The sequence below is a fragment of the Panthera tigris genome, chromosome A2 (genome assembly GCF_018350195.1).
Source record: "Panthera tigris isolate Pti1 chromosome A2, P.tigris_Pti1_mat1.1, whole genome shotgun sequence".
Lineage (NCBI taxonomy): Eukaryota > Metazoa > Chordata > Mammalia > Carnivora > Felidae > Panthera > Panthera tigris.
Window position 1 is genome coordinate 76,002,224 of NC_056661.1, and position 103,826 is coordinate 76,106,049.

At 44.1% G+C, this 103,826-nt stretch overlaps 1 protein-coding gene across 1 annotated transcript; it reads left to right on the forward strand.

Annotated features, from left to right (window-relative positions):
• The first annotated feature begins 1,494 nt into the window (after nt 1–1,494).
• On the forward strand, nt 1,495–102,014 carry LAMB4 (laminin subunit beta 4). The gene is made up of 34 exons (XM_007083039.3): nt 1,495–1,528; nt 6,459–6,616; nt 10,019–10,154; nt 12,635–12,708; nt 13,814–14,002; nt 15,225–15,288; nt 15,413–15,627; nt 16,688–16,808; nt 17,895–18,083; nt 23,823–24,002; nt 25,985–26,094; nt 28,695–28,774; nt 29,332–29,482; nt 42,702–42,887; nt 45,080–45,195; nt 45,988–46,108; nt 54,120–54,297; nt 55,687–55,830; nt 57,288–57,519; nt 58,260–58,417; nt 60,150–60,374; nt 61,468–61,688; nt 67,088–67,184; nt 71,373–71,748; nt 75,288–75,448; nt 78,432–78,637; nt 79,254–79,415; nt 83,679–83,823; nt 87,279–87,486; nt 90,316–90,454; nt 93,721–93,894; nt 95,191–95,344; nt 99,857–100,087; nt 101,968–102,014. Exons 1-33 carry the CDS (start codon nt 1,495–1,497, stop codon nt 99,994–99,996), a joined length of 5,244 nt encoding a protein of 1,747 aa, XP_007083101.2. The 3' UTR covers nt 99,997–100,087; nt 101,968–102,014.
• Nucleotides 102,015–103,826: the final 1,812 nt, after the last annotated feature.

A 103,826-nucleotide genomic window follows, 5' to 3' on the forward strand; every position in this document is an offset into this window, starting at 1 on the left:
TTGTCAGGATGAACACTGGGTGTTTATATGTAAGTGATGAATCACTGGGTTCTATTCCTGAAATCAATACTACACTATATGATAACTCACATGAATTTAAATAAATAATAATGATGATGAGATATAACTTTTTGTTCTTTAAATTGACAAAGCTTTAAAAATTGCTAATACTCAGTGTTGGAAAGGGCTCAAGTCAGCAGCTGTTCTCATAGGCTGCTGGTAAGTGTGTACATTGGGATGAAATTTGCACATGGCAGTAACATCAACAACTTTACACACACACACACACACACACACACAGTATGCATATATGCATATATATGTACTCTTTATATGCATGCATATATGTTTGTATACACTCAGACACCCAAACACACACATGCTCTTTGAGCCTTTATTTCCACCCCATTTAATTTATTCTGGGGAATAATTAAGGATGTGAAGAAAGAGTTAGCAAAATTATTTACTACAGGAAAATATTAAAAACAAAGTACACATCAACCAATAGGGTATTTATTAAATAAATTCTAGTCCCTGCATTCAGATGAAGATAATTTAAGATACTGGTGCAAAAGAGTATTTTACCTTATTTCCACCCAACCCCTAAGGGGCATATATACTCCTGTCAATATTAGGCTTCCCCACACAGTGACTTGGGGGGCCCTCTATCTAGAAGGAATCTCCAAAGGGGGACACAAATTTGGTCTGTGGAAGCCCCCAGGTGATCCTGATGTCCCTCACTAGGTTGAATACTACTGATGTAAAATTGTATTTGTTGGTACAGAGAGATGTTTGGGATGCATTGATTAAAACAAGCATACAGTATGATATCATTTCTGAGAAATACTTTTATGCAAGGGGAACAGTATGGAAGAATGTATACCAAGATACTAACCACTTTTCCCTCGGTGGTAGTCCTACAGATAATAATTCCTTCACTTTGCCTGTCTGATTTTTCTATTTCTTCAATGATGACTACAGACTAATTGCATAATGAAACATTTTTTCTAAATAATAAGAGGACAAAAATCGATTAAAATAAAAATTTGCAGGGGGCACCTGGGTGGCTCAGTTGGTTAAGCACCTGGCACTTGATCTCAGCTCAGGTCTTGATCTTGTGAGTTCGGGCCCCACACTGGGCTCCATGCTGAGGGTGGAACCTACTTAAAAATAAATAAATAAATAAATAAATAAATAAATAAATAAAGTTAAAATATGCACAGGAAATTATATTTGTTTCACATTATTTCCTACAAACTATTGCATTCTCTGATTTCAAAAAATGGCAAATATTGGTAAAAATTTTATATACACTCTTATTTTGAAGGAATTGGGCACTGTAGATACTTTGTGTCTTCTTACTCAAGAACCATCAAATTTTCAAATCGTTGAAAATCGATGGCAATTATTGATTCTATCAGTGGCTGACTTTCACCTCCTTTTTTTTTTTTTTTTACCTAGAAAAATTGAATTTAATCATTTCCTGACAGAAGGATGCAATTTCCACTGACCTTTCTTTTACACCTTGGTGAGTATTAGTCGTCAAAATCCATTTTCCACTTGTATTGAATTGCTCTAAAATATTCAGTAAAAATATTTTAAAACCTATCCACCTCTTTTTTTCTGTACTACTATATATTTTCATGGTTTTTGTGCTGTATCATTGTGTCAAGCGACTAGACATGTCAACTCCCACATGTTTACTATCCACACATAGCTGTTTCGCTCCTCTTTCGTGGAATATAGTATTATCAGCAGATAATTAAGTAAATTTACTAAAGAAAGTAGACATGGTTTCAGATTCTTAATTTAAAAACATAATGCATTTTAATTTCTTTTTAATTTTTTTTTAATGTTTATTTTTAAGAGGGAGAGAGACACTGAGAGTGTGAGGTGGGGAGGGGCAGAGAGAGAGGGAGACACAGAATCCAAAGCAGGCTCCAGGCTCTGAGCTGTCAGCACAGAGCCTGACACGCGGCTCGAACCCATAAACCACGAGATCATGAGCTGAGCCGAAGTCGACGCTCAACCGACTGAGCCACCCAGGTGCCCCAATGCATTTTAATTTTTAAGCATAAATCTGTTTTGAATGTAGCACTTGTCCCAGTAACAAGACACAATTGCTTGTGAAGAATTTACAGGCAAAATTCCCTCTGACTAAGCAGCGGCTCTTTGCTAAACCCTCCATGCGTCTGCTGTCTTTAATAAGCTGAGAATAATTTACATTAGTCATCGAGAGGATGTTTCCAACAATTACTCTCTTTGATCCTGATTTTTCAATAACCGCCCTGCTTCTGGTTCCTAAGTACTAACTAAATTGCTTAGAATCTTCTCTCCAAAGATTCATGCTGAGTTTCTTCATGGCAGCAAACTTTAAGAATCTCATTTTCTAATTTTGCAATTCCCAAGCCCTGAGGCAATCTCCCCGTTAGATTTGCTGGTGATGGAGGAAAGAAGAATACCTCGAAATAGAAAATGCTCATTTGTTCTCTGCTGAAAATTCTCTGCCACCGAGAGGTGAGCCGCAAGCCAGTGGGAGCAGAGACTGGTGACACATTGTCCCCTAGGACAATGAAGCTTAGATCTGGCCTCAGATGGCCAGAGAAGAGTTGTTGCAATCTATATCTGCCTCGGATGCTCTCTTTGGAACTAAACTAGTGTTCAAAATCAGAAGCAGCTACTGAGAATCGCTGAATCTCCATTAGGATAACTTCCTCACACTTTGCCAAAATTCTAAACCATTGCACAGTGGCTCAGAGATTCCCTCCTCATTCAGGAGACCCTTCTCTCAGGATGAAAGCTTCAAAACTAAATTCACCTGGGCAGAACAAAGTCCTCACTGCAGTAGATCCTGAGTTTCTAAATGTAAACTTACTCTGATCTAGCCCAAATCTCTAGGGTCGCCTATGGTCAAACTACCACATCATGGTTACCATAATATATTACCATATATGGTTAATCCCATATCATCGGTTGAACATTTTCTGGTTTGTAGTTCAACCATAGGCATTTATATGAAAACTGGAGCCTATTGAAACACTTTGTCTTGCATTCTGACTAAGGAAGGTTAGGGAAAAGAATCCTAAAATGTGCATTGGCCCCAGGTTTTGGGAACTGGACACGAAGTACAAACCTTATCTAACATTCATTCTTTGTAAGTTTTCTTGCCCTTAATAAATAATGTGTGTTTGTGCATGTGTGTATATATGTGTGTTTACAGCCTCTAGAACTCTGAAGTGATCTCTAAAGTCTATGAAAACATCTCCTGGGTTTAAGAACATGAGAACGATGTTCTCAAGTTAGAGATTATATAATAATGGTTATTTCTACAAAATGATCCCTCACTTTACAGAACTTTTGCTGTACCTTTTCTTTAAATGACCAGGTCTCCTAAGTTGGTGTTTACTAAGATCATATCTTCAAGTTGTATGTCGTCTTTGAAGAATGCATTGATTCTCTAAAGACACAAGCATCTTTATTTTCTGAACCAATTCCAACTTGTTGCTGATGTGATAATCTGGCAGTTGAAAACTTCAACCCAGGAAGGGTACTGCTAAGGCTATCTGTGTTCAGGCATGAAGCTTTAACTGCTTAGGTTTCCAGCCACTTTGGGCCAAGTATTTGAGCCCAGAAATTCATATTTGCATTTAGAAAATTACATGAATAATAGTTCAATTTCCCTAAGTCCTGGGATACTTTTATTTCTGAAAAGTACACATCTGATCAAAACAAGTTAGGCCAAGTCGGGTTATAAAAACATGTTAGATCTCTAAGGCAGCAATTCCAATAAAAGGATTCAGGATGGAACTTGTCTAGAAGAATAAATCCCTGGAAGGGAAGTCTTAGCTAATCCACACATAGCATTAGCAGAGATTTTTATACCTGACTTGTTTTAAAAAGCCTCCGCCTACAGGAGCCCAAACTTCTGATTAGTTATTTATCTTACAGGTCAAGTCTAGGAAATAAAAGGAGATCTGGGTTTGGATTGTTGGGTGAATAAAAGGAAAAATCCATGTTAAGCAACTAGGACCATTTATTATACAATGAAATGAAAGTGTAGATGGAGCTCACTTTCATCACATATCTGTCTTCAAGGAGAAAGCAGAGCTGTCCCTTTGTTCTGGAATGATGGTAATTTTGCAATGAGAGCGAAGACCGAAAATTCCTTGTCCAAACAGGTATTTGGCAACCTGCGTGGAAGGAGACATTACGTATCATATTCTTAGCTGTAGAACTATGATCTGTTAATGCCTGATGCTAATCACAAAATGACCAGATGAATAGAATAGTTCATGTGGGGACTGTGCACATAAGAGAAAAAACATTACTTTTCAGTGGCTTATGGTTTTGGAGGGCACGTTGAAGGAAAGAGATCCATTAAATGTGAAAGAAGACCACAAAAAATTCTTAGAGTTTTACAATTGAGAAAGCTGGAGAAAAACAAGCTTCTTCCACAGTTGGGAGTAATTTTCCATCTTCTGCCCATCCCCCTCACTCCTGTCTGCTGGAATCCGCTGTGCTTGACATAAGTCTTCATGTCTCAAGGGTAAAGTATATAAGAACAGGTAGAGCGGGCTGTATGTGTGTGTGTGTGTGTGTGTGTGTGTGTGTGTGTGTGATGTTGGCGGGGGATTTACTTGGTTCACCATCTAGAGGCCGATGGGGTAATTTTGAAGGGACAGAGGAATCTTTGGGTTGTTCACTTTTTATTTTGAGATTACTGCAGGTTCTCATGTAGTTGTAGGAAATAATACAGAAAGATTCCCATATACCTTTCACCCAGTTTCCCTGGATGGTAACATCTTGCATGACAATAGTGTAATATCCCAATCAGGAAACTGACATTGTTATAGTCCTTGACCTTCTTCGGATTGCACCAGTTTTACATGCACGTGTGTGTGTGTGTGTGTGTGTGTGTGTGTGTGTGTGTGTGTGTGTATTTAATTCTATACAATTTTATTCATGTGGTCATCATCAAAATTAAAATCCTGAACAGCTCCATTACCCTCCAGGAGCCCTACTACTACCACCCTTTTATATCCGCACCTTCATCCCTACCTCCTAATCCCTGGCAGCCACAAATCTGTTCTCCATTTCTAAAATTTTGTCATTCAAGAAATGGGGTCATGTAGCGTATAACCATTTAAGATTGATTTTTTTCTGGGCTCCTGGGTGGCTCAGTTGGTTAAGCATCTGACTTAAGCTCAAGTCATGATCTTGTGGTCCTTGAATTCGAGCCCCGCATCAGGCTCTGTACTTTCAGATTCTGTGTCTCCCTCTCTCTATGTCCCTCCTCTGCTTGCACTCTGTCTCTCTGTGTCTTTGTCTCTCTCCTTCTCTCTCTCTCAAAAATAAATAAAACATTTAAAAAAATTTAAAGATTGGGTTTTTTCCACTCAGTGTAATTCACAAGGTTTTAATTTTGATGAGGTCCAATTTACCAATTTTTCCCTTTTATGGATCATGTTCTTATTGTCAGTCCTGAAATTCTTCACCCCGTCCAAAGTCTCAAAGACTTGCTCCTATGTGTTATAAGAGTTTTATAGCTTTACAGTTTTATATTTTACATTGAAGTCCATGACCCATTTTGTGTTAATATTTGTATAAGGTGTGAGGTTTCGGTTATGGTTCATTTTTTTTGTCTATGGATTTCCAGTTACTTGAAAGTAGCCTTTCTCCATGGACCTGCCTTTGCACCTCAGAATGAGTTGGGCATATTTGTGTGGGTCTGGGACTCCCGAGGGGGCACGATCTGTTCCGTGGTGAATCTGAACCCAACAATCCAGGTTTTAAAGGAGGTCAATTGAATCTATGTGTTTTAAGAGAAAGTTATTTCCCAAGGATTTCCTAAATTCTCCAGTTGAGTTTGTACTGGTTAGAACAATAGGTAGAAGAGGCCACATTGAGATTTTCTTTCCTCAGGTCTGTGCATTAGTCTTTGTTATTTGCCCTAAGATGACACATAGAGAATTTCTAGTATATGGGGCTATCTTGGATCAGGCTTCCTAGATGCAGAGCCTGATGCATGGGTTTGTGTTATTGAGGGAGGGCTCTGAGCAGTAAGAGACTAAGGAAAGTGGAGACAGGATGTGGTCCTAGCTAGAGTCTGGCTTCAATCTCCTCCCCCATCCAAAATGTTCTGAGCATAAATTGCACCACACAGTTGATCCCAGGCTGAGGCAATGGTGCCACAGCCTTTTGAACTGTGTCCCCATCAGTCACTGGCTATGGACTGGCCCAGGTGGGGACGTGAATGCAGAAGGTATCACCTCCCAGGCTGAGAGATTTCCATTAGACCAAGAGCACCAACAGCATCCACAACTGGATGGTCTTAATGATCAAGAAAACTGGCTTTAAAAATAAATGGGCTATTAACTTCCCAACTTAACCAGTTGTTTCTTTAAGCCTTCTGCTACCCGTAGACTGCCTTCTAAGTAGCTGTGTCTGTTATGTTCAAGGGTTGCTCAGTTTCACGAAAGCCCAAGATAAATGTCACAGGAGCGCCTGTCATCCTACCACTGGCGATCTCCTGGTGGGTCGCAGCGCACAGCTCACGGCTTCTTCTACCTGCGGGCTGGATGGACCCCAGAAATACTGCATCCTCAGCTACCTTGAGGTGGGTTGGTCCTTTGTTTATTTGTTGGGACATTATTGAGTCGATGACATAGATTTTTCCAAGCATGGCGGGGGCCAGCCAGGCAACATAAAAGGAGGACACATCACTCTTTCCTGAATATCAGAGGCACAGGTGATTCAATTCCTAGTCCAAGAAACCTTGATTAATCAGAAAATAGGGAAGATCTGCCACATCTATTTCTTGTTACCTTTAGAATTGGACAGAAGAGCCTCTTTGGTTCCGTCTTCGAAGGGAAGTACTCTAAAATGTACTATTCTACTTAGCCACAGGAGGAACTCGCAGGGAGTGAATTCAATTGACCCAGCAGTGAAGAGGGACGATCCCTCAGGGTCTCAAGGCCGTTATACTGAATGTGGGTTCTCACTGTCCTGCGTTAGGTGGGGGATGGGGGGGGTGTGAACTTTGAATTGATTGCATGCCAGCCTCACAAAACCACTTGGAAATTGTCTTGTCTAAAAACCGTAAGATCCCAGTGTCAACAGATTTGGGGGCCTTTTTTCTTTCCCTTAAAGACCAGTTTTAGAAAAGGATCAGCTGCTTTATAGTTTTTTTCTTCTCCGTGCTCGGGGACCTGAACAAGCATCCAAGGTCATTTGAGTATCATACCTGCTGAAAAGCCCAAGGCAATCACGTCAACCCCTTAAATCAGAGGATGTGCAGGCGGGACGTTGGACGGAAGCCCGATGTTAGAGGCCCAGGCTTTTCCACGTATTGTTCATTTAAAGCAACTCCTCGAGGTCTCTGGGAAATGCTTTGGATTCTAATTGGTTTCTAGTAAAAGAGGATGATTATAAATAAGTGAAGACAATACCTGAGGGCTTAGCACTGTTCTAAGTTTGGGAAGTACTTGTGTAAGAAAGCAACTTCTCTGTGTGTGCAAGGAAATGACACTGTAGACGTTTTGTTCAACTCTAGGCCAGGTGGGATGTGGCACCCTACAAGTGACTTTCCAATTCCGGGTCCTCTGGACAAAGAAACGTTTCTAAACTCTAATATTAGATACTTTCCAACACTGGCATTACCCTTCTAGTTCTTAAACCACTGACATTTGCGTACTGTTGTCCCAGCCAACTCATGACCTACTCTGGCAATGATTAGGAGTTAATATTCCTGTCTTCACCACCCAAAATAGAAGTAAATCAAACTTCAAGGTTTCTTTTGTCTCAAGAATCCCAGAAATCTTAAACTCCTAGACCTGGGGGAAAAAAATCTCAAGATATCTTCAGGCTGACAAAGTGTTACAGGTAGGGCTATAAGTCTCAGTCTACTTAAACATTTGCGTGTCATGAAGGAGGACTTGTTTCCCCATGATTATCTAAAAAATTGCTACCAAGCAACACATTCTCCTCGGAAGCTTCAAATCAACATTGACCCGTAGTGTTACCCAAGTTGGGACTTCCACATCTCATCATCACAAACAAGCATCCCCAGTCAGGCTCGCCAAAGACTATGCTTCTAAGATATTGACAGTAAAGTGTTTCCCCCAGTAATTTCCATAGTAATACTGGACATCTTTTGAAGGCTTGACACCTTTTGGTGGAATCGTAAAGCTTCTGCTGCTCTTTTAGGGGCAAGTCTGGGGCAAGCCTCCCCATATGCAGAACAGATCTCACTTCCATTGCTCCTTAATTTTGAAAGGGCATTTTTTTTTTTCGGGTATAAGACTTATGGTGGCCAGTGTTTCTAAAAAGATTATATGGATCTCTTGAAAGGCTGGTCTACTTTGACAGACTCTAGCTGAAATAGTTCTCAAAATCACCATGCATTAATTTGGCAAATTTTATCCAGCATCTACAATGTGTGAGACACTGTTCTAGGTCAGGAGGATGTGGCCTTATACAAAACAAAGTCCCATGGGGCACCTGGGTGGCTCTGTTGGTTGGACGGCCGACTTCAGCTCCAGTCATGATCTCATAGCTCATGCGTTTGAGCCCCCCCATCGGGCTCTGTACTGACAGCTCAGAGCCTGGAGCCTGCTTTGGATTCTGTGTCTCCCTCTCTCTCTGCCCCTGCCCTGCTCATGCTCTGTCTCTCAAAAATAAATAAACGTTAAGAAAAAATTTTTAAAAAACAACAAAGTCCCACCCTCATTGGACTTAAATTCTACTGATGGAGACAGACAATAACCCAACAACTATATAATATAGTCTCAAGTGGTGATAACGGCTTACAAGATATTATAAAGCAGGGTAAGGCATAGAGAGTGGTAGAGGCCATAAGGAGGTGGTGATATTTTAAGTAGAAGTCTCTCTGAGAGGATGGCCTTTAAACAGAGACCCAGAAGAAGGGAAGGAGCAAGAGATAGGAATATTTGAGGGTTGGAGGAGAGGGGAGCAGAGAATAGCTCGTGTCAAGATGGCAAGGCAATAGAGTTCCCGGTGAACTCAGGGAAGAGCAAGGAGTGAGTGTAGCTAGAATTGAGTGAATCAAGGGAAGACTCGTGGAAGGAAAGGCAAAGAGATGGTCCTGGTCAGGTTGTATAGCCCTTGTAAGCAACGATCCGGATGTCAAATCGGTTTGCTGAACACCTACTGGCGCATCTGTTATAGTCAACTTCCAGTATGGAGGATTATAATAAACAGTCCCCACTTCCTGGAAGTTTTGCAAAAAAAATGCTCCTCCGGGGTCCCGCAAGTAGTAGTAGCCAGGAACAACTGTGCAAGCCATTGGAAGTCCTTTGGGAGTCTTTGGGGATTTCCTTGGGGGCTTTAAGTAAGTACGGCCACAAATGGGTGCATTAAACTAGGCAAACTCAAAGGCCACTCTTGGCTGTTGCAACCTTGGAAAGTCCATTCCAAGTAAAGTAATTCCAATTCACTAAGACCTTCCAGTCTGGAAGACAAGAGGGCAGGCCTCTCTGTTACAAGTATAATGAGAATCTTTTACAACATCCACATGGCGGTGATGGAGAGGTTTTAGTCATGGAACTTTTTCTACCAAAAACTATGTCTGAGAGAGAAAAAAAGGATGGTTGCAGATAACGTGGTGGCCGAGTGTTGCATTAGTTTCTTGCCAAATATTTGTTTTTGACTACAGAAAGTAATCCCTACTCGAAGAACATATCCTGATTACTTCTCTATGGTTTAACATAACCTCCAGGTCATCTGCCTCTTGTGCAAGACAAAAATTAGTTCCGCATAAGTTTGCATTTTTGCCCCCAATGTACAAATTCATAAAATTTCTAGGTCGTAATTTTTATTTTGTCTGTTATTGTATTTAAGCACCTATTGATGGAAAAAATGATGTCCTGTTATTTCCTCTGCTTTTTATTTTTAGCCAGATTGAAAGACAAATATAGTAAGTACAGCTTGTTTTCAAATTGATATCAACAATAAGTAATTATGGGTCTTTATTTTTTACTGAAATGATGGTCTTTTCCAGGGGGAACAAAAATGTTTCATCTGTGACTCCAGATCTCCCTATGACCCGTACACGCGATCCCAGAGCCACACCATTGAGAATGTCATTACAAGTTTTGAACCAGGGAGAGACAAGAAATGGTGGCAAGCTGAAAACGGTATGACCGAGTTCCTTTCCAGATTATCCATTTCTTTACGTTTTTAATCCAATATCTTTCTGTACGATCTTAACAATTTCACAGCAAGGAGTGATACTGGAATGGAAAAGTATCCCCTAGCACTGTTAAAGCCTGTATAAGAACAAACTTTATTTTCATTTCAGGAGAGATTATTTTCCTTCAGAGAAATCCAAGTGTATTTTAAGCACATAACCCTGAAAGCTTCACGCATTAACCCTAATATGAAACACACTCCTGTAAATGGAATTAACACCGCCAGGGGAAATCTGAGAGTTTCCACCCTGTACTTTGTCCCTCGGCAATACATGCAGGAGAGAGGAAAAGAGCATTTCATTTCTTGCTGCAAGCCAAATATTTTCATATAAAAATTGAATTGAAAGGATAGTTGGCTACTGGCTGACGTTCTTTTCTGCCTGGATTTATGCCCTTCTCTGCTCATGAACAATTGTGATTTTGAAACTCACATCGGCCCTGACCATCCATATTTCCTAGGTGCCCTGACCAGGTCCCAACTGGGGATGCCTCCAAACTCAGGCGTGGGCCTTACGTGCTTGAATGAATGTAGGCTGACTCACCCATGACAGCTCCCCTGCAGCACCAATCTGGAACCCTCACCCCACAAGATGATTCCCTTTGTTGCATCTCTATATGTTGTACCTGGGCTACAATCCCTCTATTCTCTTCAGATGCCTAAACCTATTTCCCTCAGGGGGTCCTAGACCATTAGGGAAGTGTGGGAATTGTCAGAATATATAGGATCGTAACATATGAGGCAAGCAGAATATGAGGCTATTTTCCTATGCCTTCCATTGGACAAGCACGATTGGTGTGTCTACTAAAATGCCAATTCATGTTGGATCCTAATCCTGAATCTCTAGTTGGGCCCTCCTTAGTGCATGTATGCGATGCCTTTGCAGGAGCCACCTGCCTTCGCTCAGGCCATTTTTGCTTAGCAGCAGTTTTAACCCACATGTCCAGCATTTGCTGCACATAGCCTCACAGGAGCGCCCCTCCACCAAAGCGGATCACATAAAATAAGGGTTCTCAGCCAAGAACTTTTGAGAGGGGAAAGGCGATCTCCTTTCCAGAAAGGGTGAGGGACCCTTGACCCGGAGCCAGGGATGGGGCTCCCCTCTCAGCGGCGAACCCTCCCAAGTGATGCACCCACAAATAAAACTGCCTCCGGTTCATGCAGCCCGGTTACTGACTGCTCTCAGAGCTGCTGTCCAGTATGGGAGGGAGCCCAACGCCACATGCGCTACCGGGCACTTAAAACACGGCTAACCCATGGGGCGCCTGGGTGGCTCAGTCAGTTGAGCGTCTGACTTCAGCTCAGGTCACGATCTCGCGGTCCGTGAGTTCGAGCCCCGCGTCAGGCTCTGGGCTGATGGCTCAGAGCCTGGAGCCTGCTTCCGATTCTGTGTCTCCCTCTCTCTCTGCCCCTCCCCCATTCATGCTCTGTCTCTCTCTGTCTCAAAAATAAATAAACATTAAAAAAAAATTAAAAAAAAAAAACACATGGCTAACCCACACTGAGATGTGACATCGGTATAAAACCATTCCAGGTTTCTAAGGCTTACTTTGGAAAAAAAATAGGCATTGGTAGTAGCAAAATAAAACATTAGTAATTTTTTAAAATATTGAGTACATGTTGAAATGAGATGGTTTTTGGTATATGGGGTTAAAAATATTAAAAGTCGTTTCACCTGCTTGCTTTTACATCTTTTAAATGTGGCTGCTAGGAAATTTGAAATGACACAGGTGGCTCGTATTCTGTTCCTATGGGACAGTGCCACTCTAGAGCGATCGGGGCTTCCTCGTGTCCAGCTTAGAGCCGGTCTTGCACATCCAGGCTGGAGGTGAATGGCAGCTAGCTCTCTCAGGATAGGACTTTCTTCTCCTCAGCCCCAGAGGAGCTGCAGATTCTCACTCCCAGGGGAATATTCCAGGCTGTGTCTTACGCTAAGTGACAATAGAACTAGTCCGAGTGGTTATCAAGCAGATGCTGGAAGAAAGGATGCTTCGATGTTTACCATGCACCGGTTTCCCAGCGCACCTTTACGCACGTGCGCAGTCAGGTTGTTCAAGGAAATGTTCAAGTTCAAGGAAATGAGCTCCCTCCCCGCCAAGTGGTGGCACTTGCTGCTTAGGACCTATGGGAAATGGGTGAACTTCCTTGGTGGTAGGTAACACTGCCACACAGTGGCCGTGTGCACCGCCACCATAACATGCATGTGGGCACAGTCCGAGTAAAACCTGTACCGCTCTCAGATAGACCTTCTCCTGGGTGTGCAGTGTTCTGGGAAACCACTGTAAAAGACGAGGAAAGAGTGTTGATCCCCAGCCATGTAATTTCACACGTTTTTATTTTTTACAGACAAGCCACAGTGAAGGATTAAATAGGGGTAAATAGGGGTCTCTCAAAATCACTGATTCCTTCTTTCTGGATTTTTCTTCAGGTCTTGATCATGTCAGCATCAGATTGGACCTAGAGGCATTATTTCAGTTCAGCCACCTTATTCTGACTTTTAAGGTACAGATGTGTGGGCTTGTCACCCCTTTTATCTACCTACCAAGTGCTGGGCTTACCCAGGATTTCACTTCCTTGCTTCTGGGTAGAGCACAAAATCTCTACTCGAACTTTGTGCAGAATTTGACTCTTTGTTCCTGAGTGGAAAACAAAACAAGTAAAAACTCTACTGCTCATTAATTAATAACTTATATGGTTAACAGAGGAAAGGAAGGAAGGAAGGAAGGAAGGAAGGAAGGAAGGAAGGAAGGAAGGGAGGAAATCTTACAAGATACAGCAAAGAGGAAAATTCCAAAGCCTAGGGTGAGAGGGACCACAAGAGCTAGAAAAATGATTTTCAGGAGAAAAAAAAAAAAGCAGAAACTGGACATTATTTTGGGAACCATGGAAAGATTGTGATCAAAAGAGGCAGAAAAATGAAAGGGTCTTTACTAAGGATAGTTAGATGCCAGAGAAATCCTGCGCTGTAGTTATTCTCAAATATTTCATCAAAATTCTAATTTTGTTGTCAGCCCGGAAGCTGAGTTACAGTAAAAAAATAAATAAAATGAAAAATGAAAAAAAACCCACAAGTCTTTGGCCTCAAAGAGCTCACAGTCTAGTCAAGGATACAAACATATATAGAAATTTAAGATCATAATACAAAATTGTCAGTGCGGGAACCGACATACAATCACAATGCTGATAGTTTCCTTGATGAGGCTAACGCTGCTGTAAGAAATCAGAAAAAGCTTCACGGTAGATTCTGGAGGATGTGTAAGAGTTTGCCAGAGAAAGGGGTTCTTCTAGTCAAAGAAAACCACATACAAATTGCTGTAACATATCAGTTACACTGACTTTTTAAAAATTGATATGCTCTCCTTTGATGAATAATTCACACAGCCCATACACAGTTTTCAAATGGAACCAGATTCGAGGCAAAGTATGTGCTCGGGATTGCTCGCCCACCGACTGGAGAGAGATTTCTGTGTGTTCATTGCATAACGGATTTCAAGAGATACAAATAAAGTTTGAAAAACTGAGATTTGGGAATACAAATATTCAGTCTGCAGTGGATAATGAAATCTGCCTTTGCGAAGCATTACAAGTTTCCCTCCCGTTTTCCTAGACTTTTCGGCCTGCTGCAATGTTAGTCGAACGCTCCACAGACTATGGACACACCTGGAAAGTGCTCAAATATTTTGCAAAAGACTGTGCTGCTTCCTTTCCCAATATCACTTCTGGCCAGGCCCAGGGAGTGGGAGACCTTGTCTGTGACTCCAAATATTCAGATATTGAACCCTCATCTGGTGGAGAGGTAGCATTTCCTTTCTTGGATTTCTCAGATAGAGGTTACACCATTTTTTTTTTTCTAATGCGGTTCATTTAAATGAAAACAATTTAGGTAGTGTTTACTGAAATATAACTTGAGTTCTGTTACTTTTGTTTTAGAGAAAGCGTGAGCAGGAGAAAGGGGTGGGGGGGGAGAGAAAGAGAGAGAGAAAGAGTGGGGAGAGAGAGAATTTCAAGCAGGCTCCACACTCAACACAGAGTCCGACATGGGACTCAATCCCACGACCCTGGGATCATGACCTGAGCCGAAGTCAAGAGTCAGATGCTCAACTGACTGAGCCACCCATGGGCCTCTAGCTGTTGGTTTTTAAAGCATGAACGTGTTTAAATTGAAATGAGTCCTGAATTAATTTCAAACTCAGATAAATAGTAAGCATCTTACAAGCAATACTCCTGCATGAGAGATTACATCTCTCATTACATCACCTGCTGAGGGTGAGTGGGGACTAAGACCCAGCCTGGGCACTAGGACACAGGACACCCAGAGGGAGGAGCATCTGTTTCTAGCCCTTGCTACATAGCTGTGTTATCTCATGGCTGTGTGCCATAGCTGTGTTATCTCATGCTCTGTAAACCACCACCCAGGCGGGATCTGCCAGGACCTTCCTCTGAGCAAAGCGGGTGACAGGCAGAAGGGCAGGGTAGGAGCGGGGTTGGGAGGTATGACTCTTATCAGGCAGAGTGAAAGGATTGGTGGCAGAAGGTGTCTCTGGAATCCCCGGCCAGATCCAGTTGATGACCTACTGGATTGTGACCCCGTCCTTCCCTCCCAGCCCCAGTGCTATCACCTACATGGACCATGGGGGCATAAAGAACCAGAATGACTAAGACGTTTGATTCGTTTCCATGTTGGCCCTTTTATTCACAAGAGAACCCAAATAATAATCTGTATCCTACGCCAGCTGGGAGGCAATGGCTCAGCCTTTTCGTGAGGTCAGGATCTCTTCTTTAAGAGTATACTCTTTAAGAGTTACTCTTTAAGAGTAACAGGGCGCCCAGGTGGCTCCACTGGTCGAGCATTCAACTTTTGATTTCAGCTCAGGTCTTGATCACAGGGTCATGAGTTTGGGCCCTCTGTTGGGCTCCATGCTGGGTGTGAAGCCTACTTAAAAAAAAAAAAAAAAAAGTATATTTCACAATGCTGTTTTGGGTGAAATGCTACACATTTACCTGCATTTGTTTTGCAGGTCGTTTTAAAGGTTTTGGATCCCAGGTTTGAAATAGAAAACCCCTACAGCCCCTACATCCAGGGTATGAGATACTCTCTATTCTTGCACAAATTCTTTTTCTAAAATTCTGTGTTGGGGGCATCCCTTTTCATTGCATGTCCATAGCCCATGAAGTGTGCTTTCCTTTGCTGTTATCATTTCTCCAGACCTTGTGACATTAACAAACCTGAGGATCAACTTCACCAAACTCCACACCCTGGGGGACACCTTGCTTGGAAGGAGGGAAAACGGTTCTCTGGATAACTACTACTATGCTCTGTCCAACATGGTGGTTGGGGGCAGCTGTTTTTGCCACGGCCACGCTAGCCAATGCATCCCCGTGCAGAAAGTGCGGGGAGATGTTTTCAGCCCTCCTGGAATGGTAAGTCACTGATCGATCCCAGAGGGCAGCTGGCTCTCTTCCCTTTCCTTCGCGGCACTGGTGCCGAATGTGGATCAGAGCCTCTCCATGGGGATCCATAGTCGAAGTGACAGCTCTGTGTTGGGGCAGGGATCATTCAACCCGCAGTTCTGCGGTCTCCGCCCCAGATGACTCCATGAGCAACATTTCTCATCTGTGAGCTCAGGGTAGCCCGTCGTGCTCCCTTCTTGTTTATTTGCTTTTTAGGGAATGGAGCTTTAGTGGTGAGGACCCTGTTTCGCGTGCATTCTCCCACAAAAATTTCTCAAAGGTCTCTCGTGCGAGAGAGGGTGTACTCCATGCCGGGGTGTCCGAGGGATGCCTGCCACTGTAGAAATTGTCACTCCAAGTAGCACTCTTGTGCCGGGAATGGCTGTTCCTGGTGTTGATCTCTTCCATCCCTGGGACGAGTCTTAAAAGAGCGATGCGGTGGAAGAAATGCCTGTTTGCGCAGAGTCCTGAGGGTGTGTCTACTACATAATTTTAAACTATGAGCCACAAGCAGACAAGGCTGGATGCCGAAACTCTGCACCTTCCCTGTCAGCCAGCTCCTATTTCCCTGGAAGTACAAGTTTCTGTCTTTGAACTTGGGTATACAGTGCATTTTGTGGACAAACCAAGAGAATCATACGCTTTGCTCCAGGTTCTTTCTGTTTTCTAATTCCCTCTTTCCCTTAACCACCCTTCCCCCCCCTTCTCTCTCTCTCTCTCTCTCTCTCTCTCCCTCCCTCTCCCTCTCCCTCCCTCCCTCCCCCTCCCTGTCTTTCCCTCTCTCTGCCCCCCCCCCGATCCTGTCTCTCATTGTGTGTTGCCCTGAAACTAGAATTCAGAAATGCCAAAGAAAATGTAGATGGTTCCCGAACATCTTAAACTTTTTCCAAACGTGGAAGTTGGTTAAGCAGATAATAGAAGGTAGACAAGGAAAAGGTAAGACCCGAAGAGGCATCTGGCATGGTATTGCCTTTTCCACCTCGAGAACCCCAGCGTCCTCAGAGCAAAGCCCTCTTTTCACACCACGCAGGTTCACGGCCGGTGTGTCTGTCAGCACAATACAGATGGCCCGAACTGTGAGAGGTGCAAGGGCTTCTTCCAGGACGTTCCGTGGAGGCCGGCAGCAGGCCTCCAGGACAGCGTGTGCAGAGGTACGTGGGGAAGGTTCTCAGCCTGTGTCCTTAAGCTCGAACAACATCGAGTTCATTTCAGTGGAGCTGTGGGCATCAGAGGCCGCAAACTTGTGGCTCCCAGCTCCAATCGTGGGATATCCTAATGTGTCCCATTACCTCCCATAGAAGAATACCAACTTCTCAGACCCTCACACCACAAAAGGCACGTTAATTCACAAAACGAAACCATCCGCGTGTTGTGTGGTCCCTTCCCTGAGGAGGGGCAGAGCCATGTAACAGCAACATCAGCGGGGACTAGATTTGGTACAGAGATCCCTACCCTTTTCCTGAAGAATCACCCATTCCGTGAACGGAGCCTTAAACACATGTCAGAGGATAGGAGAGGTGAGGACTGGGACAAACTTTGACAGGCTATTGTAGCTTTTATAAAATATTTAGGCTAATAAGGTAGAGGGTTCTTTGGCAATGCGTTTGCTGCCTCTGAATTTTGAGGAAAGTCCATACAAACTTGTTACTCAGCTTCTTTTCCCAGACTGGGGGAATATGGGATTGGGGCAGTGAGAGGTGAGTGGAAGAGGTCTCTAAAAAACGTCCCATCCAGGGGAGTCCCAGTGTGCGAGACCCAGCAAAACAGAGCCTAAGATTTTGCTGTTTACAGGGAAACCCCAACAAGGCACACAGCACAGACTTCACCACCAAGGCAAACAATAAAGTTCTCCAAGCAATAAAGCTGCACTCTAGGGCTCCCAGATCACCCAAATGATTTACTTTTGTTTACCTGATTGTAAAAAATATAGATAGACAGACAGACAGATAGATAGATAGATGTGAGTAGAATCAGAGTACTATCAGTGTGTGTGTGTGTGTGTGTGTGTGTGTGTGTATTCTGTGTGTGTGTATATATATATATACACACACACATATATATACACAGAATAAGAGTACTAGAAAGATCCTTCGAAAGCACCTGCTTTAATCCTCATGTACTTGGTATATTTCTAACAAGTCGGCGGAGCACTGAGGCTGCAGTGATTTGTGCCCAAACAGCTGCCTGGTGGTCCCCCAGACCTTGGCCAGTCTCTCCTAACCCCTCTCCTTCCTCAGCTTGTCGCTGCAACAGCCACTCGGACCGCTGTCACTTCGACATGACCGCGTACCTGGCGAGCGGCGGCCGCAGCGGGGGTGTGTGCGAGGACTGCCAGCACCACACCGAGGGACAGCACTGTGACCGCTGCAGACCCCTCTTCTACAGGGACCCGCTCAGGGCCATGTCCGATCCTTACGCGTGCATCCGTGAGTCCCCGGCCTCTGGCCTGTCTCTTCCACACGTGTGAGGCCGACGGAGAGGTCTCGCTTGGGCTGCAGGCACCTCCCGCCCCCACTCGGTTTAGCAGCATTTAGGGGCCTGGGGGGGGGCAGTCTGAAAAAGCACTGGGTTCTGAGAGCTTTCCTTTCTCACGACAGGTTGGGCCAAATAATCCGGGTCCATCCCGCAGCCCCGTGTGGGTGGCCGACACTGGTGAATCAGGAAACTATTCCGGATTCAGCCAGCAGGAGGCGGGTGGTTCAGGAGGTGCTGCAGACACCTGAGTGTCCTGTAGGTCCCCTGGGGGAAGTAGCTGAGCATGGGAGACCCGACTCACTCTGGCCCACTCCACTTCGGATGTTTCAACTTTGCCACGGTGCCAAAGCAATGGGCATTTAGTAGAAACCTGCTTAGAATTTTGAACTCGGATCTTTTCCCAGGCCAACCCATACGCAGATGATCCTCTTTCCCAATGCTGGGCCAGGTAGCTAGGGACAGTTCCCAGTCAGACCCCTGGTCAGGAGCCTCAGCAACCCATACGCTTGCAACCATTCTGGGGGCGCCTGGGTGGCTCAGTCGGTTAAGCTTCCAACTTCCGCTCAGGTCGTGATCTCGCAGGGTTCGTGGCTTCAAGCCCCGCATCGGGCTCTGTGCTGACAGCTCAGGGCCTGGAACGTGCTTCAAAGTCTGTGTCTCCCTCTCTCTCTGCCCCTCCCCCACTCATACTCTGTCTCTCTCTCTCTCAAAAATAAACATTTGGGGAAAAAAATCACTTAAAAAAACCAACCATTCTGGGCCCATACAACAAGTTTTCACTATCAGTGCAGTATTCAGGAAATTACATGAGACATTCAACACTTTACTGTAAGACAGGCTGTGTGTAGGAAGATTTTGCCCAACTGTCAGCCAGCGTAAGTGTTGTCAGCGAGATTAAGGTAGCCGAGGCTGAGCTGTGATGTTCGGTAGGTTAGATGTATTAAGTATATTTTCAACTTAGGAAATTATCAGCTTCCGATGGGTTTATCAGAGTCTCGCCTTAAGGAGAAGGTCTGTAGTGAAATGGGCTACATTTGACCGGCTGTAGACAATTCATCTTTGCTGAGAAGACACATAAGCTAACGATTACCATCTTTGTTCTAATCTTTAAAAATCTTTCATCTTGTCTTTAATCTCAGCTGTTGAAAATGGAATGTTTTGTGCATATAAAAATGAGAATACTGTAATAATATGCCCACCAGCAATTGTGTCAAAATGTAATGTCTTACCCCAAGGCAACTTCAGGACCTTAATAACACATGACGGCGATACAGGTGACTCAGGTACCCCACTGTTACCTTCCTTTCTGGGGATAAACTCTCATATAACTGGCAATTACCAGTACAGTGCTGGCTTTTACACTTTTACATGTTCTTGTCTACAAACAACGTATGTTGGCATGTTTTCAAGCTTTACATAGATGATACTACGCTGTATGTATCCTTGATTATTTCACCCAACGTTATGTTTTTGAGATTTGTCCATATCAGGTAGCTCTAATTCTCCAATTTTAAGATCTATGTGTAATGTCTGTATAGAACTCTTTCTTCCTATAGATATGACAGAATCTATTTGGCCATTTTTCTTTTGATCCCCCCCAAAGCATTCTTGTATGTGTGGCCTTGTGCAAGTGCACAAAACCTCTCCCTAAGAGTCCTACCAAGAAGTGGGACTAATGGATCATGGGGTATGAACTTCTTCCAGGTGATTAGATGGTACCACATTGTTCCCTAAGTGGGGGTACCAGTTAGCACCCACACCAACAGTGGTTGAGTACTCTCATTGCTCTATACCCTGGCCAGCACTTGGTTTTTTCACACTTCGATTTTTGCTGATGAAAACCTGTCTCATCATTATTTAAAATTGAATTTCCCTGGAGGAATGAGACCAGAGTGAGGCAAGGGAATGACCCAGATCCCAACATTTCAGGTAGCACATCTCTCAGAGATGTAAGTGCGAGGTTATCACCTGCCATTTGCATTAACCAGACAAGGAGCACCTCCTTAAATTTTGGCCCTAGGCATCTTGCTGGTCTCAACTCTGGTCCCGGCACTACTGTGGATTATCTCATAGATAAACTTGATTTCAAGTACTGAGCACGGGTAACTACTGGATCTAAGATCTCACTCTACTTGCAGACTGACAAGTAGCTTGTTATTGTTTTGTGGATGCTGGCAGAAGACCCGAAACTCCCCGGTTAGAGACAAAGGACTTTAGTACTCATGGCACAGGAAGTAACAAGATGTTTATATTGGTGTGTGTTCCCATGTCTCCAAGCCCTTAGTCCCATGGGGCAACTCAAAGGATGCCAGGTGGATCCCACATACAAATGAGTCTATGTCACAGCCCAGGGACACAGCGCTTGGAGCATTCATTGCTTTTACAGCAAGGAGAAGCGTGCTTGTTCTTTGTCCAGGGGAAGACGTGACCTCATCCCTGAAAGTAGCTTGCTGACAACGCAACCTTGGGAAAGGGCTGGGTGAAGAGCCATCTTGCATTGCCGGGACACTGAGTAAAAATTGCGCGGGTACCCAAGACCCATGGAACGTTGCCTCTCCCCATACCCAGAAATCCTGCTTCTTACTCTCTGTCACCAGTCTGTTATTATATTGGGGGGGGGGAGGGGTTTGCTATAAAACTACAACTTCCAACTTTATGCCATCATCATACATAAAATGAAGTCCTATACAGAAGTAATTCAGTAGCCACCAGAATGTATACAACATCCTAGATTTCAAACTTTAAATCCTCACAGCGTAGAAAAGGCATAAATGAAGTTTTTGTTCAGATTGCGGAATGGGCGCCTGACAACATAAAAGTTTACCTTATGTGATCTGTTTAAAATTGAGACAAAGAACTGAATGCTCAGAAAAAAACAATTTCTTTAAATCAGTGTCCTAAGTGTCCTACTTTGTCACCAGAATCTATATTCCGCCCCCCCACACACACATACCTTTTATTAATGTTTTAAACGCTATGCATTTATAAAAGAAAAAGGAATTGCTCTCTGAGGTGGAATCAGGGGAAAATATAATGTTCCGAAGGTTATCTAACCTAGGAATCTGGAAAGAGACTGCAAGTAACCAAGTCAGATATTCACATTAACCAACGTCTTGTTCCTTAAGAACCACTTAGTATACGGGTGCCTGGGTGGCTCAGTTGGTTAAGTGTCTGACTCTTGGTTTCAACTCGGGTCAAGATCTCGTGGTTTGTGGGTTCAAGCCCCACATCGGGCTCTGTGATGGCCGTGCAGAGCCTGCTTGGGATTCTCTCTCTCCCTCTCTCTCTGCCCCTCCTGCTCGCTCGCTCTCTCAAAATAAATGAATGAACTTAAAAAAAAAAAAGAGCCACTTGATGGCACTTCTAAAGGAAACTGAGTCAAGAAAACTGGTACCCAGATGTAAAATTAAGAGGCTATTCTATATATACAAGGAGGTTTTTTTTTAAAAGTAAAGACAAATGAGCCTGTAAAAACAATCTTCAAGAGACTCCCCAGTTTCCCTAAACGCATGTTTGTGTGTGTGGAAGTCTGTGTATACAAATGGCATTTATTAAGACTGACTAGCAGTCTCCTATAAATTTTCTCTAAATTGTCCTCGTTTGTGCCTAAATATTTACATGATCAGATTCCAGGCATAGGGGTTGACCAATCTTAAGTCTGCTGTGATTAAAACACAGCCAAATGTGATACAGGGGAAAAAAAAGCAACAACAACAAAAAAGATTTGGTAGATTCAACTGCCGATAATAAGAGTTTGCTGGAGTTAAGTTGTGTGATGCCAAGAAGTTTTATTGGACTTCTAAGGCCATGACTTAGGGTTATTTCAAAGTAAAATTACTACCCATTCACCCACATCCCTTCCCTAAAGGCTACTTCAGTGCATAATTAAATTATACTCTGGAACTCAGGGCTGACCCTTTGGAGTGTCTTTCAGATAAAGTTGACATTTTTCCTTTTGGCTACTTCTAAAATGACTCCAGCTTGTTCCTTCCTTTCTAGAAGCAACTGTATTTAATTAGAAGAAAATTCTGGTTTTTCCAAACTAAGCCGGACCGAATGCTGTTTTTCCATAATAAGATTTCATTACCAGTCACAATCCAATAACAATTGAAAATCGAAAGATTCTGTCAGACAACCGAGTGTTTGCTTCAATAAACCAAACAACTGGTGGGAGTAGGTTTTTTCCATCAAACTCTCTAACCTGAACGGTTGTTATATAAACCTACATAACATGGCTTTAGATATGAGGAGTTTGTTTTTATGAATCCAGAGTAAACATGTATAAATGCAAACATAACTATTTCTTAGAATCAGGATATTCTTTTTTGAGAAAGAGAGGGAGCATGAGCAGGGGAGGGGCAAAGGGATGAGAGAGAGAGGGAGAGAGAGAATCCCAAGCTGACAGCGCAGAGCCCAATGTGGGGCTGGAACTCACAAACCGTGTGATCATGACCTGAGCCAAAATCAAGGGTCAGACGCTTAACCAACTGAGCCACCCAAGCGCCTGAGGATAGTCATTTTTTAATCTTTATTGCATTCCTTAAAAGTGGCGTCCCTTGGAAACACAGCACCAAGTGGTCATCTGATGTCCACCAACAGACCTGTCCTCTCTACCAGAGCCGCAGTAGTCAATACTACTGCCCCAGCCTCTCCCGGGTACCACCCCTCAACACTGGGGGGCGTTGGGCCCCTCGAACTATCAGAGAGTTCTTCCTTGTATCACATCAAGCTCTGCCTTTGATAACTTCTCCCCTCTGGAATTATTCACACCATCAGCATCCCTTTTCATATTCACTCCTTTCTTGAGTTATTCCAGTTTCTGCTGAAAAGAAAAAGGGTCGCCGGTGCTTCTGCTGCTCCTTGGCTACAGGTGATCGTTTATCTCATTTTGCAGAATCTCTTCATCCAAGCTTTTGCCCTGCCAGCAGATTTCCAAAAAGAAAACAGTGGTATAAGCCTTTCTTGCTCTTCTTCCCCTTTCTTTCTTATACGTGCTCCTTCCATGAAGAATTAAAGAATGATCACACTTATCCTTATTTTTCTGTGAGGGGGGGAAGGGCAGACATACTTTCTTAACCACATTTTGGAGTTTTGATAGACATGTGATTTTTTTTCTCTGTCTCACATCTGTATTTGTATATTTCATTACAGCACCCCACTCCTACTTGCCTCTAGACATTATTCTCACCTTTGGAGTCTTATTTTCTTTCTTTAATCTTTTATTGAAGTGAAATGGACATAACATAAAACTGACCATTTTGCGATGAACAGTTTCCTACCACAAAGCTGTGCGATCAGCACCTCTACCTAGCTCTAAAACATTTTCATCACCCCCCAAATTAATCTATTCTTCACATGCAGTTTTCCTAATAGCAGTCTTCCTCTGATCCTCTTACTTTAGAATCACTTAAAAGTCTCTCTCTCTCTCCCCCTTCCTCCCTCCTCTCTCGATAGATAGATAGATAGATAGATAATAGATAGATAGATACAGATGGAATTGTGCAACATTTTCCAAGGCCGGAGATCTGGGAGACATTTCTAAACAGTCCTTGCCCACTGGTCTAGTTGTTTAAACATATTTAATTATTTAAACAAAATAAAGTACTATAGCATGAGTTAACGGCTATGTTTATATCTCAGGTTTCCCACAATTTGCAATTAACTAAGATAATGCATGTCTGTGTCCCCAGCTTGTGAATGTGACCCGGACGGGACCTTATCGGGTGGCATTTGTGTGAGCCACTCTGATCCTGCTTTGGGGTCTGTGGCCGGCCAGTGCTTGTGCAAGGAGAACGTGGAAGGAGCCAAGTGTGACCAGTGCAAGCCCAACCACCACGGACTGAGCGCCGCTGACCCCCTGGGCTGTCAGCGTAAGTCGGCAGCGGCCGGACGGCCAGCCCGAATGCATTTTAAAGCTCGGGGCCCTCAGTTTCAGTCATTGTAAATACCCAAGAGTATTGCCGGCCTCTGGGTTTTTAAAGGTGATTCAAGACCTTCCGCAGATTTTAGTTAAATTAATGGAGATTTTTTTTTCTTGGCGATTAGCTGAGTTTATCATAAGGAACCAGCAGGGGGCGCTCACATTTCCCCGCTGCAGCAAACATGAGAAAATGCCAAGAAATTTAATGCCGAGTCGCAAAACCTTTCTAAAAATGGTCTCGACTTGGACTCCCTTATACAAATTCGTGAAGTTACATTATGCATTTATGCATAGATTGATGACTTCTTAAGTAGATTTCAAGGGGTGGTTTCTTTTTCCTTTTTTTTTTTCAATTACTTTTCTCCTTTGTTCTCACACCTCTCCTAAATTGGTCCTATGTTCTCTGACAAAGAGAAGAACAAAATTAAAGAGCCAAGGGAGGGGTTGTGAGGAAACAAAGAAATTCAGAGTTTTCTGGGGCCAAATGGGAGACCTTTGCCTCTAGGATCATAGAAACTCTTAGCTGCCTGGGGTCTCAGAACTGTAGATTCCTCAGGGAATCCGGGTAAATAATTTCCCTCTGTCATGCTCTGTGTTCTTGCCCATATAAGGAACTGTGGATTGTTTGCATGTTTAGAGAGCAGCATGCTGAATCCTTCCCTCTCCTGGAATTTAATGGCAACATTAAATCCCAGGACAATGGATCATATAGTCAGACCAATTCTCATCACACCTCTCAGTACTCCAAGTGTTTCCCCTGGGTCAGCCCTGACCTGATGTCCTCCTAGAATAGGCCAAATATTGTTTTCTGTTTTCTTTTCTTTTCTAATAGCTTTAGTAAGGTATAATTCACATGTCATACAATTCACCCTTTGAAGTACAAGTCCGTGACTTCTAGCATATTCAGAGTTGTGTAACCATCACTACAATCAATTTGAGGACATTTTCATTACCCCCAAAAGAAACCCTGTACCCTACTTCTGGCTATATACCCAAAAGATTGGAAACAGGGGCTTGAAGAGGGATTTGTACACCCATGTTCATAGCAACATCATTCACAGTATCCCCAAAGTGGAAGCGACCCACATGTCCATCCATGGATGAATGGGCAAACAAAATGTGGTACATACGTGGGGGAGGAAGGAGTTGGAAGAGATGGTGTTTGATGGGCACAGAGTTTCAGTTTTGCAAGATGAAGAGTCCTGGAGACTGGTTGCACAACTGTGGGGCTGTATTTAAAACGGTCGGTGTTATGTTAAATGTATTTACCATGAGAAAAAAAAAGCAACCCCCTGGCCTTTAGCTCCCACCTCCCTAACCCCTCTTAGGCAAGCACTAACCTACTTTCTGTCTCTCTAGATTTACCCCTTGTGGATATTTTGTACAAATGAGATCATCCACTATGTGGTCTTTTGTGACTGGCTTCTTTCACTAGCATGAGGTTTTCAAGGTGCATCCATGTTGCAGTATGTGTCAGTATTTTATTCCTTTTTTATGGGTGAATAATATTCCATTGTGTGGCTACTCCACATCGAATGCGTCCATTCATCAGCTGACAGACATTTGGGTTGTTTCCATGAACACTGGTTTGTCCCACAGGGGAAATGTGTATGTTGCTCTGGGAGCGTAATTTCTTCACAGGACTCAGGACTCAGGATAACTCGGGATAACGGTGCCAGATGCTCCAGCCTACATGACTTCTACTTCTACTCTCTAATTACCATCCAGTAGCACCGCATGAGGGCTCTGGAAATGTCTGGCACTGGATTTCCCACACAGAGTTGTATGCCATACAAGAACCGTGAGGCCAGGCAGACGATAGACTTGGCAGGGCTGGATGTCGGGTGTTCTTGTGGCCACGCGTTTTGCTCAGCGTGAGCTATTAAGGACAAGGGTGGGGAAATAGAATAATTGTGTTTGCTCTGCTTGCAGCCTGCAACTGTAACCCTCTTGGGAGTCTGCCTCTCTCGGCCTGTGATGTGGAGACTGGCGAATGTGCATGCCAGTCATTTGCCACCGGACCACACTGTGAAGAGTGCACTGTATGTATTTGCGTAGGATTTCCCTTTCATGTGGTCGTGTAGATTTCTGCCGCCATTGCCCGGAGGACACTTGATCTCGTTAATTTCTTTCCTTGTGCTGATGTATTTTGGTCCTCCTCGGTAAAAGTATTTACACAACAGAAATCAGCAAACACTAACCCTTCTACAGAGAGCTAGCTGGTTGTTAAACATTTACCAGCACACCGACTTTTCCCAGATTGCGCTGAATGGACCCGGGCACCGATGTCAGAAGTTTTATCCACTGTTCTCCCCAACGTACCAAGCAGTAGAATATGACAATTTATCTGCTCCCTTTTTTCAGCCCACCAGATTGTGGAGCCTTTTCTTCTGTCTCTTGCGTATAGTCTCTTTATCACCCCTACCACCCTTTGCCTAGAAATATTTTGGACGAGCTCATTTAAAAAAAAAAAAAAACCCGCAGGTTTAAATGGACTGTAGATTCCTGTGGGAAATAAACTCCTGGATTGTTCTAGACTCCAAACATGTGAGCATGTATGTCTAAAATTAGTAAACTAAAGCCTTTTTTACACCATAAGAAATGTGTCATGCAGTTAGGGAGTCCAAATCCAACTTTTCCCTTTGTTCTCCAATCCTGGCAGCCCACCATGACATTTTAGAAAGAAAAAACCCCAAACTCAACCTAGTAAAAGAACAGTGACCTTGATGTGTCTGAAGAAATGTAGCTGCTAAATAAGAAACATATGCCTATTACAACATCGTTCTGTGTTAATATTTTAAGTCATTTTACTGGAAACATATGAGGCCGGGGCACAGGAGGATGGGGAAAGAAGGCGAGAAGGTACCCTTGAAGAGGGAACTCTGGGAGACGGCGCAGGTAACCTGGACATGTTATGGAGGAAGGTGAGCCACGCCAGCTCCACGGCTGCATGTGGGCAACACGAAGGATGCCGGGCTGGTTGGCAGGATTGACGAAGATGCCACGTCAGATGATTCCGGAGAGACCTTAGACTCAGGCTGACTTTGTTGGTTCGCAGTTTGACAGCCACTGTATATATAGGTCACTGGATTGTGTTTGCAGGAGGAAAATCGCTGAGCAGGGGCCACAGTGGGGGAGGGGGTGGGGGGAGGGGCAGGGCAGAAGAGGGTTGCCCATTGTGGCTGCACCCACATGTCCACCAGGTGCCCCACCTCGTCCTCCGTCCGGCGGTGCCCCAGATCTGCTCTGAGCCCCATGTGCCAGCACCCCTGGCCTAGAGGGAGTTTTCACAACCACATCCTTGGCGAAGTCCGTCATTGCACATTGTTTCTGCCCAGACTGAAGTTGGGTTTCAGGAAAGATACCAAAAGTCTTTTGCTGTGTTTTGTAACAAATTCTGTCAGGCTTTAATGTTTAAAATCAATCTTTCTGAGTAAAATCAGGCGGAAAGTTCTATCAAGATAACAACAACAACAAAAATAGAGACATAACAAACCCGTTTCAAATGAGACTGCCGTGCCTATTAAGACCTTGATTTTGTCTGAGCATGTTAAATTGAGGTTTGAAAGGGAAGTCGTTTTTGGAGCATTTTATAGTAAATGTTATCAGATTTAAGAAATAGTTGTTTGTATCTCCCCAGCTGCTTATATCGAATAAAGGTCAAGATGTTGCAATGAAGAAAAGTCTTGAACAAAACGGACTCTCTCCTGCAGAGTTTGTTATGACAAAACAGCTTACTTACAAACATAAGAGCCTGCTAAACTGTGATATGCAAATAAGATCTCAAAATCAACTTGAATTTTTTTTTTACCCCCAAACATTTTAAGACTGAGGAAGTAAAACCCCCTTAAAAACCCCTTGGGATTTTTGTGGTGAGAGAATCTACTGGCTTTACAAAAGCAGTTGCAAATAGGCTAGTTGAAGACCTTCTCCCCAGACTGGCCTTAAATAACTCACCGTGAGGCTAAATTGGTGTGGTCAGAGGAACTGTGTAGTTTTCACCATATTTTTTAAAAATTTATTTTGAGAGAGACCGTGAGTGAACGAGTGCTGGGAAGGGGCAGAGAGAGGGAAAGAATCCCAAGCAGACTGCACTGTCAGCACAGAGCCCAGTGCGGCCCTTGAACTCCCGAACTGTGAGATCATGACCTGAACTGAAATCAAGAGTCGGACACTTAACCAACTGGATCCGTCCAGGCGCCCCTGCATTTTTTTTTTTTTTTTTAAAGAGAGAGCAAGCAGGGGAGAGGGGCAGAAGGAGAGAGAGAGAATCTTAAGCAGCCTCCACACTCAGGGCAGAGCCTGACACAGGGCTCGATTCCATAACCCTGGGATCATAACCTGAGCCAAGATCAAGTCAGACACTCAACCGACTTAACCACCCAGGTGCCCCCACTGCATTTTTGCTTGGAATAGTATTCAGGCAACCTGCCTGTCCCCTTCATTCCAAGTCCCAGGAATAGGAGAGATGTGTCCTCCAAGGTCATTACCAAGTACACAGGCAGGAAAGGTGACTGTGTGATTGCCCAGGCTGTGTGGCTATTTGACATGTGTCGACTGAACTGTACTGATTTTAATATTTACCCTTCAGAGCAGCACGTATCTTCATAGCTGGATTTAGCTGAGCATTTTCTCTTTATAGGTTGGATACTGGGGACTGGAAAATCAGCTCCATGGATGTTCTCCCTGTGATTGTGACATTGGAGGTGCTTATTCCAACGTGTAAGTCACTAAATGAATGACGCAGTCCTGTGGCTATAGTCTCCACTCACGTTTCCACATTTTATTCTGACCGGCTTCTAGTCATCGGTGATGGACTTTATTCCATGACGAGCAAAGGGTGTTGAAAAGCAATGATCTTGAGACATTAACTACAGCCCAAATGATTTATTTTGCTCGAAATATTTCCAAGGAAGAGATCAACAGTCCTCTTGCTTAGGTAACCCACAGGTGGTGGGATAGATGCCGTGTGTGACTTGACCTGCCTAAAACACCAACTTTTTGCCACCCTATAAGGAGAGGTCCTATATACTCCTTTTTGCAGCGTTTAGAGCAGAATCAGAGGAAAGAGGTGGCTACTTGGGTTCCATGGATCTGGATTTGCTTTTCAAGACCAGACATGTAGAGCCCATGGCCTCCTAACATCCTCCTCAAGACCATTGATTGATCGATTCAAGGAGCGGGTCCAAACTCAGAAGGCATTTAGCTCAGCACCTCCATGCCTCCGTTTTATCCCTCCCCCCTCTCCATCTGTGCATGATGGGTTTGTTTCTCCCCAGGTGCTCCCCCAAGGATGGCCAGTGTGAATGCCGCCCGCACATCACTGGCCGCAGCTGCACTGAATCAGTCCCCGGCTACTTCTTTGCTCCTTTGAATTTCTATCTCTATGAGGCAGAGGAAGCCACCCCTCTCCAAGGACTTGCACCTTTGGTTCGTATTTCATTTAGTCTCCTTCCAGACTTGATTTGATGGGGCGGCGGTAAATACATATAGCACACCCTTGAGATCATGGGTAAGGTACCTGGAAAAGAATGGTTTGGCCACCCGTGCCAATCAGAACAGAGTTTACTTAGCATGGAACTGAAGGTTATAGAAACTCTGGAGGGCAGAGCCTGCATTTTACGTGATCTTTATATTACAAGTCTAGCGCAGAGCCTGGCACGTAAGTGGGAATTGGTTGAGGCTGTGGTCAAATGGACCTGACTTTTGCTCTTTCGATGTGGCTGTCTGCTAACACGTGTTCATTGAGTATCTACTTCTCTGCCTTCCCCACGACACTATAAACCACAAGATGGACGGATAGATGTGTATGCCATTCACCACTGTTGCCCTAGCATCTGCCACAGTGTCTGAGCCACAGCGGGAACCTCACAGACCTCTGCTAACGATGAGCAAATAAGGTTCAAAACGGAAGTATACGATGTCCTCCTGAAGCTGATCATAGACTAGTCGTTCTCACTGATGTTCACTGGTGTGGGTGAGGGCAATTGTCACTCGGTGCCCTACTTCATTCCCTCCAAGTCAGGGTCCTGTGGGATATTTTCCCTAAAAACGTATTTCTTAAAAGTCTTGTTAGAGGAGCAGACACACACGTGTGGAACGATTAGAGAAGTTAGACTCCCGTGACACTCTCAAGCATGTGACCCCAGCCACAGGCAGGAATGTGGCAGGGGAAAAGGGGATGTGCGGTGAAAGTCTTCAAGAGAGAAGGCATGTAAAAGTCGGTTCTGAAGACAGGGTTTGGATAGAAAACGGGAACTCGTCCAGGTTCCAGCAACTAAGTCGTTTCCTGAGATCTTTTCTTTATCTGGACACCATTGATGGGAGGGATGAAAATGCCCCTTAGGAGGCTTGGAATGTTCTCTTCTGCTGACTGGAATCGGGGGGAGGGGCGGGAGGCTTTCACTGTCCCTACTTAAACTTACAACCATGGTGGGTGGGATCAAAATGAAACTATTCTATGTCTGCATTCTTCTTCATGATTTTTAATTTTGCACCTTTATGATGGTGACTTAAGAAAACACTTTGGTAAGATAATATTGGTATTTATATTTAGGCTATAACTATCGTAAAATAATAGAAGATATATGTTGGTCCCTACCCCTGGTTCCTGGTAAAGAGCTCCTAAATCCTTTGGAATTTTCTGGTGGATAAGAATGTCTTTTGTTCTAATTGTGTGACTTGATGGGCTTCTAGATGGGGCCTGGTCACCAGAAAGACCAAGCTTTGATTAGAAGCTTAGAATTTTCCATCCTCCCCACCCCATTCTCTGTGAAGGGGAGGGGAACTAGAGATTGAGTTAATGAATGACCATGCCTATATGATAAAGACTCCATAAAAATCTCCAACATATAGGGTTCAGAGAGCTTCCAGGTTGGTGAACACATCCATGTGCGAGGAGGGTGGTGCACCCCAACTCCAGGGGCCAGAAGCTCCTGATAGAGAACCCTCCCAGTCATAACTCTTCATCTGGTAGTTTGTATCCTTTATAGAATTCTTTATTATATAATAAACCACCAAACATAAGTGTTTCCCTGAGTTTTGTTCTAGCAAATTATCGAGCCCAAGGAAGGGGTCATGGGAATCCCAGTTTATAGCTGGTTGGTCAGAAGTACTGGGAACAACCTGGATTTTCCATTGGCATCCAAAGGTGGGGTTGCGGGGACAGTCTGGTGGGACTGAGCTCTCAACCTGTGGCATCTGACACAAAGTCCAGGGAGATGGTGTCGGGACTGAATTAAATTACAGGACACTCAGCTGGTGTCTGAGACTTGGCAAGCATGGGAATAAACCACACACCGGTGTCCGAAGTGTTGTGAGCATAGTAACAGTGTGACAGTAGAGGGGCCACACGAGAGTGTCTTTCCTATACAACTCTAAATATAATTGTTCCCACTATTTAGATAAGAAAACACAAAGCAGCTGTAATATCTAGAGTAGACGGACTGATCCTTAACATATATTCCCTGTGTGCCATGCCGTAGCTGCTGAGAAGCAGTTAAGGAGAATGTGCTAATGTGCTAATACAGCTCCAAACCATGAGTGTAGTCCGACGTGAAGCCTTACTCCTCTCTCCATGGTTTAAAGATCAAGGACAGAGAATGGGCTTAAAGGGCCAGGAAAATTGTGCAGAGGATCGGAAAGTACTATCTATGACAATTCAAGCTGGGACTGATGTTGTGTTTAAAATACAGCACGAATAATTTCCTCTCCACTAAAAAGATGATCCTTTTTTTATTTTTTTTTTTATTTTTTTTTTAAATTTTTTTTTCAACGTTTTTTATTTATTTTTGGGACAGAGAGAGACATAGCATGAACGGGGGAGGGGCAGAGAGAGAGGGAGACACAGAATCGGAAACAGGCTCCAGGCTCCGAGCCATCAGCCCAGAGCCTGACGCGGGGCTAGAACTCATGGACCGCGAGATCGTGACCTGGCTGAAGTCGGACGCTTAACCGACTGCGCCACCCAGGCGCCCAAAAAGATGATCCTTAATTGTAGTAGGAAGAGTTTAAGCTAGACCCTCTTTGTGCATTCATTCAACAAATATGTATTGTGTGCTTACTATGCTCTTGCTTTTGATATTAATAAAACTTCCAGGGCCACCTGACAGGCTCAGTCAGTGGAGCATGAGACTCTTGATCTCAGGGTCAGGAGTTCGAGTCCCACGTTGGGAGTAGAGGTCACTTAAAAGAAGAAAACAAACAACTTCCACTTAGAGCTCTGTCCTTTGCACTTTATATACGTTACCTCATTTGACTTCCCGAACAACCTATCACCTTTAATTTCCAGATTAGGGAGACATAAAGGAAGTTACCTAACTTGCCCAAAGTCACACAGCTGGTGGGCAGTGGACCCTGGATTGAAACCCGGGTGCATCTGGTTCCAAAGCTCTTGCTCTTAACCCATCAATAGGTGCCACCCACATGCATAACGTTGAGCTCCAGGCTAAGGGCAGCATAGAAAGCAATTAGTCACGGTCTCTGCCCTACAGGAATTTTTAGCTATAGCTAATACACTTACATAGATACCTCAGGATGGGGGCAGAGACATATGACAAGAAGGGTCCATATGTGCCGTGTGTTAAGATTTCAGAGCCAAAAGTGATACTTTATGAACAGGCTTAAGGCACAGAATAATGTGGCCTGAGACTTGAAAGCAATAAGCGTTCCAGTTGGTGGCCTCGGTGAGAAGACAGTCCAGCCAGGAAAAGTTATAAATCATGGCTCAGAGGGGAGACAGGGTAGGTATATTCCCAGGTAGAACAGGAAGTTTATATAGGGAAGAAGTATTGGAAAAGAACAGTAGATCCTCCTATTAAAGAGCCTATATTTTACTTTTTGGGCAATGAGAACTCGCTGACGCTTTCTGAGCCAGAGACTGACCTGACGAAGACTGTCCTCAGTGTTCCTGTAAGTGCGGTCTAGTCGCAGGGAGGTCTGGGATGGAGGGAGAGCTTTCTGCTGTAGTCCTGGCAGGCATAAGGAAGGAATAAGGAAAAAGTTAAGAGGTAGCAGAGAGAGGAGAAGGTATGGAGATGATGTGAACAAAAAGGATGTGAACCCAAGACCATGACTTAGGAGTAACTCTTTGAATACTCAAATCGGAGAATGAAGAAAAAGGACGATTAACTTTCTTGGCGGGTCTTCAAAAGATGTGTGTGGGTATGTGTGTATCTTAATTTTTTCAGGCTGCTGTAACAAAAGCACCACGGACTAGGTGGCTTATAAACAACATAAATTTATTTCTCACAGTCCTAGAAGCCGGGAAGTCCAAAATCAAGGCACCAGCAGATTCATGTCTGGAGAAAGCCTGCTTCCTGGTTCGTAGATGGCCGTCTTCTCACTGAGTCCTCACACGGCAGAGGGGCAAAGGAGCTCTTTCATAAGGACACTGATCCCATTCCTGGGGACACTGTGCCCTCATGACCCAATCACCCCGGAAAGGCCCCACCTTTAATCACCACCACTGTGGGGATTAGCCTTCTCTATGTGGATTTTGCAGGGACACAAACATTCGGTCTATGGCAACATCCTTGCTACTCACATGTGGTCTATGGACCAGCAAGGCTGCATCACCTATGAGTTCACTGGACTTATAGAGTCTCAGGTCCTGCCCCAGACCTACTGAATCAAGTCTACGTGTTAACAGGATCCCTCAGTGATTCATAGGCAACTTGGGAAGCACTGGTTTGTTTTCTTATAGAAACTACCTGTGGTCACAAAACTTAACATTGATTGGATTTAACATAGTGTGGAATTTGATACAGTGTAGTATAAAGCTAATTCCATAATAGGCTTTCTGCATAAAATCAATAAAATGGTTTCTAATTTTGTGTTGGACGCATGGACATAATCCAGCGTGGCCTGTCTGAAGTTCCTCATCGCAGAGGTCAGGCAGCTGGACAGAGAGTGTGGCTGAGAATCTCTAAAATAAGCGAGTTCCTGAAGCGGGCCTCTGCTGACCCGAGGGCTGCATGCTCTTGACGAACAAGTAGGGCACCTGTGAAATGAAAAACTCTTGTTTGTAAAACCAATAACGAAACATCAACCAAGGAAACACCCACGTCCAGAGGACCTCGAAAATCTGGAAATGAGCAATTGGCGATTCCGACCGGGTCCCCGCTGAGGGGGATGGTATGAAAGGGAAGCCCGTGAGACCAGGATTTTAAGGAAATGGGGGCCGCAGGAATGCAATTCCTCTGCTTCGTTTGGGAGGTGGCTCTCCTGGTATAACCTCTCACGGGACCCTGCAAGGTCAAATCCCACAAACTGTGAGAACTGCCAGGAATAGGCCTCGAGAGTGTCCACAATGACAATAGCTACTGAAACTGCGTCTCTACACCATGCCTGCTGTTGATTTTCTACAACTTTCTTCTTGAGATCTCACGTTAAAACATAGCATCTGCGCTTTTTTTTTTTTTAACACCACGAAACTAGGAGATAAGCATAAATGTTTTCCCAGGTTCGAATGTCACCAGCACAGCGTCGTTCAAAAAGAAAACCCGAGACGTCATAGGACTACCAAAATTTTCTCATTTTCACGGAGAAAGAGGAATTATAAAGTGCTTCACGACTCCTTCCTGAGGCTATGAAATGAAGATTGTGATTACCTTTTAAGTTATCAGATAACCCGAAACGCTTGCACTGTGGTAGAATTGGAACTTCTGTGGGTTACTGACACTGTAATTTCTTTTCTTTTTAAGATAGCAGCAACAGCTTTGCCTACGTGTGATGTGTACTTCCAGCAACAAGGGAGTGATTTCATAGTTGACAACGGCACGATAATACTGAAGAGAAATCAGAAGCAGAGTGTACGTGCTGACAAGCAGAGTGAGGTAAACCACTTCTCCATGGCCGTTGTCTGTCCTGCCTGAAACAAACAATCCGGTAATGTGCTCAGAACCGTGTGGGGCCCTTGTGAGTACTCAGTCCCTGTAAGCTGCCAGTGTCCTCGAGGATGGGATGGAGGAAAGGAGGGCACAAGCTCAAAGTAATTAGAGCTTCTGGGCAGAATCCCAGTAGCTTTCTTTGTTTCAAGACAGAAGTTTCCAGAAGGCTGGATTCTGGAGTCAGAGTCAGGTATTGCAAATTCACAAGTTTTTGTCATTTTAGGGACATAAGGAGAGCTGAGGAACGGCTCTCCCCCTAGTTGGAAGGAAGAAGACATGCTGATATCCCTGGGGGTGGTGCATGGCGTCGCCATGTCTAGAATCTGAGACACTGGAAGCTGGCCAGTGCTAGTGTGAGTGCAGGATGATGCCACCTCCACAGGACCCTGCTCCAATGGCTTCAGAAGGCCAGAGGAGACCTGAGGACCTTGTAGCCAGCCAACTATATTAGTTTGGATAATAGCCATCCAACTATATTAGTCAAAGTTGGGGATGCCTTGGGTCCATTCCTTCCTTCATTCAGTACCCTGGGATCTTCACTGAGTTTCCCACACGCGTATGCATGAAGGGGCACGCTGGAAAGCCAATGAAATCAGGGCTCACAAACCCTGAGTCAGTTCCTTAAACATAAGAGACCTCCTTGAGTGAATGAAATGGTTGAATCAATGGCAACAAGAATATGTCAGCACGAATGAAGTCTGCCCTTAAGATCATTGTTGTGGAAATGAGCCGTGTACACAAACCACTAATGGTGGCTGGGTGGGGTAAGTATCATAGAAGAGGTACACATAATATGACACGGACTTCAGATTCAGGAGAACTACCTCTAGGTGAGAGAATCAGAGAAGGCTTCCTGGCTGGTGTTCCTCATCCCCAGGTCCATGCACACCAGTCATGGCGGACTTGCTCTTTCGTCTGCCTGTTCCTGTGCCCACACCATATGCCCATGAAGCCTTCTCTGACTCTCTGGGCTTCTCATTCTGAGTCCATCTGAAAGATAAGAGTGGGGAATGAGTCACTACTCCCATCTCCTGGCTCTCTATAGAACAGATAAGTGAACCTCAAATTTTACTGTGCAGAAGCACTGAGTAGGGGGCTCATTTAGAAAGCAGGTTCCAGGTTCTTACCCTCAAGATCCAAATCAGAGAGTCTGGGACTGGTCAAGAAATCTGCATGTTTGCCACACACCCCAAAGTGATTCTGATACAGGTGGTCCATGACTGTTCTTTGAGAAACACAGCTCTAAATATCTACAAACTACTCTCCTGACTCTTCTCTGAAATGACCACCTCTGTATTATTTCTTGATTTGTAAAACTTCTACTCATCCCTTACAACCCAGTGCAGATTTATCTTCCTACTCCAACATCTGGACATAGTTCATTGTTTCCATCTCTGGGGTCACACAGATCCGTAATCTTCAAACTGCGGGTCCTGCCTGTTAGTAAGTAGGTTATGAAATCAATTGGCTGGGCCCAGCTTAGTACAACAGAGGAATACAAAACAAGGGCATATTTTCTTGGTGAAAACTTTGTTTCGGTTTGTATAAATGTGTATGGGTTCCCTGGAAACAGACATTGCAACAGAGATGTGGGTGCATGTGCCTTAAGGAGGGGAAGGAACACTCATCAGGAGAAGTCTGTAGGGGAGGGAGGGCAGGAGGCTCGGGAGGGGAAAGTGAGGCAAGGATGAAGTCTGGGATAGATGTAGCCTTGGCCTGATCCCCTGCGAAGCTTGGAAGCATAAATGGCACAACAGAATTGTCCCCCATTGAGGGTCAAGGGCAGGCCCTGTTATGTCCATCAGCCTGTCATGGTTGTGGGCTCCCAGGGCAGATGCTGGCAAGCTCCCAGGTGAGGTGACTCCGATCCAAGGGTAGTTCTCAAGAGAGGGGAGCTATGTCACAGCAGCTGGTGGCTGGAGAGTGTGGCCCAGCCGAGGGGACCCGGCAGTGCACTCACAGCGAGGGCTGGTGTCTGCTCTTTGCATGCTCAGCCCCACATGCCGGGCCCTTTGTTCAAAACTTAGGGAAAAAGAACATTGAAGGCACTGAAACATATAGCATCTTACTTTCTTCCATAGTCTCTTGACTTCCCGGTGTTCTTTTATTTGCCATCTAATGTCGTTTGAAGTAAAGAAATATTAAAAATATAAATTACTGGCACGAATGGTACCATGCATCTTTATATTGTGCAATTTTCACTGCAAACATAAGGGCATTTGGCTCATGTAAAATCACTGAAATTACACGGGTTGTATTTTGTAGTTATAAATGCGTATGTATTCTGGCCTTCCCAGAACAATGGAATGTGCAAAACGAACACAACTGTTTCTGTTTCACTCCTTGGTATGTGTCCTACCAATACTCCCTACCTTCAGCATACTAACCAGTAAGGGAGGGCTGCAAGAAAGACAACCAGGAGTCGCCCTATCTTTCTTTCCTTCTGGTCATCCTTTGGTGTATGCAACTGGCTAATACAGGGAAGCAGCATGAATAACGTCTTTCTCAGAATGCCTTTGCCTTCTTTCTGCTTTCAAAGCAAGTTCTGGCTGGAACAGAAAAAGCCTGGCTTCTTGGAGCTGTCGACACCCTGCTTACTCAGGCATCAACATAACCCACTTACCTTATATGCACTCTTAGTTTCACTGAACACGTGCGCATAGTAGGTCCACTGGGATGCTGTGTTCACCGGCATCATGTGCACTATTTGCAAATGGGGGCAAGGAAGCACACACATAGGGGGCATGTCTCTTCTCATATGCACGCGCCATTGTCCCAAGAGACTTCACTCACAAAACAATTTCAAACATAACATTATTATTTCAAGATGGTGATGGCAGAGCATTAAACCAAACATGGGGTCCCTTCTGAGTGTGGGACCCTCTGGAAGTACACGTTTGCACGCCCATGAAGCTGACCCAGTCCATCTGCCCCTTACATTAAGTTCATTCCATGCACGCACGGGCTTTCCGGGATTCTCCCGGGCCACAATTCCTGGGGAGATTTACAAAAGGAGATTCGTGAGACAAATGCAGCCTCTGGCTGCCACAATTAGTCCCAAAGGTGGTAACCGATACTCACTGTCTCCCTCCTTCCTTGCCACCCATTCTAGATTCCCTTCATGCTCAACTAGCACTTCTGCGGGTTGGGATGACCTAAACCTTCATCCTTCCACGACTGAGCCCCTGGTTTCCATGGTCTTCTCAGGCTACATGTAGGGGAACACCACAGATGTCTTAGTGGGCCACCTCAGTGCCACGCATATTCCTCATATCCTGATTAAATAGGATCAGCCCTTCCGGTTATGTCAATTTCATCCCAGGCCTCCTGGTCTACAGGCATGAGAAGCCCTGGTGGCCATGCAGCAGCCATATCTTTAAGGTTAGTGGAATTCTTTGTTCCTGGCCAAGAATCAAGACATCTAGACCCACAGAGCCTAAAGTTGCAAGCACAAGAAGCCCAAATTCCCTTGGTCACCACCTGTGACAGTGAGCTTGGCCACTCCTACTAGATTTCCAAACCCATGTCTTCTACCCATTGGGAGCACAGCATCACATAAAGGCCATTGCCATCATTAAGGAGCAAATGACATCCTGAAGAATACTGTCCCATCTCACAGGGTGTCGTTCCCAAGCTAGTGAAGCTGATGCATTTTTTCGGGGTCCCATCCCACTGCCATCTGAGGTTAACATCTTCTGGATGGCACGGTTTGTGTAGAGCAATGGATCGCAAAGTCACATGACCACTGCGATCCTTCTTTTGCTGTGAAGTGGGTCCCTTGAGCTGAGGACGGGTGATGTGGTCTTCTGACAGAGGCCACAGAGTATCTGATTCACACCGTGGGAGACCACATGACATTGGCTTGGACCAAGGGACCCACTTCACTATCCTTTAATATAGGAAATCAGTGTGACATTTTGTGGCACACCTAGATGGTTCAAACCCCTTTGGTCTATCCTGTTACAGAGAGTGGGAGAATGAACAGTCTTGGGGCAAGACAATATACATTACCTGAGAGAAGACAGCCTGCTGCTTCTCCTCTGTGTTTCTGGAGAACACATTTTGCATTTCCTTTGCTCCATATCCTGGGTGAAGGTGGTGGAAATCTGCTCTGGTAAAGATGCTCCCTCAGGCACGACAGCCACAGATGGGACTACAAGCTGGTTAAGTCTGTATTAAGTGTATGATGGGGACATGATGGGAACCACCATCGAATCCTGAGAGTGGCGCTTGGAGAATGTCTCAGATTTGTAGTACTGTTTTTTATTTACTATCTTGACTTGGTGGAGAGAAAGTGGTTGCAAATGGATGTTTCACAAGCTTTTACTTGGCATTTCCTACTAGAAGAGCTCTTACCTTTCCTTCCAGGTCAAAGAATCAATGCCCACTGCTAAGCAGATCCATTCCAATTACATAGTCAGGAATTGGAGGAAATAATCAAGGGACGGTTCAGTAAATCTGTGAACCCATTGTAAAAAGGACTTAGGCCAGGACTCCATATATTACCTGACCCTCAGATGCCCTTCTTCTAACAAGGGGACCATGATGGCATTTTGGGTACCTGATTTACCCTTGCCATGGTGTTCAAGAATCTTTCTTCATGGGGATCTGGTCTCTTATTCAGTCACTGGGTTCTGGATCCAAGAAATGGCTCAGGTCTAGGAACTTGACAGAACATCACGTCTTTCCATTGGGGCAGCTGACCTCAGCCTTTTGCTAATTCATATCTGACCGCTTTTAATAATATATGTTAAGCAATACTTTTGTTGTCTTCTCATCTGTGTTGCTCCTGGGAATACCATGTTCTATTAGTCATCTCCATTGAAGATTCCTATGGGTCAGGCCCCCTTGTCTCCTTCTCTAACCTTGCTGCCCCCTATAATAATTATGCCCATCTTGTTTTTGAGAGTTAAGTGCTACCCAGTCTTCGATAGTCTGGGATCCTGTCCTCCACATTGATACCAAAGAGCTCTGTTTCCCAGTGATAGATCCTACCAGCCTACAGAGGACACCCAACACTCAGCTTTTCAGTGATGCTGTTGCCCTTCTCACCAGTTCATTGCTTCTTGTCCCAATAAATAAGGTGTCCTCCAGGCCTTCAAAGAACATAATCGGCTGGTGGGTTTCCTGGTCCTGTATCTTAGATCCATTCTAGAATGCCTGCTACTCTGAGCCTTGTATCCCTTCCTCCACAGTCTGCTATAGCCGTTCTGGAACCTCCACTCCCTCTCCTTGGGACCACAGCTTTTGCCAAGCTTCCAAGAGCTACTCCAGCAATATATTGGACCCATCTCCCAAGGCTCCAGAGCTCTTGCCAGGCTATTAAATCCCATATTACTGGTGATCCCAAATCAACAAACTCTCTCTATCCAGTTTCATGTTCTGCCTCCTTATTCTAACAACCTCAGGATGCAGACCCATTCTCTCTCAGTTGCTACCTGTACGGGTTAGCCAAGTCCCTCTCAGAGATCTAGCACTTTCCCAGTCAGGTCATGCTGAAACTTGACTCTAATTATCAGGCACGTGGTCAGGGGGGGTAGGATAAGCAGATCCTCAGGAAGGTACACGTTTTCTTCCAAGACAGCTGCATCATTTGAGGTTTCCACGTCATCCTCAAATGCGGCAGGGGGGTGGAGTGGAGGGGCTCTACTCCAGTAAGAGTGGGTGGATTACGTCTATGGTCCACGAGCGCTCAGGAGAGCCTCAGAGTTCAAGGTTCCCACGTGCATCACCCATGTCTTAAGGTCCCTCTTCTTCCCCGTGAAGGGCCTGACTTGGGCATAGGTGACTTACCTAGGCTGAGAATGCAGGCTTCTCCGAAGTTCTGTAAGTCTTAACAATGAGGTCCTGTGCCTGGTCGTCAACTCTTCCTGCCATCTGCCTAAAGGAGATGAGGCTCTTTAAATCCCCACAGGGAGGCCCTCTGACTCTCACACTCGGCTTTAAACTGGTGATTGATTGCCCTGAGCCCATCCTCCCTCGTCACAGCATCAGTGGCATTCAACAACTCCCACCTATTTCCACAGTCCTTATAATTGCTGTTCCCCCATATCTCTCAATGCCAGAAACATGGCTGCAGTCGGTGGCTCCCCTCCTGCCTTTATCCTGTCCCGGTTCTCCACAGCTGACAGCTTTAGCAATTGCTCTGCTGCCACATCCCAGGGATCATCAGGACATGTTGCACATGGGGGTCCCCGTTGCCAGCTGAACCGAAAACGCTCCTCCTCCCAAATTGCATCTGGGAGTCTGCTTTTGGGTAAACTGTCTGGCACCAACTGTCTCAGGTCAAGTGCCCTAGAAACAGAGCCCAAGACTGGATTCAGGTGCATGTGATCCAGTAAGGAAGTGTTATTCAGGAAAGCTCTGTAAGGGAGTGAAGGAAACAAGAGGAGGGAGTAAGATGTAGTCTCAGGTGAAACCAACATTGGATTGATCCATGAAGGAGCTCAGAGGCATAAACCGCAGGCAAGGTTGTCCCCTCTGCTGGGAAGACAGGGTCAGCCTTTTATAGCTCTGATCAAGAAGCCACTGGCTGTGAGCTACCCTCGGGGACAGGGGTGGGGGGAGAGGGGTTGGGGAGGAGGTATGGGAGGGCAATTCTCTAGAGAAGGAGGCAACCGTGAGCTCCTAGAAGCCACACACACAGCAACTGCGGGTGGTGGTGCACCAACCAGGTAAAGGGGATCCCCGAGGGGCATCTAGTGTCTACTGCATTTGTGAGAGTGTTTCTGAAATGTTTGAAAGACATTGCATGTAGACAAGTTTACATAGATATCTGCTGAAACCTAATCTGACGATATAGTTTCTTATTTACGTTTCGGTCTCCAGTGCAAGGTTCTAATCTCCTCCGTGGCCAGGACTGTGTCCTATTCATCTTTGCATTCCTAATGCAGGGGTTGGCGTTGAATGGTTGCTCAATAAACACTCACCAAATGAGGAGTGGTTTGGGGTAGATCGCAGAGCAACTTGAACCCCAGGCTAAGTCATATGGGCGTGATTCCATTGGCAGTTGGGTAAGAGTGTGAAACGCTTATTGGCAGCTGTGCGTCATGTGGGTTGGATTAGGGAAGGGGTAGAGAGAACGGCCAAGGCACTGTTGTAGTGAGACAGGCAAAATGCAACAAGAGGCAGAATTCTGGTGGATGCTGTGAGCATGGGGAGACAGATGCAAAAGTCATTAAAGTATTATCTCCAGGTTCCAGATGGCCCCAGGCTGACATCCAGGAGAGACCATCCGGGATGCAACCCAACGTGTTACGCGTTTCATACTTCTGTGCCTCCAAGCAGGTAGAAGAGCATTTCTCGTGTCTGCATGGAAGAAACATCCAAAAAAAATAAATAAATCCATGTGGGTTTTCTCACTGTCGTGCATAATGAGGCAAAGTCCACGAAGGAAGCATGGGAATATTTTCTATCCTTCCTCATTTTGGCCAGAATCCCACAGTTGTATCTGAGAAAACCCCAGGTCACCAGCGTGGAATGTGTCCAATTCATTAGCACGTGGGGTACTTAAGTTTAAAGTGGTTTCCAGTGACACGGCTTGGAAATCAATCACTCTATACGGTAACATATGTTCCAAAGCTGCGGATTCAGCACATCTCAGATGCCTTCTGGATCGTATCCTGGCTGGAATAATTTATCCGTGACTCAGATGGATCATGTACACATCAGGAAATACGTACTTTTTTTTTTCTGAACTCTTTTTTTTCCTGCTAGGACTCGACTCTAGCAAAGCTGAGTGCATTCTTCTCCAATTTTAGGGCTCAGTGACTTTTGGCCAGGTGCCTGCTGTTCACGGTGTTTTCCGAGAACCAGTTCCTGGAAGCCCTACTGCGTGGACTGGACCTGGATTCGCCCGGGTTCTCCCTGGGGCTGGCTTGAGATTTGCCGTCGACCACATTGCTCTTCCCATGGACTTCACCATCGCCATTCGCTATGAGATTCAGGTATCCGACTTCTTCTTCAAGGGTAAAACCTGCCTGAGGTAGTACATTTTCAAATGGAGACTTTCCATTCCGGTCTTGCTAGATAGGGTCGTCAGAAAATGATTTGCAAAAAAAAAAGAAAAAAGAAAAAACCACACCAAAAAAAAAAAACCACACACACACACAAAAAAACACAAAAAACAGAACATCTGGAGGGCATTATAAATCAAAGGGTTTCCTAATGATATTAAAACAACACACTAAGCCAGAGGCATGTGTGCTCTATTCCGTGGAGAGAGGCTAGAGCGGGGTTATATACTGAAGGTACAAGGTCTGAGGAAGTGGTGATGGAATGTTTGTATAAGAACAATAAAAAACTAAAATAACACAAATTCTGCCCTCCTTGGGCTTTTTTCTAAGAACTTCACAGGCTCACCTGTGTGAAGAGATTCTGACTCCTAGGGATACAGAAGAGGCGTTTATTTGCACTTGGCTTTTACCCTGAAACAAGAGCAAAACTAAAAGCAGGCTGCACCTCGTGGCTTCCCTGGCCTTCCCCCCGCCCCCGGCCCCACCACCACCCTGTCCCCCTCCCCCCTGCCTTTTGAGAAATATCTAAGACAGAATAGAAACCAAATTAGAAAAACACTTGATCTAGAGCAGTGGTTCCTCACTTTTTCTTCGCAGAATCTTTTCAATGATAATCTGACACCCCACAGACCATCTGCCCCAAAAAGTATTTTGTGAGGCTGGGGGTGGTCTCAGGGTCCCCAGAGTCCCTCCAGGGACCACACTCTGGAAGTGCTCATTGTGTGTTACACGACCAAAGCTGCTGACCCGCTTTGAAATTCTTGATATGACATAATTCTCTGTTTCTCACTGATAAACGAAAGCCAAGGGACTTGAGCGAACTCGGACCTGGTGAGTATAAGAAGTCATTAAAAATATAAGGTACAAATTTTTCCATAGAACACATCTCTGACATCTTTATTTTTTAAATTTTTTGGTTTGATTTTTATTTATTTATTTTGAGAGAGAGGGCATGGAGCAGGGGAGGGGCAGAGAGAGGAGGAGAGAGAAAATCCTGAGCAGGCTCTGCACGGCCAGCACAGAGCCCAGGGCAGGGCTCAGTCTTACGACCCACGAGATCATGACCTGAGCTGAAATCAAGAGTCAGATGCTCAACTGACTGAGCCACCCAGACGCCCCTCTGACATCTTTAAAAAGCATTTCCAGGGTGGCTGGAAATGCCCGGGTGGCTCCGTCGGTTAAGAGTCGACTCTTGGTTTAGGCTCAGGTCATGATCTCATGGCTCCTAGATTCGAGCCCCACATGAGGCTCTGCACTGACAGTGTGGAGCCTGCTCAGGATTCTCTCTCTCCCTTTCTTTTTCTGTCCCTCCCCCTTTTGCATGCGTGTGCTCTCTCTCTCTCTTTTAAATAAACTTAAAAAAAAAAAAAAGCATTTCCAAATTGCATGGCTTTCAGAATATAGCTAATTATTATATGCTATAAAAATCTATACATATTTAGATACATATAAATAGGTTTAGTAATATATTTATTTTAGTAATAAATGTAAAATAAGAAAATTTATGTAATATATTTATATAATAATATTTAAATTTTTAAATGTTTACTTATTTTTCAGAGAGAGAGAATTGCCAGCAGGGGAGGGACAGAGAGAGAGGGAGACACAGAATCTGAAGCAGGCTCCAGGCTCCAAGCTGTCAGCACAGAGCCCCATGCGGGGCTCGAACTCACGAACAGCGAGACCATGGTCTGAGCCAAAGTCGGACGCTTCACCGACTGAGCCATCTAGGCACCCTAATATTTACATGATAAGATGAAAAACAGTATATATCTTTTTGTGAAGGATTTGAAATTTTCATTTTTGTTCAGTGATCCAGGGACAGGATGAATCAATGGACTTTGGGGGAGACAGACATTAAAGACCAGCCCTGTCCGGAGCACCAGGGTCTTTCGAGCCTATGAACTAGAGCTATGGCCGGAAACAACATTCTGTCTACCCAAACCGCCATTCAGCTGCCAGCGTGTTAGAGCTGATGGCCAACCGCTAAGACTTCTCTCAGCTCTAAAGTTCCCTGTTCTGAGGGGGTCATGGGTTATAGATTTGATGGCAAGGGCTGTCCGTTAGGCATGTGTTGTGTATACATACTCACGAAAACATGCTTTTATGTCACGCCCGTGTAGCCCGCAGCTGACTGGGCTGTCCAGATCCTGGTTAACCCCCTCGGAAAGAGCGAGCACTGTCCACGTGAGACTCCATGGCCACGACCTCAGTCCTTCCCTTTACCGGCGACTTCCAGGTATGCTTGGGACCTGTCCTCAAACACAGAAGCCTTCTTAGAATTTTAGGCCTCTATCAATAATTTGTAGCAAAGAGCTCAGCAGGAGAAGAGGTGTATTCAAGGAGACTGTGACATTTATTGAGCGCTTGCTGTGTTACACTAAGCTTCACGTTTAAGATCATATCTTGCTGACGACTCAGCAAGGAAGACTTTCTCTTCGTCAGGTGAGGAGGAAATTCAGAGTGAGAATACCTGGAGACCTGCCCCAGCCTCGGAGCTGGTGTATAACAGAACCAGGATTCCAGCCCAGATCTCCTGATTCTCGGTCTCGAACGTTCCTTTCCCATTCCCCAGATGGCCTTGATAGGTGAGAAAGTGAAACGCTCCAAGAGTAGGAATAAAATACTCAGCTGGCAGTACCTTAACAGCTGAGAGTCTCCAGGGTAGAAAGCTGCTGATTTGGAGGCCACTAATTTTACATCGGAGATTTGTGGCAAACTAAAATGGAGACCCTGTTGAGAGCATGGGAGACAGGAGGAAGGACTTCCGTTTCCATCCTTTTCCCAAAGCACTTATGACAACACATGGCTGATGGTTCCCAAGGCTTTGCTACTTGGCACAATCCTATGGAAGAGCCACAGAGAACCTGAGTGTGATTTTGCTTTCCACTCAACCCACCCGAGCTGGTCTAGACCTGGCCTCTGCTCTGAGGCAGAACCCACTTCAACGCTGGGAGAAGCAGCTATGGCCGCTTAGGTTATATAACTGTACTTTTGTCACTGAATTTCTGCTTTATTTCTCTTAATACAGAATCGTGCTGCTTCCCACGCCCATCTGTTTAGAACCAGATGTACAATATTCCATCGACGTCTATTTTTCCCAGCCTTTGGAAGGAGGGGCCCACGCTCATTCACACATCCTGGTTGATTCAGTAAGTATCACGAAGCGACGTGGGTGCTGCCTTCTAAACTGAGCCCATGATAATTCTACTTGCAGACTCGATGGTAAAATGTTTCTTTAGAAGTATAAATGAGGTTGTTGCGTTATAAGAAAAAATCACACGGTCTCTATAAACGTCACCAGCACTGAGTGCAAACCTTACGGCACAGCACGTGTCAGCAACGGTTTGCAGTGTCTTGCATAGTCTATTAGTCTTCACGATAGTCTGTGAGGTAGCTACGGTCATTGTCCCTAGTTTACAGACGACAGAAATGAGGCACGGGGTCACAGAGCTAGTGAGCGAAGCGTCAGGAATGACAGCCAGGCTCCCTGGTGCCAGAGCCCCTGCTCTGAGCCACCACAGCGTGCTGGCACCACGGAAAGTTCCGGGAGACATTCTCCCACGTTCACGGTCACCATCTTAGAAGCTCCGCTTTATGCGCGACCATGTTCTCATATTGTCGTCATCAGGGTGCTCATGTAAGTACGTACACAGATGTTTTTCAGTTCACATTGTATCACGAGCGTTTTCTTATGGTGTTTCTGTAGTCTTCTTATTTTTCGGAACGATGCACAATATTTCCTCGAATGACTTCTTTCAATGTCTTTCCCCCACAGAGTTGGGCCATAGATGTTTCTTCCAATCCCTTCATTCTGTCCCCAGCTTCGGGCCCAGGGTAGACACTTGGCAGAGTTTGGGCACTGATGAAATTTAAGCTTTCTTTTACCTATCTATTCCCTACTTGCCAAGGTTTTCTGACTCTTGAAATAACCTGTCAAATGAATTTCTGGAAGGTAGTCTCCAATGTACGTTCAGGACGATTGGCAATATGTAAAATTACCAGTTTCATCCCACCCACAGGAGAATTGTATAGAATTGTGTGGGATCTCTTAGAAGTAATTTTGTGGATAAAAGCCAAATTATATATTTCTAATGTTTATTTGTTTTTGAGAGAGAGAGAGATACAGAGTGTGAGCGGGGGAGGGTCAGACAGAGAGGGAGACACAGAATCCGAAGCAGGCTCCAGACTCTGGGCTGTCAGCACAGAACCCGACGCCGGGATCAAACTCACAAACTGCGAGATCATGACCTCAGCTGAAGTCGGACACTTAACCGACTGAGCCACCCAGGCGCCCCAAAACCAAGTTAATTTGTTATAGTTGCATTTTTAAATATTCATGAGAATCTTCTAATATGATTTCATTGGCAAACTACTGCCCTACAGAGTTTATTGGCACATGAGCATGGTCATGGTCATTTGTTTATATATTATCTACAGCTGCCTTTAAGCTACAAAGGCAGAGCTGAGTACTTGTCACAGAGAACTCAAGGGCCACAAAGCCAAAAATATTTACTGTATAGCCTTTTACGGGCAGCTTGACAACCCCTGACTTAGTTGTATGTCCATATTTCATGAGTTGTGTTTTCAATGTTCAATTCTTAACCATCAAACATTTTAAATTTATACCTGGCACTTTGCTACTTTATCATCTACTATGGAGTTCAGTATGACACAGGTGTACCTTGAATTCTATTCAGTAAGTTCAGGTATTGTAACATCAAAAAAAAATTGTGTAAGATTATTTGACCAGATGTAGGATTGCAAGATTTAGCAAAAAGGAAAAGAAGGAAAGAAAGCAAGCAAGAAAGCAAGAAATCAAGAAAGCAAGAAAGAAAGAAGAGAGAAAGAAAAGGGCAGAGAAGGGAGGAAATGATGGTGGGAGGGAGGAGACAAAAAGCACAGTGCCCAGTTAGAGTTGAATATTGTATAAATATGTCCCAAATATTGCTTTCAAATACTATATGAGACATAGTAAAAAATTATCCATTGTTTCTCTGAAATTCAATTCCACCTGGGTGATTTGTATTTAATCTGGTGACCTTCACCAAAGATGGTCTAAATCCTGCACCTGGAGGGCCACGGGAGATTGCGGTGAGGTTCTGCCCTGTTACGGTAGAAATGAAGAGGAAAGTTGAAACAAACTCTTGAATGAGGATTTGAATTCTCGTGATTTCCCTCTCCGTGTAAGTCATATTGTCTCCTGAGGAGCTTTATAGAACCGCACTCTTGGACCACCACGTGAGTCACAAAGTAAGAAAATCAAATCCAACAGATTTAATTTAGGGGGAAAAAGCTAAAAGTTGGGAACCCAGGCAGACTAAAGAAAGGGAAAGGAAGACATTAAGTAATTCCCAAATCACAAAGGGATTTTATTATTATAATAATAGCCATGAAACTCAAATTGATAAGAGCCAGGATATGCCTCAGTTTATTTTTTTTAAGTTTATTTATTATTATTTTTTTTTAATTTTTAATGTTTATTTTTGACAGAGAGAGAGGCAGAGAATGAACAGGGGAGGGGCAGAGAGAGAGGGAGACACAGAATCTGAAGCAGGCTCCAGGCTCCAAGCTGTCAGCATAGAGCCCGACGCAGGGCTTGAACTCACAGACCGCGAGTTCATGACCCTAGCCGAAGTTGGACGCTTAACCGACTAAGCCACCCAGGTGCCCCAGTTTATTTACTATTGAGAGAGTGAGAGAGAAAGTGCGAGCGCACATGTGCTAGTGGAGGAGGGGTAGAGAGAGATGGAGACAGAGAAAGAATCCTAAGCAAGCTCTCGTCTGATGTGGGGCTCGAACCCACGAACTGTGAGATCATGACCCGAGCCAAAATCAAGAGTCAGACACTTAACCAACTGAGCCACCCAGGCACCCCAAGATACTTCTCATTTAAAACAAAAAAATTTAAGTTTATTTATTCTGAGAGAGTGTGCGAGCAGGGTAGGGGCAAAGAAATGGGAGAGAGAATCCCAAGCAGGCTCTGAGATGTCAGCACAGAGCTCAATGTGGGGCTCGAACTCACAAACCATGAGATCGTGACCTGAGCTGAAATCAAGAGTCAGACACCTAACTGACTGAGCCACCCAAGTGCTCCGATATTTCTCATTTTAAATCTACATCTTGAACATTTGGAATTTTGTAAATTCCAAAGATGATGGCTTGATGCTGTATTTCATGCATCCATGCAAATTACCCGCTCGTCACCTATTCACTGAGCACACATGAGCTGACAATGGGTAGATTCCTGGGGGTGTCAGATGTGGTCCCTGCCCTCAAATAATTCTCAGCCTGATACAGAAGACAGATGTGTAAATGAAGTCATTGCAATGATATTTGCTAGATACATAACATAATTGGATAATTTGAAATTAACTCAAAAACATATCCATTTGATCAGTTTTCAAACACGCCTTCTCTTACGTATAGCTATGAAATCCACGAAACCTGCATGAAAAGTAGGAGAGCAGCCTGATCTCGGCAAACTGCCAGAACCTCAGAAGAGATGCTAGATCCCTGTTTCAGGTCAGATTCCCCAGAAGCCGAAGCTGAGCCAGGGACTCAAGTGCACCTGATTTATTGAGGGCATGCTCATGGGAGAAGAGGAGCAAAGGGACAGGGGAAGGAACCGAGCAAGGATGGGATCTGCACTGAAGTGCAGCTGATCCCACAGGGAGCTCTGGAGCATAATTGTGCCACTGAGTTGGTCCCACCTGGAGGCAACAGGGTGGGCCTGTGTGCGTCCACCTCATCCACCTCACCCGGCTCATGAGTGCATGAACTTCTGGACAAGTGGCTGAGTCCAAGTTTCTGGGAAAAAGGACAGCTGTGAGCCTTCAGCAGCCAATGCCACAGCAGCTGGTGAACGGGAAGATCCGGGCAGGGCACCCAGAGTGACCCTTATAGTCCCTGACCCAGGATGTCCAGTAGGAGAAAGTCCATGCGCATTCTATGATTACAGACTAATGCAGTTACTTCCATACCACTGATTTCGCTGCTCTGGGAAGATGTTTCACTGCCTAAGACCTGGCCCGTTCAACGTCCCTTCTTCTCTGCAGCCAGATTAACACTTGCATCTAATGCTTTACCAAGAAGCCCGGACGAAAGCTTTGTTCAATCCCGGATGTTCCTCCTGCACAAATAGCTTTTGTTTGGGGAGCATCGTGAGATTTCCTTCACTCACCCTGATTACATGATATATGCTTCCGTAAAAATGTGTTTAGAGATAAAAGCTGTATTAGACATTCTAGACTATAACACTGTCATTCTTTTAAACCATGGGATGGACTGCACTTGGTCAACAAAGTCTTTACAAGCTTCTAGGAGAAGAAGGGAGTCAAGACATTACAAAATCCTATAATTTGACGGGGACTCTTATCATCTGGTCCATCTGCTTTGGTGCCAGGAATGGCCTCCTCTAAGCTGCCTCCAACCAAGAACTGTAGGTAGTTAGTCCCCGGTTGGATGCCCTCGTCCTCAATCCTAGCCTCTGGCTTCTTTCTGCGGGACTCTTCACTTGGTTTGTGTTTGGACAATGTAGTCATTTTAGTATCCACTTGAAGGTACCACGCTAGACATGTCTAAGTACTTCTCTACTGAGCAAACATTTATGAAGTGTTTACTGTAAATCAGACACTATGGTAGGCACAGGTGTGACTAAGACCAGCACCTGCCCGGACATGCTGGGCTCACTCTCTAAAGGAGAGATGCAGACGATCACACGAGAAATGGCAACGTGGCAGAGGAGCCACTACGAGCTGGGACAGGTCACTGAATGGAAAAGCTCATTGTGACTCCAGCAGTGATTCTCAACATCCCCTGACCCAACCTCCTCTTTTTTTGTTTTTAGTTTATTTGTTTATTTTGAGAGAGCGTGCACGCACAAACTGGGAAAGGACAGAGAGAGAGGGAGAGAGAGAGAATCCCAAGCAGGCCCTGCACTGTCAGCAGAGCCCGATGTGGGGCTCGATCTCACGAGCCGTGAGGTCATGACCTGAGCTGAAATCAAGAGTCAGATGCATAACCGACTGAGCCACCCAGGCGCCCCTTCCCAACCCATTTGTACTTTATGACAAATATTTTGTAACCCTCCACCAATTTAAAATGCAATTCATAGGCGTTATAGCCTACACTTTCCAAATAACATCAATGTGATGTGCAAATACAAAGAGACCTAAAAGGAGAGTGATTTATAGAGAAACACTATGTATTTCAATATGTATGTGCACAGGCATGAATATGCAGAAGACATAATGAGGCAGGGACATGCTCATATGTGCAGAATCACCCTACACGAGATAGCCATGAAAGCAGGTGTGTTACAAACATGTGTAACATGTTTGTTTAAAACATAGAGCAGGGCTTTCAACTCAGAATTGTAAACAAGGATTTCTCCTTCATGGATTTTTGGTGAGACATTCGAACGCTATAGGAGCCATGCGATGAATTTCTTTTTTGTCAATATGTCTGGGGTTTCTGATCCCCACTCACTAAAAGCCAGTTAACACACCTCATTCCAATGGCCATGACAACCAAAACCACCCCCTGGAATTTCCAAAATGCCCCCTTAGGGGGCAGCACCTCCCAAACAGAACCACTGAGCCAAGAGGTTGGGGGATAACAGAATGAAAAGAGATCGAATTTAGATTTTATCCTGAGGCAATAGGAAGCCACTGAAGGTTTTAAGGAGGGGTTATCTGAACAAACTGGCTTTTAAGGAATCACTGTGACTGCAAGGTAGGAAATTGATGGGGGAAAGGGGTAAGAGTGGAAGATGGGACGTCTGTTGGTCTGCCACCATGGCGATCCAGATGGCCTCAATTAGGGCAGCGATGAGGGAATGAAGACACATTTAAGAGGTTAGATGGATCGAGCCTGTGATTGACTCGATGTTGGGGGAACATGGGATGGGTGGGGAGTGTTGATGACCAAGAGGCAAGTATCAAAGATGATCTTTTTGAGGTGCCTAAGTGACTCAGTCATTTGAACGTCTGACTCCTGATTTTGGCTCACGTCATGATCTCACTGTTCGTGAGTTTGAGCCCCACATCAGGCTCTGTGCTAATAGCAAGGAGCCTGCATGGGATTCTCTCTCTCTCTCTCTCTCTCTCTCTCTCTCTCTCTCTCTCTCTCTCTTTCTCTCTCTGCCCATCCCCCACTTATGCTCGCTCTCTTACTCTCAAAATAAGTAAACTTAAAAAAAAAAAAAAGATGACCTCCAGTTTTCTACATCGAGTACATTGGCAGATGGTGACATTATTTCCTACCAATAGGAAAGGAAAGTGGGTTTCAGGTGTGTTGGTTTGCAGTGCCTGTGGGACAACCAATAAGCCTGTCTGTGCAGATCTAGAGCCCATAATTGAGATGTGGGCAAGAGACCTAGATCCAGATGTCAACAATGTATTGATGGTAACCAAAGCAACATCATTGTCAAGGTCACCTAGGAAGGGGATGTGGAGTAAGAAGGGGGCTGATGAGAGAACCTTGAGGATCCCAACATTTAGGGGTGGGTGGGCAGAGAGGTGTTGCATAGGGGAGAGGTAGGAGGAGAAGAGGCAGTGAGGGTGGCCAGGAGACCGTGTTTCGAGAAATTTGACTATCAAGGAATTAGTCAAAGGGCGGGGGGGGGGGGGCAGTGGCAGGAGAAATATATGTGATCAAGGAGGTGATTTTACAAATGGGAGAGATTTAAGCACATTGACATGCCGGTTGAAAGGAAACGCTTAACGAAAGCATAACCTACAGAGAAGTTTCGCAAAGGCTGAGGGCAGAGTGGTAGACACCTCTTCCTAAGGGCTGAGCCAGGAATGGGGCGGGGGAAGTACCTGTGAGCCAGGAGTTTGGGAGGCAGGAAGTCGGAGGCTCCATTTTCTCTGTGAAGTAAGAGGAGAAAGAGACCGTGCAGGGAGGGTGAGGATAGAGTTTTGAGGAGTGGAGACGCTGTGAAATAGGCATCCAGGGTTGAGGTTCCACTTGCTGGGGTGTCAAAGGACAGAGAAGGACTGGGGGCGGGGGCCTGGGGGGTGTTGAAAGAGGGTCGAAGTAAAGGATCATGGGAAAGAGGTTCAGAATGGACAAAGGAAGAAGGCCAGGGAGATACCCAGTTCACTCTTTTAACCTGACCTGGTGAATTAAACCTTAATGTCAATGCTGCTTTTTCTACCAGTTGTTCAGAATGACCAACTTGTGATCAGTTCCACTGTACCAACGTGTTCTCCGCTGCATCATCCAAGCCATTCAAAAACATTTTAGGGGTGCCTGGGTGGCCCAGTCAGTTAAGCGTCCGACTTCAGCTCAGGTCATGATCTCGTGGTTTGTGCGTTCGGGTCCCGCATCGGGCTCACTGCTGTCGGCGCGGAGCCCGCTTGGGATTCTGTCCCTCTCCCTCTGTCTTTCTGCCCCTTCCCCACTTGTACATGCTCTCTCTCTCAAAATAAGTAAGGTTTAAAAAGTGTAAATGGTAGTGGGTTATAACTTAGATAAAATCTTCTCAAGAAATATAACTGTATGGCTTTTCTTCACATCAAACTACAGACGAGTCATCTTTGAGAAGACGCTTAGAACAATGCACTTGTCCCTCTAACCGCTGTATGGTCTAAGCCAGAAATTCCCAAAATGCATCTGTGAAATATTGGGTTTATGGGATGTTAGTGTTATTTGAATATAGAAGCAAGTGGTTATGTAAGTATGGAAACACAGAGTTTAAAAGTAGCTTTCTTGTAGGACTTCTCAGAGCATTAGTGTGTTAATCTACACTGTGACTCTCCAAGAGGCAGCCAGTTTGATGTAGAACTGTTCATATGTAATTGAAAAGAACAAAACTTTAAAAGGAGAGTTTTGTGGAATTAGAGTTCCCCAGTGACACAATGGGATGCACTGAGCCATAATTTCTGAATTTATCACACATCGCCTAGTTAAGAGTCTTTGAAACCTAAGACAAATTTATTAGCAAGCTAATAATATATTAAGGAGGGTTAAAAAAAAAAGTCCCATTTTCTTTGTCCTAAGTCAATAGATGTGCCTATTTGAAGATTTCTTAAATAAAATGAAAATCTTAAAATCTTGTTTTAAAGTATTTTCTCATAGATCTCTTGTTTTTATAAGTAGAATCTTGAACGGCAGACCATTATGAATGTACGTCTTCCTTTCGTATTATTTCCAAAGCTTAGTCTGATTCCCCAGATCAATTCACTGGAGAATTTCTGCAGCAAGCAGGATTTGGATGAATATCACCTGCACAACTGTGTTGAAATTGCCTTGAAAACAGGACCTCAGATGCTCCCGGGTGCGTGTGAAAGGCTTATAGTGAGCATGTCTGCCAGGCTAAACAATGGGGCAGTAGGTGAGTAGTGGCTTAATGGGCTCTCCCGATGTGCTGCTTTTTGGGACGTGAATGAATGGATTTAATTCATTTTAGCATCTAGTCCAAACGATCAGTGTCAATACCAATTGCCCAATGATTAGGTATGCAGAGCAGTCTCTTGATGTGTCAGAATCACAACGCACAGTACAGTAAATGTACAAAAAAAAAGAGCCTGGCAGCGGCCCTGGGCAGTTCGGTCGGTCAAGCGTCTGACTCTTCATTTCGGCTCAGGTCACGGTCTCTCGGTTTGTGAGATCAAACCCCACATTGGGCTCCGCGCTGACAGCGCAGAGCCTGCTTAGGATCCTCTCTCTCTCCCTCTCTCTCTGCCCCTCCCCGACTTGCATTCTCTACCCCCACCAAATAAATAAAGACAAACATTTTAAAAAATTTAAAAAAAATTAAAATTAAAAAGGAACCTTGCAGTAGTGTTGGGATGCTAGATTCCTGGAAGAATGCTCCAAAAATACTTATTCAGAATCCTGGAATTTCAGGGTTGGAGGGAACTCTAAACAACTTCTTTCATCCTGCATCCTTTATTAAACCTTCATTTAATAAACAAGGCTATTGGGATCCCAAAACACTAGGTAACTTGTCCATTTCACTAAGCTCTAGAGCAGTATTTCTCACCCTTTGCACTTTTGAAATTTGGGGCTGGATAATGTTTTGTTGTGGAGGGGAGGTCGGCATGGAAGGCTGTTCTGTGCATTATGGGATGTTTAGCAGCCTACCTACCTGCTACTCACCTGATACCGGGAGAACCTTCCCCCCAGGTGCAATGTTCAAAAAAGCCTCCAAACTTTGTCATATGTTCCCTGAGGGAGCGAAATCTCCCCCCAGTTGAGAAACACTCGTATAGAGTGAGAGTTGCAATGAAAGCCTGGGGTTCCTGAATTCTGAGCAAAGGCTTTTCCCATTACCTGGCAGGACTCTGCCTTCAGGATGCCTACCATCTTGTGAAACATATAGAATAAGGGAAATCAAACAAATAGTCCAGCACCAACATGGATCATCAGGAATTGAAGTAATCGGAAATAATAATAATTATATTGGGACTATTATGAAAACAACTTATTTTAAGCCTTTCATTAACTTACTGAGTAACATTTATTGTTAAGATCTGTTTATTACGTAATGTTTACTGAGGACTTCCTACATGCCACACAGTTCTAAAGACTTCACAGGCATTATTGTCTTTAGTCCTTATAATCCCCTGGGGTAGATCCTGTATTCTCCCCATTTAACAGATGAGGGAGTTAAGGATTAGAGAAGTATCTAATGAAAGAGAGGTGAACTAAAGCTCCCACAAGGACCAGGTGCACCCTGTCACTTCCCGCACCTCTAATTGTCCCCTTTGTCTCCCCGCAGCCTGCAAGTGTCACCCCCAGGGCTCGGTGGGGCCCAACTGCAGCCGGCTTGGGGGCCAGTGCCAGTGTAAGCCCCACGTGGCCGGGCGCTGCTGTGACCGGTGCTCCACAGGAAGCTACGGTTTAGGACATCATGGCTGTCACCGTATGTAGCAAAAACACCGTGGGGGGAAAGACATGCATGGGCACAACCTTGGAGTTTTGAAGGCAGGAAAACCAGAGGGGGAATTGAAAAGAGGGGGTAGGGATTGGGAACTTGGCCACACGACTTAGGCTGTCTGTCCGTGTAGATCAAGAGTACAGAAAACTTTTCCATCGTATTTCATTCCTCCATTTGGTGGGTGCCAATGTGTACAGAGCTCCGTTAGGAATCGTGAGTGATGATGAAAACATGGCCTGTGATTCTCCCAGTCCAGGGAGGATGTGGGAGCACCAGGAAATGAGTGGGCTGTGCCAACCCAGCTTTAGGATCTGGCACAGACACCCCATGGCTGGCCAGGCTAAAACAACGATGACATTGGGAAGTCAAGAAAGGGGACAAGACTGTCACCTAGATATTACCTTCTGTGGTGCTGGGGTCACAAACAGCCATGGAACTCATTCTATAATCTCCCCAACAATCAGGGTTTAGACGGGTCTCTGTCCATACATGGTGACACGTTCTCATGGCCGTCATGTTCAGGGTATATAGTCCTCTGTTCATGCTGTAAACCAATAGCGAAAATACTGTTCCCCACAGAAACCTATCATAGGAACCATGTTCCTAAGGTAAAGGAGCATATATTTTCAGTCATGGTTCAGAAAGGTAGCGCACCTGCAACTGGCTGTTCAGCACACAGTGCTTAGGTCCGTTATTACTACCCCCTTCCCCGCTCCCTTTCTTAAAAAAAAAAGTGCTTGAGATACACAAAGGGGTATACACAAAGGAGCAAACGTGTCTTCCATATCGCATTTTTGTATAGGGAAGATTGGCTCAAAGGATCCACTTTGTCAGAAAGGGATTGAGCCTTTCTGATTGAGCCCAGGAAAAAGAAAAAAATCCAACCATCTTGAGAAAGGTGTCATTTTTTATAATCTTGAAGTTTTGACTCACATGATAAATGGAAGTTTAGGTCATTAAAAACACATTACTTGTTGGGCGCCTGGGTGGCTCGGTCAGTTAAGCATCCAACTCTTGATTTCAGCTCCAGTCATGATCTCACGGTTCATGAGTTGGAGCCCCACCTTGGGCTCTGCGCTGACAGCACAGAGCCTGCTTGGGATCCTCTGTCTCCTTCTCTCTCTCTTTCAAAAGTAAATAAACAAACGTTAAAAAAAAAAAAAAAAAAAAAAAAAAAAAAAAAAAAAGCATGTTCCTTGTTCAGGTCCTCTGTATAAATAGTGCTGATGAGACCCAATGGCTCACAGCATCCTGTTCATTGGGTGAACCAGTGAATTATTTAATAAACATTGACCTGGTACTAGGTATATGCCAGGTTCTCAGACTCTTTATTTACCTGATTGGGATGCTACAGTAAGTTCAGGACTACAAAATCAGGACCATAACTCAATTCGCCAGCACACCACGTGCCCCCACCCAACATGTTCTCTTTCTTTCTTTAGCATGTCACTGCCACCCTCAAGGCTCAAAGAGCGCTGTATGTGACCAGATAACGGGACAGTGCGCCTGCCAGGGGGAGGTGGCTGGCCTCCAATGTGATCGGTGCCTGGCAGGCTACTTTGGATTTCCCAACTGCCGCCCTTGCCTTTGTAATGGTTTTGCTGAACTTTGTGATCCAGAGATAGGGTCATGCTTCAATTGCGGGGGTTTTACAACAGGAAGAAACTGTGAAAGGTATGGAATTCAGATGCACTTTGATTTTTAGTTTTGTTTCTTTTGTTCCGGTCTCACAACACTGTCTGAAGGACCGCTGAGTAGATTCTCAATAGTATTTAAGCGTAGAATGATCTCTGGGTGGGGGATGGCCGAAACAGAGTATCAGTCCTGGTGTCCTTCAGAATCTTGTCATGAGATAGACATTGTCTGATTAAATAAAAGCTAGGCATTTATTTGCCTGACACCTTGCTTTTTATGTCCCTGAAATATGACATGTAAATTAACTGCTACTATATTGAGTTTAATGGCAATACCTTGGGACTTTTATATCGAGTTTAATGACTATATCTTGGGACTTTCAATATAAATTAAAAAAATCACTTCGGGGCGCCTGGGTGGCTCAGTTGGTTGAGCGTCCGACTTCAGCTCAGGTCATGATCTCGCAGTTCGTGAGTTCGAGCCCCACATCAGGCTCTGTGCTGACAGCTCAGAGCCTGGAGCCTGCTTCAGATTCTGTATCTCCCCCTCTCTCTCCGCCCCACCCCTCCTTGTGCTCTGTCTCTCTCTGTCTTTCAAAAATGAATAAACATAAAAAAAATTTTAATAAATAAAAATTAAAAACTCACTTCACAGAGCAAGCAAGCATCTTCTAAAATGTTGACTTTTGAGAGTTGCACTGTCCTCAAGCATGGCAAATCCACATCGGCTAATGTGAGTTTTTCCTGTGAACACTTGGTAAAAAGAAATTGTCTCGACAGGTGCATTGATGGTTACTATGGGGATCCTCCTTCAGGACGCTCCTGCCGTCCTTGCCCGTGTCCGGATGTTCCCTCGAGTAATCAGTATTTTGCTCATTCCTGTTATCAGGATCCTTGGAGCTCAGATGTGGTCTGCAATTGTCTTCAAGGTTATGCAGGTACACAGTATAGTTCATGATGGTGTTTTTCTTCCATCCCATACTGCTATCTCAAAACATGATTCCATGCTTGTAATTTATCTGCCTCGAACAGTTGAGGGGTACCGAATATGAGTTAATAGCAAGAAGACACAATTTGGGGAGTGCCTAGGTAGCTTAGTCGGTTGAACATCTGACCCTTGATTTCAGCTCAGGTCACGATCTCATGGTCCTGGGATTGAGCCTGGCATCCAGCTCCCTGCTAAGTATGGGCTTCAGCTTGGGATTCTCTCTCTCTCTCTCTCTCTCTCTCTCTCTCTCTCTCTCTCTCTCTCTCTCTGCCTCTCTCCGCCTCTCTCCTTCTCCCTCCTTCTCCCTCCTTCTGCCCCTCTCTCTTGCTCTCTCTCTCTCTAAAAAAAGAAGGCACAATTTAGTACACTGATGCTTTACTGAACAAAGAATTTGAATGTTTCAAAAACCAACAACAATTAAAAGCTCATTCCTCTGAGCTATAACTTTTTAAATAATGTTCTGGAAAACTGACCAAATGAGTTCAAATCAAATTGATTTCTTTCAAATAAAATCATCACATGTTAAGTAAGATACATATGTGATTAAGTAACATGTATGTCTTATACAACATCTAACATAAGCAATTAAAAATTAAGAAATTTTAATCAAATGCTTTCTTTATATAATTCCAACCAATCCATTTGGCTGATATTTCAAAGATATAACTTCTTTTTTTCAGACGTCTTGAAGCACTGATTTGGGCATCGCACAGACACTGTAGAAGTCAATTCAATATTTTTGTCTGTCTCTCTACCAAACATTTTATTTTGAAGAGTTTAAGCATGAGTGTGTGCGTGTGCGTGTGTGTGTGTGTGTATGTGTGTGTGTGTGTGTGTGTGATGCAAACAAGGAAAAAACATAAAAGCCACTTGACTTAATCATATTTTGAAGCTATGGTGCCGAAGTTTTCTTCAATGATAATTACTGTGATGATAATAAATTATATGGCTAATTTTGTCTTATTTGCTGCCTATATCTCTACATGATTCTAATCTCTTCCATGTACATTTTGGCTTGGTTGGTCAGTTTTTAAGAACTCAGGCCATGACTGGCCGACAAGAGAATTCCTAACTAGGATGACCCAAAATGAGGGGAGCAGACCCAGAGTTGAGGCACCTAACTGACTACCATTGCCCGGTGGTTGGAAAGGTAACAGGGATGGTTTCCCCAGACAGCGCTTGATAAAGACACCCTCCAGGGTTCGTACATCAACAAAACCAGTGTCACCATCTTCACTGCTAGACACACATCTCAGGGTGCTGCACATTCACCTCCAGGACCAGAACAGGGGCTCAGATTAGCTTTGGGTCCCAAGGCGCACTCGGGTCACCCCCATTATATAAGGATCCAGGGATCCCTGTGCCCACCACTCTGTGGTTTTTGAAGAAAGACTAGAACGCACTCTTGCATTCTTCACTAAGGACTTCTTAGTTCTGAACAACCATTTTACTCTCTGAATGGATAAGAAATTAAAATGAATGTTTTGCTTTAATTCAGAACACGTTTTCTTCTTCATCTCCAGTGTGTGACCTCCCGTTATCCCTAAAAGCGCCTAATTATTCATTATTCTCTATAACAGTCTCCATCCCTGTTCCCCCAACACACACACACACACACACACACACACACACACACACACACCCCTCTCTTCTTACTCCCTTTGCCTCTCTCCTTCTTTCAGGTAAGCAGTGTGGTGAATGCTCTGCGGGTTTCTATGGAAATCCCAGAATTTCAGGAGCACCTTGCCGGCCATGTGCGTGCAATAACAACATCGATGTGACTGATCCAGAGTCCTGCAGCCAGGTAACAGGGGAGTGCCTTAGATGTCTGCACGACACTCAGGGACCCAACTGCCAGTTCTGCAAACCGGGTCACTTTGGATCGGCCATCAATCAGACCTGCAGAAGTAAGTCTGCTGGGCTTCCGGCAAGGTGGGGGAGGGTGGGGCTATGGCAGTGAAGTGTGGCCCACTGTGCACTGTGCCAGAATCACCTGGGGACTGGGCTGGGCTATTAACAGGCAGATTCCTAGACTACCTCAGACCCACTGAATTGAATCTCCAGGAATCTGCCCTGGAACTAGTTCATCCAGTGTCTTTAATGTATAAATTCAAGAATCACTGATGAAGAAGAGGGCAAGGGTTTGATTCTGTGATTTAAAAAAGAAGGGGGGAGGGGCGCCTGGGTGGCTCAGTCGGTTAAGCATCCGACTTCGGCTCAGGTCATGGTCTCACGGTCTGTGAGTTCAAGCCCCGAGTCGGGCTCTGTGCTGACAGCTCAGAGCCTGGAGCCTGTTTCAGATTCTACGTCTCCCTCTCTCTCTCTGACCCTCCCCCGTTCATGCTCTGTCTCTCTCTATCTCAAAAATAAATAAACGTTAAAAAAAATTTTTTTTAAATAAAAAAGAAGGGGGGGATGCCTAGGTGGCTCAGTCAGTTCGGCCCAGGTCATGATCCCGCGCTTTGTGGGTTCGAGCCCCACATCGGGCTCTGTGCTGACAGCTCAGAGCCTGGAGTCTGCTTCAGATTCTGTGTCTCCTTCTATCTCTGTCCCTGCTTATTCTCTCTCTGTGTCTCTGTTTATTCTCTCTCTGTCTCTGTCTCTCTCTCTCTCTCTGAAAAATAAACATTAAAATTTTTTTAAAAACTGCTTGTTTTTAGGAGATATTTAACTGTGTCAGGACCCAAGTCAGTTTAATAGACTGTTTATTTTCAGATCATGAATAGCATGAGGAAAAAGCAAGGTTTTCAGTCATCCTAATTGTGAGCTCTTAGAACACAATTGGCCAAACCACATGAAATTGCTATTTGGGGAGACCAAAGAGAGTTGAATGGATTCAGCTTACTTAGATTCTTTGATAAATCTGAAATATTGCCAGGTGTTTCTGCCTTGAGCCCTTTGGAGGAATGATACGTCCAGGTCTGAAAAGCTGTCTGTACGGTTTGTTGAAAGCCAGTGTTACTGCCGAATTTACCTCCAGCAATGGCTCTGTTGTCCCAGGGTGTTCCTGCCATCCTTCCGGTGTGACTCCTGCTGCGTGTCCCCCTGGTCAGGGAGCTTGCCTCTGTGACCCCAACACTGGCACATGTCCTTGTCTCCCCAACGTCACAGGCCAGACCTGTGACCGTTGTGCTGACGGATACTGGAATCTTGTCCCTGGCAGAGGATGTCAGCCATGCAACTGCGACCCCCGGACCTCTCACAGTGGCCACTGTGACCAGGCAAGACATTTGGAACTTACCAGGGTGCTGGAGTGGGAAGTGATGGGGAGACGTGGTTTCCAAATTTGTAAACGATGCTTTCTTTATGGACTGTTGCTAGTTAGTGTTTTTAAACAGGATTGGCCTTCTATGGGGAGAGATGCATTTATCAAGGAATGGAAAGGACTAAAAAAGAGAATGAGGGTCTCAAGGTTAAGTTTTGCCTGCTTCAGTTTTCTCCACACCTCTCTGTGACTGGGGAAGTTGGATTCACACGCAGCGAAATACAGACGACCTTTTCTTTTTCCCTGTATCATATGTATAATCCTAGGGAAGCTCCAAGAAATTGATCATTGGTCAGAATTATTTATCAGAATGAAAATCAACAGGTGCTTCCAGAGCCCACAGTTCCATTTTCAAAACCTGAGCTGTCGGGACGCCTGGACAGCTCAGTCAGTTGAACATCTGACTCTTGGTTTCAGCTCAGGTCGTGATCCCAGGGTCATGGGATCAAGCCCCGCATCAGGCTCTGTGCTGAGCCTGGAGCTTGCTTGTGATTCTCTCTCTGTCTCCCTCTGCCCCTCTACCCCACTCATGCTCTTTCTTTCTCTCTCAATTAAAAAAAAATAATAATTAAAAAAACAATTGAGCTGTCATTCCCTACCCTTCACCAGTTGGTTTACGTATGGGTAAAATAAGATGTCCTCTTTACTTACCAGACCAGCATTAATTGTTCCTGAAGAATGCAGGGTAATACACTAGGAGCAAATCCACATTGCTTAACATGCGATTAATGCTACTTAACTGCACATGTGATCTTTAGTCAATAAAACAATGAGCATACAATTTTTTTAAGTTTATTTAGTGAGACAGAGAGAGAGAGAGAGAGAGATCAAGTGGTGGAGGGACAGAGAGAGAATCCCAAGCAGGTTCCACACTGTCAGCATGGAATCCAACGTGGGGCTCAAATTCACGAACCATGAGATCATGACCTGAGCTGAAATCAAAAGGTGGACGCTCAATCGACTGAGCCACCCAGGTACCCTGAGCATGTTTAAAATTAGAATGACATTATCTATTTATGGAAAAACACTATTCATGTCATGATTAGGGCTTGGGGCTTAATATATTCTTTGAGACACTTTTCACATTAATAGAGATTGGAGGGAAGGATGAAACAGTGACAAGAAATTTAGAGTGAACCCACAATATAGGAACCAGGGTATAATTGGAATCAGAATGCCAATTTTAGAAGCTGGAGTTTTCCCAACTAATAATAATCATAATGATAACCATGGCTCATCTCCAATTTCGCCTCTGCTGTTCAACTTATTCAAAGGTCAAGTCTAATGCAAGTAAACCTTTGAAGGGTAGTTCTCATACACAGACTGTGTTTTCCTTTCTCTTTTTTTTCTTTATCTTTCTCTCCCACCCTCCTGCTCCAACCCACACCCACACACTCACCATGCCCTTTTTTTCCTTAATAAATTGTTTGTTTTAAAATAGATTTACAGAAAGGCCGTGAAGATAGTACAGAGAAGATGTACCCCACACGAGGTTTCCTCTATTTTTAACATCTTACATTAGTATGGTAGATTTACCACAATCAGTGAACTAATATTGATACATTATCATTAACTAATGTCCGTAATTTATGCAGGTTTCCTGAGTTTTATCCCTAACATCCCTTTTCTGTTCCAAGATCCCATCCAGAACATCACATGACACTTAATCGCTCATGTAGCCTCAGCTCCTCTTTGTCGTGATGATTCTCAGGCTCTCCTTATTTTTCTTGAATATAATTTATTGTCAAATTGGTTTCCAAACAACACCCAGTGCTCATCCCAACAGGTGCCCTCCTCAATGCCCATCACCCACTTTCCCCTCTCCCTCACCCTCCATCGATGAAGCTCTCCTTAGTTTTGATGAGCTTAACAATTTTGAGGAGGATTTTGTAAAATGTCCCTCTATTCAAATTTACCTGGTGTTTTTCTCGTGATTAGACTTGGATTATGGGTTTGAGGATGAGGCCCACGGAGAGAAAATGCGATGCTCATCACATCCTATCAGGACTCGACACTGTGTGCATGTCTTACCACTGTAGACGCAAATCTCGATCACCTGGCTGAAGTAATGTTTGTCATGTTTCTCTGCTGTAAAGTTACTCTTTTTCCTCCTTTCCATACTATGCTCTTTGGAAGAAAGTCACCATGCACTGTCTATGCTTGAGGAGTGGGGAGTTTCATACTCCTGCCTTGAGGGCAGAGTGTCTCCGTAAATTACTTGGAATTCTTCTGCACAGGAGATTTATCCATCATCCCCCCTTTCTTCATTTATTATTTTTTAATATCCATATGGAGTCATGGGTATTTATATTATACTTCAAGTTATAATTCAATACTGCTTTATTTTGCTGTTCAGGTTATTCCAGCTTTGGTCATTGGGAGCTATTTCATTTGGTTTCTGCATCCCTTTTACCCCATCATTGTTGGGTTTGGGTTTTTTTTAAGCCCTTTCTGCCTGACAAGATACTCGAAACTCATCTGATGTGTTTCCTGCCCCCATCCTAGAATCAGCCATTTTTTTTAAATTTTTTTACGTTTTATTTATTTTTGAGACAGAGAGACAGAGCATGAACGGGGGAGGGTCAGAGAGAGAGGGAGACACAGAATCTGAAACAGGCTCCAGCCTCTGAGCTGTCACCACAAGCACAGAGCCTGACGCGGGGCTCGAACTCACAGACAGCGAGATCATGACCTGAGCCGAAGTCAGCTGCTTAACCGACTGAGCCACCCAGGCGCCCCGAGAATCAGCCATTTCTTTAGGGAGTGCTGGTTCCTTTTATTGGAGAGTGGTATCTGACTACTAGATGACCACACCTGTCTCATATCCCCCTCCACTCCTCACACCTGCAGCCAGCAATCATGAAACAAAATGGTAGCTCTCCCCATGACTTCTTGGCTTCCTAATTCAAGAGGAACTCCCAATGTTCATGACATCACTGTCTGGCATGCTTCTCAGACCTTTTAGGAAGTATATTTGCAACAGCACTCGACAAAGACCACAGTTCAGTCATGGAGGCTAAGGGAAGCTCAAGGTGAAAGTCAGATGGCATTGGTTTAACCAAAAAGTCCTCTTATGACAAGGGTATTTGGGATTGTCTGGTCCATTGGGGATTCCTTGGGGAAGGTTGCTCTTTAAATTTTTTTTTAGTGTTTATTTATTTTTGAGAGAGAGAGAGACAGCGTGTGAGCAGGGGAGGGGCAGAGAGAGAGGGAGACACAGAATCTGAAGCAGGCTCCAGGCTCCCAGCGGTCAGCGCAGAGCTCGACGTGGGGCTCAAACCCACGTACCGCAAGGTCATGACCTGAGCCGAAGTTGGACGAAGTTGGATATATAACCAACTGAGCCACCCAGGCGCCCCGGAAGGTTGCTCTTTAAAATCAGGGAACACTTTTAATGGAGTATAGAAGAGACAGGTAGATATTTCGATTTCCAGCTGTTTAAATAACCACTGATAAATGTCTCTATGTCAACCAGTAAAGCATCCCTAGTGCCTTATTACAGAGAGATCCAAATGCGCCATCCAATACTTTCATCAACAGTTTAGATGGAGTTGGAGAAACATGCTTCTCAAATATTATCAAATTTGCAGATATTGCAAAGTGGGATGCCAATGTGATAAAGCCAGAACAAGAGGCAAGATATCCCGACGGGCTGTCCCGTTGGCTGCAAAGAAGAAGATGAAATGTTACCAGGATAAAAGTGAAGTTTTGCAATTGGGTTTTTAAAATCCATTGCATAAATACAGGGTGGGAGTAATAGCTTGGCACCAGCTTGCATGAAAAACATCTGAGGATTTTCGCTCTGTGCTTCAGCTGAGCCAGCAGTGTGGCCAGGCTGCCAAAGAGACAATGTCCATTTAGGCTGGAGTAGTGGGAATGCCAGGCCTAAGTTCAGGGCAGTCATTATCCCACTGTCCCCTGTGCGGGTCAGGCAGCTGTAGGAACATTGCTGTTCTCCCTGAGAACCACGTTTTAAACGTCATATTGACATACAGACTGGTGTGTGTCCAAAGGAAGACGGCCCGGAGAGTGGATAGAACCATTGCTATTCTGTGATGAAGGCTTGAAGGAATTATGGGTAGTCAGCCTGAAGAGAAGAAGCAAATGCAAATTGAGAGCAGCCATCTCTAGCTGGGAGAAGGGCCGTAAGGAGAGGAAGTGGGAGACCGCTTGTTTTGCGCGATTCCATAAGACAGGACACCGAGTGATGGGAGCAGGTTATGAAGGAACAGATTCTGCGTCAGAAATCATCGTGTGAGAAATGTGCGAGAAATCTCACTGTGTGAGAAATCATTGTGCAGCAGTTAAGAACAACCAGAAGAATGACAGGCCTCCAGGACAGTAGGCTCCCCATAACTCCTTACATTTGAGCAGAAGCTCATGGGAACCCCAAAGATGGGTAGAAGCTTGGTAGATCCAGCCATTTTATAAATTGAGCGACTTACAGAGTTGTTTAAGCAGATTTATTTGCTCAAGAATAACCTAGGACCGTGACAATAATGATTTGCTTCTGTATTTTTCTACAGTTAATTTTCTAACCTCCTCCATTTTCAGAAAAGCTGGTCAAGGATCCAGTTGGGAGGATGCACAAAAAAAATCAGACCTCTCCCCAAAACACAGTTCATAGCTATCATTAAATGACTGGGGTGCCTGTGTGGCTCAGTTGGTTGAGGGTCCGACTTCGGCTCAGGTCACAATCTCACGGTTTGTGGGTTCGAGCCCCGCATCAGGCTCTGTGCTGACCACTCGGAACCTGGAGCCTGCTTCAGATTCTGTGTCTCCCTCTCTCTCTGCCCCTCCCCCACTCGTGCTCTCTCTTTCTCTCTCTCAAAAATAAATAAACATTAAAATATTTTTTTTAATGATTAAGCCTCAATTGCAAAAAAATGTTGTTTTGTTGAGCAAAACACGAGCCCAGTTGGGAGAAACACCATCGTACATTCCGTAATGGAATCACGATTTGCCAGATTAATTGATGAATGTCAGTCCAGGTCCGTGGCCTCTCTGTGTTAGGAGTGAACTCCCATAACACTGTAAAGGAAAAGAATGCGGACCGTTTCCCATTATGTGTTTTGTTTTCATTTACATCTGTGTATATTTCCCAGTTTGGGGCCACCTGTCCTTGAACAGCTGGAAGCAGGCGGTATATTCAGGGGCCCTGAGCCAAAACACATTAGCTCCTGATCCTTGGTATTGTCGAGGGTGGTTGCTGGCCGTGGGAACCATCATCTTTCCTCTGCCTGTGCACAGCTGTATGTTCTAAATCACTGGAGGGAAAACTGTTTTGTATTAAAATGCATTATTTTTTTTAGATCGCAAAGCTTGTCAATTCCTCACCCATGACTGTTCTCACAGCTTACAGGCCAGTGTCCGTGTAAATTAGGCTATGATGGGAAACACTGCAGTGAGTGCAAGGAAAATTATTATGGTGATCCACTGGGACGATGCCTTCGTAAGTATGGGTAATTCTAAAAACATGAGGACTGTCAACCTGGTCCTTCCATGGGTATGCTATGAACCAGCTGAATTTTAAATGTCTTTATTTGATAGAAAATTCACAAACTTTAATCTTAGTTTTGAAAGTAATATTTTTTGTAGCCTTATAAAAATACTTTTTTTCTCCTGTACTAAAACTTTGTGCTAAGGGCACCTGGGTGGCTCAGTAGGTCGAGCATCCGACTCTTGATTTCGGCTCAGGTCATGATCCCAGGGTCGTGGGATCAAACCCCGCATCGGCTCCGCACTGAGTGTGGAGCCTGCTTGAGATTCTTTTTCCCTCTGCCCCTCCCCTGCTTGTGCTCTCTTTCTCTCTCTAAAATTAAAAAAAAAAAAAAAAAGTAAAAAAGTAAATGAAACTTTAGGCTAGATTAAATGTTAGTCTATATTAAAAGTTGAAGCCTGTATTGCAATTTTTCAGTCACTAAAACAGAACAGACCTCAGAGGTCATGACTTGTAGCCAGTTTTCTGCTATTCGGAAGCATGTTGACAAAAACAGTTTCTCGATGGAAGGACAGGAAGCCAGCAGCCTGTGCGCTTCATAGGAAGCCAGCAGAGGGGGTGTTTCCTCGCCTTGGATCTCATACCTCTGGGCCTTTCACATACTCACTGATGATTTATTTTAAGATACGCATCGCATGCCTCTAAGTCATGACCAGTAAGGCCCCCCCCCCAGCCCCCCGATCTCCCGGAGTTTGTGTTCTAGTGCCCTTTGTCCCTTGTCTTAGCACTGATTGTGGGATTTAGAGCAGCACCATCCCAAGGAACTTTCTGCAGAGATGGAAATGGTCCGGTGGGCACTACCCAGCACAGGAGCCACCAGCCTGTGTGCTGGTGGGTGCTTGCAATGTGGCTGGTGCAAATGAGGGACAGAACTGCGTGTGTCATTCATTTAAATTCCAGTAGCCACCTGTGGTAAGTGGCTACCATATTGGACAAAACAGATTAAAAACAATTTTTTAATGTTTATTTATTTTTGAGAGAGAACAGAGCACGAACGGGGAAGGGGGCAGAAAGAGACGGAGACACAGAATCCGAAACTGGCTCCAGGCTCCGAGCTGTCAGCACAGGCCCCGATGCAGGACTTGAACCCGTGAGACGTGAGATCATGACCTGAGCCAAAGTCGGATGTTTAACCAACTGAGCCACCCCAGGCGGCCCTGGATGGCACAGATTTAGAATATGTGTTGATTCTAGGAGGAGGGATTTTTGAATCTCTAAAGTCTGCTGTTGAAAGAAGTCAATCCAAATAAATATCGGATGTGGTGGGCTTATCACGTGCACCTCTACATAGCCACACGTGGTAACTCTTTCCTCCTTTCTATTCCTTTATAAACATGCTTTTTTTCTTTAGATTTATTTATTTATTTTGAGAGAGAGAGAGCAGGGGAGAGGCAGAGAGAGCGGGAGAGAAAATCCCAAGCAGGCTCCATGCTGTCAGCCCAGAGCTTGATGTGGGGCTTGATCTCACGAACATGAGATCATGCATGACCTGAGCCAAAATCAAGAGTCGGATGCTTAACCGACTGAGACACCTAGGTGCCCCTATAAATGTGCTTTTGTGACCAAAATAAATTGCCTTTATCTCCTTGCCCCATTCAAATACATATGCTCAGCGGTTTCCCGGTCCCACTTAGTTTTCTAAGTGTAATTGCTACATTAAAAACCAGGGAGGAATTTTGGTTCCTGGAAAATCCATCTAAGCCTCTTCCTCTGTGCCCCTCTAATATTTCAATAATCTTATTTTCTGAAAAGATTTCATCTTTTATAGAGAAAACTTTGCAAATGATCAGCTCAGGCCACAGACCACCCCCTCCCCCCCGACGCTCCTGGGGAAGGGTAGTTTATAAGAGGAACTTGGGCCTCCAGCTGGTGAAGTTGACCTAGTGTTGCCCCCGAGGGGGTTCCTGCTGAGGCCAAAGTGAACGTGCTGGACAGATGGTATCTAGTTAAGGAGCCTAGCATGTTAATCAGCTTTTATTTGTCATTGACATTTTTACTCAGGCTGTAAAATGCATTTTGTAAATTTTTAAAATTATTTTTATTTTTTCAGTGTATTTATCTATTTTTTTGAGAGACGGAGAGAGTGAGCAAGGGAGAGGCAGAGAGAGAGAGAATTCCAAGCAAGCTCCGTGCTGCCAGCACAGAGCCCCATGTGGGGTTCGAACTCACGAACCGTGAGATCATGAGCCGAAAACCGAGAGGCCGATGCTTGACCTACTGAGCCACCCAGGTGCCCCAAAAATGCATTTTAAAATCACTTGTTCCTTGCAGTTAGGCTAATGATTCCCTGACCTTTTGGAAATTGCTGTAACTTCCATAACTCTGTCCCTCCTCCATCTTCCGCCTTTATCAGAAACCTACTCAAATGAAGTACATGCGGCATTAGTTTTGTTTTTTGTGGTTTTTTTTTAACTAAGACAAAATTAATTTTTCCCTTTCTAAAAGGACTTTATTTTTTTTGAGAGCACTTTTAGGTTCATGCCAAAATTGAGAGGAAGGTACAGAGATTTCCCGTATGTCCCCACCACCCCTCCATGCATAGCCTTCCCCATTATCAACATCCCCAAGACAGTGACACATTTGTCACAACTGACGAAACTACAAACCATAACCACCAAAGTCCATAGTTCACTTTACGGTTCACTCTTGGTATTTTCCATCCTGTGCCTTTGGACAAATGTATAAGGACGTGTATCCACCAGTATGGTATCACATGGAATATTTTCACTGCCCTAAAAACCTCTGCCCTCCACCCGTTCTGCTCTCTCCACCCCTCTTCCCACAGCCCATGCCAACCACTAGTCTTTTTACGATCTCCATAGTTTTGCCTTTTCCAGAATGTCTGGTAGTCAGCATCCTACTGTATGTAGCCTTTTCAGATTGATCTATTCCACTAGGTAATATGATGCATTTAAGGTCCCTCCATGTCTTTTCATGGCTGGATAAGCTCGTGTCTTTTTAGCCCTGAAAAATATCCCTTACACCATGGTTCATTTATCTACTCACCTACTGCAGGACATCTTGGTTGCTTCCAAGTTTTGGCAATTATAAACAAAGCTTCTGTAAACACCTGTCTGCAGGTTTTTGTGCAGATGTAAGTTTTCAACTCCTTTGGGTGAATCCGAACGAGCAATATCCCCCCCCCTTTTTTGAGAATGGACTAATTCACCTTATAGAATGGAAAACAGCATGGGTCCACACACCCAGGCTGGGTTTTACTAAGACAGAGGGTGTTCAGGAGAATTCTGAGAGAGTCTCTGACATGCCTGAGCCACCTGTGGGGGAGTATGTGTCAACCACCAGTAGATCCATGTTACCCGAATTGGTAAAGAAGCCCGAGCATGAACACTTGCACAGTGAAGACAGTCCCTAAGATTTTCCAGATAGAAACCACGAACTAGGGGCGCCTGGGTGGCTCAGTCGGTTAAGCATCCAACTTCAGCCCAGGTCATGGTCTCACGGCTCGTTCAAGCCCTGCATCGGGCTCTGTGCTGATGGCTCGGAGCCTGGACCCTGCTTTGGATTCTGTGTCTCCCTCTCTCTCTGCCCCTCCATAGCTCATGCTCACACTGTCTCTCTCTTTGTCAAAAGTAAATAAACTTTAAAGAAAAGAAAAGAAAAAAGAAGAGAAGAGAAGAGAAAAGAAAAGAAAAGAAAAGAAAAGAAAAGAAAAGAAAAGAAAAGAAACCATGAACTGGTTTGTTAGTGGAATGGAAAGAGGGATGCTGTATTTAATGACCATTGCCTGGGTCTCTATAATTATACCAATTTTAAATGTTCACCTCAGAATTGGGCATGGGTGTGGAGTGGGGAGGGGCGTGCCTGGGTGGTTCAATCAGTTAAGTGTCTGACTCTTGATTTCAGCTCAGGTCATGATCTCAAGGTTCATGGGATCGAGCCCCAGGTCGGGCTCTGTACAGATAGCACAGAGCCTGCTTGGGATTCTCTCTCTCTGTCTCTCTCTCTCTCTCTGCCCCTCTCCCCACTCATACATGCGTGCGTGCTCTCTCTAAATAAATAAATAAAAGAAATGGGAACTGGGGACATTCTCGGGAGAAAGGAGTGTACTTTATCCTTGAGCTAGTCCTAAACAAAAGGTCAAGGGACTGACATTCTCTGCTCCTTCTCTCTTGTGTTTAGCATGTGACTGCAACACAGAAGGTACCCAGAAGCCCGTCTGTGACCAGAACACAGGCATGTGCCGCTGTCGGGAGGGTGTGAGCGGCCCTCGCTGCGATCGCTGCGCCAGAGGTCACGGCCAGGAATTCCCTGCCTGTCTTCCGTGTCACCAGTGCTTTGATCAGTGGGACCGTGCTGCTTCTTCCCTCTCCAAAGCGGTGCAAGGGTTAATTGGGCTGGCTGCTAACACGGAAGATAAAACAGAGACCCTGCTTGTCTGTGAGGCCGACTTCAAAGGCCTCAGAGAGAACATGTCTGAAATAGAAAGGATTTTAAAACATCCTGTTTTCTCATCTGGGGAATTCTTAAAAGCCAAGGATTATCAAGACTCTGTTCGGTAAGATTTGTGCATAAGCAATAGATAGCCAAGTTCCCGATTTACCTGAACTCCTTTTGAACTTTAACAGCTTTCAGCTGAGAAACATACCTATGTGGACGCTAGGGAAATAATTCAGTTAATAACCAGGCTGGCGATCATGGCTGTCTGTCTCTTTCTTACCTAGTTAGGATTACACGTGATCTTTCCAGATGCCATTGGTTATAACAAAAAGGCAATCGTTAAGAGCTTGCTTTGGGAAAGCCCAAACCCAGCAGAGCTGAAAGATGCAAAATTGGCAATAGGGTAGTTTATAATACAAATATATTTTTTTCAGTCATGCACATGGGAAGATTTGCTAAATCTTCCCAAATTCTTCAGTTGAGAAACGCCTACATTAATGCAAAGTCCTGTAATAAGTATGACAATTTCCTCCAAATGCATAGTCATTTTTATTAGATGTCGTTGATTCCTTTTTTTCATTCGTCAAACATTTCCGGAAATTATGGGCCAGGGGTCAGCAAACCGCAGGCAAAATCCAACATATCCCCTAGTTGTGTAAATGAAGTTTCACTGGAATGCACCCGAGTCCATTTGTCGCCATATCCTCTGTGGCTGCTTTCCCAGGACCATGGCAGAGTAGAGTAGTTGTGACAGAGACTAATGGCTTAAAATGTTTACTATCTGGACCTTTGCAGAAAAAAGTTTGCCAAGTGCTCTGGGCATAACCGGAATGCATTGGATATAGTTTCTGCCCTTTCCTGAGCATATAGTCTACTAAGAAACCAAAAGGATTGTGCTTATATAGCAAACTATCCCCCGCCCCCCGCAGAAGGTCCTGGATTGAGGAAGAGTTGAAGCTGAAGAGTTTTGTGTTATATAAAACACAGGTGGAAGTAAAAGGCCATTCATTATCACCAGGCACAAATCCCAGAAGTAGATGGTAATTGCTTAAAAGTTAACACAGGGAAGAGGGCAGGCGCCTGGGTGGCTCCGTCTGTTAAGTATCCAGCTCAGGTCACGATCTCACCGATCTCACCATTTGTGGGACTGAGCTCCGCTCCACGTCCGGCTCTGTGCTGACGGTGTGGAACTTGCTCGGGGTTTGCAGGAGTTCTGTTCTCCCTCTCTCTCTCTACCTCCCCCATTCACGCATGTGCATGTGCACTCTCTCTCTCAAAACAAAGTGGTAGAAGGAAGAAGATACAGTCCCCCCAGACAGTTCAGAGGAAGGGCCATGCAGCTAAGGGGCCCAGGGAAGTCACGTGGCCAGGTCAAGCTGGCAGGTGAGAACCGGCACATCCAGAGTCTTGTAAGGACCGTTGTCCCACGGGATTAGGGCTCTGGGTCCCCAGATCTCCCCACTTTTCAAGAGATGTCAGACATCCAGATTTTTATGGACATGTACCCACTTTAAAATATAGCCAGCTCACCCAACAGTGCTTTTAAAACGCACCGTACAGGGGCGCCTGGTTGGCTCAGTTGGTTAAGCGTCCGACTTCGGCTCAGGTCACGATCTCACAGTTTGTGAGTTCGAGCCCCGCGTCGGGCTCTGTGCTGACAGCTCAGAGCCTGGAGCCTGTTTCAGATTCTGTGTCTCCCTCTCTATCTCTGCCCCTCCCCTGCTCACGCTCTGTCTCAAAAATAAATAAACATTAAATAATAATCATAATAAAAAGTACCGTATAGGCTAAATAAATGTGTCTTGAGAATGCACTTTGCCCACGGACCACCGGTTTGTGGTTATAGCAAATGGCAAACGAAGTGGAACCGAGGAAGCAGAATGAGCCAATCCACAGTGCACATGCTGAACAGAGACTACAAGAACCCCCCTCCCCCGCCCCACCCCAGTAGAGCAGAAGAGAGCAAGAGAAGCAGGAGTGCCAGGGCCAGGCCTGGAGTGATGAGGAAATCAGTGAGCACTGGGCCGCTTCTGCCAGAAACCAGCATGCCTGCCCTCTCTTGCTCTGCCTGCTGAGCTCCTATTCCTCGTTAGCAACCACCAAAACACCACCTCCTCCTGGACGCCTTCCGTGATTTCTTCAGAAAAAGACATACGTTTCCTTCTCCATCCTTCCACCTCTTTGTACTTCATTGGCCATTGCCTCGCGGAGGGACCCCCAACAGCAGAGGCCACCCTCTCCCAGCTGATGTTCTCCAGGCTGGGTTTAGTTGTACAGCAGAGGTCGGCTGGGCAAATTGCAAAGGAAGGGGGAGGGGAGGACAGGGAACCCAGGGCGTCATGGGTATAGATTCCATGACTGAAATCACTTACTGCTGTGTGGCCGTGGACAAGTTATTTAGCTTCTCCAACCTTCTGTTTCTTCATCAACAAAAAGGGGATACAGTCTCTATTTCAAGGTTTCTTGTGAGAATTACTCAGACAAGCCACTTAGCTCGATGTCTGATGCATTATAAGTGCTTCAAGAGTACTAATTATAATAACAGTAACTACATTGTATTGCACTGTTGTTATTGTTGTTATTATTATTATTATTATTAGCCTGGTGAACTGTAGTCCTGACAGTTGGCCCCCGAAGGAAAAGTCTGTAAATTAGAAGGGAGAGTTAGAGCAGAAAATGCTCGGAAACGTTAGTTAATGCTTGGCACTTCCACGGAGATAAATTAGCACCGTGGATTCATATTGTAATTTTCCTCAACTGTGCTTTTCAAGATTTGCACTGAATTTCCTGATCACGAGGGATGTATAGCAATTATTCACTTGAACCCACTGTGGGTGCTGAACCCAGTCAATTGAAGTGGAACCAAATGTGTGCCATTGAGAAGAAGGTGAGGAGAATGAATGTACCGAGGATACTCACAATAAGGAAACCTCCTTGTCATTCATGGGAATTAAAAATTAAGACCTTTGGGTGGCTTAGTCAGTTAAGCATAGAGTCTTGATTTCAGCTCAGTCATGATCTCACAGTTCAGGAGTTTGAGCCCCACATCGGGCTCTGCATTGACAGCACAGAGCCTGCTTGGGATTCTCTCTCTCTCTCTCTCTCTCTCTCTCTCTCTCTCTCCCTCTTTCTCTCTGCACGCCCCCCTCAAAACAAATAAATAAATGTAAAAAAAAAAAGTTGAGACCTTGTACAGAAGTGGTACTAGAAGGAACCTGGCTGCAAGCAAGATTTATTCTAAAGAAAGAACTGGTTTTTACCGCAGGCGGGGTGAGGACTTCTGTGTTGAAAACTGAATGTAGATTGGATCTCATTGATTTAAATGAACTATGTCTGAATACCTGTTTTTGAAAACCCAAAGCAAAGGGAGGCAGAAAGAGTATAAACAGTTGAAATTGAAAGATTCAAAGCCTTTGTTCTACTAGACCTTGTATGCTGATCTTATTTTGAGTGAGTGCTGAAACAGTCCAGGCAGCTGAATTGGCAACAAAGAGGTAAACCATAAACAGAGCTATAAGCTGTCAAACAACACATCAGGGAAGAGGGATGCATTCTAACAATGAGCTACCTAATAATGAGGGCAATTTTTAGGTGTTTTTCACTGATCTATCAAAAGTAACACAAGCTTTGCTACGTTTACTCTCATTTTGCCTCTAGGGAACAAATCATGCAGCTAAGCCTGCAACTGAAAGCAGTACATGAGTTTCAAGATCTGAAAGAAACAATGGTAAGAATGAAGAACGAGGCAGACCTCTTACTTGAAGATCTTCGGAAAGAAATTGATTTGCGCTCCCGGGCCCATACTGCAAACATCATGGGTAAGAGAGAAAATGCACATCAACGTTTATGGACAAAGGTTGATGAAATCCATAGTGCATTCCATTAGTGAATCACCCTGTGCTCATTGCCATAGTGTCTGAGCACTTTAGGACGTGAAAACACACCCATTAAAGGTATTATTTGCACATGAGTATTTTGACTTTGTAAACCTGGCAGAGCTTGGGTAGCATTTGCTGAAAATAATGAATAGAGCTAACAATGTGTGATACTCCATTTCCAGCAACCCGAAAGGCAAAAGCATATGAGGCCAAAAGGACTTCAGAGAACGTTTCTCGTAAGACCTTTGTAGAGATTTGGAGTCTTGTAATGTACTAAAAGTCCTTAATTCATCTTATGCTGTTAAAATGAACGAGAACCACGCCAGAGCCAAGACTGACTTGGAGGCAAAATGGAACACAAAAGCAAAACTTGGATTAGTTCATGTCCTGATCTCTGATGAGATCCCCGTTTTACATCTAGAAGCAGATAACTTGTCACTACCGGGAGAGGCAGCCCTGAACGTCCACTCCCCTAACCCACCTAATGGAGAGGCAAAGAGAAAATGTGCACGAAGCACGTCTCAAGGCAAAGTCGTCGGGAGCATCTCCTTACCCTGTGTGCATGCTCCAGGTTTTCATCTGATCTCCACCTGAAAGAGAATCATGACCCTCATGGAAGGTCTAAATTTAGTGAAGTAACTAGGGATGGTGCTCAATAAACTCTCTGAAGAGTAAGGGATTTGGTCTGATTCCTATCTGGAAGAAGGTGCCCATTGAAAGGATTGAAAATGCATCAGTGGATTGCTGGGACACGTACACTCTGGCGGGGGGGGGGGGGGAGAGGGCGTGCATTGGGCGGGGGTGGGGGGGGGAATTTCCCAACTCAGGAAAGCTGTTGTGGAAGGCAGGCAACTCACGATCATCTCACCCTGTTGCAAAGCAAGCAGGCCAAGCCCCAGCACCTCAAGCCTGAGCCCTGTGGGAGTTCCCAGAGGCTGCCCCCAGAGTGGAGGGGGTGCTAGCTTTAGAACTAGTCCCTGATGTTCCAAAACCAACTTGTCCCTCCACAGACATCAGTGATGCCCAGAAAGCCTTGTCTCTTCCCTCAGAGTCAAAGGAACAAACTGTGAGACTCAGAGAAAGGACATTTCAACTGTCGCCATCCAGATTGCGGCCTCAGAACCGTTGATGGCATGAAAGATCTGGACCGGCATCTAGGAATCCACACGCAGACAGAGAAAGAGAGTGTAGATTAGTCTGTGAGGACAGTGTCCATCTCAGGGGAAACTGAAGCCTGCTCAGCCCCTCCCAGTGTCCCCCAGAGTCAGGGCTCTCTGCCTTGTGGTCACCTGCCCAGGACCTGGCCAGCGGAGCGGCCTCTGTCTGGAACATGCCAGATAAAGGCGGTCTGGACCTTTTTTCTACTGTGGACTCCTGGCAATTTTATGAAGCTTCTGGACCCTTCCCAGAATGTTTTGAAATGTAGTAAAATCACCCTGAGCTCTATTTCAGTACAATTTCAAAAAGAAAATGCCTCCGCAGTCACCAGAGCCAAATAGGAGAACACTGCCCCCAGGTTAATCCTCTCAAGCTCACAATCCAGCAGCAATTCCTGAAGCTTCCTCGGGACACCTGACCGTGTGCAGGGCAGTAGAGATGGGGCAGGGAGAAGGGCGAGTTCTTGCCCTGAGTTACTCCGGTCTAGTAGGGAGGACAGGCATGGAAGCAGCCCCAAACAGCGACAAGACTGTATTACAGCATCTTCAAGCCACGCTGGGAACAGAGCAGGGGGGAACAGAATTAATTCTCGCTGGGTTTACTGGGAAAGGCTCTGGGAAGTAGGCGACCTCTGACTTGGAGTTCACAAATGAAGATAAAGTTTGCCAGAGAAATAAAGGCAGAAAAGTATCTCAAGCAATAGGAAGGTGTGGTTGTCTCATGCCCAAATTATGGTTGTGTAGGGGGTCAAGATCAGGACCCTGCCCTTCAACGTTCCTAAAATAAAGAGTTATAATTTCAAGTCCTGCTACACTGTCCTTTGCAGTAAAACGTACCATATCCCTTTCATGAATTTGTATTTTACGGTAAGTATGGAAAATACAGGGACGTGCTTAAGAACATAGTTTCTGGAATCAAACCACCTGGCTTCACATCCTGACGTTCTCTCTTACTGTCAGCGAGACCTCAGACAAATAACTTACCTCATCAGAGCCTCATCTTCTCACTTGTAACATGGTGGGGGGAGGGGATCACACCAGTGCGACCTCACAGTGTTCTGTGAAGAGGAAGAAAGAACACGGACAGGAAGTGCAGCCACGTAGAAAGGACTCCACCACGAGAGCCGTTGCCATCGGCCTCAACGTCAGGGGTCAAAGTGAAGTTTCGTTAGGAGACAGCCTCACCTGTTTGTTGACATATTGCTCGTGGCCGTTTCACTCTACAGTGGCAGAGGTGAAAAGTTGTGACAGACACGCGGTGGCCAGCAAGCCTAAAACATTTATTCCCTGGCCCTTTCGGGGACAAATTCGGCAACTCCTGTTCCATATGGTTAGGTAAACCGGGTTGGTTTCTCATGTCAGGGTTAGGTACTAATTAATACATAGCTAATGCATTTGCGGAACACTTTACGGAGTGTTCTCATATTATTTCACTTAATCCTCACAAATTACCATCAAACAAACACAATCTAAGCAGTTGACTGATTTGCTCCAGGACAGACTCAGACGGTAAAGGGTAAAGCCAACACTCACACCCATGTCTGCAAGATCAACCTCAGTGCTGTGTACCTATTCTATGGATATCTGTTTCACTATCTCTTATCCTTCCCCATTGGGTGGAAATTCAAGGAAGAGGATGGCAAATTTTTGTATTGACCTTTGAGACCAAGCCCATGGTCAAACTGTGGAAGGACGGTCTTGATAACCAGCATATAATTGCATTTGTCTTTGCAAAATTTATCTGACCTCAATTTGCATTAATATAGATCCCTCAGAGACTATCAAGAAGCATTATCAGAGGTCATCATCTGCTGAAAAGAAAATTACTGAAACCACTTCTATCATAAAAAACTCTGAAAAAACCAGGAATGACTTACATAGCATGTTTGATATGCTAAGCTCAAAAGAAAACTTGTCATTGGAAAAATTAAAGCAGATTACAGTCCCGGATATCCAAATACTGATTGAAAAGGTAAATATTCATGAAGGTGTCGTAAAAGTGTTTGTAGTTTCTACTTGGTATACAGATCTCTTCAGTTGTATGTCCCCGTCTTACATTTTATTTTCTTATTTATGTTTTATAAATGTGTAAATATAAATAACATATATACGCTCTGTTCTATAAGATAGAAACAATATAAATACATTTATTTATATTTTACTTTTTATATCCTAGGTCAAAGTTTGAGAAAATTCAGAGTAAGACTGTGGCTTGATTTTAGTGTTTTATGTTTACTTATATTATTTGCTATTTCCACAATGGTACAGATTATGATCATTTCCTCCTCCCACTCTACTATAAGTAAAAGGTAATTTTTATTTAAAAAAAAATGAAATTAGTGAGAAATGCTAGATATTTGACTGTTTCCCCCCAAAACTCTCAGCGTAAAAATGGCATTGATTGACACAATGCTGATAACAAGATTCAGATATTTAGGTACCTAGAAACATTTACTGGGTTGTATCCATGAACCACTGCTGAAGAAATACATATGCACAGAGCAGTGCTTTGCCTCAGTGACCCAGGTGGCATTAGAAGAAACTCTGCCAATATGTTGCTTTTCAACATAAATCATTTCTCCTGTGAGGTGTGTGGGGTACCAGGGGACATGCCGTGCGTGCTTCCGTCCTGTGGGGACCCCAGCTGCCGTGGCTCCCAGACCCTCTCCGGCCATGCCCTCCAGCAAGCTCAGGAAGCAGAGTCTGTGATTCATAATTTGAGCGACCAGGTTCAAGGTTGGAAGAATCAGGTAAATATGTCTTCTCTTGTTCCACTTATAAAGCTGTAGCAGTCAAAAGAGAAAAGCAAACTGTTTGAAATTTTTAAAACTGCCATTTAAGGGAAAGGACAGCTTCTGAATATTAGGTGTTCATATGCTTGGAAAGATAGGATTAAAAAGACAGATGAGTGTGGATGTAAATGTACATTTAGAAGTACGTGTGAATATTGATGTATTTTCTATTATATATGTATTATCTGTACATGTGTAAATAAATATATTTTTTATGTATGTGTGTATATTGTGTGTGTGTGACAAAGAAGTATATGCTTGGAGGACATAGACCTGTGTGGAGTTTTCTCTTTTATAGCAAATACTACGTAGAAATGTGAAGACTTCTAGCCTTAAAGTTTTGAAAACTATAGATCCCTCAAGGTAAAGAAAAAATTTTATAAATTCAAGGATATATTTGAAATTCTACTAAATATGCAAATTTTAATGTTCGAAGTTCATTTGAAACACTTTTTTAAATGTTTGTTTATTTGAGAGAGCACACAAGCAGGGGAGGGGCAGAGAGAGAAGAGAGAGAGTGAGTCCCAAGCTGGCTCCTTACTGTCAGCACAGAGCCCGACATGGGACTCAGTCTCACAGTCCGCAAGATCATGGCCTGAGCCGAGATCAAGTGTCTGACACTTAACCAACCGAGACACCCAGGCAGCCCTGGAATTTAATTTTAGAAAATATTTTACTTTATTTAAAAACTTTTTTTTTAATATTTACTTATTCTTGAGAGAGAGAGAGTGTGTGTGTGTGAGTGGGGGAGGGGCAGAGAGAGAGGGAGACACAGAATCCAAAGCAGGCTCCAGGCTCTGAGCTGTCGGCACAGAGCCAAACGCGGGGCTCGAACTCATGGACTGTGAGATTATGACTTGAGCCAAAGTCAGATGCTTAACCGACTGAGCCACCCAGGTGTCCCCAAAAATATTTTAATAGGAATACACCCTTGGGCCTTGTACTCCTTCCCATGTTGAGAGATATGATGCAATCGTTTTAATATTTAAGTACCTGATAATTGAGTCTAATAATTTTAAATGTTTTCATTTATTTTTCCAGTCGTGTTGGTAAATGAGGGTAATATTTAATTGCTTAGTTTTCTTTAGGTTTCTTTTTGTGAATGCATTATATTCATCTTGAAATGATGAATGCAATTTTAGGTATTCTGTGAGTACATTGGATTGATCTTGTAAACAAGATGACGATGTGTGGCCTCATTTGGTCCGTTTTTGATGATATACATAGAGTCTTTGATGGAGAGAAAAATCAAAGAGCTGAATTTTTTTTTACAATATAAGTTAAATATTATACCAGTTAGCATTCCTGTTTGTAAGCAACAGACACCAGCTCCTGAAAAACACAAAAAAGGAAGTGAACACAATTACTTCTGGGTCTCAGAATCGACAGAAGGACAGAGGAGCAAGCTTGAGAATGGACTGAGAGCCAAGGCTAAGCTGTGTGTGTGTGTGCCTGTGTGTGCGTGAGATGAGTGTGCATACACACACATACACGTGCGCTTGCACGTGCACACACACACACACACAGAACAACAGTCTCCTTCTTGAGCCTCACCTGCATGAACCTGAGCCCCAGCTGACCCTAAGCCCTTGCTCCACATGCTCCAGAATCCCAAGTTCTGGAACAAGCCTCCGATGAGCCAAGCCGGAGGATATCCCTGCACATCCTAAATGTTGAAAATTTGTATTTACATAGTCTAATTCTGCATTGCTATATAGTTTTCACTTATATGCTGTTCATCATTCTTTAACAAATGTTCACTGAGTACCTATTATGTGCGAGACATTTATCTAGGTGTTGGGAACACAGCAGTGAACTAACAAATACAAATCCTGGTGCTGCATCCTGGTGGTTAAAATAATCTTCAATTGTTTAATGTAATTATTACACCTTACTTAAATCATTACACCTTAATTAAACTATGACACCTTACTGCCCCTTCTCAAAAACACAGAAATCTCACCCCGTTTATATAAGCCCTGTGTTCAGCTTTTACTATTAAAAGATAGCCCCTGAGGGCACCTGGGTGGCTCAGTCAGTTAAGTGTCCATCTTTGGCTCAGGTCGTGATCTCACAGTTTGTGGGTTCAAGCCCCACATCAGGCTCTGTGCTGACAGCTCGGAGCCTGGATCTTGCTTTGGATTCTGTGTCTCCCTCTCTCTCTGCCACCCTCCCATTCGTGCCTGTCTCTCTCAAAAATAAATAAACATTAAAAAAATAATAATTAAAAAAAAAAGATAGCCCTTGAAGTGTGTTTTAGCAGAATCTGGCTTAATCAGCACATCCATGGAGAACTGAAAAGGATTGGGGCAGGGGTTTTGTGTTGATAAAATGGTGTGCTATTTTCCTCTTGATTCGAAGGGGGAAGAGTGCCAGAAAAGATTGTAAGAGAATTCTCAGGAGTGAATTGTGACAGGAGATGGATTGCAGAGAGATGTTTTAAGAGTGAAGTAATTTAGCAGTCTCTTTCTTTCTGAAAACAGCATCGACTAATCCACACAGATTCCATCTCTATACTTTGGTGTTTTCCCATCCAGAGCATTTATTTCTGGAATTCTCGTTTTACTCCTATGCATTCTTTCTTACTGCTAACTATTTTATTTATTTACTTTTATTGAGATATAATTGACACATAACATTGTATTAGTTTTAGGTGTATGACATATGGTTTGATAGATGTATATATTGCAAAACGATTAACACAGTAACTCTGATTGACATCCAACACCTCATATAGTTACATATTTTTCTCCTGATGGGAACTTTTAAGATCTCTCTTAGCAACAGCTGACCATTTCGAGGTTTTCAAAGTTCTAGAGAATTAAGGAATAGCTCTCCACAAAGTGAAGATACATATCTTTTTTAATCATGGAAATATTTCTTTTCTCTTTCATCATTTGCCAATGACTGCAATTAAATCCTTTTCCACAAAAATCCAACAGCTCAAATTAAGCTGGCTCCTTTTGTGGGGAAATAAAGGGAGATTTTTTTTCCTAATTGTGTTTGATCCTAATTAGCCCTACTTCTGTCACAATTAATTTATTCAGTACAGCTCAGCTTGCTGGTGATATTGTCCTATTGCCTTCTGTTGTTTTTTTGTTTTTGTTTTTTTTTCCTCTTTCTCTAATTTGTTGGAATCTCAAGAAAAGCCCAGGACCTTTCTCAAATCACATAATTAAGAATTTGCACTTCTGGGGGGCAAGCCTTTTAGACCTATCATTTCTCCACCAAGTGTACAAAGTGTTTGGGATTTTTCTTTGTAGCCTGCTCTGAGTTCAAACTCATTTATTAAAAGGAGGAATGCTTTCTTTTTAGCTTTTAAAGAAAGTACGTTATTTGAACTTGAGGAGTGTTGAGAAGAGTAACTATTTGAACTTACCTAAAAGAAAATGCTCAGTTTATTAAGCATAATGGCCACTGAAAGGAGTCCTAAGTGATTTGCTGATGATAAAGAATGCAAAAGTCTCATGAAAACGGCATTTGAGTTTTACATTTGTGTCAGACAAAGTCATTAGTACTAGGTCAATATTGTTTTCAAATAATAATGTTGCTCACTAGTAATGTTTTCAGAGAGAAATCACATTTTTTTTTTTTAAGATTTTATTTTGTAAGTAACCTCTACATCCAACCTGAGGCTTGAACTCACAACCCCAGGATCAAGGGTTGTAGGCTCTACCAACTGAGCCAGCCAGGCGCCACCAGATAAATTCACGTTATTAAGAAAACATGATAATGAAAACAAATAATATCACCTTTTATTTTTTTTTTATTTTTTTTTCAATATATGAAATTTATTGTCAAATTGGTTTCCATAAAAGGAATCCTTTAAAATAAATCTTTTGGGGCGCCTGGGTGGCTCAGTCGGTTAAGCGTCTGTCTTTGGCTCAGGTCATGATCTCGCGGTCCGTGAGTTCGAGCCCCGCGTCAGGCTCTGGGCTGATGGCTCAGAGCCTGGAGCCTGCTTCCGGTTCTGTGTCTCCCTCTCTCTCTGCCCCTCCCCTGTTCATGCTCTGTCTCTCTCTGTCTCAAAAATAAATAAACGTTAAAAAAAATTTTTTTTTTAATTTATAAAAATAAAAAAATAAAATAAATCTTTTGTTTCATTATCTAGACTTCTATTTTGTTTTTAGTGAATTTCATTTGGGTCAGCTAAGTAATTAAACGTTACACAATGTGCGGAACTGTTGTATTTTTTCCCTTGTTGCTCTTTCCTTATTCCAGCTCAAAAATGTAAGCAAACTGGCAGAAGTCTCCAAAACCAATGCCTTACAGCTGAGTGAGAAACTGAGGAATATGAAAAACCAAAGTGAATCTGAAGAAGAAAAAATGAGTCTTTTAATCAAACAACTGAAAAAGCTTTTGTCAGGTAATAAAATATATATATGTGTATATATATATAGGGACTAGTTTTTGGTTTCTTTTCCTTTTCCTTTTTTTTTTTAATTTAATGTATACTCAAACAGCACAACCAATTCCAAATTACATTTAGTGGGAATGAAATGCATAAGTCAGAAACATGATGTACTCCTTGATTTAAAATTTCTTAGTGAAAATAATCCCAAAATAGTACCTCTGCACCAAAAACATATGGCTCTCTGTATAAGAGCAATTTAGTAATACAAATTTTTTAAAAATCTAGTATTTAGTTAAAATTTCAAGCAACAAACTCGGTGTTTAAAGTTATATGTTTTGTTAAAGAAAAAAGTCTACTGAAATGATTCTGTCAGATTCCCTAATGCTAGGAAAATCTGACATGATTTTCTCTGCTGACAGACTGTGTTAGATCTGTTATGGACTATTTTCCAAGTTTCATAATGGTTCTCCGTGATTGACCAAAAGGAACTATTTGTGACTCATTATTATTATAATTATGATTTTTATCCCTCATTGTACCTTATTTGGGGAGAAGTGTATTTTATTTTATTTTTTAGGAGATTATTTTAAACTATAGAGAATTATTAAAATTTTTTTTTAACGTTTATTTATTTTTGAGACAGAGAGAGACAGAGCATGAACGGGGGAGGGTCAGAGAGAGAGGGAGACACAGAATCGGAAGCAGGCTCCAGGCTCTGAGCCATCAGCCCAGAGCCCGACGCGGGGCTCGAACTCACGGACCGCGAGATCATGACCCGAGCTGAAGTCGGCCGCTTAACCGACTGAGCCACCCAGGCGCTCCAAACTATAGAGAATTATTAGTTGAAGATAAAAAATCGCATGGTACAACTTAAAATTGACCTAAAACCTCGCACTCTGCAAGTAATGCAGTTCGGATACAACCCTACACAGAATTAACCTTAAGAGGCTTTCTTCTCTATCACCATCTTCCAGATTCAATAATTTAATGCACCTCACGTGAATTAACTGACAACTGGGATGTCTGCTACAATCTTTGCAACCACTTTGTTCATCTGTTTAATATTTGTAAGAGACCCCTGTGGCCAATTATTTTTTTCATCTCAGTGTTTCTAGATATTGGATTAGCAGCTCTAGTCCTGATTTTCGAAATAAGAACAAAATTAGGCAGTACAAATAATCGGTGAAAATAATCAAAATAATCCGTAAAAATAAATGGGGGTGCGATGGTCCCCTGGATGATTGTTCAAAAACAAATTTGCCGTGAGTTAGCTAGATGGATTGCTATCGACCAGACACAGATCCAGGAACTGGTGGGATTGAGGAATGCGTTAGCTATTTCTACAGACACGGGTCAATCCAGGCACGAAAACCAAAACTAAACCGAACTGCCAGACCCATAGTGTGACAATGGTGCACTAATACACCTCTGGGCCCCAGTGACGGTTCTGAAGGCAAGTTCAACTGCCTTCCACCTCATTCCCTGGGTCATAGAGCCTACTTCCTTACCAGTGGTATTTCTCATCACTGCTGAAAACATTTCTAATTTTAAAAAAAAGTTTAATTACGCTAAGGAAATGAAAAACAAAACTGTGTCCAGATTATTACAACAAAAATTAGGCAAAGGGAGAAATCCTATTCCATGAAAGAAACTTCCCTGATCTGGGCCCCAAGACCCTTGGTCACTGGGAAGCAATACCCTTCACTCACCGATTTCTTCTCTCTTTTCCATAAAACCCAAATGAGAGTATTATTAAATTGCATGGTGCCTACGCTATTTAGCTATTCTTGACCCTCTTAATATTTTCCTTGTGGTCTGAATTCCCTATTAATGAAGTCCCATATGAAAATTTTGAATTTATGCTCTCATGATAAATGCTAATAAATGTTTGATGACAGATATGTGGTTCAACGAAATTCACTTACTAGAACTTTTTTTTTTATAAAAGGAAATACTATTTCTTACAAGAGCCAGCTCCCCGAGTACAGTACATTCTGTTTAAAGTATGATTTGAATTTATTCACCAAATTGTTGCTTTTTTTTTTTCCAAAAGCATGACAGGAAGTAAAACATTCCTTTTATATTAGACAAAACAGCTAAAGCAAAAATGATTACCAAATGGATATATACTCATGTCGTGTCACTCAAAAGCTAAAAGCTGTCTGTGGTGCCCACTGTCTCCAGAAGAAAGTCCACGTTCCTTAGCCTCACATTGAGAGGTTCCTGTGTCCTGCTCCCAGCCCTTGGGGACTTCCGGTCCCTCCCACCCCCATTTAGACTCCACTCTCCTGCCAACAGTGATCTGATCATTGCTCCCAAGCTTTGGCTTTGGCGGTTCCCTCAATTTAGAATGCTTTGACCCCTGCCTTCGCCCCACATTTCCCCGAGTTTAATCTCGCTGTCCTCCAGGCTCAGTTTATGTGCCTTTTTAAGGTTCTTCCTGAAATATTTTCCCCTCCCTCTGGGCCACATATCATTTCATCTTATATTTATTGCTTCTGTTCATATGTGATTGGTATTTGTATGGAACGGCTTAGATTCCCCCACTTGATGGTAAACCCCTTGAGGATTAGAGCTCCAACTCCCAATGTGGGATGTAGCATTCTGCCTCAGTAAGGAGCCAGAGAGTCATAAAGAGCTGTCACCCCGAACCCTAATGGCTGATCTTCTGCTGCAGTTCTCAGGGAAGGCCAATTTTACTGTCCTGAAAAGCAGGGCATGGGTGCATGTAACAGTTTCTTTATAATATGTTATTCATCTGGTACTTGCCCCTGTACTGTCACATCGCCTTCTCAAAATAGGACTTCGGTGATGTCCAGTTACAGAGATGGGCAACCATTGTGTGCCTTTTTAAGGTCATGGAGAATTAGAATCGAGTTTTGTTGAGTCCAAATCTGGTGCTGCCCCGATACCTCATTCACTGTATTTGAATCTTCTCTTTTTAAGTTTATTTATTTTTGAGGGAGTGTGAGCAGGGGAGGGGCAGAGAGAGAGGGGAACAGAGGATCCAAAGTGGGCTCTGTGCTGACAGCAGACAGCCTGATGCGGGGCTCAAACTCACAAACCATGAGATCATGACTTGAGCCATAGTTGGATGCATAGCCAACTGACCCACCAAGGCACCCCCACTGTATCTGAATCTTAATGACAGGCATCTGAACATTTTAATTGCTTTTGAATCGGTGCTTAAATAGTTCTTGGGAGGATGTTTTGCGGAACATACACAGTATTCCAAGTCTGTAGTTTTTCATTTTTCCAACAATCATTTGTGCAGTGTGTATTCAGAGAGAAGGGGAAACTGAGGATGAAGAAGAATCCATGGGGACACAGGCACTCTAATCCCTCTATTCTAGGGACACATAATCAAGTGCAAGTTCATTTGACTTAGAGTTCGTTGTGCTTGTATTTATAAGATTCAGTGTTGAATAAGGAGACACAATGACCTAAAACCCACCTTCTTATTTAAGAGGAAAATGTGCCTCCGGAGGACATAGAGAAGGTTGCAAATCGTGTACTTGACATCCATCTACCAATAGCATCACAAAATCTAACCCGTGAACTTGACAAGATACGAAAACTGACGCAGCTCTGTGAGGACAACGGAACAGATGCGGGCAGGCTAAATAAAGCGGCAGACGAAGCCCGAAAGGTTTTGGTGAAAGCAAAAGGAGCTGAGTAAGTACAACATTAATAATCCCTATTCCTGCTCTCACAGACCATCTGCTAAAAGACCATCTGCAAAATATTTGCGTGAGGAGTTACTTAACGTCCAAATGAAATTACCCTCCAGTAGTTCAATGCCCACAGTGAGGGCTAAGCCCTTTGCAGGTGTCTCAGGAAGCTGGGCAATTGGGAGGCAATGGGCGAGCATACATATTTTCAATTTGCCTTCCATAGAGTCGGAATGCCCTTCCAGTGATCTGGTACCTCTTCATGCCAATAAATGTCACAGACTAGTTATATGCCAGTATCTTAACAAGTGGTGGGAATATCGGTGTATTTTCCCTTTCTTGTTTACCTATGTCCGGGACTTTCTAAATTTACCATAATAGACAGTACCTTGAAGATCTAAATTTTTTTTAAAAAGACCACACTAAAAAGATATGGTGGTGAGGGATAGAAGAAAGGAACACTAGTGCCCAGGAGTAACACAGGAGTAAAATTAAAGAGAGAGGATGCAGAATCAATTAACTCTTGCTTCCCCTTGTCCTTGTTGACTTCGCCAAGTGAAAAGGAAAAGACCTCTTGATGTTTTTATGAGCGTGGGGTGCTGTGGGTCAGAGTCATGGAGTCACTTGGACAGTGGCGACATCATCAGTATCCACCACCATTTTTGGGTGCCCCGCGGTTGAGCCCTGAGCTGCCTTCACTGTCTCCACACCCACTTGTGTAAATGAAGTGTACCAGACTCAGGTGTAAGCCCAGCCCCTTCCAGGGTTAATATTTAAAACTAGGAAGATTAAGTAACTGCAGTATAATCACTTGGCTATTAAAAATGATGCTGAGGAAGATTCTTGATAACATGCAGAGATTCTTGGAGTATAATGCTATTGCTTTTAAGAAGAAGATAAGAGCTTATACACTGAAGAGGACCTCCATCATGAAAGGAAAAAAAATGGATAAAAATACTGGACTACACTGCTATCTTAAAAGGTGGTAGGATTAGTGGTAAATTTTTCCCTTCCTGATATAATTTTTTCTTTGTTTTGTGTTTCTACCTCCTCCTCCTCCTCCACCCCTCTCTCCTCCCCTCTCTCCTCCCCCTCTCTCCCTCCTCCCCTCTCTCCTCCCCTCTCTCTCCCTCCACCCCTCCGTCCTCTCCTCCTCCTCCTCCTTCTTCTTCTTCCTCCTTCTTCTTCTTTCTTCTTTCTTCTTCTTCTTCTTCTTCTTCTTCTTCTTCTTCTTCTTCTTCTAATTTTTCATATTTTCTAAATTTAATAAGCAGTTACATTGAAAACCTAAAGGAAAAAGAGGGGCACCTTGGTGGCTCAGTCGGTTGAGCATCCGACTCTTGATTTCGGCTCAGGTCATGATCCCAGGGTCATGGGCTCAAGTCCCATGTTGGGCTCTGCACTGAGTGTGAAGCCTGCTTAAGATTCAATCTCTCTCTCTCTCTCTCTCTCTCTGTCCCCTCCCCCCCACATGTGTGCACGCTCTGCTTCTCTCTCTAAAATCTGAAGGAAAAAGAATATAATAAAAGGATACGGTGGTCGGGGAGTGTTAGGAGAACTTTCCTGAGCCCCTCCAGTAACTGTAGAGAAAGAAGTTATAGAAAGGGAAGTCTACATATTGTATGGTTCAACCAAAGAACATTCTGGAAAAGGCAAAACTGTGGAGACAGTGAAAAAGATGAGTAGTTGCCAGGGGTTGAGGGGAGGAATGAAAAAAAAAGGTGGAGCAGAGAGAAATTTTAGGACAGTAAAAATATGCCGTACGACACTATAATGATGAATACGTGGCATTGTGCGTTTGTCCAAACTCACAGAATGGACAACACCAGGAGTGAGCCCCAATGTAAACTATGGACTTCAGTGTCTATGATGTGTCCATGTGGGTTCGTCAATGCTAACAAATGTACCAGCCTGGCAGGGATGTTGATAACTGGGGAGGCTGTGCCCGCGGGGGGGTGGGGGAGAGGGGCAGGGGGCATAAGGGACCTCTCTGGACCTTCTGCTTAATTTTGCTGTGAACCCAAAACTGTTTTTAAAAAATAGCCTTTTTTTAAAAAGTGAGTGAGAGATTCCACTAGGAGAGGTGGGGTTGCATGGGGAAGGCGGATGTTTTGCAAGTCAGGTTTTCTTGCTGGTCCACACGCACTTGTGATTCTGCCTCTGCAAAGGTCTATCTGATATTCCACTCGCTTGGTACATTCTTCCCAAGGTGCTTCTGAGCCCACAGATCTAAGTATCTGCTGACTGTTGACTAGAGGTGAGCTTATTTCTGTAAAACAGACTATCACTTGGAATGCTTGTGATTTTAACCTCTGACTGGGCCCCTGGAAGCTAGGATGTCAGTGAAGCTTAAATAAACCTGAATAAACACAGCCTGAAAACGTAGGGCTTTTAGTTCTCTTTGCTGTCTGTGGAGTCTCTTGACTATCCCACCCCCACTCCGGTGAGGATTTAGAGAGTAGTGCTTAAGTTTGACAAACCAGGGAACTGGAATCGGCTGGGGAGAGTTATTTTGTTCAAAGCTGGGCAGTGAGAGTCCTCAAGCCTCTCTGGTTATGACAGATCGAGAAGGAACAAGGCCTGTGTCATTGATTTCCATATCTGCCGAAATCCGTATCTATTTGATATGTGTATATGTGCATTCTTATTGGCATGTAAAGATACCTATTTCTCAAAATAAAGATTTCCGCACTTTGCCTCGCTTAAGAGTAATTTAAATTTACTTTATAAATAATTCAGCCAAGTTTTTCCATTGAGTCCAATGAACTCCCAAGGTGAAATAAATGAATAATTGTATATTTATCTAATCTGACACATTAATATCTTACCTTAGAAAAGCAGCAAATGTTCTATTAAATCTTGACAAAACGCTGAATAGATTGCAACAAGTTCAAACCACCCAAGGACGGATAAATTCTGCCATCACACAGCTGACTGCAGAGATAACAAAAATTAAAAAGAACACTGTGCAGGTATTTCTGTACCCTCTTTGAAACTAACCTGAAAAAAATTTTGAATGTGGACACAGCATGGTTTTTTTGTGTGCCAGTGTGATGCTTGCCTAACCCATCTGATGGGATGATTTTAGGATAAAATAAAATGATGGTGGTTTTATGCATTTAATTGATGTTCTTTTTTTTTTAATGTTTTATTTTCGAGAGAGAGAGAGAGAGAGAGTGAGCTGGGGAGGGACAGAAAGAGAAGGACAGAGGATCTGACATGGGCTCTGTGCTGAGAGTAGAGAGCCCAGTGCAGGGCTTGAACTCACAAACCGTGAGATCATGACCTGAGCTGAAGTCAGATGCTGAACCAACTGAGCCACCCAGGCGCCCCAATGTTCTATGGAGCTCTCACAGTATCACTTCATTCATTCTTGACCCCTCCCGGGGGAAGAAGCAGGTGCTACTGTCTGCTTATAAATGAGGAAACTGAGACTTAGGGAGGTTAAGTGACCTGCCTAAGGTCACGCAGCTTATTAAAGGTAGATTTGAGGCCAGAGTTTAATCCCTTCTGATTCCAGGGAAAGCCATAGACTTGTGAAAGCTCATGAGGCAAAGAAATAAAGCTAATTGTTGCCAGGGTTTTGTAACTCCCAGGTTTTGCATGAGAGCTCATCAGACTATCCTAAGACTGAAAGAATATCTTACCCTAAAGAAAGTGTCCCGTCCAGAGCACGGGACAGGGTGCAAAGCCATGGTTTAACTCACAGAATGGATCCGGAAGAGGAACCTAGCAGTGGAGGACAGGACAGGACCTAGTCCCAAGGTGTGTGAAGTGTCTTCCTCCAAGTCTCCACTCTCCAGTCTATTCCCTTCTCCATAGAATGCTGGTTCCTCGGTCTCTGTTCTGCAGCCGGGTTTTATAGGTAAATACATGCAATTTGAAAAGAAAAGCAGAAAGAGACAGAACAGGAAGCAGTGCACCAGGAAGTAAAAGGGTTGGATATGAACCGGTTGCAAATATTGGGCAGCAGAGAAACCAAAGAAGGGCTCCAGGATTTCCCCTTCGAGCCATATACTCTAGAACAGGGGATGGCGAAATAGAGCCCACAGGCCAAATGGGCTCACTAACTGTTGTTTTTTCTTGGTTTTTTGTTTTTTTTTTTATCCCAAATCATGAAGTCTTAGTGGAATACAGCCACACACTGTCGGTGGCTGCTTCTGTGCTACAGTGGCACAGAGTTGCATAGTTGTAATAAAGACTTTGTGAACGACAGAGCACACAATATTTACTACCTGGTCCTTTACGGAAACAGTCCGTAGACTTGTACTCTAGAAAAATTTCCTCGTGTGTCCAAGGGCACAACAAGGGACTTCTATTTCTACAAATATGGTGCACCCGGGACCCCAAGGAGCCCTCCTAGTAGAAAAATACCCAAAATGTTGCATAGGATTTTTTTAAATTTTTTTTTTAATTTTTTTTTTTTTTACGTTTATTTATTTTTGAGACAGAGAGAGACAGAGCATGAACGGGGGAGGGGCAGAGAGAGAGGGAGACACAGAATCGGAAGCAGGATCCAGGCTCCGAGCCGTCAGCCCAGAGCCCAACGCGGGGCTCGAACTCACGGACCGCGAGATCGTGACCTGAGCCAAAGTCGGACGCTCAACCGACTGAGCCACCCAGGCGCCCCAAGATTTTTTTTTTTAATTTTAATACACAGCTGAATTAGTAAGAAATGGATGAACTCTTCAGAGGCCAACAGTGACGGGGAAGTCTGACGCCAGAGAGGTAATAAAGCATGAACCTGACGGCGGGCAGAGTGTATCTGCCAACCCCTGGTGCATGAGAGCTGTTGGTCTTAATGCTCACCAGGCAGAAGAGACAGAAAACAAAGCCCATTCAAGGAGAGAATAAGACCCCAAATGGAAAGGCAAAATTCTCAGTGAAATGTTAAACCTCTCCCCCCCAACACACACACACACCTTGGGACGGCAGCCCCAGTAAGACACTGGGGCTGTAGGGAAGGAAAGTCTTGACTAAGAATTTCTACCCCCAAGCTGGCTTTCACAGGAATTTGAGGGTCAGATTCACACTACCTGTGTGGCCCCCCACAACCTAAGCTGAAAATGTCCCTTAAGGTGGTCCTGGGCTGCCCTCAGATGCCTGGCAGAGACAAACAAGGGAATTCACCTTAAAACAAAGACAAAAAAAATTCTCCCCAAACACATAAAAGAACAAATTGCCTGCCTCAAGCAAGAGTCATCAGAAATAGTAAACAACAGAATCAGAACACAAGAGACTGGGGATATACCATCATTGGATACAGAATACAAAATCATAATGTTTATTATGCTTGGGAAAATCAAAGAAGGCATGAAAGGACGACCAAAGAATGAGATACAAGAGATAACAGGGGCGTCTGGGCGGCTCAGTCGGTTGAGCATCCAACTCTTAATTTTTAATTTCGGCTTAGGTCATGATCCCAGGGTCGTGGGATTGAGCCCCGGGCTGAGCATGAAGCCTGCGTAAGACTCTCTCTCTTCCCCTCTCCCCGACTCACGCTCTCTCACTCCAAAAAAATAAATAAATAAAAAGGATATAACAGATGACCAGTCAGATTTGACTTCTATATATGACAAATGTAGTCACGGAAATAAGAAACAAGTATAAGATGTTCATTATTGTTTGTAAGGGGGGAAAAAATTAGAAGCCACCTGCAATAAATAACCGGAGAATAGGAATATCAATTGTATATCCGAACAATGGGATGCTTTAAATTGCTAAAACGGAATAAACAAGAGCTATGCAAACTAGCCAAGATGAAGTATACAAGCATAACTTTGAATTAAAAATTTAAGGTGCAGAAAGAGACAGTATCATTTATTTGCATACAGTTAAAAAAAAAAAAGAAATACCGCAGGTGTTAAAAATACCGACTTTGTAATAGTAAAAAAGCATGTAGAAATACACGGGGTGACGCATGTTAGATTCAGGAAAGTGGTTCCCTTTAGGGGGACAGAAGGGATGGGATGAGGGTCTTCACTCACTGGCAAGCGCTTTATTCTTAAACGGGCTGGAAAGTGCGTAGATACGGGTCATATTTGCTTTCACACCCACGCGTATGTCTAGGAATATTTTATTACAACTTTCTTTTGGGTCGAACTGAAAAACTGAAGGAATGATTTACTTTCCCTTCACACCTAGCTTATTTTCTGAAGGGCATAATTAGATCATTTGTTTTTGTGTGGTTTGTTACACGAAGAGACTTTCTCCTTTCTGGTCTTTCAATCGACAACAGGCTGAAAAGGAAGCCAAGGACACCGAGAACAAGCTGGACTCAGCAAAGCAGCAGTCGGTGCTGGAAGCTGGACTCTCCCAGCTGCGGACCACGTTGCAAAGGAACAGGGGGCGAGCGGCCCGCGTGAGAGCTCAGGCTGCATCGGCCCAACGCCAAGCTGGGGGCCTTGAACAGGTCAGTGCCCCACCAGTGCCACCAAGAGCAGACAGTGCTTCTTTGAAGGATAATCCTTTAACCCCACCTCATGGTGCCATTTGTCAGCAGTTCCCTTAGTGCTGGACCCTGCTCAGTGGTGTGTGTTAGTCGGGATTCCCATGGGCATGAAGGCTCTTCTGTAACGGAGGGCTGTCTCCGGGGAAGACAAACGTCCTTTGACCATCCTAGGAGTGTTTCCTCCCCCTCATCTACTCCTCCTAGTACTTCTAGTGGTTTCCTGGTCTATTTTTCCCTCCCTTCCAAACATTCACAGTCTGTGCCGTCTATCTTGGGCGTATTTACCCTTTACTCTAGATAAATCACATAACCTATAATGAAAACAAGTGAAAGTCACCTGCCAAAGAGAATAGATCATTTTACAAAAGTCAGAGTGAGTTAATTAAACAGTTGTGGAAAATACCCTACTAATCTAGTTTGCTGAAAGAAACTATCAACTCATTTTCTTAGCAGGATATCTCTGGTTGGCTGCATTAATAGAGTAGCTTACACAAAGGAAAGATGTTCAAGTGTTTTTACAATTAGTCGGTTCTCTTGCTTTTAATTTCTAATGGGCAGGGTCACTCCCCCCTCGCCCCGCCCCCCACTTGGGACTTGAGCACACTTTCTATGAACAGAAGTGGAGAAAGGTACTTCCCGCCCACCCCCTCCCCATCTCCATGGGGCCTTCCTGGCCTTCACTCATCTATTTAACATTCTAGACTGTCAGCCACGCGAGCTGACCCCAGAGATGTCCATTCTAACACTGAGGGAGCTCTGGACACTAACACATATATACTTCGCTTCCTGCCTCATTTCTCTCTTACCTATTTGCCAGGCAAATAACGTATCGTTGCTACTAAATCTTTGCCACTCACTCTTCCCTTCATCCTGTACAGGCAGCTGTCTGATCCAGCTGAACCAAAGATTTGTCAAAGGCAGGATTGCGTCAGTTCTGTCCTCTGTATCTCCCACCTTAGCTAGTTTAGCACAAACAATCGGTGCTTCCTAAATCATTGCCTTAACATGGAATTAACATTGCTATTTTGTAACCAAGCAGTTTTATGTTTAATTAGCTAAAGCTGAGGATTTTTTTTCAGTCTAAAAAAAAAAAACATTGCAAATAAAAGCCCTGTTGGAAATATCAGGGTGACTCCAGCATATTGACCAAATCATGGTTTCCGCTTGCCCCTTTTGTGAACGGTATCAGGCAACTATCACGCCCGTATACACGCTTTATAAATATTTTCTGGTGATGGGAGCATTTCTCTGTTATAGGAGTTTGCAGAGCTAAACAACCAATATGCTGTTCTGCAGCATAAGACAAGTGCCACAGGACTGACAAAGGTAACATTAGGTAAAGTGGAACAGCTGAAAGAGGCGGCAGAAAAACTGGCCATAGATACAGAAGACAAGATAAGAAGAATAGCAGGTATTTCTTCCTTTTTTGTAGCTTTCTGGAGGTCTAAGTGGCAGATGAAATTGTCTATATTTAAAGTGTACACTGTGACAATTTGATGGGCATATATGTTGTAAAATGATCGCCACAATTACGTTAATCAACAGCAGCCCGCATACTTTTTATGGTAAGAATGTTTAACATCTACTCATATATGCAATAGAATATTATTAACTAGACAGCACCGCACTGACCATGCGATCCCCAGACTTTTTCATCTTAAAACTGAACCCTTTTACCAAGCTCTCCCCATTTCCCCAACCCACCAGACCCTGGCAGCCACCATTCTCTCTGCTTCTAGGAGTTCAACTTTTTTTTTTTTTTTTGGATTCCACATGAATCTATGAGTGAGATCATATAGTATTTGTCTTTCTCTCTCCAGCTTATTTTCACTTAGCATAATGTCCTCCGGGTTCATCTATGTTGTTGCAAATGGCAGAATTTCCTCCTTTTTTTATGGCTGAATTACACACACACACACACACACACACACACACACACACACACACACATTTTCTTCATTCATTAATGGACACTCAGGTTGTTTCCATAGTTTATTTATTGTGAATAATGCTGCAATGAACATGGGAATGCAGATATCCTCTTTGAGATATGGATTTCATTTCCTTCAGAGAGATACCCAGAAAGGGGATTGCTGGATTATATGGGAGTTCTCTCTATTCTATCACATGCTCCACCAATGTGACAATAACAGAGTGCTGCACTTCCCTGGTAGAATGTATACCAATTGATCATGACACAGTTCAACCACATATGAGTCCACTGAGGAAAGGAAGGAGGAATGGGGTCAGTGCCTTGGGGACCGCAGTGTAACAAGCCACTTGCATGGTTTTACTTCAAAGGGTATCATCGAGCCTGCATTTCTGTGTTCATCAGAACAAACTGGCATGGCCTTTGGTCAACCTGAAATGCCCTTTTCCGAACCCACTGTTTCTCAACCCAGGGTGATTTTATCTCCTTCCCTGGGGACAAAAACGTCTGAAAACATTTCTGCTTGTCACACCTAGGGGGTTCCACCGGCATCTAGTGGATGGGGGCCGGGGGCACAGGTAATCATTCCATGATGCACAGGACAGCCCCACAGTGAACAATTATTTTACCCAGAGAATCAGTAGTGTGGATGTTGAGAAACTTGAAACACCCCGTCCTAACCTATGCTTCCTATTTTCCCCTCTCATGCAAATAACTGTTTTGGAGTCCATATGATCTAGACCCCAAGGCACTGGTCATCCTACAGAGATCTGTAGGCAGCATTCTAGAAGGAATCATAGTCCAGACAAGGATTTTGATCAAAAATGGACATTTAGATGCGCACAAAGTGTAGTAAATACAGAATGCATACAGTCAGAAAGTTCATCAGAATCTTCTTCCCCTACAACTTGTACTCATGGTTTTTCTAGGCAGTCATCATGCCCTTAACTGCTTCTAAATCATCAAGAATACCAAATGATGAGTGGTCTAGTTTCACTTTTGGTTGTATTTGTATTGTCTCCAAAACTTTAAAGTGAATCATATTCATTTGGAATGTAAATAACTCTCAAAATATTCAAACAACCGAGACTCCTCCTGTATAATGCTTCTTTGTTATAAAATGAGTCTTTGGCCTTAGAATCACTTATATTCCCACTATGACAGGGAACAAAATGAGAACACACCATTGGTGTGGGCCAAAGTCAGGAAAAATACATCCCACCCTGTTACCATTCATTATCTCTGGGGAGGGGGAGAGTAAAGAGGAAAATGCTACTTTTTCTATTAATGTAATTGTTTATATAATTTACATCTTTTACATTTATGTAATTTACACAGTTTTCACTTTCCATATTTTCCTAACAATTTTGAGAAGAAATTAACTAGGAAAGAGTCAAAAAGACAGAGCGGTTTTTATTGTGCCCTCCATAAGCAATACCATGAAAATCAGTTGCTGTTATTCATACAACTTCGTCCTTACTGTAGGAGCAAAAACGTGGGGAGAACATTTTCTGTCTTGTGTTTTATGTTGAGGCCCAAACTGTTTCCACGTATTCCCATAGCCTCAAACTCTCAACAGTTTTTGAAATTCGCTTGGAAGAGAAGTTAGGGGCCTTCTAAGAGAAGTCTAAAATAACACACTCCACTTTCTTGGCTCTGTTTTGAGAGCTGTTTTGACAGCTCAACAAGGTAGGAAAAGAAGACATTGGTTTGGCCACCTTCCTGATTCTGCCACTCGAGAAGGGTCTGAACCCCAACAGCTGTGCTCTGGTCGTACCTGTTAGGAAGAAGTGCCCATGGGACCCCAGAAGGGAGCCCTTATTTACGTTGGCAGGGTCAAGGTTGAGTGAGAATGGACCCCAGTCCACAGCCAGGGTCCCTTTATAGTCCTTTGTGTCATTCAGGGTCCCAGCGAGAAATAGGAAGCACACCTGGATAGAATTCTGGATCATATATATATATATATATATATATATATATATATATAAATGTTTATTTCTGAGAGAGAGAGACAGAGCATGAGTGGGGGAAGGGCAGAGAGAGAGGGAGACACAGAATCTGAAGCAGGCTCCAGGTTCTGTCTGAGCCGTCAGCACAGAGTCTGACACGGGGCTCAAAGCCACGAACCGCAAGACCATGACCTGAGCTGAAATCAGATGCTTAACTGACTGAGCCACCCAGATGCCCCTGGATCGCATACTTATAAACAGAGTGGGCTCTGTTATCTATTTGTTGTGTAACAAAGCACTCCCAAATTTAAGGGCTTAACACAGCAGCCGTGCATTATTTTTCTGTGGCTTTCTGCGTGGCTGTTCTGTGGGTCTGTCCTGAGTTCTTCAAGCAGGTGCTCTCAGCTCCTGGGTCAGCTGGCTGGTCTGCCTGGGGCCGGGCTTGACTGAGATGCTGGACCGTTTTCTCCAGGGTCTTTTATCCCAGACTGCCTTACTGCTGCTTGTATTGAATTCCATGAGAATGAGCACAGAAACTGCAAGGCCCCTGTGGTCCTGTACGTTTCTTTCCCTTCATACTGGTCAAAACAACATGCGGTGCTGGACCTGGTTTGAGGGGGGAGGGCAGATAGCCTCTGCTTCTTGATAGGAGGAACTCTAAAAACCACCCAGGAATTCAGAGAATCTGCTAAGGGTGTGGAGGTACCTGGTGACAGGCAGCAATGAGAAGCCATCAGTGTCCCTGGGCCTGAAGGGGCAGGGGAAGCAGGAGGGCCAGAGCCCTGAAGTAGCTCTATGAAGGCTGGAGCCAGAGGCGGGGGGGCCACCTTTGCAGGCTGGGCGGACAGATGCATAAACTGCCAGAAGCCTGCTTCTCCACGGGGACCGTCTGCTCGCCCGCCCCCTCCCCCTACCATCACTTCCCAGAACTGTCCAGGGGCCAAGTGTGAATGAGACCCAGAGATCAAGGGAGCCAGATGATGTCACCCACTGAGGCCAGCTTTCCAGGACAGAGCAGGACGGAGAATGGATGTGGTCAGGCAAACGAGGAGTAACCCGCATAGCCTCACTCACTTATGTGGCGGAAACAGAGGGGGCTTTTCTCCTTTTAGAACAAATCCCCTACCAGTGCTGGATCTCCTTTTCATTCCCAAGTGACCTGTATTTAAGTTTCTAGAGACAGAATGCTCGCCACCTTCCATAACAGCTCTTTCTTTGAACAGCTGCGACTGCTAGAAAGTTCTTTATAAATCAGACAAAATCTTCCTTCCTGGAACTTTCACCTGCTGGTTTCATTCTGTTTCCTCAGGATGACAAAAAACACCCACATTTCAGATGTCTTCAGCACTCTGGTTCCTTCCTCTAGACACACGCTCCAGGCTAGTGTGACAATTCCCCCAGGCCACCCGATCACCCAGGTGTGATCTGTCCAGGTGAAGCAGGACATTTATTTTCCTTCTTTAAGAAGTTCCTCATCAGGGGCGCCTGGGTGGTTCAGTCAGTTGAGCACCTGACTTCGGCTCAGGTCACGATCTCACGGTTTGTGAGTTCCAGCCCCATTTGGGGCTCTGTGCTGACAGCTCAGAGCCTGGGGTCTGCTTCCGATTCTCTGTCTCCCTCGGTCTCTGCCCCTCCCCCACTCACCCTCTGTCTCTCTCACTCTCGAAAATAAACATTAAAATTAAAAAAAAAAGTGAAGTTAAAACAGCAAGAACAAACATTTGGAAATATGCACCAAATCAAATCAAGGCTCATCATTTGTCTTTTCATTTCTAATGAATTCTAACTCGTTTTAGACTGACATTGATAAATGCCATTAGATAGAAACTACTTTTTAGACAAAAATATCAACTTTTCTGCCCTGATTTGTGTGAAAACCTCAAGAAGTCTGGTGAAAATAAACATTTTGTCAGTGGAATCAAAACGCAAAGCTAAATACATCTTTAAGAGACCCGTAAATCCCTGTGTAAGGTATAAGGCGGGTATCCAGTTTCCAAACCAGACCAAAACCAAATACATCCTGTACTTCATTTTCTTGTTTCAGATTTAGAAAAGAAGATCCAAGATTTGAATCTGAGTAGACAAGAAAAAGCTGACCAACTGAAAGAGTTGGAAGATCAAGTTGTTGCCATTAAAAATGAGATTGTTGAGCGAGAAAATAAATATGCTGCTTGCTACAGTTAGGCAGAGGGGAAGTACGAATCACCTGTGCCTTCTTTTCTGGCTTCTGACAAGTAAACCTGAGGAGGTGTGCTGAACGTGAGAAACAGGAATGGTCAGTCCTGCCTGCCTCCCCGTCCCGAGCCCGGTCCTTGCCAGAGATCTGAGCTGGGCCCAGGCAATGCTGTTCCGCATGGAATAGAAAGGGGGAAGCAGAGAAATCGCCTCTGGCTTGAGAAACCTTTCCTCTTGCCTTCCTTTCTCTTTCATAACCTAAAAATAATTTGTTACATATGGCAAGCACAAATCTAAATAAGTATTCTATTTACTAATCATCATTTCAGTCAAGCGAAACTAAATGTGAAATGACTTGCTAGGGGCTGGGGGACAAGGGGAAAAGTGTTACTAATCAGTGGGCATAAAGTTCCAGTGAAGCAACGTGAATACGTTCTAGAGTTCTGCCTTACATTACATGTAAGTCAAGGATAACGTATTGCACACTTACAAGTGTGTTAAGAAGGTAGATCTCACGGTGCCTGCGTGGCTCAGTCGGTTGGGCATCCAACTCTTGATTTCAGCTCAGGTCATGATCTCATGGTTTGTGAGATCCAGTCCCACGTCAGGCTACCCATTAGCAGTGTGGAGCCTGCTTGGGATTCTCTCTCTCCCTCTCCCTCTCTGCTTTTTCTCTGCTTGTGCTCTCTCTCTCACTCTCAAAAAAAATAAATAAACTTAAAAAAAAAAAAAAGGTAGATCTCATATTAAATGTTCTTACCACAATAAAGTAAAATAAATTTAAGCAAATGAAGTTAAAATAAGTCAATGTCTCTAACACTAGAATGGAATAAATCTGGATGGCATGTGCTAGCTTGTCCTGTATTTGATTTTTATTTGGATTTGCGCTATGTACGAAACTATCACTCTATCGTGAGTAAAATGCATAGAATTCAAAATGTAATTAAAAAAATTTTTTTTTACATTTATTTTTTTTGAGAGACAGAGAGAGACAGAGCACAAGCAGGGGAGGGACAGAGAGAGAGGGAGACATAGAATCTAAAGCAGGCCCCAGGCTCTGAGCTGTCAGCACAGAGCCCGAAGCAGGGCTCGAACCCATGAACCGTGAGATCGTGACCTGAGCCGAAGTCAGATGCTTAACCGACCGAGCCACCCGGGCGCCCCCAAAATGTAATTTTTATACCCGCTTCCCTACATATCCATTCTCTCAACCAAAGAATTCCACCCTCCCCAAATGGCATTGGAACAATATTCAAAAAGATAAATATTGAACTACTTTTCATAATTTGTCTGTAAGCATTTTTGCTGCAAAATCTGATTTTTGAAAGAGTAGCAATCCTGCTGTTATTGTTTGGTATGAAAGATCGGGTTGTCTCATTTCCAATTAGGTCTATGAGTCCACATTAACTTGTTTTGCATGTCTGCTATATAACAGAGCACAGTGCTTCTATTTGTGAAAGTTGTCCTTCAGCAGGGTTATTTTAAGGGAATCTAGCCCCTCATTTTTGCATAAGAAATAATGGACACTGACACTGCCATATGAAAGAGGAAAGCAGCTGGAACCATGTCCCTTAAAGACTGACTCATAAAAACTGGATTTAAACATTTAACGAAGGGGGCTTTAGGATTACATAGAATTATGACATTTCTTAAAACATAGATTATTTAGGAAAATTGCAGTTTCCCGGGAGATCCTGAAGAATGGAATGACATTTTTCTACCGGAAAGACCCCCCAGAAATCTCTCTTGAAACATGATTGTAATGTTCTTACACTTTTGGAAACTTCTACGAAAACAAATGACACACGGAGTTGAACACTAGACTGTCACAATGTCTACGTTGTTTGCTCCAACGTACAGAGTGGAACACACTCCAGCTTTCCCACCAGGACACTGACTTCCACCTTTGAATGGGTGGTTGACTTTCCAAGCATGGGTATCTGTCTGCAACAGCAACACTCAACCGTTTTACCTTTTTAGTGGTTGGAGACTATGCAAGTACCAGCCAGAGAGTGTGGAAAAGGTTGAAGAGGAAGGAGTTTCTGTCTTCTGACCAGGAGGCTATTGAGGTCACCCCGGGCAGCAAATTCCCCAGCGCTGAGGAAAGCACGGGAATCAAGTGCAAGGGCAAGATAAACCCACCATCTCTCCTCCAGGCCTCAGGGGATGAGGGATCCCGGTTGGAGGAGGTTAGGAAGTATGTGATGTATTTTGGAAAGACTGTAATCAAAAAGTGGTTATGCTTTCTAAACTTTGGTGTTTAATAAGCCTTGGTTATCTTAAAAAAAAATGGGCATATGCAAAAAATCTTCTTCCTGAGATAAATCATTTGTAACTTGTACCGTTTGCTGTATTGGTTGTTCAAGAAGTGACCCAGGCAAAGATTCGGTGAAATGGTATCTTTTATACGTTGCAGAGTCATCTGAAAATGTGTGGCAAGATCTACTGTAAGACTTAGTTGAACCTGCATATTAAGAAAATAATCTTGGGGCGCCCGGGAGGCTCAGTCGGTTAAGCGTCCGACTTCAGCTCAGGTCACGATCTCACGGTCCGTGAGTTCGAGCCCCGCGTCGGGCTCTGGGCTGATGGCCCAGAGCCTGGAGCCTGCTTCCAATTCTGTGTCTCCCTCTCTCTCTGCTCCTCCCCCGTTCATGCTCTGTCTCTCTCTGTCTCAAAAATAAATAAACGTTAAAAAAAAATTTAAAAAAAAAGAAAATAATCTTAAACAGAGGGGCAGAAAAGCTTTGTGAATAATTTGTTATAACACTCCTTGTATTAAAAATGCGAAGAATCCAAATAACTAACAATAAAAGACCAATTAAATATTATGATTTTACCAGTCTGGTTCTTGGATGCAAACATTGAAAACCAACACGAGCTCATCATGCAGGAAACGGCTTTATTTAAACGTAATCTAACAGCACATAAAATGGGAGAAATGGCTGGAGAGACTGCAACCAAGGACAATTATGCCTCGGGAACACGTCTGAGATCACACTCCCAGAAATCCCGGGTGAGGATGCTAATGCTGTCCCTACTGGACACTCTAACCATCTAGTTAATTCTTCACTGTCTTGCATCTTGCATCACTCTCTCATGACTCAACATCCCTGGGAACACTTTCCAGCCTGAGCCTCTTCATGTGCCCTGGCCACCAGAGAGAAGAGAGAATGTCCGCCTCCTTTAGCTTGGGTAGTAGGAGGGGGGTTTCGCCTCCACCAGTCTCTGGAATCTTCCAAGGTAGGAAGTATTTTGATGCCAAGCATCAAAAAATTATAAATTTCCATTATAATCTGACTCTTCCTAATATCATGATGCATTCTTCATCCCCCTTTTGATTCTAAAACCAAAACAAATGCTTCCAGGGGCACCTGGGTGGCTCAATTGGTTAAGCATCCAACTTCCGCTCAGGTCATGATCTCTTGGTTCATGAGTTCGAGCCCTGCGTCTGGCTCTGTGCTTACAGCTCAGAGCCTGGAGCCTGCTTCAGATTCTGTGTCTCCTTCTGTCTCTGCCCCTCCCTTGCTCTCTCTCTCTCTCTCTCAAAAATAAACATTAAAAAAATTTAAAAACACAGATTGAGATTGCAAACTTCATCTCTGTGACTCCTCAAGAGGATGTATTAGGATTGATGCTTTTCTTCCCTTGCTACTCATTCCACGTTCCCTCTGCCTTCAGCAAGCATCTCTTTGCCAGTTAGAGTGACCCAAACCTCCTTTCCTGAGGATTCTGTCTTTGAAGGTCCTTCAAGTACAGGGGTAGAGTGCTCTTACATTTTGCCCTTGGATGTGGCAGGACTGGATTGTGGAGATTGTAGTCACATGCCTCTAGGCTGCCAC

Coding starts and splice junctions, on each gene's coding strand:
- LAMB4 (XM_007083039.3), top strand. CDS start 1,495: ATGCAATTTCCACTGACCTTTCTTTTACACCTTG. Junction 6,617..10,018: donor GCATCCTCAGCTACCTTGAG/GTGGGTTGGTCC, acceptor GGTCTTTTCCAG/GGGGAACAAAAATGTTTCAT. Junction 10,155..12,634: donor ATGGTGGCAAGCTGAAAACG/GTATGACCGAGT, acceptor ATTTTTCTTCAG/GTCTTGATCATGTCAGCATC.